General features: G+C 50.6%; 2 protein-coding genes across 4 annotated transcripts; one reads left to right on the top strand and one right to left on the bottom strand.

Moving 5' to 3' along the window:
* Positions 1 to 73,524: 73,524 nt before the first annotated feature.
* On the bottom strand, positions 73,525 to 90,740 carry SPRING1 (SREBF pathway regulator in golgi 1). 2 transcript variants are annotated; one of them, XM_036277165.1, is made up of 5 exons: positions 90,466 to 90,724; positions 81,147 to 81,303; positions 77,614 to 77,765; positions 77,114 to 77,227; positions 73,530 to 75,281 (listed from the first exon to the last, which is right to left on the bottom strand). In XM_036277165.1, exons 1-5 carry the CDS (start codon positions 90,574 to 90,576, stop codon positions 75,198 to 75,200), a joined length of 618 nt encoding a protein of 205 aa, XP_036133058.1. In that variant the 5' UTR covers positions 90,577 to 90,724; the 3' UTR covers positions 73,530 to 75,197. The 2 variants fall into 2 exon arrangements, with proteins under 2 accessions (XP_036133059.1, XP_036133058.1); XM_036277166.1 differs by lacking the exon at positions 81,147 to 81,303 and having other exon boundaries at positions 73,525 to 75,281; positions 90,466 to 90,740.
* Positions 90,741 to 90,991: 251 nt separating this feature from the next.
* Positions 90,992 to 141,936, top strand: RNFT2 (ring finger protein, transmembrane 2). 2 transcript variants are annotated; one of them, XM_036276950.1, is made up of 11 exons: positions 90,992 to 91,049; positions 92,511 to 92,680; positions 93,187 to 93,245; positions 98,208 to 98,686; positions 100,976 to 101,052; positions 103,963 to 104,063; positions 108,165 to 108,318; positions 136,751 to 136,900; positions 138,173 to 138,238; positions 138,354 to 138,455; positions 141,793 to 141,936. In XM_036276950.1, the coding sequence occupies exons 2-11, from the start codon at positions 92,657 to 92,659 to the stop codon at positions 141,925 to 141,927; spliced, it is 1,347 nt and encodes a 448-aa protein (XP_036132843.1). In that variant the 5' UTR covers positions 90,992 to 91,049; positions 92,511 to 92,656; the 3' UTR covers positions 141,928 to 141,936. The 2 variants fall into 2 exon arrangements, with proteins under 2 accessions (XP_036132843.1, XP_036132845.1); XM_036276952.1 differs by lacking the exon at positions 90,992 to 91,049 and adding an exon at positions 91,240 to 91,274.
* Positions 141,937 to 142,859: the final 923 nt, after the last annotated feature.

Below are 142,859 nucleotides of genomic sequence, written 5' to 3'. Positions count from 1 at the left end.
GTACGTGGCTGTTAACTGAACTACAGGTCCTGGTCCGATTCCACCTGTGTTTCCACGAACATCCTGTTTCTGAAGAACAGGTACTTTCAAGTCAGAGAGATCTGGGTATGAATCCCAGCGCTGCCCCTGAGGAACTGTCCACGACGTACCTCCCCTCTGAGCTCCGATTTCTTTCCTGTACAGTGGGAGACGACCACATCTGCCCACGACGGTCCTCGTGACGAGTACAGGCAAAAACGTGCGCCCGGAGCCTGGCACGCGGGTAGGCAGTGATGTTGATTGTGTTTGCCACCCTCTTTCAAAGGACTGTGCTCTCTCCTCAAGGACACTTGTGTACATTCCTACTGGGCCAGTTTGAACCGAGTGGCTCGCGTCTGGAAGACGCAGACAGGACCGAGGCAGGGAGATGAACTGGGAAGCCGTCGCGACACGCCGTGGGAGCCAGATCCGGAAAGTGGCCGCAGAGAGGTAGGGGCAGGAAATGTCTAACAAACATTTCACGGGCAGAATGAAGAGCAGCTGATGACGACTGGATGTGGGGAGTGGAGCCGGGCGGAGCCCACAATTAGCAGATTATCCCTTTAACTGAGATGAGTAAGGGAAGCAGCTTAGGGGAGGAGAGTTGAGAAACCATAATAACCCTAACAGGCTTGCTGAGTGCCTGCCGCATGCCTGCCAAGAAACCGTGACACCGGGACGTGACGTCGTTTGCCCACGTACTTTTTTTGGAAGTCCGAAAGTCCAAAGTCCCTGCAGGCAGGAGGAGCTGATGCTCTGCAGGGCCCACTGCACAACGAAAACGAGGCACCCTGGGTTAAAATCCACTAAGAATTTCAAGCCAGTGGCGGCTGAACTTTAAATTATTTTTTTTAATTCCCACCGGAGGGTATTTTTTCACTTATTTTCAGATAGAGTGGGAAGGAGGGAGAGAGAGAGAGATACATCGATGTGGGAGAGATGCAGTGATTGGTTGCCTCCCGCACGACCCCGACCAGGGCTGGGGACTGAACCGCAGCTGAGGTACGTGCCCTTGACCGGAACCAGCTGAGCTGAACCGGCCAGGGCATGGCAGCTGAACTTCAAGCGTGGAGTCGTCCTTCTGCGTTCAGGGTCCTGCTGCAGGATATCCCCTAAGGGCACGCAGGAAGAAAGACTTGGAGAAGAGAGCTCGGGGTCACCCTCATTGCAACCAGCAACGAGACCCACGGGGCACAGTCGGCAAGTAGCACAAGGCACCGAAAGACCAGACAGAGCCATGGAGAGGGCAGGAGTCAAAGGAAAGAAGGTTAGAAGCACAGGGGTGAAGGTGCCCCTCTGTTTGCACAACTGGACCCTGCTGCTGGCTTGGGAGCCCTACAGGAGGCTGAGCCCGGACTGCAATTCACAGGGGACTTAAGGGAAGTGGGGAGCGGCAGAGCACCCCGGCCTGCTTATCTCGAGACGTTCTTCCATGGCCACGATCAGAGGGCAAAGCCGTGGTCACAACCGAAGTGACTTTTTTTCTTTAAATCAAACCGCCTACCGACTGCTTCTCATTTGGGTGCCGCGGGCACTGAGCAGTGCCTTCCCCTTTCTGCCTTTTCTCTTTCCACTTAGCCTCCCAAATGGTTGGCTGACGCTGTCCTTACACTGTGGCCGGACACTGGAGCCAGACCGCCTTTGAGGATCCTCGTGCAGCAGCCGCTGAAATCTCTTTCTGGAGATGCAAAGGCTGCCCGGGTTCTGGAGTGGCTGGGGCCCCGGTCCGGGTGAGGGCTGCTGCCCTGTGTGTGGACGATTGCAACCGGGAGGGACCCATCGTCGTGGGCTGGTTAATTACCGATAGCGGCTGGGCTGTCGGCCTTCCGAGGCAAGGGGGCAGCTCCCGGTGCCTGGGGACCAGCCTCAGTGTTCTGAGTTACCCTTCCACATAGTCCTGCTCCCCCTTTCCTTTCTAAGCTGTAGAGCCCCAGAGCCCCCAAACGACGGGAAGCCCCCAAACTTCTGCCCTTGTACCCTCCACTTCCATGGGCACCAAACACCTAGACTTTCCATCACTGGTCAATTCCTGAGTCGAATACTCTGTGTTTCGGGGAATTTTTGCTTCCAAAGTCAATGGTCCCTACCACAGCAAAACTTTAACAAAAAATAAACAAATAAACTTCATTTATTAGAGCACTTTTAGGTTCATAGCAAAACTGAGAGTTCCCATATATATATATATATATATATATACTCCCGATGCCCCCCCATACACATAGCCTCCCTGTCTACCAACAGCCCCGGCAGTGGGACATTTGTCACAATCAATAGACCCACCCAGACTCCAGGCTACGTGCGGGCTCCCTCTTGGTGCCGTGCGTTCTGTAGGTTTGCACGGACGTCTGATGACGTGTACCCACCATCACGGTCTCACACGGAGCAGTTTCCCGCCCTAAACCTCCCCGCGCTCCTGCCAGACCGCCCTCCCTCCCCACGGCCCAGCACCTGGCAACCACCATCTTCTTACTGTCGCCAGAGTTTTGCCTCTTCCTGAATGTCACAGAGTTGGACTCGTACAGTGTGTAGCCTTTTCGAAGAGCAAAGTTTTGTTGTTAGTAAATTTTCTATCTAGAAAAAAAAAGGTGTGCCAACGCAGAGAAATCCCACGACACAGGAGTACACCCCGCTTCCGCCGTGAACCAGCCTGGTTGGCCACTCTGCCGCAGTGGCAAAGACACCCTGACATCTGTCGCGCCTGACAAGTTTGTTTCCCACACAAATCTGATGCGGGATGATGGGGTCTCCCCGCACCTCAGCACGTGGCCCCCAGACTCACTGCAGAAGGAGGGGTGGGGGGGCGGTGAGTAGGAAATGCTCATCTGCTGTAAATACCCCTGCCCAGAAGGGACACACAGATTTGCTCACTCAGAGGCCAGACGGGTCACTCAGCCCCAGGGAAGGAAAGTGAGTGTGGCCGGCTGTGCCACAAACTGAGAGTGACCTCTGCAGAGGTAACTAACCCTGCTCACAGCAGGCCGGTGCCCCTGGAGACCCCCTCTAATAGATGCTATTACCCACGCGCACCCTCCGGGGTCCTACGAACAGATAGCGCACACAACTCCTCCTTTTACAAAAACGGGACCACGCGCCGCGTGCTCTCCCTCAACATGCTTCTCCACGTGACGGTGTATCCTGGACGCCCGGACATCCATGCCGACGGGCACGAGTGAAAATGTGACTTCGCAACAAACGGGGACATTAAGCTGTGTTCTTGGGTGGCCTCCGCTCGGACTGTGAGCTCCTGGGCCACGGGGACAGCATCCCGTCACGGGCACATTCACTGGGGCGTTCCTGTTTCCCAGGCAAGGTGCTGAGGGACCTGTCCCGCTCCCGGGAAAGTCTGAGGTGACAGTGTTATTATCTCTCCCCGGTACTCAGACGCTGTACCTGTAGCCCTGACAGGTGGAGAAACGGACTGTCCAAGGTCACAGCTGGTAAGTGGCAGGAGGTGATCAATTGGACTCTTTTCCTTCTTTTCCTATGGTGCATTGTCAGAGCCTCCGTGCCTAGCCCGGGCTCGGGCATCGGAGGTACTAAGTATTTACTGAACGAATAGCTAAGAGGTGCCCTAAGACTGAATGGGGCAGTGCCCTCCGGGGTCCCTGGATCTGTCTCTTGTTCCACAGTGTTTGGACAGAACAGACCGAGGGACACCCCTTCTTCTAGCCTCCGACCACCCCCAACCTCTTTTCTAGTCACCACCTTGGAACTGCCTCAGCCATCCTCAGCCCGAGACCAGCCAACACTGTTCTCTGAGGTTAACTCCTCACTGCCGAACAACCATGACCTCCCCATCCCGTCAGAGGCTGCCGTCCACGGCCTGGCCAACCCGCATCTGTCAGCTCTCTGCACCCCCCCCCCCTCTGGGCTTCCATCCCCACCGGGACGGTGTGGCTCTGGAGGGCCTGGGCCACTTCGCGAGTAGGCAGAGGAGAAGCCAAGGGCGCCGAGCATCTCTTAAAGCTGCAAAACCAACGTGGCGGCCGCGCTCTCTTCCAGGACGTGCCGCGGCCTTCCCGGGATGAGTGGGGTGACACTCAGGTCGCCATGGAAGCCGCCACAGCCTTGGAGAGGAGCCCGAACCAGGCCCTGGTGGGTGTGCATGCCCTGGGTTCTGCCCGCACAGACCCTCAGCTCCGACGTCCTGGGGAACCACTGCCTGGATGAGCAGGTGAAACTCATCAAGAAGATGGGCGACACCTGACCCACCTCTGCAGGCTGGCGACCCCCAGGCTGTGCTGGCGAGTATCTGTGTCTTCAAAAGGCTCCCCCTCGAGCACGACTAGGAGCCTTTGAGGGGCCCCTCTGAGTCCCCCTGGTGTCTGGCTTCTGCCTGAGCCTCTCCCAGAAATCACTCAGCATCTTTCAACCACCCTGAAGTCCTCTCCCATGCCCCGGACCAAATGGAAACAATAAAGCTTTTTGCAGGGGAAAAAAAAAAAAGACTGAATGGAATCCCCAAAACTATATGGAAACGGCTATGAGCAACATAATACGTACTGCCAGCACCAATCATCAGACTCCTAAAGACAACCTGTTTTTGTCTTCTGATGTTGCAAGTTCCTACGGACCTAAATCACGCATGTCCTACTGCGCACCTCTGACTCCCACCAACACACAAAGACTAGGCAGAGTGTTAGATGCATAGGACGTGTAAGTACCTCGTTCTCTCATCCAGGCCTTCCCACAGATCCTGTCCAGATGCCAGCAGCCTCCGCCTGGGCCCCCTGAGCCCCCCTGCTTCCCACAGGCTGTTCTCCATGCAGCGGCCAAAGGGGCCCTTTGGGAAGATGTGAGAGCTTCTCACGTCCAGCGCACTTAGGCTGAGATCCCCAGTTCTGCCCGGGGGGTGGCCCACGTGTGCCCCCACCCCCACCTCTGACCGCTGTGTCTGTCCCTCTGCCTCAGACGTCCTTCACTCCCCTTGGCTCTCTGCTCAAACGTCCCTCTCAGAGGCCTCTCCTGACCCCTACACCGGAGAGCACACCTCTGCTTCTCTGGCCCAGGGGTCTCAGGTCTCAGCCTCGGCACTAGCGACAATTAGGGACAGAGGACTTTGTGGTGGGGGCTGTCCTGTGCATTATCGGATGTGGCGCAGCATCCCTGGCCCGTCCCACTTACGGATGCATTTTCTGTGCCCTTCTGGAAACAAGGGGACCACTTACCACGCCAGCCCTGGAAGGAACCTGGGACTGGTCTTCCGTGAAACTAGGCGGTCTAAGCAGACACTTTCTGTGAGACTGACTTCTGGGGATGTACGGGGAAAGCTCTGGATTTTTCTCTGCTCCTTAGCCAGCCACAGAAGGGGAAATGAAGACAGGAAGTGATGGTCGTTTTTCACTGCAGCATCGGAGACTTCCTGTCCGAAGTTCTTACTCCGAAACCAGGTAGAGGCTGCAGACAGGAGCCGCTGGGCAGAGAGGCGGGCGTCCCTGGCTGGCTGAAAACTTTCTGAGTCTACTGCAGAATCCATGCAGCTGACTGACGCTGTCTCCGCAGATATAACTAACCCAACACCGTGGCTAAGAACACAAGTGTAAGGAGCTTACAAATGAGAGATCCGTGCTATGCGTGGTGAGAGTTGAGCCCAAAGCCATAAAATGCTTTCACCTGGGACAGCCTCTCCCTGGGGGTTCTGGCTACGATGGGACAATTCAAATGTGTGCTTCAGACCCTGTCCTTCCACGGCTATGACCCCCACGGCCGGAAACCCACCAGGAAGCTCCTACGGGCGCCCTCGGCTGCGGACTGGCTTCTAAGAGCACACTCAGCCCCCAGCAGGGAGATGGAGCAGCTATGTTGCTTCTTGGAATGATTTTCAGGTTCATCCGTGCGAACATTCTTCACGTGCTGATTGGGGCCCTTGTGGCGTTCCCAGCGGTACACGGCTGATGGGTGGGTAAAGTTCCGCTGGCTCTGAACACAGCTCACTTAAATGCCAGACTGCTACCGACCAGCTGTGTGACCTCGGAAAACTTACTTAACATCTCTGAGCCTAAGTGTATTCATATGTAAAACAGAGATTAAAAAACAAAAACCTACTTCTGGGGTTGTGATTAAATGAGAAAATGCATGTAAAGTGCTTAGCAGAGTAGCAGCCAATGAGAATGACACTGGTGTTGTTATTATTATTATCCCACATTCGGAAAAAATTTAAGTAGCTCTGTGATGCTTGGACACAGAGTACAAAGGGATAGTGGCGGACAACACTGGTTGGTAGGTAGAGCAGTATTATTTCTGACTAGGAGGACGTAGAAGCGTAAAATTTGAGAGCAGAAAGGAATATTTACGCTTATTTGGTTCACTTTGCAAGTAAGGAAGTGAAGGGGATGTGGGGTGAAGTGACTTGTCCAAGGTCACAGAGAAAGTCAGGGGCAGGCCTGGGCCAGAGCTCAGGCTTCCTGATGCCCATCGCCTTATCTGTCCCCGCCGAGTGGACGGAAGGGCGGTACCTCCTCCCGCCACGTAGACCAAGTCCACGGTCACAGACAGATGTTCCAAAGCGTCGCTGGTGAAAAAGTCAAGTTGATGCATAGTATTGTTAAGGAATGTTTCCATAGAGATGCACAAGTCACTGGGAACAATAACCCTTTATGCCGACAGAAAAGCACCATTCATTCGAACAGGACGTCTAGCTGGAGTGGGAGTCCGTGCCTGTCCTCGTGGCTCGTGGGCAGAGGCCACGCTGAGATCCAGAAGCTCCAGGGTTAAAGGCCGCGGTTCCAGAGGGGGGCCTGGAATCTCGTCGGTCCTGTGCAGCGATGGCGCCCAGCCCGTGCACACGCGACCACCCGTGCAGGACCCTCCGTGAGCCAGGGCCTGGCCAAGGGGCTGAGCGCGCCCTGTCCGCCCTCCCGGAGATCACCGCTGCCTGTGTGCGTTCCCTCCTGCTGCTGTAACAAACGGCCACAAACCCACGGCCTTCAAGCAACCGTGATGTGTTATTCACCGTTCTGGAGGCCAGAAGTCTAAAATCCAGGGGTCAGGCCCGGCCAGTGTGGCTCAGTGGCTGAGCGTTGACCCATGCACCAAGGGGTCGCCGGTTCAATTCCCGGTCAGGGCACACGCCCAGGTTGTGAACCTGATCCCCAGTGGGGGGCATGCAGGAGGCGGCCAATGAATGTTCTCTCTCATCGATGTTTCTGTCTCTCTCCCTCTCCCTCTAAAATCAATAAAGACAAAACGAAGCGGATGGTAATAGCACTCGCTTCTCAGGGTTCTAGCATTGAAGGCCACTGTGGGCTAGGAGGGGCGCTAGAGGCCCCTTGGAAAGGGTGCTGCCGGCTTGACCGAGGAGTCTGGGTCCGGAGTAGTGTTTTCTCTCTTCTCACCTACCCTCACTGCACGCTCTGCCCTTGGCCTCCGCCAACGGAAGTCTGAGCACTGACCTTCCTAATCTTTTGTCTCTGTCCCCGTCCTCCTGAACTTAAAAATAACAGATTTCTCACAGGTGGAAGAGATGTTATGCGACCTTTGCTGGTCTAGAATATGGGGGTGATGAGAGCACCAACCTCCTGTGGCTGCTCTGGGGGTTCTCAGAGAGGATGGACAGGTGTTTGCTACCATATCGTGGGAGGTTACTAGCATAGGCGCCCGAGGGGGGCCGATGGAGCCCAAATCCTGCCTGTGTCCATTACTAGCTCTGTGACTGTGGGCAAATGACTTAACCTCTCTCAGTCTTAATTCCTCATCTGCAAAATGGGAATTAAAAGGCCAACCACAGAGGTCCTTTGGGTGTGTGTGTGTGGGGGTACTAAGAGAATGCCTAGCCTATGATCATTATTATTATAATTATTATTGTATTATTATTGTTTTTCTGCCCTTTCCCTTTACATGTGGGGAGAATTGGGCTCAGAGAGGGGAAGTGTCCTGCCCAAGGTCACACAGCAAGTTGGTGGCAATTCATGGCACGGGCAGCTTTCTGTAGGCGCCGAGGTCCAGGGGACCTGGCGTGAGTTCCAGGGGCTGAAACCTGAGACTGTGCAAAGCGCCCCCCCTTAGGCTGTTTTCCTGTGTGAAGGGCAAGGTGGCGTCCCCCACCCCGCAGCCCACACATCGGCCGCGGTGGCCCTGCACCCGCGACTGGGAAGCTCTGCCTGCTGAGGAGTCAGATGGCACCAGCAGACGGTCTCCCCATGCTGCTGGAGCCCGTGCGGCTCTCATCATTTATTTTGGACAGGACACAAGACGGGACACCGAAGAGTCAGCTGCTGGTCCGGGGAAACAGCTAAGGGGCCAGGACTCCCCCTCGGGCCTGCGGGGCACAGCAAAGGCGCCGTGTGCACTGGGGTTTGGTGCCCCCATTTTAATGCCGCTTCATTCGTTGAGACTTCATCCAGGCAGAGAGGAGGCGAACTATTTTCTTGGCGTAAAACGTTCTACTGAACCAAAGTTCGTTATGTGTACGTTTACACAAGAAACTGGAGGTTGTCTGTCGAATTAAAGCTTAGATTGGAGAGTTTCGGGTCACAGTTGAGGTCAGCGAACGGAAGGGTCAGGGCGCCTGGCTCCCCACCGTCCCGTGAGTGAGGGACGACCTTGGACACATCTACTCAGGTGTCGATCATGCTCTGCTGCATAACTGAGCTGCTCAGACCTTTCTGGAACAGACGCTGGGGGAACAAAGCCTTCCTTTGCACAAGGCACAACCAAGACACCCCCTAGTGCCCATCGGTGGGCCCACCAGACTCCAACTATTATTCAGCCCAACAGGCACTATTGCAATTAAGGGATGATTGTCAACAACCTGCTTTGACAGCAAGAAGGCTTGAGGAGAGGTTTGGGGGGGGGTGCTCTTAGGGGACACAGATATCAGGGTCGGCCAGCTTCCATTCTGGGTGTGGGGGTCCAGGTCTCAAACGGGTTGATACTGACATTTTCCTTGGCAGGAAGGGCACAGTGGAAAGAACAATGACCTCAGGGCCAGGACACCTAAGGGCAGACTTCAGCCGCAGTCCAAGCCTACCCTCAGTTTCCTCATCTGTAAAATGAGAATCTCCAGGAGCCCACCCACCAAGTTTGGGTTTTTTTGTTTGTTTGTTTTTTATCCTCACCCACCTGAGGGCATTTTTCCATTTTTGTTCAGACAGAGTGGGAAGGAGAGAGAGAGACAGAGAAAAACATCGACATAAAAAGACACATTGAGTGGCTGCCTCCCATACGACCCCAACCAGGGCCGGGGACGAATCACAACCAAGGTACAGGCCCTTAGCCGGAATCGAACCCGTGACTCATTGGTCCGCCGGCCAACGCTCTAACTGCTGTGCCAAACCGGCCAGGCCACCCACCCACCAAGTTTTTGTTTTGTTTTTGATAGACGTGAATTTTTAGAGCAGTTTTAGGTTGCCAGCAGTATTGAGCAGAAAGTGGAGATCTCCCATAGACGTCCCCTGCACCCCCACAGGCATAGCCCCCCATCAACATCCCCCTCGAGCGGGACTCCCGTTACAATGGATGAACCTACGATGACACAGCATGGTCATCCGAAGCCCGTGGTTTATACCGGGTTCACTCTGGGTGGTGCCTGGGTGGTTTTGACAAGGGTGGAATAACATGAATCTGCCGTTACAGTCACACACAGAAGCATCTCACTGCCTGAAAGTCCTCTGTGCTCTGACTCTTCATCCCTCCCCCGACCCCAAACCCTGTCAGCTCCTGACCTTTATTCTGTCGCCGTAGTTTTGCCTTTTCCAGAATGTTACACAGTTGGACTTCTAGGGGTGTAGCCTTTTCAGAGGCTTTGTTCCCTTAGCGATATGCATTTAAGTCTCCTCGACGCCTTCTCATGGCTGGGTGGCTCACTTTTTTTTGTTTTTGTCATTACTGATTTTAGAGAGAGAGGAAGGGAGAGGGAGAGAGACATAGAAACATGGATGAGAGAGAACATCGATTGGCCGCCTCCTGCATGCCCCCCACTGGGGATCGGGCCCACAACCTGGGCATGTGCCCTGGCTGGGCATCGAACCGGCGACCTCTTGGTGCAGGGGTCGACGCTCAACCACTGAGCACACCGGCCGGGCGATAGCTCACTTCTTTTTAGCGCCGAATGAATATCCCGTTGTGTGGATGGACCACAGTTGATTTACCCACTTGCCTACAGAAGGACATCTTGGTTGCTTCCAAGTCTGGGCAACTGGGAACAAAACTGCTATAACCATCCACGGGCAGGTTTTGTGTGGATGTACGATCCTAACTGTGAGGTTTCAAACCCAGCCAGCTGTGTCTCGGGCGTACAGGGCCCCGCGAACAGCGTGCAGTGTGTAGGGGAGCCCCAAGGAGTCGACCCTGGGTGTGGAAGTCGTACGAGTCACCAGGATCCGAAAACCCACGGAGGAGAATATCGGGGGACAGGCTGAGGTGGAGGCCGGAGGGTACAAACTGTCTTCGTGCCTATGGGGAATAGCAGCCCTTCGTTCAACCATATTTTTATAGCAAAATCAGAAGGTTATCAAGGAGTGCCCCCTCACCCCCCATCAATGACTACTATTAGGACGAATAACAACAGATTGCTCTCCACCCAACTTGTCTCGGATTCACAAGTGCTTTTCGGATGCTAATCCATTCACCTTCACAGTAACTCTGGAAGCGGTCCATTTAGGCGAAATCTGTGTTGTTTTTACCGCTATGAAAACATAGTGCTGTTCTCAGATGGAAAAACTAACTGAGCTCTGATCTGAAAAGAACCGGGAGAAAATTCTCTGGGTGGTCTGAGCCCACATGGACCGTGTGAAGAATTCCCAGAAGCTAGTGTCGTACCCGGACCTCTGCTGTGGTGGGAAGTGTTGTGGACGGGTCAGGGCCGGGGAGCACCTTCTCCTGACCCGAGTACCACGGGGCCCCGGGAAGCTCTTAGGTTCACTGGGTTTGAGTCTACAGAAACAATATTATTTATTATTCTTGGCTATGACGCTCACGTACTGGGTGACGTTAGGAAATCAGGTAACCTCTCCGTTTTCCTCACTTGTAAATGGGTTCATTGTTCTTGCCCAGGTCTTAGAGGTGCTGTGTCGCCAAAACAATTCATGGTGGAACAGAAAGGCCCTTTGACCCCTTGGTGGGCTGCTTCGGAAATGCCGACTGCGTGCAAAGGGCTACATGTCCTTCGGGGATGTGTGTGGTCCTGGAGAGCAATCGGCAACTGCTGATCCTCTTTGCAATCAGCAAACTAGTACCCAGGGCAGGAAGGGGAGGTGGGATGGCCCTGGGGCAGCACAGGTACATGCATGAGCTTCCAGCGAGAAAGAAAAGCTCAAATCCCAGCTCTGCCACTTGCTGGCTGTATGACCTTGAGTAGGTCGCCTAACTCCGCTGAGCCTCCGTTTGCTGCTCCATGAACTGGGAGAGCCCAGTCTCTCGGGGTCGCTCCAAGGACCAAGGGAAGCACCTGGCATTTGGGAGGTGCTTTACAGAGGGCAGTTGCCATGGGGGCCTGTCATTTTCCATCGGGTCTTAGACTTTGAATGCCGTTTCCAAAATGTGCGGTGCTTGTACCACTTACGGGAAGCAAGGAGGGGATGCTAGGTGGCACATAGACATTCTCAGATGTGTGGAATCAGGTACGAATAGAAGGCACACATCCAACTTGTGATTTTATGACTGCCGCTCTTTCGAATGGGGCTCCGTGTTTAGAACGTGAGTCCATTTAAAAATGACAGTGAATAAGTAATTTACAGGTGGACGCAGACGGGGTGAACCAGTTTGATGGTGGTGCGTGAGAACGTCCCTCCGCACACGGCTGATGCACCAGAACTAGGGCGCTGGGGTAGGAGCCGGCTCCCACTCCGCCATCACCCGGCTGTGCCTCAGTTTCCTCGTGTGTAACATGGAACAATACTACCGAGGGAGGCAAAAATGAGGCAATAAAAGCAAAAGCTCCTTGGAAGCTGCAGAAGCACTATCCTACATAAGACGTTTATTTGTTAACCCTAACAGGTGGTTTGACAGAGACATACGTGCACTTGGCTACCGGCCGATAACACTGTCACGGATGAAGTTCAACATCAAGGATGGTTTCAATCCCCACCTGCCTTTCAGCACCCTGTGGCCTTGAGCAAGGTATCTAAGGACTCCGGGCTTCCATCTCCTCGTCTGTAAAAAGGGGTTAACAATAACAATACGATTTGCAATTCAACTCAAAGGGTCAAAAAGGCCAATAACCCCCAGAAAAGCAGGTGAAGAATGTGACAGGACAGTGTCCCAGAGATGAAATACCAATGACTCTTCAATGTAAGGACGTATTTTCTATCTCACTCATTAGAGACATGCTAGTTAAAGCTACACTGAGTGTGATTTATTTTTTTGTATCAGCAAATCTGCACAGATCAGTTTGATAAAGCTGAATGGTAAGGTGTGGGAAATGGGTTTGCCTGTAGGGTGACAAGGACAGGTGAATTGTTACAAATGCTATGGAGGGCAATTTGCAATTTATCAGGAGTATAAAAGTACATACGCTTTGAGGTAGGCTGGATGCTGGAGTCCACATCCTAATCCCTGGAACATGTGGATGTTACCTTACAGGACAGAAAGGACACTGCCGATGTGATTAAGTTAGGGATTTGGAGGTGGGGATATTATGCTAGGTTATCTGGACGGGTCTGATGTATTCACAGGGGTCCTTATAAGAGGGTAGCGGATGATCAGAGGAAAGTCTGAACAAGCAGAAACTAGAGCCATGTCCTGAAAATGGAGGAAGAGGCCACCGGCCAAGGAATACAGGGGACCATCAGAAGCTGCAAAGGGCAAGGCAATGAGTTCTTCTAGGGGCTGCCGAAGGCACCTGACCTGCCAACACCTTGATTTTTAACCCAATGAAATTAATTTTGCACTTTTGATCTCCAGAACTGTGAGAGAATGAATTTACATAGTCTTAAACCACTAGTTGGTGGCTAAACAGCCACTGAAAATTAATACATACCCTTTTGTTCAGCAATTCCACTTTGTAAAATTGAAGGTATTTAAAATGGAGTCAGGAGGCCTGAAGGGGGCACTCTCACACACTACCACTCAACGTGGATTACATACCCCAGCAGGAGGAAGGAAGATTTTCTCTTTGCCCAGCAACAAGCCCAGCCAATGGATAACATCACAGCTCAACCAATGAGCAGCCCTCGTCACCCTGAATTCTCACTCTCCTTCCATAAACCCTTATTCAAAGCACCCCCTCCCAATGTCCTCCTTTTTCTCTATAAAGTAACATTCCTCTGGTTTGTTTGCAGGACTCGCCCATAGTTTTTTGCTGTAGCAGGTTTGTCCCAAATTGCAATTCTCTGCTACTCCCAAATAAACCCACTTTCCTGGTAAGATGACTGGCTGTTTTATTTGTTAAGGTTAACAACTTCTAGGACTTCGTCCTACAGATACATCGGAAGAGGTGCAAACATGATTATGTCCGGGATTATTCGTCGATACCTGCAGGCACAGGCGGTGACGTCACGTCATCTGCAGGACTCAAGCCACCCCAAGGCATGCTTCACCTACACAGAGACTAGAAGGTGACACCCTCCAGTGCACTTTCCCTCTGCCTAACCCCATCCAGCATTTAGATTTCAGAAAGCAGGAGCTGCCAGGGTCAAGCACCAGGAAACTCCCCTCTGACCTGACCTCGAGAAGCCTGCACGGGAGCCCGAGTGGCCTCTTCCCCATCAACAAACACAGTCCGCGGTTCTTTGTTTTCGGTGCAGAGCGAGCCTTTTTCCTGACGCGTGAGAAATATTCCTACGTGATGTATTAGAATTCCTCAAAGAGGGAGAAAGAGAAAGGTGAAATAAATGTATTTCTGTGACTTCGAGTACAAATCCCTGCGCAAGGCCTCATGTGATCCTCAGAGCTGGGCTCGAGCTATTTTTAAGCTAATGTGCAGGAGGAAACCTACTCAATTGAAAAATCTTCTGTTACAGGATAGAGATGGGCGAGAAATCAGTGCTGGGCTCTCGAGTGCTTGATTGCGGTTATAAACATTACCGGCTGCCTCAGCAGAGCTGCTCCGAGTCGGCTGTAAACCTTTTGCGGGGGACTCGGGAGACAGGGCTGACAAAGCAAGTTCAAATCCTGAGCCCGTGTTACTCGGAGTCTTCCCAGGCTGCTAAAAATACCCAGCGATCTGCCTGAAGCAGGGCCAGCCTCCCTGTCCTCTGCGAGAAAAGGGACCAGATAAGGAGGTGGGGATGGTGAGGCGGGAGGTGAATCCAACAAATGTAAGGGACACAGAGGTGTCGCTTTGCACCGAAGGAGCTTCGACCAAGTGAGGGTGCAGCATGGACTTCAGGGCCCGAGAGACCTGGGTTCAAATCCCCGCTCTGCTACTTGTACTAATTTGTATGGCTCTGTGCCCAAAGCATGTGGCTTTATAAGCCTCCGTTTTCCCATCTGTAAAACGGAGCTGACAATACCAACCTGCGGACTGCAAGCTTTAGACGTAACGTATGGCAAGTACCTGGCACAGGCTGGGCCCTGGACAAACGGTAGCTGTTATTATTGCTATCGCGGTCCGGCAGAGAAAGATCCTTAAATGCAATAGGAAATCAAACACAGAGGAAAAGGAGAATCACAGACAAGCCCAGGATTGTATGGTTTGGACTGCACGTGTCAGACAAATTCTCGGAAAGAATCCTAAGACTGCACCCAATCTCCAGTCCGTAGAAATCGCTCCCATGCTCCTGAAGCCGGATAAATCCTAGATTTCTCCAAGCCTGCCAGGTCTGCCAGGGGTCGGTCCCCCTTTGCAGCACCATTGTGCTATTCATCCACTTGGCATTTCTAGAACTGGACAGCGCCATTCCTTCTCTGACACCGAAAACAGCAGAAGTGCAGTAAATGACTGGATCAGAAGTTTGGGTGGACAGTGAAGAATGTCCTGAGGTCAATCGGAAGGGCTATGGCCACTATCATACCTGCTTCCACAAGCCAGCCACGAGGTCCCCGGGCCACCTGCACATCTGACCGACTGGCTACAAAACCAAGGGGGTTCCCATGACCCGCTTTGGTTCGCTAATTCTCTAGAACAACACAGAACTCGGGAAAGCACTTTACTTATAATCACAGTTTGATTGTAAAGGACACAGGTCGGGGTCGACCAAAGGAAGAGACATACAAGGCGAGGTCTGGGGTGGTCCTGAACACAAAGTTTCTGTGCCCTCTCCCAAGGGATCGGGGCATGTCTCCTGGTACAGCAGCGTCCTGACCAGCCGGGAAGCTCCATTGAGCTGTGGTGGGCAGAGATTTTCCTGGGATTTCATTACACAGGCATGATGGATCGCTCACTGGCCGTGTGATTGAACTCAGAGGTCAGGCTGACTCCAGTTCCAACGTTCTCATGATGCAGTTGGTCTTTCCGATTGACCAGCCCCATCCTGAGTCATCTCATCTCTTAGCATAAACCCAGGTGGGATCCAAGAAGCTCATGAATGAACAAAGACACTCCTATGACCTGGGAAATTCCAAGAACTTAGAGTCTCATTCTCAGGAGCCACCGATAAAGGCCAAGTTCTTTATTATACTCAGATGTGGGGTCGGGGAGGTCAAGAACATGCTGGAACACCGTGAGGATGGACTGAAACCCATGACCCTTCTTGATGCTTCTGGTATCAGTGTCCCAAGGAAGCCAGGCCCTTGGTCACAGAGCTGAACACACACACCTAGCCCAGGAGCTGGTGATGCTGAAGGAGGATCAGGAGAAGGTGGGCAGTTGCAGGCTTGGCCCCTGTCCCGAGCCAACAAGGCGAGCCCACAGATAACAATGGCTAAGCTGCTTCCCTTCCACCCTCCAAATCTCCCACGGGGATCTCTCTTGCCCTCATCGGAAACATACAGGGGAGGGAATTCTGGGAAATTCAGTTGCGCCCAATCGAGGTGACGTATGATAAAGCCACCAAATACATGTTGGAACAGTGAGAAGCCAACACCAGAGCAAGGCCAACCCTAATGGCAATAATGGTGGAGGGGAGTGGAGGGGGCACCCGTCTCCATGGTACAGTTAAGGGGTGGCAGGAAAGATGTTTCTAGAACAACCATGGAGCCCCAGACTCTGAGCTAATACTGATCATTCCTTCAGTCTTTCTAAAGAAGAAAACAAGTCATCAAGACACAGATGTCTGGCCCTTTCTCTGCATCTGATTTGTTTTCTCACGCTTGACCGACTCCAACCTCCAGTGCAGCAAAGCAGACTCTGCCTGTGGTCTGCAGAAGGGAGGTGGTTTTTGGACTGTGTTTCTACGTGAGCCAAAGGCAGACTCAGAAGCCCTTGAGTTGATGGCTCTGCATCTCCCTCCCTGAACCCACCCTCTGTCCCCCTTAAAGGGGACGTACAAAGAACTTAGCACGCGGGACAGGCTGGGTGCTGCCCTGAGTCCCTCCTGCCGTCACCCAGCGGTGATGGGGCCTCTCCCGCCACTTCCTGCAGCCGCCTCTCAGCCATTTCACAGCCTGCCAGCGCCTCTGTCAGAGAGCAGGCAGCTCAAAGTAGTTCCTTTACCACCTGGACACTTGTTTCGAGAGAAAGTACGAAGGGGAGCGGGGAGATCTGGATCTAAAGTGAGGATGCAGGTTACCAGTTCCTCTCAGTTACTCATTCACCACGACTCTGGGAATAATTAACATACACAAGGGAAGGAGATGCAGAAGGATATGCTGGAGAACGGATGAGCTATTAAGAAATGGGTAGACGCCCTGGACGGTTTGGCTCAGCGGTTAGAGCGTCAGCCTGCGGTCCAGAGAGACCTGGGCTCGGTTCCCGCTAAGGGCATGTACCTCGGTTGCAGTTTGTCCCCGGCCCTGGTTGGTCGTGTGGGTGGCAACCACTCAATGTGTCCCTTTCACGTCGACATCTCTCTCTCTCTCTCTCTGTCTCTCTCTCTCTCTCTCTCTTCCTCTCTCTCCCTCCCACTCTATCTGAACAAAAAACAAAAAAATGTCCTCGGGTAAGGATAAAAAAAGAAATGGGTAGAGAGAGCCTCGTTTTCCCAGGAATAGTGTTTTTGTTTTTGTTTTTTAATCCTCACTCGAGGATATTTTTACATTTTATCTTCAGACAGAGTGGGAGGAGGAGAGAGAGAGAGAGAGAAACATTGATGTGAGAGAGACACATCGATTGGTTGCCACCCGCACAACCCCAACTGGGGCCGGGACAAACCGCAGTGGAGCTACATGACCTTGGCTGGAATCGAACCCGGGACTCTTCGGTCCGCAGGCCAATGCTCTAACCGCTGAGCCAAACCGGCTAGGGTCCCAGGAATTGTTTACTATCAAAACTGCATCCCGTGGCTGGGTGATACATCTTTATTTTTGCTGGGAGAAAATAGGGTCGAAATGACCAGAAACCAGCACTGAGCAGACTCCCTGGCTGCCCTCCCTCTCTTGCCCTGCGTCGTGCCTTTCGCAAGTCCTACAGATGTAGCTGCAAATCCTCCCCCTCCACTGCAGCGCCCACGCGCCACAGCGCCTGCCTGGGGGCTGGCGACGGCTTCCCCACTAGCTCCACGTCCTTACCCCCTGTCCACGCAGACTCCCGCCATGTTCCTGGAACACGACGTGTTCTTGGCCGCCTTCGTGCAATAAAGAAATTCCGTCAAGGGAGCCCCGCCTCCTCAATGTTTTAGACATCCGAAGGCGAATTCCCAGGCCCCCTCGTGGACACGTGGCCTGGCACCCACACACTGGCCACTCCCCATGCGGTGTGTCTCGAAGGTCCGTCTGCATGGGTGTCGGCGGCCCAGAGCTGCCCAGTGAGGCTGTGACGTTGGTGCCGGGCCGCAGCAGTGTGCAAAGCTGTCCCCTGGCGTCTGGTGTTCAGCAGCACGGAGCTCTGAGCACCAGGCTCCTTTGCAGACATTGTTTTGGGGGCTGCTCTTGGAAGCTTCGCCTCAAATCTGGTCCTCCAGTCCTCCGAAGAACTTTGTGAGTGACCTCCTATTCTTTCCTATAAATCTCTTGTCTGCTGCAACGAGACAGAGTGAGTTCTGTTGTTTACCCTAGGAACTGACTAATATACCCCTCTCCAATCTGTTCTTCAGTCGGCAGTCAAACTGATCTTTTAAAAACTGAAATCAATCATTTGCCTTTTTGAAAGGCCCTGTATGCCGGCGGGTCCCGCTCAGCTCCCCCACCTCATTCGAGCTCACGCTGCATCTCGCTCTCTGCTGTAGCCACGCTGGCCCGGACACGAGAGCTCTCCCATCTCCGGCTGACTCTGCACCCGCCCTTCCCTCTGCCTGCCACGCTTTCCCCTTAGCCCTTCCCATGCGTGGCCCCTGGATGGCAGCTTCAAGGTCACCTCTTCCAAAAGGCCTGCCCAGACCACCCTGTGGCCAGACAGCATGCCTCGCTGATGGTTCTCCATCTCGCCACACTGTTTATTTCTTTCAGAACATGCACCCCCCATCTGTGATGCTTGCACTCGCGGATTTGCTCATTGTTGTATTGTTGTTGATCGCACTGCCTGTTGCACCGTTGACTGACCATCTCCTTCACGATGGATAGACTCTGTGAGGGCAGAGATCACGCTTTCTCATTTCCGCAGGGTCCGCAGACCTAGTGCAGTCCCTGCTCTTTGTAATAACCTGATAGGGCTTAGCCAAATGAATGAATGAATTAGAATGACGGTGAGCATTTCCTGAGCACCTATGTGCTAAAACTGTTTTAAGCACTATATTTGTATATTAACTCACGAAACTCGGCGCTAACCTTATGAGGTAGGTAGTAGTATTCTCCCTGTTTTACAGATGAGAAAATCGAGCACAGAAAGGTTAAGTCATTTGCCCAAGGGCACACAGCTAGCACAGGAGAGAGCGGGGTGTGTGCCCACAGAGTCCAGCTTAGAATCCACCGGTTCAGGTACAGCTGCCTCAGGGAGAAGGGAGGGCGGGCCGGAGGGCCTAAAGTAATGACTGAGCACAGGAGAGAAAAGTATTGTATCAGTCCAGTGTTCCCAGCAGCAGGGCGATCTCCAGAGTCCTTCGAGTCCTAGCCCTCTCTTACTTAGGCGGGTGGAGGCTGACGGGAACGTGGGTATTCCACCGACCCCCTCGCCAGACATCGGTAAACGTTATTACATCCACATCTCACAAGGGAACGGGAGTTTCAAACTCGGAGTCATGGATCTTTCACTGTGTGCTGAATCACAGAGCCTCCCGTGAAACTCAGAGACTCCCCTGGGGAAGGCACGTTGGAGCTGAGCCTATTTAAACCCTACAGGAGTGACTGGGCTGGTCAACGGGCCCGGCTTCGGCCGAGGGCAGCCCTCCAAGACAGTCCCTGTCCCCCTGTGCACCTTCAGACTCTCCCATTAGCTAATGATCCTCCTGGCCGCCCTCACACCCTTTCTGGACTGAGTTCCGAACAAGCCAAAGTGCATTTTCGTCAGCAATAGTAGAAAAGACCAAAACGTCATCCGTTTATATTGTGAGTCATAGGATCTCCATGGTTGGGTCTCTTCCGAGGACCCAGAATAATCATGACGGAGATACGATGGAGACCAGTTATACCCTCCCGGGCCAATAAAGAGGAAATGAATGGAACGCAACACTGGCCAGCAGATGTGTGGTTTCGTTGTTTTAAAGATTAATGAAGGGTGGCCCTGGCCGGTCTGGCTCAGCGGTTAGAGCGTCGGACCAGGGAGTCCCGGGTTCGGTTCCCGCTAAGGGCATGTACCTCGGTTGTGGTTCGTCCCAGGCCCCGGGGTCATGCGAGTGGCAACCAGTCGATGTGTCTCTCTCACGTTGATGGTTTCTCTCTCTCTTCCCTCCCTCTCTCCCACCTGCTCTACCTGAAGATAAATGCAAAAATGTCCTCAGGTGAGGATAATAATAATAATGATGATGATGATAATGAAGGGTCTCCATGAAAATATCGAGGCATTTCCCACAAGAACTGAGAGCCAAAGTGATCTCTGCTTTGCTCTTTGAATCTATCGCCTCTGTCTATTTGTATTCTCTCTGTTTTCCCACGTTTTCTGAGTTTGTTGGCGAACATGTCCCAGTGGCTTCTATCGTGAGAAAAAAATAGTAATAAACCTATTTTTGAACAAGTAGCCACAGGCAGGGGGTTGATAACTAATTCAGGGCATCCGTCAGTGTGGCTATTCAGTAAGCCCTCCAGAGTCCTGAAGCTAAAAGTGGGGTGAGGGGGTGCAGAGCATTGCTGAATAGAGTTGAGGGGAGACAGGCCAATGCCTGGGGACCAGAGGACCCAGGGAACAGAAAGAATCCATCCAGAGGGTTTAGGGCGCATGCAGGGTATGCTCAGAAGAGCTCTCTCTTTTCAGTACTGGATCCCAGGCGCAGGGGGACAGCGGGTCTCTGTACCAGGGCACGGGGCAGCTGCGACCACCCTGTGACTTGGTCCGGCCCCTGGGTGAACATTCAGAATCCTTTAATAAAACGGCTCGTCCAAGAGGCCTGGTCTTTCTCATTCGCCGCGAGGCCCCCTTCACTTCCTGAGAGATGACTTGATTCTCCGTTTGTTTTCACAGTGGTCTCTTTACAGTCTCAGCTGTTCCAGGGAGAGTAAATAGGTTTTAAAATTAATTATCAATTAAAGGGAGGTTAATTGGCACCAGGCTAGTCATCTATTTTGTCTGTAACTGAGGCAATGCACCCCTCCCCCTCCCCCCGAACCCAGAGACCTACGCCAGGGCCAATAAACCCCTGCAGTAGAAGCTGTTCATGTGTGACCCGTGGACTAATGGAAATCATTCTTGATACTTACCTGGTTCCCTTCCCCTGTTGGAATGTGAATTCTGTGCTCATTTTGATTTTCCGGTTCATCAGTATGTAAGCCAGCCTTCTAGGTGGGCTTACCAAATTAAAAAAAAAAAAAAAATTTGTCTTGAAAATATTTTTATTGGCATAAAGATTTTTTACCAGTGCCCACTGCACTTAGGGAAATTGCCGTGATAGAGTAAATGAGAGTGGCGAGGCCCCTGAGGGAACAGCACATTCGTCACCGGGCGTGCATTTTCTCCCTGTAATTAACATCTTGCTCATCTCCTGTCCTGACTGCGTTTCGGCTCAGTCTGGTTTCTTCCAAGCTCTTGAAATGTGACTTCCTTGCTCCTCCGGGAAGGCGCGGGATCCCTTCAGGAGGGAAAAGGCTGTGGTTTGTGTTAATAATGACCCTTTGGCCCGCCGGCGTGGCTCAGTGGTTGAGTGGCGACCCATGCACCAAAAGGCCGCTGGTTCGATTCCCTGTCAAGGCACATGCCCAGGTTGTGGGCCCGATCCCCAGTGGGGGGCATGCAGGAGGCGGCCAATCGATGTTCTCTCTCATCGATGTTTCTATCTCTCTCTCCCTCTCCCTTCCTCCTAAAATCAATAAAGAAAAAATATTAAAAAAAAATAATAATGATGACCCTTTGCTGAATCCCACAGCCTCATCTGACCTCATCATCAGTGGATATTTACAGAGAGCCAACAGGGAGTATTTGCAGATTGAGTTTAGACCAGACAGGTGAGCGCTTACAACCAAGACGATTGTGTCACCTGATGTGATGGCGTGCACACGTGCTCAGATACACCAAAGTGCAAGCAGGACCTGAGAACCCAGGGCCACCACCAACCCAGAATGCCTTCTGATGCTGAAGTCAGGACCCTCAAACGGTACGTGTCATCGGGGTGATCTGGGAATGCCAGCCGGTGACTTGAACCAAGCACATGTCTTGGGAGGTAGGGTGGCGTGACAGGCGTTCGGGTTCAGTGAAATGGCACCTGGGAGCTGCCCTGTACACACGGCCACGCTTTCTCGCCACTCTAAGCCCCCTTCGTGGTTAGGCACAGAGGGCGGAGCCTGCGGCCGGTGCTGGAGGGCCACGGGGCTGCCACAGGCCCAGTTCAACGTCTCCAAGCCCCTTGCGGAGTTGCTCTGGGCCACAGGAGCAGAGGAGACACTGAGGCAGAGGGAAAGGGAACTTAGTGATTTGGGGGGCGGGGGATCAGGCTCCTTGGAGAGAGGAAAAGCAAATTCATTTCCTGGCTCCAGGCCGTGGCCCCCTGTGGTGTAATCTACTGCAGTTCCTCTTCCTCCATCCTCCTTCCTCCCTTCTCCGGGTCAAAGTTCACCTCCTTCCCTTCTCTCATCCCTTAACCCGGCTTTCTCAACAATGGCACTATTGACATTTAGGGCCCCGCAATCCTTTGTCACGCAAGGGGGCTGTCCTGTGCACTGTAGGATGTGTCCTGCATGGGTCTCTCCCCTCTAGATGCCGGTAACACCCCCAATGAGCTGTGCAGCCCAACTGTCTCCAGACTCGGCCACATGCGCCCTGGGAGGCCGATGCGCCCACGCTGAGCATCACGGTCTCAGACGGACCAGCACAGTGACAGCTGTCACTTCAGCGTCCTGGGGACACTCAGGCCTGAGTCCTCCTCACCCCGGTTCTCCTCATGCCCCGAAGGCGACACATCTGGCTGTCATTTGTGGAACCCTCATCGTCCTCCAAAGTCTCTCCAGAATGTACCACTTTCTCCAGTTTCATCTTCTCTTCAGATGACCCCAGTTTGCAACCTCCCGGGACGACGGGGACATATGGTCGCCATGACATAACAAGGGTGCACTTGTCGGTGTGTCTGAAACCTGACAAAGGGACTTCCCAACGTCACGTTCAACTGCTCAGTCTCCGGCGCTGCACACCTGGACGAGGTTCACCTGATCACTGAGGGAGCTACAGGAAACAGAGGAGGACTAGCATTTCCTTTTCTTTAGGATCTTAGAGAGAGGAAGGGGGGGAGGACAGAGAGAGAGAGAGAGAGACATCGATGTGAGAGAGAAATATCTATGGGGCACCCTGACTGGTGATCAAACCTGAAACCTGGGTACGTGCCCTGACTGGGACTCGAACCCGCCACCTATTGGTGTACGGGACGATGCTCCAACCGACTGAGCCACAGCAGCCAGGGCGAGGACTAGCCCGCCCGTGGTCACAGCAACTTTCTTCAGAGTCACCAGAAGGTGGAAACAGCACAAGTATCCATCAGTGGATGGAGAGAAACAGACGTACAACGGAATATCCTCTAGCCGTCAAAGAGGAAGGCCATGCTGACGCTGCTAAAACATGAGTGAACCTGGAGGACATTATGCCGAGTGAGGTAAGCCAGACACAAAAGGACTTACTCTGTGTGATCCCTTACGTGAGGTCCTGGACTGGTCGGAGTCACAGAGACAGAAAGCAGAACGGAGGTTTCCAGGGGCTGGGGCAGGCGGGGAAGGGGGGCAGTGTTAGTGTTCAACAGGTTTGGGGTTTCGGTTTTGCACGATGAAGAGAGCTATGGGGTGGGATGGTGGCGACTGTCTCCCCACTGAACTGTGCACTTAGAATGGTCGCGGTGGTCAGTTGTATGTATGTATATTTACCACAGTTACAAATAATACAAATGATTCAAAAATAAAAGGAACTAGACCCGTGTTCAACAGAGAAGGGCCAGGGATGTATCACAATCGCTGGGCTGGGTGTCTGCATCCCGGTGTCTGTGACCGGCTCCTCTCCGGCACAGAGGGAGGAGTTTCGCGTGTGTCCCGCGCGAGAAGTCGGACTCCCCCAGGCCCGACGGACCCCGGATATCAGCAGGAGCCTTGAGGAGCATTCTCTCGCTCGCAAATCCTACTGCTCCCCCACCCACTTTTTAAAAAACCAGTCATCGTCCTAACCCCAGCAGCAGCAGAAATAGCAACACCCTCCTGTGTGTCTCTGAGCGCGTCCCTTCGGTCTCTCCTTTGCCACGATTTTCTGGAGACGCTATTTTTAAACCCCCTATTAGCAGAAAGGGAGACTGCACCCCCCACCACCGACAGCCTCCCCCTCCGCCCGGCCCAGTCCACTGCCTCCCTCCAATATGAAATCCGAGAACAGTTTGTTCTGATCTGCCACCGTGAGTTATTACAGGGAGGCTCAGCCGGCACCTTCTCAACGGGCTTTAGGCAAAGCCCTCCCTCCGAGGCCGGGCTGCTCAGTGGTCAGACCGGCTTCACTGGGGCTCGGAGTGGAACCTGCCGTAAACGGGGTTAATCGATACGATCCAGAACGAATACCACGGGGCTCATCAAAGCACGAGTGCAAGATTGGAAAACCCTGCTGCACGGGTCCGTGCAGAGCGAAGCTGGCCCCGGTCGGTGATTAGGGGAAGCTGAGGCAGAGTGTGATGGGTCGTGAAGTATGTACGATGGGTGCGGGGACAATGAACGGGGTGAGCGGCGGCACCTTTTCCAGAGCTGTGGCGCTCTCCGTGTACCCTGCAGGAGCAGGTATGGATGAACTGGACAGCTGAGGCTATTGAAGGAGACAACTGTGCGTGTGCGTACATGTGTGTGCATGTGTGTGTGCGCACGTGCGTGTGTGCAAGGGCCTAGAGTCAACTTCAGGTCTCAGGCAGAAGTGAGACGCGCGTCTGTCCCAAACAGCTGAAGGTCAGAGCTGGTGAGTCCGGGTAACAAATACCGGCCCGGCTTTTATTTCGAGCAAAGCCAGCCTCTGTCGCCTTTCACCGTGCTCCTTGGGAAAAGACTCTCCGGGAGCCGGACTATTTCCAGACACAAAACAAAACCCGCTCGGCTCTGGAGGGACACAGGGAGGGAAATGGAGTTTAGCATGTTTCTGTAAATAGTCATTAATTCAACAGAATGACCTGACTGTGGGGAAGGCGCATGCTAGATAGCTCTGCGGACAGCAAGATAAGAGCGTTTTAAAATGACATATGTTTAAGGAGAAATACCTTGTGTTTAAACACCGGCGTATCTTCCCCGGTTCAGGACAGAGCGTAGATAAAGGCCCAGTGTGCCAGTGGGGACATAACTTTCCACGGGTGACAGGAACCGTTTCTTTTTTCTTTTTGGTGGTTTGATGTTACTCCTGCTAACTACGTCTCTCGGAGTGAAGATAAACATGACGGCCAAGGGAGCTTCGCCAATATTTGCTCTTTGGTTAATATTAATGTTTGTTCGTGTTTACTCGGGTTTTCAAGTATACTCTGAATTGGTCCTGACTGGCCATAGGTGAACGGGCCGCAAGACTCTGAAAACCTGTGACAGGCCAGGTGCCCGATCCTCCGGAACCATTTCCAGAGCCTCTACATGGTGCCCGGTGGTTCTTTTTCCTGTTTTTCATCTTATCGCCAATAGTAAGCCCCGGTGTCAAGGGAGAAGGAACCCAGACCTCCAAGCAAGTGCTTTAAATTCACGCCCCAGGTCGCGGCCGTATTCGGTCCCCTGCAGGCCTCTGATAAAGAATCCTCATGCCCATTGCACAGATTAGAGGAATCGGGCACAGAATCAAAGTCCCTGACCAAAGGTCAGACGATTCGAGCCCCGGTCTGCTTAGCTCTCAAGTTCTCCATCAGTATGCAAATCAATGAAAAGACACACTTTGCTTTGTGAGGCACAGAAGTATGGACGGTCAATGAAGTCAGAGTTAGATTTCCCTAGCGTATTAGGCCAGTCGGTTTTTCGGATCATTAATCAGTTGACAGAGAACAGGGAAGGGACGGGAAAACTGAGAACTCGGGTGTCGATGATGAAGCCGTGCCGAAGTCAGTGCTGATCGGTGGGGAGATACGACTCAACTTGAAATGTTTGATCGACACCCGACATTTCGTAAACTCGTGCACGGCGTAGACTGGAAGAGGTCACAAGGGCAGAGAAGCAGGGGATGTATTGGGAAGAGGATGGGGCTTTGGAGTCAGGTGAACCTGGATCCGAAAGCCCGCTGCCACTTCTCAGCTGTGTGGCCTTAGGCAACATGCTGAACCTCTCTGAGTTTCCGTGTTCTCACTTATGAACCAAAGGTTAATAGTACTTCAGCAGGGTTCCCGTGAAGTTTGAGTAGGATAAAGTACAGAAGGCACCCATCCCATTGGGGATGCTCAACAAATATTAATTTCCTTCCCTTCCTCATTCACTAGATATAAAATTGCTACTAAGTGACCGAGGCTACTTCTAAGCCTACATTGAAAGTGGTATTAATAGACTATGAGGAGATTAGAAAATAATCCCACTGGGAAATGTATGTGAGGCAGAAAAATGATCTCTCTCGATGACCCAAATATGTACATCTATGACCTACAGTTATGTACTCGTGACCCAAAAGGGAAGATGTGTCTATTTCTAGATCAGTGTCAAGAGACACAGGCCTACTTCCTCAAGTCCAAGAAGTCATTCAACACGAGCCTTCCCCAAGTGTGTTTCTTAAAGTTCTAAAATCATAAATCTTTCCTAAATGGAAAACTCAATGAGCCTGAAGTTTGAAAATCACAACATCCTATATTATCTCTCCCTAGGAAATTTTATTTTATTTTATGATTATCATTTGTTTTTATCCTCACCCGAGGACATTTTTGCATTTATCTTCAGATAGAGCGAGAGGGAGAGAGGGAGGAAGAGAGAGAGAGAGAGAAACATCGACATGAAAGGGACACATCGAGTGGCTGCCACCCGCACGACCAACCAGGGCCAGAGACAAACTGCAACCGAGGTACATGCCCTTAGCGGGAACCGAACCTGGGACTCTCTGGCTCGCGGGCTGACGCTCTAACCGCTGAGCCAAACTGGCCAGGGCTCTGCCTAGGAAATTTTAATACACTTTGATGGTAAACCTATTTGACCACAGAACCCTATCTCACGTGACACCTTATGAAATCAGTGTCCCAGTAACACACGCTGGAAGATGCTGTTTTTAGACCCTAAACCTACTGCATTTCAACAGCATTCAAAGAAAGAAATGTGCATGTCTGGTCACTTCTAACTTGACCTCTGCGATGGGAACCAGTTCCCACCGGCTTTCTCTTCCAAGGTCATTTCAGCGTCTACGCGATCTCACTATATCTCACTACGGTTTACTCGACTCGCCCTAACACAGGGCACTTACCCCTGCTTCGGAACGCTAGAGCTGCCCTGGTACACGGCGAGGCCAAGGGCATTGCCGAGAATAAGGAGTGTCTCCTAAGTCTCATGTCCACCGCAAGAAGCCCACAGAAAGACTAAGCTTGTATCTATGTGGGCAGAGACTAGTTTTCTGTGCTTAAAATTCCTTAAAAGTTCAACTGTCCATAGTTGGCACATCAAAGAGGATTTTAATGGGCCCATCAGGAGGATATTCGTTTCAAAAGAGCCAGGGCATCAAACGGGACATAAAAGGGTGATTTATCACTTTGTCACGGTTCAGCAAGGTCCCGGTCCACGTGCTAAGAGCCCCTGAAGCCACCAGGAGCCATCCATTCAATAATCAACGACGAGAGTCGGTAGAGACAGCAACAAGCGTGTAGAATGTTGTCATACTCTAAACACCGTTGGCCAGTGTCAGCCGTTCTCTGGGATCTCCTGCACAGCTGGTGCATTGAAACTAGTCAGTAGCAGGCCCCCTGGGGTGTTCACCGCAAATGCCTTGTGGGAAGCTCCACTCTAAGATGGCCCCTCAAGCCTGGCCGGTTTGGCTCAGCGGTTAGAGCATTGTCCCGCGGACCAGAGAGACCCGGGTTCGGTTCTCACTAAGGGCATGTACCTCGGTTGCTGTTTATCCCCGGTCCTGGTTGGGGTCATGTGGGTGGCGACCAGTCGATGTGTCTCTCTCACATGGATGTTTCTCTCTCTCTCTTCCACCCTCTCTCCCTCCCGCTCTATCTGAAGATAAATGCAAAAAAAACTGTCCTCAGGTGAGGATAAAAATATAAATAAATAAATAAGATGGCCCCTCAAGACTCCCAGCTCCGGCTGTACGTACCCCTTTCCCAGTTGGTCAGTCAAGCGCTAGTCTAGGGAGCACTGAGAAGGGATGCTATGGAAATAATGAAGGTCCCAGATCAACTGAGCTTAAGAAACAGATTTTCCAGGTGGGCCTCACCTAATCACATGAGCCCTGCAATGCTGGGTCTAACATCAGAGACCGTCAGTCAGAGACTCGGAGAATGAGGATTCAATTGGTTGGAGCGTTTCCCATACACCAAAGGATTGTGGGTTCAATTTCCAGGTCAAGGCATATACCCAGGTTGTGGGTTCAGTCCCCAGTCGGGTCATATATAGGAGGCAACTGATTGATGTCTCTCTCTCACATCGATGTTTCTCTCTCTCTCCCTCTCCCCCTTCCTCTCTCTCTAAAACTAATAAAAACATATCCTCAGGTGAGGATTAAAGCAAAACAACCCCCACAAATGTGTCGTCTCGCAGTCTGAAGGTCAAAAGTCTGAGCAGGGATGGCAGGGCCATGTTCTGTTTGGGGGCTCCCAGGGGAGAACCCATTTCCTACTTTTTCCAGCTTCTGGAGGTCACTGGCATGCCTTGGCTTACGGCCCCGCCTCATTCTGACCGCTACTTCCATCGTTATATCTCTTCTGACTCTGACCCTTCTGCCTGTGTGATTACATTAAACACACCTGGTTAATCCAGGATAATCTCTGGATCTCAAGATCCTCACCTTGATCATGTCCACAAAGTCCCTTCTGCCACGTAAGGTAACATGTGCACAGGTCCCGAGGATGAGGACGTGGACAGTTCAGGGGACCCCGATTCTGCCCATCACAGAAACCCTTCACACGCTGCTTCATCCGACAGAGGGAAGAAAAGTCCTCCAAATGGACCTGTTTTGGGGTTGGTTTTTTTTTCCCTCTCCAAATGAATCCAGTGGGGGAAAGATGGAAATGTGCATTTGAATACAATATTTCTACCCAGCAGACACTTTTACATGTTCGGGAGCCTATTCAGTTAGGAGACTTAGAATCTAACAGGCAGGTCGCCTACCTCCTGCGCATAACAATGGGCCAGCAGGGAGGACCTCAGATCATGTTTGTCGCTCTCTTTTCAAGCACCAGGAGAAGTAGCGCCCAGCCACATTTCTGCTGCGCTTGTCGGCAGCTCGCGTAATCAATGGAACATTCATCCCCGCCCTGTTCCCCACCATCTCATTTCCATGACATCATCGCTTCTTTTGATAGAAAAGAACTCGGCAAACTTTCCCAAAGGAGCACATTTGGCACCGTCCCCGCGTATTCCTCTGCGTCGTCCACTTTCTTTTCTTCTAAGACTCTTCTAAGCCAGACAGCCCCCGTTTTTCATATACCTGCTGCCTCTCTGTCCCATGGCGTCCGTCCCCTCCTTCCTTCCTCGCCCTCATCCTCTGCCTGGATAAAAAAATCTCACTAACGCAGATGTTCAGACATGGCATCCAGAGGGGCGGGGGCTGTCTGATGCTCGGAGTATTTACAGCTCAGTCTAACAGAAGCTCCGTGGCTTCCTAGAAGCGGGACCAGGTGGGGGACAAGAAAGGGAAGTGACTGCTAATGGGTAATGGATTTTTTGGTGATGGTTGCACAACTTGGTGAATAGATTTAAAACCACCGAATGGTACGCTTTCGATGGGTAAATTCTAGCTCGGTAAAACTTTTTTTTTTTTTCAAAGACAGTCTAATAGGCTCAATAAATAAGAATAGACCAGTCCAGCCAGTGTGGCTCGGTGGTTGAGCATCGACCCATGCACCAAGAGATCACCAGTTTGATTCCCGGTCAGGGCACATGCCCAGGTTGTGGGCCCAATCCCCAGTGCGGGGCATGCAGCAGGCGGCCAATCAATGTTCTCTCTCATCAATGTTTCTATCTCTCTCCCTCTCTCTCTTCCTCTCGCTCTAAAACCAATGAAGAAAAAAAAGAAAGAATAGACCAGATTTTCTTAGGAAGTGTACCTGTTTTCTTGGTTATCCAAAAGGCTGTATCTTTATTTTAGTATAAATAAATACTAGTGATTTAATAAGTAATATTAATAAAAATGGCATCCCTCCCAGAAATTTAATCCTGCCTCTTGGCTCACGGGGGTTCATCTGATCAGCTGGGGACACAAAGATGACCACACAGGACCCCTCTCTCGAGGAGCTCTGTGTCTACTGGAGGAGATAGTGAGGTTAACAGGCTCAACACAGCGACATGGTAAGAGCTGGGACAGAGATACACAGAAAGAGCTTCGGGAACACAATAGAAACCAGCAGACCTGGAATGAGTTTAGCCTGCCTGCTCCATTGAAGCCAGGAAGCCACCCCTAGTCAAAGTGTCCCTGACAGTCCAGTACCACTCACAATGTCCCCTGACCTCACCCATCATGCCCTCCGCCACTCCACCTATTACCCCTGGTCCCTGGTCCATTGCTCTTCTCTGCCTTGCTGCGTACCCTACCTAAGGCGGCCTGGGGTCGGGTGAAAAGCAGGTGTGCTGTTTGGGGGAAGTCTTCCCAGAAAAGGACAGCGCCTCCTCTTAGTTCTGAAGGACACATAGGAGGTAGCCATGTCAAGAATGGACGAAAGTCAACGACACACCTGTCCGGAGACACAAGGGCTGGAAGCCTCTTTGGTCTGATTCCAGGAACTATAAGCAGTTCCGGTCGGCCAGGCCCTAAGAAGGTTATAGGCCATGGGCAGGGGAATAGAAAGAGCTTGACATCCTACAATGCACGCGACGGCCCCTGCGACTATTAAAGAGCAGTCCGGAACAGAACATCAACAGTGCCAAGGTTGAGAAACTCAGCCATACCATATTGACATCAAAGACTATTTTTATTTTACATTTTGAACATATTTTAGTCAATCAGGATGGCATTTCGATAGCACTCCAAATGTTTATCCAGAGTATTTCCCAAATAACACGGATTCCTGAAAACTTCCCCATCCTTTTCATTAATCTGCAAATCGACAGACTAGGGATTGTCGGAGTATGTACTTGAAATGCCCAAAGTGGGAACAGCCACTCCATGGAGGAAGTCAAGATGCGATTCTGGCTCTGAGCTATGTTCCCAGATGAATAGGCGGCCTCTGCCCTTGGGTTCACCTGTCGTGATAGACTGTCTCACAGAAATGCAAAGATGCTGTAAAGAGCCCGGCCGGTGTGGCTCAGTGGTTGAGCGTCGACCCATGCACCAAGAGGTCGCCGGTTCGATTCCTGGTCAGGACACATGCCCAGGTTGTGGGCCAAATCCCCAGTGGGGGACATGCAAGGAGGCAGCCAGTCGATGTTCTCTCTCATCAATGTTTCTCTCTCTCTCTCTAAAAAATCAATAAAAAAAATTATTTTTTTAAAGAGGCTATCAAGATGGGCACAGAGGTGATTCCCTTCTTCGGGAGAAAATAACCAAGAAGGTGAATTGCAGTAACTCTTAAAGAGAACAAAATGAGGAAGAACATTTGAGAAAGAGAAAAGGCTATTTGTTATGCGTTGAATTGTGTCCTCCCCCCCCCACACACACACAAAAGAGAGCGAGAGAGAGAGATTGAACTTCTAATTTCCAGTCCCTGAGAATGTAACCTTATTTGAAAATAAGGTCCTTGCAGATATAATTAGTTAAGATGAGGTCATGCTGAAATATGTGGACCCTTAATCCAATATGTCTGGTGTCTGTATAAGAAGAGGAACACAGACACACAGGGAGAATAACACCGAGTATGCAGTCGCAAGCCAAGGATTGCTGAGAACCACCAGAGAAAGCAGGAAGGATCGTCCCCTACAGGTGTCGGAGGGAACATAGCCTACCAGCCCTTTGATTTTAGACTTCCAGCCTCCAGAATTGTGAGAAAATAAATTCCTGTTGTTTTAAGCCACTTAGTGTGTGCTTTGCTCCTGTAGTCCTAGGAAACTGATACAGTCATACAAGAGCTAAGCGACACAGAATTCCTTCGCTTTGAACAATTAGATCCTTGTTTCAATCAGTGTGGTGGTGAGTGAAGGAAGAGTCACCGTTGAAACGATCCCAGAGAACCTGTCACATCGCTGAAGGCTACATGGAGGAGGTGTGATTGTAGGAGCTGTGAAAAAGGGGCGAAGTGAGAGAAGGAAGGTGGTTTGATGAGCCAAGACTTATGCCAAGAACAGCTGTAGGTTCTGAGACAAGATGTGAAGTAGCATCAATGCCAATTCTTGACTAAACCATCAACTGGGATCTTTTCAAACCTTCGATCTTAGTGTCAAGGATAAGAAGATATACTTAAGGCTTTAATGGCAGGTTACAATTAGGAAGGAAGTGATAACTGGTAAAGGACGAAGAGGAGGAGGAGAAGGCAATACACAATTGGAAGTAAATAAAAATACAATTCCATTTACAATACCAAAAGATATTAAATAAATTTAATAAAGTGTGTATAAAATCTGCACAGTAAAAACTGCAAAAGATTGCCCAGCTGGTATAACTCAGTAGTTGAGCATGAGCCCATGCACCAGGAGGTCACTGGTTCAATTCCCAGTCAGGGCACATGCCCTGGTTGTGGGCCAAATCTCCAGTGGGGGGCATGCAGGAAGCAGCCAATCAATGTTCTCTCTCATTCATGTTTCTATATTGCTCTCCCTTTTTCTCTCTAAAACTCAATAAAGAAAAAAAATTGTTTTAACACAAAAGATTTCTGAAAGAAATTTTAAATGACTAAAATAAATAAAGTAATATACCATGTTCATGGATGAAAAGAAACAAATTGTTAAGATTTTGATTCTCCCTAAATAGATCAATCTATTCAATGTGACCCCAACCAAAACTCCAGCAGAGTTTAATAAAAATTGACAAGCTGATTCTAAAATTTATGTGGAAATGCAGATGTCCTAGAATAGACAAAATAATTTTTTAAAAAGGTGGCGGAGCCAGGCTAGTGTGGCTCAGTCGATCAAGCATCGTCCCATGCACCAAGAGGTGGTCAGTTCAATTCCCGGTCAGGGCATATGCCGTGGGTTGCAGGCTTGATCTCCAGTGGGGGCATGCAAGAGGCAGCCCATCAATATTCTCTTTCATCAATGTCTCTATTCTCTCCCTCTCCCTTCCTATCTAAAAATGAATAAAATATAATTAAAATATAATAACAAAAAATAAATTAAAAGGTGAAGAAATTACCTGACCATGTGGCACTGGGTAAAAAGACAGACATACAGATCAATGAAACACAAGAGAGAGTTCGGAATTATACCCGCAGGTATGGCCAGTTGATTTTTGATCAAAGCATGAAGGTAATCAAATGAGGAAAGAAAGGTTTTGCAACAAATGGTGCTGGGACAACTGAATGCCTGCATGGGAAAAATCAACATCACACTTTACTACATAACATACACAGAAATTAAATAGGATATTACAGGCATAAATGCAAAAGCTAACACAATAAAACATAGGAGAAAATCTTTATGATCTTGGAACAGGCAAAGATTTCTAAGATAAGACACAGACCATAAAAGAAAAAAATGGATCAACTAGACTTTATCACAGTTTGAAACTTTGCTGTGTGAAATACAGTTAAGAAAATGAAAAAAATACAACAGACAATAGAACACACACACACACAACAAAGGACTTATAGCCAGAATGAAAAACCAACCCTTACAACTTACTCATAAGACAAACATATTTTTCATGGGCAAAAGATTAGAAGAGATATGACTAAGATAAGGTATAAGAACATCTAGTGAGCCCTGGCCGGTTTGGTTCAGCGGTTAGAGCGTCGGCCTGCGGTCCTGAGAGACCCGGGTTCGGTTCCCGCTAAGGGCACGTACTTCGGTTGCAGTTTGTCCCCGGCCCTGGTCGGTTGTGCGGGTGGCAGCCACTCGATGTGTTCCTTTCACATAGATGTTTCTCTCTCTCTCTGTTCCTCTCTCTCCCTCCCACTCTACCTGAACAAAAAATGGAAAAATGTCCTTGGGTGAGGATAAAAAAAAGAACATCTAGTGAGAATATGGAAAAGTGCTCAACACTGGTCATGAAGGAAGTAAAAATAATTAGCACAATGAGAAACCACACACCCATTAGAATGGTTAAAATTAAAAGGCTGATAATAACAAGTGTTAGCAAGGATGTGAAGCAACTGGACTGCTTATACATTGTTGGTGGGAATGTAAGAATGGTATATCGACTTTGGAGAAAGGTGTGGCAATTTCTTTATCCTCACCCGAGGACATTTTTTTCCATTTTTTGTTCAGATAGAGTGGGAGGGAGAGAGAGGAAGAGAGAGAGAAACATCGATGTGAAAGGGACACATCGAGTGGCTGCCACCCGCACGACCCAACCAGAGCCGGGGACAAACTGCAACCGAGGTACGTGCCCTTAGCGGGAACCGAACCCGGGTCTCTCTGGACCGCAGGCCGACGCTCCAACCGCTGAGCCAAACCGGCCAGGGCGCAATTTCTTAAAAAGTAAAAATAGACCTGCCACACAACCCAGCTACTCTTAGGTATTTACCCAAGAGAAATAAAATGTATATCTGTAAAAAGGTGTGTCCAAAATAACAGCTTTATTCATGCTATCCAAAACCTGGAAACAACCCAAACACTCAACAGCAGGTGAATAGATGAACAAACAGATAAACAAATATGGAATTGCTACTCATCATAAAAGGAAATGAATTACCGATATATGGACAATGTGGCTGAATCTCAAATGAGCATGGTGTCTGGTTCCATCACATGAAATTATGCAAATTGTACATCTAGGGTGACAGAGACCAGATCGGTGGCTGCCCGAGGCCAGAGGTAAAAGGAGATTGATTTCAAAGAAACTCAAAGGAATCTGGAGAGGTGATATAAATATTTCTTTCTTTAATTGAGGTGATGGTTATTTGGGTGTATACATTTGTCAAAACATCAACCTGCACACTTAAGGTGGTTACCGTTTATCCTAAGTAAATTATACCTCAATAAAGTTGGTTTATAAAACAATAATGAAGCCAGAGGCAAAGATGTTCTTGACATTTTTTTTATTTAAAAAAATTTTTTTCCTGTATTGATTTAGAGAGAGAGAGAGAAAGAGAGAAGGAGAGAGAGATAGAAACATCGATTGGCTGCCTCCTGCATGGCCCACAGTGGGGATCGGGCCCACAACCTGGGCATGTGTCCTGACCGGGAATCGAACCAGCGACCTCTTGGTGCATGGGTCGACGCTCAACCGCTGAGCCACACCGGCCGGACTGTTCTTGACATTTTTAGAACCTAAGGAGGTTCCGCTGGCTTGTGGCTTGGTCCTGCTCTGTGACATCATCTGGGCGTTTTGCAGACGTGTCATGAGAGACCAGGATTCTGCGTTTTTCTCTGCTGACTTCTGTGCGTGTCTCTCCAGCACTTGGAAAACAACGACAGCAAAAGGTTGGAGATCGATTCTCCTCTGTGTGCTCTGCGGCAGGACACTCGGACTGTGAGTCACGGCCTCTCTTGGAGAGCGCAGACAGAATGAGAAACCTGCCGTGTACCTGAAGGAGGAAGGCCGGTTTGGGTCAGCACCAGCCACAGCACCGCCTCTGGACTGGGGAGAGCTGCAGGGCTTGGCTCCTCCCTGACGATCTTCAAACCAAGAGCACCGGTGGGGTCACCTGGACCCAGTGTAAGGAACCTGACCTGTGAGGGAGTGACAGTCTCATTGATGGATCCCCTACCACTAAGTGCATGCCACGGAATCATAGAACCAGACAATCTTGAGGGCCAATGAAAGGCTCCCCCATTCTCAGGCCTGATGCTATCTAAACTGCCCCCGACAGGCGAGGTGATGGTTTTCCCTGTTCTTCTGGGGAGGATGCGTCCTTGGACAACCAACGGCCGTGCTGACCATGAGTGACCATGTGAGATGTTAAAGGAGCAAAAGACAATCTGAGATTCGGGGTGTGTACGATCCAAGGCCCAGTGTCAACCCACTTGTCACTTTGGGGTACAGGCAGCCACTGCCTGGGTGTCTAGATAACCAGGGAGGATCCGGCCGGCGCTGGGGTTGGTTGATGAAGTCAGGGGCTAGTCCACATGGTGCCACTGTCAGGGAAGCAGAGGGACAAGGGAGGCAGTGTGGACTTCTGCTAGCCGTCCAAGTGGTCCGTGCACCTCCCTCCTCCCACTGCACTCAATTCCTACCCAAGAGGCAGAACAACATCCTTAAGATGGACTGCATCACTTCTCCCTTGCACACCCTTCAATGGCCTCCCTCTGCACCTAGGATAAAATCACCGAGCCTTTGGGTGGACTGTGAAGCCCGGGCACAGAGCAGCTCCCTGGGGCACTTGCCCATTCAGCAGACTCCAGCCTCTTTGTCCAGAGATGCTGATCCCGGGAGTCTGAGTTGAACCCAAGCAACTGCATTTGCGACAAGCCCCTGAGATAATCCTGATGCGCGTGACCCAAGATCCTGCTTCAGAAAGTCTGTCCTCCAGATCGGCCTCCCCCGCCTGCTCAGCTCCCCTGGCCCATGATCCTCTCCTTTGCAGGCACAAGGTCCTCTCCCAGTGGCGGGGCAGGCTGAGCCCCCAGCCCTGATCGCCATTAGCTCCTCCGCGTGCATTCTTTGATTTAGACAGTAGTCATTTCCTCAGAGCCAAGGAAAGTGCTACTTTAAACTTAGCTGCAAGACAAGTTACCAGCCCGGCCGGTGTGGCTCAGTGGCTCAGCGTCGACCCACGCACCAAGAGGTCGCCAGTTCGATTCCCGGTCAGGGCACATGTCCAGGTTGTGGGCCAAATCCCAGTGGGGGGCTTGTAGGGGGCGGCCAATTGATGTTCTCTCTCATTGATGTTTCTATCCTCTCTTCCTCTCCCTTCCTCTCTTTCTAAAATCAATAAAGAAAAAAAAAAAAAGACACATTATCAACATGTGCCTTGGAGATAGAAAATTCTGGAGTTGCCAGGGTTCTTCCCTGTTTCAAGATGTTCTGATGGCCTGTGTTACTCTACCTAGAACATTGATCTCAGCTTCACTCTTCAAGTTCACAGTTAGTCCAAGACCCGGCAGGCCACCAAAGCAGAAGGGGAAAATCAGGTTAAGAAAAGGGAGCAGCCCTGGCTGGTTTTGCTCGGTGGTTAGAGCATGGGCCTAAGGACCAGAGTTGAGGGTTCAATTCCAGTCAAGGGCACATACCTCGGTTGCAGATTCCATGTGGGAGGCAACCAATTGATGTGTCTCTCACATTGATGTTTCTGTCTCTGTCTCTCTCTCTCTCACTGTATCTAAAAATCAATGGAAAAATATCCTCAGGTGAAGATTTTTTTAAAAAAAGGGGAGGGAGCAGATGAATAGCACCTAGGCCAGAGGAGAGCAGCGGCCTGTCCCATGTTCCCTGTTGGGGAGCAGGGCAAAGGCTTCCCCATGTGACCTGGGGACAAGCCCCATGGGTACCAACAGCAGAGACGGGCTCAGTCCAGAGATCAATGAACACTTGTAAAGGGCCCCACCATGGACCTTTTAATCCTACACCAGTTGCCGTAGCTCAGGTCTGATTCAGGAAGTACCTGCGACAGTGGGACCCTGTGCGACCTCCGGGTGCTCACTCCACTCTCCAGGGGGCAGAGTGACATAATCATGGGGTCCCAGGGACTTTCCCCATCTGCTCCCCACTTGGAGCCCCTTGGAGGCCAGATTCAATTCGTCTGGAAACCAAAGTTGCCTTGTGGATGTTTGGCGGGAGGGAGGGCACTGAGGAGACGTTCTAGGGGACTACTTTCCCTGATTTAAGGGTGGGAGGGATTGGGGTCTCTCTCAAAGATTCCTTCTCCACTTAACTAAAAGCTTTGTGTATCTGTTTTCCCAGCAGGTCTACGGTGGAAATTAACTGGGGCCCGGGGACCCCTCCTGGGAGGTGGACGGTTTCAGGAGGTCATGGACCCCTTCTGTATATTCATGGGATTTGAGCCTGTTGTGGAAGGTTGAAAACCATTGGCCTAGCGAGGCAGCAGCATCTTCGGAACCCCACAAGCGAAGTCACTCCGGGCAGATCGCTTCCGCCATGTGACAGCCCTGGGGAGGGGTCAAAGGTCAGAGTCCTCGGAGAACCCCAGCCAGGCCCCTTCGCCCTGTCCCCTCCTAATCACTGCATGCTGTCTGTACAAGTTCTTCCCATCCTACAGACAAGGAGACTGAGGCCAAGGCCGGCTGCTGAAGGTCCCTGATCAATCCTTGAAAGAGGCTGAACCTTGGAAGGGGAAGGGAAGAGAAAAATGAAAAAAAAAAAAAAAGAAGAAAAATCATGCTTCTTTGTTCGCCTTCTGGAACTCAGACTCCCCACCCTCCGAGGCGCGCCTCACGCCGAGTTCGGCGATGTTCTGCAGAGGAAGCAGCTTCCACGTTCTGCCGTGGGTTTTGCTCTCCTCTGCTTCCCACCTGCTCGGCGCTGTCGGCTGGCGTCGCACCTTCTGCGCCCTCGGAGCTCGGAGCTGGGCGAAGCGGGGCTCCATCTGCCCGCCTGCTTTCTGGGGGCCGTCTGGAGGTGACGCAGCGCCGGCACCCTCTGCCAGGAGCCCGAGAAGCCTTCTGCAGCGCCACCCAGCTCCCATCCGCTCCCTGCAGAACGAGCCGGCACCAGATCCAGCCCCGGTGCCACCCGGCCAGATGGCAGGGGAGGCAAAACAAAAGTGCCCTTGTTAGCAGAGTGTGTCTTCTCCGGGAGAAGCTATTTTTGTTGTGGTTGTGAACTGAAGTTGTCTCGGCTGAATTCGCCTTCCCCGCGCGGGCTGTGGAATGTTAATTTGTTCCAAAGTTCAGTATTTTGATTAGAACCAGGAGTGCCAGATTTTGTCAGGAACGTTTTGGAAGGGGGTCGGCTAGTGCGGGCTCGCTCTCGGGTGTCTCCCTCTCTCTCTCATTTGGCCGCTGTACAAAGTAAATGTTGTCGCAGCAGCTGCTCCGGGGGAACAGCCCGTCACAAATGGAAGCTTCGCCCTGCATGGAGCCATGACTTCACGGCCACAGGGGCACAGGCTGGGGACAGAAGTGGAGCGGCGCTGTGAGGACACACCCTGGGTTTGCAGGAGCAGAGGGAAGAGCCCAGCACAGCGCCGGGCACATGGGGCCCCGAGAACATGCGCAATGAGGGAGCGAGCGTCCCAGAGGCTGCAAGCTGTCGGGGTTTCTGCAGCCACGAGGTCATGTTCAAGGGCAGTTCTGGATTCTGAACACCCTCTGTTTCTCTTTGGTACTCTTCCCCTGACCATCTTCTTCCTCTTTCTCTCTTCAGTGAGTAAGGAACCGAAGCTGTGGGACTATATTCTGCGTTATAAAATCAACATGTAGGAGATAAAAGTGTCCCCGACTTCTGGCCCGATCCTCGTGCCCCAGTCCTTGCTGGAGGGAGTTAGGTCCTTCATCACATCTCCCAGCAGTCGATGGTACCAAACCTTCTGTTTGTCGTCAGTCTGGTGGGTGAAAAATGGTTTTTGGCCCGGCCAGTGTGGCTCAGTGGTTGAGCGTCGACCCATGCACCAAGAGGTCACTGATTCGATTCCTGGTCAGGACTCATGCCCAGGTTGTGGGCTTGATCCCCAGTGGGGGGCATGCAGGAGGCGGCCAATCGATGTTCTCTCTCATTGATGTTTCTATCTCTTTCTCCCTCTCCCTTCCTCTCTCACTAAAATCAACAAAGAAAAAAAAATTTTTTTAATGGTTTCTGCATGCTTATATGTTTCATAGCATGGCTTAGGGGTTAGAAGCGTGGACTTCGAACCCGGGCTGCCTGCAATCTGACCCCAGCCCAGTAGCCGCAGTAGCAGTAGTGGCAGCTGGTGGACGGGTTCCTCAGCCCGGCTGGGTCTGGTGGGCCGTGTGCCGAAAAGGGAGGGTCCCGCGGTTCCCTGACGGGGCTGTGGGGCGGGTGGAATGAACGTGCCCGTGTAAGGGCTCCAGGGGGGCCGGCTTTTATCATCACTGCTGTGCTTTCTGTGGTCACACTCATGACATTGAGTGACCACGCCCCCAACCCCCGCCCCACACCTTCCCATTTCAATGCGGCGGAGCCGGATTCCCACATCTCCCAGGTTCCACACGAGGGCTGGGCAAGAACTTGGGAGCCGTGGATTCTGGGCCTCTGATCCTCAGCCACACGGCCCTGCAGCCCCTCACCAGCGTCCTCACTGTCAGCCCCAGAGGGAGAACTCCTCTCGGGTGCCGCGTCGCTCTGCCCCTTCCAGCTGGGACGACTAAGGCCCGAGGACAGAGGGCTCCTCGAGGCGCGGAGGCCACTGGGGCAGAACCGGGACCTGCATCTACAGGGCAGGTCCCTCTCCCTCTCCAGGGCCTCTCCAACCCGCTGCCTGCAGAGCTGGTGGAGGAGGATTCTGAAGTGCAGCAGAGCTCGCTGGGAGAGAGGTGCCGACAGGGATGCGAGGCTGGGCTGGGGCCTGCCATCCGCCTGCTCCCCGCTCACCTCCACTGCTTAGACCCCGGGAAATAGCGCCTTCACTGAGGGTTAGGAGTAGGACCTCCACAGCACCCAGGCTGCTCAGGCTGCGTATCTGGGCCTCTTTCTTCCTCCGCCTGATCTAAAGGGGCCTCGGTTTGGGGTCCAAAAGGGCCAATCAGCCTGGAAAGGGCGTCCTCCAGCAGGAAGGTCCGGATGCCCTTGCCCCTTGGCAGACATGAAGGCCGGCCGGGCTTCTCCCGGTATTGAACAATGCAGGTGCACAGTCCCTGGGCAACAAGTGTTCAGGAGTGTGAATGAGCCCGTGGGCCCTCCAAGATGCCCACACACCCTGGGCCTCGGGCCAGCACTTGGGGAGAGGGCAGAGGTACGTGCTGTGGACACAGGGCTGGCGCTGCTGCTGGAGGCTGGGCCTGAGAGCAGCCTGCAGCTCGAGAGGAGCCCGGCCGCCCTCCCCCTCGCTTCCCCCTGTGGGGCCGGGGGGCCCTGCCGCAGCCCATCTGCTGCTGCACACATCTGTGCTTGCTGCCTGTCCTTCCTCCCCTCCTCCCTGCAGCTGCTCCTCCCCCCTTTCCCCTGAGAAGGTCATTAAAATGGGTGTGCAGACTGCAGGCAGATGTTTGAGATGCTTCCGGGCCTGTCCAGGTACAGGGCAGCCAGCACTTCCTCACAGGGACCTGGCCAGCCAGACCCGCACGCCTCCGGATAGCTCAGGTGTGCCCTGCTTTGAGCACACCCCGTCAGAACACATCCACATGTGCAACGCAGACACCTGTGAGCAGTGTCTCCACTGCGCAGTGACCGTGCTAACCAGTTGGATGAGTCCATTGGTTCTAGGTCGTGACCGGAAGAAGAGGGGCACATGTACTGGGGCACCTGGGAGCTTTCTCAACACTCACGTGCCTGGTCCCCATGTTTCCCACTCCCGGGCAAATCAGCTTGTGAAGTTACTGAAAGACGCCGTAGGGCTCAGATAACGCTAACAGATCCCCTCCTCGGCCACGACCACTCATATCCTTGTGCGTTTCGGTTTTGATTTAAAAATCAATAATTACCTCCCTGATGGGGAAAGGACTGTCTCTTCAACAAGTGGTACAGGATCTCCGCGTGCAAAAGAATGAAGTTGGACCTGCACCTTCCACCACATATAAAAATTAATTCAAAATAAAGACCTAAGACCTTAAACTATAGAACTCCTAGAAGAAAACAGACCAGCGCCAGGACATGGACTCGGGGACGATGTCATGGGTCTGACACCGACAGAGGCAACAAAAGCAAAAATAGACCAATGAGACGACATCAGACTCCGAAACTTCTGCACATCGAGCGAGACTACCGACGGGCTGAAAAGGCCACCTGCAGGTGAGAGGAAATACCTACAAAGCACCTACACATGAGGGGCTGATATCCAGAACATGTAAGGGTCTTCCGCAACTCAACAACGAAAAACCAAATGACCTGACTTACAAACAGGCGGAGGGCTTGGGTACACCATCCCCCGAAGGAGACACACGCTGGCCAGCGAGCATAGGAAAGGATGCTCAGCCTCATGAAACGTGAATCAAAACCACACTGAGATGTCACCTCACACGCTGCGGGGTGCTATTCCCAAAGGGCCAGAAAGTGCGCTGACCAGGACGCAGAGAAGTTGGAGTCCTTGTGCCCGGCTGGTGGGAATGTCAAATGTTGCGGAAAACAGGACAGAGGCCCCTCGGAAGATGAAAATAGAGCTGCCGTAGGACCCGGTAATCCTGCTTCTGGGCGTACAGCCAACAGAATTCGAAGCAGGATCTCGAAGAGAGCTTCGCACGCCCATGTCCACTGCAGTGTCTTTCACGACAGCCACAATGTGGGGGCCACCCAGGTGTCCATCGCAGATGAATGGATAAAGAAAATGTGGTCTAGGTGTACAATGAAATACTACGTCGTCTAAAAAAAGGAGGAAATTCTGTCACAGGCTACAACGTGGATGAACCTGGAGGACATTATACTAAGTGAAATAAGCCAGTCACAGAAGGACAAATAATGTATAATTCCACTCACATGAAGTATCTAAAATAGTCAAAATCACAGAAACAGAAAGTAGAAAGGCGGTTGGCAAGGCCTGGGGGAGGGGACGGGAGGAATACATGTCTGGTGGGTACTGAGTTTCAGTTTTGCACGATGTAAAAATTCTGGCTGGTTTGGCTCAGCAGTAAGAGTGTTGCCTGATGACCAAAGAGTCACGGGTTCGATGCTGGCCAAGGGCACGTGCTTCAGTTGCGGTTGTGTGGGTGGCAACCACTCGATGTGTCTCTCTCATGTCAATGTTTCTCTCTCTCTTCCTCTCTCCCTCCAGTTCTATCAGAAGATGAATGTAAAAATATCCTCGGGTGAGGATAAAAAAACAAAACAAAAATTCTAGAGATTCGTTGCACACAAGGTAAATGTGGCTAACGCTACTGAACCGTACACTTAAAAATGGTGACGCTGGCGGCCTGCGGTCCTGAGAGACCCGGGTTCGGTTCCCGCTAAGGGCACGTACCTCGGTTGCAGTTTGTCCCCGGCCCTGGTTGGTCGTGCGGGTGGCAGCCACTCGATGTGTCCCTTTCACATCGATGTTTCTCTCTCTCTCTCTCTCTGTTCCTCTCTCTGCCCCCCACTCTACCTGAACGAAGAATGGAAAAATGTCCTCGGGTGAGGACAAAAAAAAACAAAAATGGTGACGCTAGTACATTTAATGTCATTTGTTTCTACCATAGTCAAACAAAAAATTAGTAATTACCTACGGTGGAGAAGGGGGAATTATAAGCTGAATTGCTCTGTATTACTGTGACCTTTAGATCTATTAGAAATAAGCTTTAGATGCCTCGGAAAAGAATATGTACATTGATTAGATAATGGGGTTATATTTTCAATTGTTTTATTTATACAGATTAGATCCAGAACACATTGTTTACATAAAAGAAGCATCTAAGCCATGCTCCTGCCTCCACAGAATCTTGTTATTTCTCAGGGCAATCTATTTGTGAGTAGGAAGGGACCTTTAAAAATTCCAACAGTCTCCTTTAATATGGACGAGGACTCTGGGATTGACCTGCTTCTCACAATATGTGTTGGGAGGCACAGTCCTATCAGTTCATTTTTGTTTTTTTAAATCTTCACCCGAGGATATTTTTACATTTATCTTCAGACAGAGTGCGAGGGAGAGAGAGAGAGAAAAACATCGATGTGAGAGAGACACATTGACTGGTTGCCACCCACACGACCCCAACCGGTGCCAGGAACACAATCGAGGTACGTGCCCTTGGGTGGAATTGAACCCGGGACTCTCTGGTCCACGGGCCGACGCTCTTACCGTTGAGCCAAACCAGCCAGGGCCTATCAGCTCATTTCTTTATATCCACGTGGAGAATACAAGCCCTCCTGCTCTGGGACTAGGTCTGCTTTGCTCACTGTCATATCTCCGGTGGCCAGAATAGTGCCTGGCCTGAATGGGCCCAAATGTTTGCTGAGTGAATGAAGGAGCTTGTGAAAGGACCTACCGGGGGATGTTGCATCATGGGGATCTGTGAGAATGAAGTCCTGTATCTGTATCATTTTAATCTGTCCACTTCTGTATTACTAGCGCACGTTTTTGTGGGCCGACCATTTCTTCTGGGAGATGACCTGAACAGACACTCGGGCTGCCTGCTGATTCTATCGCCACACCAGAAGTTACAGTGTTCTATCTCATAACTAAGGATACCAGGAGTACATAGTAACCTCTCAGTTCACGGAAGGCTTGTTCTGAGAGATGCTCAGAGAAAAAGAGTTCCATGGTCACTCTGGAAATGTGGAAATAACATGTAGCATTCCGCAGACTCGTTTGATGTTGGGACCCTCTGGGTCCCTTCCTGGAGGAGGAGGATTTTGCAGTAAATGCAGGTAAATGCTGACCTAGAAGGAGTTCGCATGGAGGGAGAATTCATCCTGGCTGGGGTTGGAGGCATGCACAGTGAAGGGGTTCCTTCCTTCCTTCCTTCCTTCCTTCCTTCCTTCCTTCCTTCCTTCCTTCCTTCCTCAGCCCCATGCACTGAGAGCCAGGCCCCTGGACAGACACTGAAGACACAAGGTGGGTGAGGGAGGGGCCCCCTGCTCATTCTCAGGCGCCCAGGAGACTCTGAACACCTGGGCTCCCTGCTGCCAATGCCAGAAGCCCCCCAAACTGACTTAAGTCAAAAAGCGGGAGTTGCAGGCTCAAATACTTGCAAAGTCCAGGGAATGGGTGGGAGGGTGAAATAAGGGATTAGGACAGAGGCCCAGGAAACGGAAAAGACTGGCCAGCCCCGGTGTCACAAAACGAGCTGGCTCTGGGCACCCAGGCAGCCACTGGGGTGACAGATTGAGACGCTGCACCTTTTCTCTCCCACGATTACCGGAATCATCCCAGCCCAAGCGAGGAAGGAAACTGGACGGAACAAGCACGAGGGTGGGGTGGCAGTAAACAAGCTAAACAGCACAACAAGCGATCAGGCGCACCGCGGTGCCCACGTGGTGCTGTACTGGAGGACAGACGGCACCCACAGTCGGGTGTGGGCGCAGGCACGCGGAAGGGTCACGACCCGTCGCGCTCTGGCGGCTGCGGCCCCCCGGAACGGCCCCTGCCCCGCTCCCGATCCGCCCTCACCCCTCCAACCACACCGCAGCCCACAAGGCCGCGAGCCACGCGGCAGGTTGGAGCGAAATGTACTTGCAGAGGAAGGAAGTCGGAGTCAGGGGTGGAATTCAAGGTTGATGTTTCATGTTTTATTAGTTTCTTCCTGATATTTGCGGGTCTTCCTTGGGGTGGTGAACTCGGACCAAAATGTTCCCTCTCAGCATTCTGCACAATTATTATTTGAACCCATGTGGGAGTTGGGGAGAGGGGGGGACTAGAGTGTGTCCTTTCGTTTGCAAGAACTTGGAGGCTACTTCCAGGCAGCCTGGCAAACCCAGGCCGTGGATTGCAACCTGTCAGTAGGACACCTTGCGAGGCAGAGCTGGGCTTGGCCGCTTAACAGGCACACAATATGAGAGGGGGAGGGGGGAAGGGGGGAATGCTGATTCCTCCACAAAGAAAAACAGGGAAGGAAATCCTTTGGTTTGGGTTTGGGTTCCAAGTGACTCTCACACCGGGGAAACTCCCAGAGACCCTGAACCAACGGCAACTCCATCCCTCCCTGGTGCGTTGGCCGGATGTCACCGGGATCTTTGTCAGACCACGCGCCTCTTCTCTAGACTCGGCCATGGCTCTGGCCTGAGGGATGCTACTAATGGTAAAATGCATCCCTGATACTTCATATTCTGGATGTGATTCAAGGCGGCTTTAACAGAACCTGCCCCTCCCCCGGCGCCCCGCCTCCCCTGGGGAGCTCAGCGGTCACGCATTCCCATTCTACTGACAAGGAACCTGAAGGTAACAGGGAGCCGTCCCTTGTCAGCCAGTCAACAGCTGACAACTCCCGACCAAAGATTCCAACTTCTGTATTTCCTGAATCCCTTTAGGCCAAGGGTTGTCATACCGCAGCCCGCAGGCCAAACCGACCGTGTCTGCAAGCTAAGCGTGGCTTTTACATATTTAAATAGGCTGGGTTAAAAAAAAAAAAAAGCAAAATAAGAAGACTATTTCATGACACGTGAAAATGATATGAAATTAAAATTTCTGTCCATAAAGAATTTTATTGGCCAACGGCTGCCTCTGTGCCCGATGGTGGAGCTCAGTGGTGGCAACAGAGACTGTATGGCCTGAGAAACTCAAAGGAAATGCATCCCGGGGAGCAGCGGTGTTGGCTGCCGGGGGCTGAAACCCGCCACAGGAACTGCTCCTAGTCAGAGAGCGGCTTGCCCGAGATTCCTCACCCTCCCTGCAGCAGCCCTCATCCCAGGAGGTGCAAAGGCCCGGCTCCCTGGCCTCCATGGGCGAAGCTTCTGAAAGGCCACCCCAGCTCCAGGGAGGCCCTGCATTGGCCCACTCCCGTCCTCACTTCCTTCAGGGTGCTGTTCCCAGGAACATGCCCGCATAGAGCTACACAAAATCTCTGTCTCAGAATCTGTGTCCTGAGGACCCAGTCTAGGATGGGGGACAAAATGAAGTTTAGTGAAAAATGGTGTCTTTTCTGCTCACTAGCCACAGACCAGCAGCCAAGTCTCAATTTCTTTTTAATGTGGGGATCGTCCAAGCCTGATCAATTCCAGACGGGTTCCCCTTCTGTTAATGAGATATACTAGAGAGGATCTGGGTGCATTTGGGTTTTCTGATTAGCTTTTCCTGTTGATTTCTTCAGAAGTCATTCAGTGCCCCTTTCTGAATCATCAAAACTTTCCCACTGCTCTGGGGTAAAGGTCACAAGGATTTTCATAGCCCAACCAGCCCTGGCTCTCTCTCTAGCTTCAGTGTACCCATGTGTTCCCTTGTTCTCTGAACTACACCTCACTGATATGCTTTCCATGTTAGTCCCTCTACCACAGGACCTTTGTATATGCTACTGCCATTGCCTAGACCCCACTTCATACCTGGTTCACTGAATTAACTCTTGTTTAGATTTCAGATCTCAGCTCAGTTGTCTCTTCCTCAAGGCAGCCTTTTCAGGCGCTGACTTCCTCACTAGATATAGCAAGTACAGTGCCTTCAGGGGCCCTTAAAAAAAAAAGTATAATTTCTTATAAAATCAGAAAAAGAATAAAGAGACTATAATAATGACGTGATGATGCTGACTCCAGCCTGGATTTATGCTAACAAAGTCGTAAATGTAATTAGTAAAAATAAGAACGGGACCCTGGCTGGTTTGGCTCAGCGGTTAGAGCGTTGGCCTGAGGACCAGAGAGTCCCGGGTTCGGTTCCCGCTAAGGGCATGTATCTCGGTTGCAGTTTGTCCCTGGCCCCGGTTGGGGTCATGTGGGTGGCAGCCAGTCGATGTGTCTCTCTCACATTGATGTTTCTCTCTCTCTCTCTTCCCCACTCTCTCCCTCCCGCTCTATCTGAAGATAAATGCAAAAATGTCCTCTGGTGAGGATAAAAATTAAAAATAAAAATAAGAACGGGGCCCATTGAGTCCTGAATAATGCAGCCCTGGCCTGTCCTGCCCTCCCCCCAGTCTCCCAGCACCACTAGGGCAGGCCTGCCCATGAAATGCTTTCATTGACCCCAAACTCTTCCATCAGACCTCTTATCACAGTCGTCACTTTGCACTTATCTGTGCAACTACACGCTCGAGCAGGGGCCACGTCAGACTTATTTTCCGTACCCCATCATGACTAACACAGGGCCTGGCTCGTAGTATGTGCTCAGTAAACATTCGCTGCAGGTGCGCCTGAGTCAAGCCAATCCACCTGCGCCGGCTCCTCCACCTTTTAAGCCAGAACCCTCACGCCAACTTTTAACTCCCCGCCTGGCCTGCAGTCCCAGGGGGAGGGGACAGGACGGAAACCAAGAGGAAAGAGTCACAATGGACGTGGGGGAACAGATGGACGGTGCCAAACTTCTCCCCTTGGGGAGCAGGGGCGCGGGGCAGCGGAGATGGCGCGTAAACAAACATTTCCTTGTCTGGTAGGTCATTTTGTAATTACGTGCCGGTCAAGTGCTTCAGGCTCCCGGAAGCCAGACAATATCTGCTTCCAGAGGGCCATTAAGGCTCGAGAGCTCCTGGCGTGAAGAGGGACTTTCATTAGGAGGTCTTGTCCTAGGCAGGCAGGAAGCACACTGAGTGACAGTCCAGCAGAGACAGCGAGGCGAGCGAAGAGCAGTGGGAAGGAGCGCGGCCCCGGGGTCCAGAGCAGAGGAGGGCATCAGAGCGAGTGTGCGCAGGCGACCTGGCCAAGTGCAGCTTGAAGCCCTGGGCTCGGTGCTGGGGTGGGGCGGGGGGACGGGGGGAGGGTGACTTTGACCTGATGCTCTGGGAAGGAGCTGGAGAGGAGTGAGGGCTGGCACGTGCACCGCGGGACATTCTGCACGGCCACTGGCACTCTCCAAGCATGCACAGCGTTGTCCATCGGAGAGCGGACCACAGGAGCCCGAGAGGAGGAAGCGGGGGCGGGGGCCGTTGCCAGAGGTGGGCCTTGGTTTTTGCCACCTGGCTGCCCTGGTGCGTTTCTGCCAGGCGAACACGGGCGAGGACTTTTCCATCGGTCCTCGTCGCTGGGGTCCCAGCACTCTGCGGGGGATGGGGCTGGAGGGCGATGAGGGGGAGAGGGCAGGCCTGACTGACAGCCAAAAAGAAAACTTAACCACAAACACAAAACCTCCAACTGGTAGCAAACAGGATGGATGGTGGCCGTGGGCCAAGACCCTTTGGGTTCACGGTTGACTTCGGCTGATGCCACAGCAGCCAGGGCCGGAACCAGGCCGGTTATGGGAAGACGCACCAGCATTCTTGAAATTCCCGTCCTCGTCGGCCTAAAATTAACACGGCTGTTTATAGAGCAAGACACGGGTTTGGAATATCAGAGTGGTGAACAATGTAATAAAAATCCAGTGATTCCCGTAGCTGCACTGCCGTTATTTTTGCCCATCACTACCGATCGCTAATGCATTTCCTGGGTCATAATTATCCGTAATTATGTTGCTGTCCTTTGTATTCCAGGACGAAGATGACCGATACTGTCCCTGTGTGGGGCAAGGATCACCGAAGAACGGACCCTATAATCTTTTTCTTGAAATAGATTTCTGAGATATCATTCACACACCATACGTACAATTCAATGGTTTGGGGTACATTCGCAGGATTGTGCAACCCTGACCACAGACTAAATTCAGAACGTTTCTGTCTTCCCTGTAAAAAACCCTGAACCAATAGCAGTTAGTCCCAAGTTCCCCTTCCCTCCATCCCCTGGAAACCACTAATCTCCTCTCTGTCTCAAAGGCTTTGCTTTCTCTCTCTGTTTCATATAAATAGAATGGCACAGCGCGGTCTTTGGGGACCGGCTTCTTTCACTTAGCAGACTGTTTTCCAGGCTCCTCCGTGTTGCGGCATCTATCAAGGCCACCGCGCTCATTTTGACTTCCAGATATTATCCCGCTGCGCGGCCACGCTCCGTCTTGTTTCTCCGCCGGTCGCCGGGCCCTTGGGTGGCTCCCAGGTTTTGGCGATTGTGAAGAGCGCTGCTGTGAACGTTCATGGATCAAACGTTCAGCGCTTCTGTGCGCACCTCGGTTATGAGTTCTCTGGGAATACACTTAGCAGTAGAATTCCTGGGTCGCGTGGTGATTCTCTGCTTCACTATTTGAGGAAATGCCAGACTCCTCCACAGCAGTGACTTCGTGTCACATCCCCACCAGCAACGCAGGGGTGGTCCAGTTTCCCCGCCTCCTCCCGGCGCGCATCGGCGGCCCGGCGTGGACTGCAGTTGCGCATCCCTCACGGGGAAGGGTGCGAACATCTTTTCGTGGGCTTGTTGGCCGTGTATCTTTTTTGGAAAATGTCTATTCAGTGATTTTGCTAATTTTTCAATTGGGTTGCCTTTGGATGATTGAGTCGAAAATGTTTTGTTTTTGTTTTTATGTATCCGGGATACAAATCCCTCATCAGAGATAGTATGTACAAGTTTTTCCTACCATTCTGTGAATTGTTTTTTACTTTCTTTTTCTTGTTAATCCTCACCCGAGGATATTTTTTTCATTGATTTTTAGGTAGCGTGAGGCGGGGGGAGAAACATCGATGTGAGAGAGACACATGGATTGGTTGCCTCCCAGATGACTCCAGCCTGGGCCGGGATCGAACCTGAGACCCTTAGGTCCAGCGGACAACGCTCCAACAGCTGCGCCAGACCAGCCAGGGCTCTTTCACTTCCTTGACGGTATCACTTACACCACCAAGGGCTCTTATTTTGATATGGTCCAATTTATTTTTTCTTCTGTTACTCGTGCTTTGGTATGTAACCAAGAAGCTGCTGCCTAGCTCAAGGCCACAGAGATTCACACCTGTAGCTCGTGCCTGCAGGTCTCCGGCCCGCCCTCAGGTGAAGTCCATGATGGTGTGAGGCGGGAGGCCAGACTCAAACTTGGGCACGTGTGGCAATTTCGCTGCCCATCACCACTGATTTAAAAGAACAATTTCCCCCGCTCGACCTGCTTTGGCACCATTGTCGAAAATTAACTGACATAAATGTAAGGGTGTTCGTCTGGAACCCCCTCTATTCCACTGATCTACATGGGCACCCTGCACCAGCCCCAGCCCGCCTGGACGACCGCAGTTTGGTAGCGCGTTTGGTAAGCAGAAGGCCTCCGGTTTGGTTCTTCTGCAAGATTGTCTTGGCAAGCGGGGCCCCGGCATTTCCGCGTGCGTCCTAGGCTCAGCCTGTCGATTTCTGCAGTGTCAGCCGGGATTTTGATAGGGAGGAGCTGGATCGCTGTGTCGCTCCTTACCCCAGAGTGAATTCCAAATGGACTACATTCCATTTAAAAACTAAAACCATAAAAAGACTAAGGAGGAAAAAAAAACTGGTCATTAAAAATATATATAATCCTGCCCTGGCCGGTTTGGCTCAGCGGTAGAGCATCGGCCTGTGGACCAATGAGTCCCGGGTTTGATTCCAGCCAAGGGCACGTACCTCGGTTGCGGTTCGTCCCCGGCCCTGGTCGGGGTCGTGCGGGAGGTGACCAGTCAATGTGTCTCTCTCATGACGATGATTCTCTCTCTAAAGATAAATGGAAAAATATCCTTGGGTGAGGATTATATATATATAATCGTGGAGAGAAAAAGGCAAACACAAAATCCAAAAGCCATAAGGAAAAATGGATAGATCCAACTTCATAAAAACTAGAATCTTCTGTATGGTGAAAAAAAAATTACAAATACAAACAAGAAACTGGAGGAATATTTGTAACACATTTCTTTGGTATTCAGAGAGCTCGTACACACCTCTACGAAAAAGCCAAAGCCAAAACACAAAATGGACAAAGGACATGAAAAAACAGTTCATAAACGAAAAATAAACGGCCAATAAACGCATGAAAAAAAATGCACTCGTCACGCAGGCGAATAACAATGAGCCCATTCTTCCGCAGTTGGACTGGCGAAGGCTGAACAGGGGGAGCCGGCCCAGGGTGGGTGACCACCCGTGTCAGGCTGACGCTTCTGTGCAGTCTCGCGGGAGGGGGAACTGGTGTAGCTGTTTGGAGTGCAATTCAATGACAGCCACTAGATCTAAAGTGTGCATGCCCCGTGACTAGCGAGTCTACTTCTAGGAATCTGTTCTGCACATCCGTTGGCTCACACACTCCAAGGTGTACACGCGTGGATGATTCAGTGGCACCACTGTGTGTAAGAGGACATTAGACCCCGAATATCCACCAACAGGCAAATAATGAAGTAGCTCAAGTTAGGTAGGCCGCAGCATAAAAGAGTGAAGAAGTCTCTAGGTGCTAATCTGGAAAGATCTCTAAGATACGCTGACATGCAAGGGACAAAAGGGCACAATTGGAACATCAACAGAGTAGCCCTGACTACTTTCGGCTCCAGCCCAAGGTCAGGGCTCACTTACTAACTCGATGACCTTGGGTAAGTCACTCAATCTCTCTGTGCCTCGGTTTTGTCCCTGGTGAATGGGGACTAAGCACGGTGCCCCCACCATAGGGTTAAATGGGTTAATGCAGAGGAGATGTTCCGAAAAGTCCCCGGTACCTGGCAAGCGCTATCTAAATACAGGGGTGTTAAAAATTATGATGATGAAACAGAAGAGGAAGGAGTACAACAGTGCAAGTAACATGCTATCTATAGCTTTGTATGTAAACGAAAGAGAGAACACGTGCAGGCATGCATCTGTGCATGCGTAACTCTCTCTGGAGAAACACACACGGGGACACTGGAGGAGAACAGAGCCGCTGGACCTGCCGTGGGAGAGAAATTTTCACCATGAAACCTGCTGAATGTTCAACCATGTGCCTGTATAAACTAGGCAAAATTAAAAACATACAGGTCCTGCCGGTATGGGTCAGTGGTTGAGTGTTGTCCCATGCACCAACAGGTTGCTGGTTCGATTCCCGGTCAGGGCACATGCCCAGGTTGAGGGCCAGGTCCCCATGCAGGAAGTGGTCAATCAATGTTCTCTTTCATCGATGTTTCTATCTCTCTCTCCCTCTCACTTCCTCTCTCTCTAAAATCGATAAAGGAAAAAAAAATTTTTTTTAATGAATACAGAAGGTTAGACACATAGATCCTCAGAGAGCAAAAGAAAATTTCTATACAAGAAATTAACCATGGTTACCTCTGGGGAGAGACGTGAGTTGAAAGGAGACTTTTACTTTCATTTCTCTGTTCATGCCATTTTACTTTTTTTAAAAAACTTACATGCTTATATGAGCTTGATAGTAAACAAAAACAAAAACAGGATATCCAAGCCAAAAAAAAAAAAAAAAAAAGGCTCCCTTTCCATCTTGCTTGAGAGGCTGGTCCTCCCTGAACAGCTGTACGGGGAGCTGGGCAAGGGCTGGGTGGACAGCACTCGGAGCACGGTTCCAGGCGACAGTCCGACACAGTATTTCTCCCATCCATCTCCCATTGGTAAAGCAATCAATACCCACTTAAAAACCTCTGCTGGCTTCCCACCGCCTACAGGAGAAAGTCCCAGCTCTGTAACACAGCGTGAAAAGTCCTCTGCAATCTATCCCCTGCCCCTCTCCAGCTCCGCCTCCTACGTTCCAGCCATGCCAAGCAGTGCCATGCTGGGGGAGAGCGTGGGGGGGGGGGGCTGACCTGGGGGGATCTCATCTCTCTACTGGTTAGCCTTGACCTTGGCCAAGCAATGCGATCTCTCCCAGCATCATCTGAAAATAACAGGGGTAATATCCCCTACTTTTTGCAGGACGTCGGAGATTTCTGTAAGAGATGTAGTTAAAGCAGTTAGCACACTGTGGTACGGGACGGCACAGCATCATCAAATGGTACGTGTTACCTCTCCTGGTCTCTGCAGAAGCTTTTCCTTCTGTCCCCTGACCACCTGTTCCACCTGGCAAACGTCTCACGAAGCCTTTCCTGACTCCCCTTGTGCATTCCCAAACGATGAATTCACCTGCCCAGGGCGACTATGAACTCACGTGACAGGGCCTTGTCTTATTTCTCACTTAGTACAGATGCAGGCAGAGTAGGCGCTCAGTAAATGTTTTCTCAGCGAATACTACCCTCAGTGAACCTCTGGGCACCGACTTGATCACCTTCCTCTTGAGAAGGAGACTAATTGAAAAAAGAAAATACGCTTCCAATTCCGGGAGGCAGAAATGAGCTGCAGTGGACTTCCCAGTGGCTGGTTTGACGTCGAAAGGAGAGTGGCGCAGACCTTTGCCGTAGGTGTCCCAACACTCGGCCGGTTCTCACTTAGGACACTTCCCTTTAATGTGTACCTGTTTGCATACAATGTAACCCCTGGGCACAATAATGCCGCTTCCCTTTCAAATGAAATGTTTATGGCGGCCAGGAAAGGCGAGGGGAACCGGTTTGCTTTCCAATTACACATACACTAAGGCAGTGGTACCTGAGAACCATCAACCCTGTTCTCTTCCTGTCTGCAACCCTGGCAAATGTCAGGACAGATGTTTCTAAATTGTGTATGAAAATGAGCGAACCAACAATAAAGGGCTCTCTGGCGGGCCCCCCACCCCCCAGCGGCAGCCTGCAGTGCAGTTTAATGGCTGTCGCGGAAACCCTTGAAGGAGAGGTCCACATGGGAACAGTGCTTTGCTGTGTCTGTAACAGCCCACTGGGTGGGGAGAGAGGGGCCCAGGAGCCCTGAGCTCAGGGGCGGGCACCCTCCACTGCCTGGCTTGGAGGGAGAAAGGTTTGGCAGGTTTGGGGTTTTTGCATGACTCAGGGATCTGGGTCCCTGCTGGGAAATCAGGTATTTTTTGCACAGATTACAGGGCTGGTGATAGGAAGGAAAGCGTGAGGTGCCTGGTGCTGTGCTGGGGGCTTCTATACATAGGATCTTATTTCTTCCTGCAAGATGGGTGTTCCCATTTTGCAGATAAGGAAATGGAGTCCAGAGAGAGACATGCACAGACAGGCAGTCAGTAGCACAGTCAGAATCCCCCCCCCCCCATTCTAGGTGGCTCCAATCCCTGCCTTTTATATTACCCCCAGCAACAGACAGGGGCAGGACTTCACCCTCTGCGTGCCCGTAAGCTTCAGTTTGGGGAGAGTCAGCTGCTCTCTCTCTCTCCCTTGCCTTTGCCCAGGCAGCCCCAGAGTTCCTTCAGACAAGAGGAAAGCTTTTCCTAGAGAAGCCACGTCCTAAGGCAGGAGAGGAGGTATTACTGCCCCCTAGTGTTGGACAAACCACATGCACCTCTGCAGCTCACCAGATTGCACAGGAGTTTCAGGGGGCATACGCTCTCCTGTGACGGCTCTTTCCCTTTAAGGCTGCCCTACATATCCATTTTAACCAGATTTCGACTTAATAATGGAGAAGCGCTCTGCCATTCACCCTGTCGTCCATCCAGATTTCTGGAGGTGGCCCTGGCCCAGCGGTCATCATGCACCAAGGAGGCCAGGTGTGGAAGTGCCCAGCATAGTCCTTGCAAGCCACGGGTCCTGGGAATTAGTGGAATTAGATTCCAGGGCAATCTTCCTTTAAAAGACGCAGATCCCAGGCACGTCTGTGCTGAGACACGGCGCTCTGGGCAGGCACAGGCTGCCCCGGCCCGTCTTCGGAGACAGCACGACTCACCCACACAGGGCAGGAACTCCATCTCGGCTGAGTGGGGAGGGGGAGGGGCTGCCTCTAGTGGGGAAAAACCAAAGTTCACGTATAATCAATGCAAGATGTCTTTTTTTTTTTTTTTTGGATCAGATGAAAGATTTCCTGGTCTTCATCCTACTAAGGAGTCCTGCTCGCTGTACTTCTTACAATAGAAGTACTTCGTCGTCAGAAAAGAGCACACTTCCAGATAAGCCCACGCTTCTCCAACAGAATCGGGCCTCCCTCCCCTAACCCCCACTCCCCCAGCAAGGGATGGGTCTCACTTTCGGAACACTCTGCACCTTTCTGGACATGTCCCTTAGCTTCGCTCGTCTCTGTTTCTCCTGTCTATAAAACGGAGCCAAACCAGCCACAGTTCACGAGGCGCTTCGAGGGAAACCGAGGCTCTTAAAGGAGCTTTTGAGCGCCCCGGACTGGGGACTCACACCCTGCCCCGCCTTCGCCGCCCTGTGCCATCAGCCAGATCCGCCTGATTACACCGCAGAGGAATGGCTGGCGTTTATTTTGCCTGAATGTGACAGAAATTGGGGCGGTCATCTGTCAAAAATGTTCCTGTGCCCAAGACAGAGACACATAAACTCGCCGTCTTATCTGATTACGGCTGAAGGTTCGGTGTGGGTTCTGTGTTTCCTTTTTTTAAGGTCTAAATACTGGGCGCCCGATAAAAAGAACGGTTCCTTTTTGCAATATGCCAGCTGTCATGGGTTTCCAGGCAAGATATTATTTCTGATAAATAGATACGGACAATAGATAATGTCTATATTAATATCACTGAAACATGGTCCTCTCCTGCCGCTCACCCGAGACGGGGACAGCGGTGTAGAAGGAGGCAGACGCCAGACAAGAGACTTTCTTCCTGTGACAGTCTGAGCTCCCCGCTGCAATTAACTTTTTCTCCCCCTCCCTCTCCTCCTTCATCTCATGCAATGCGGTTCAGAAAAAGGGGGCCTGTATTTTCCTCCTGCTGATGGAAGTTGATTAGCAGTCAGGTGGAGTGATGCTCAGGGGACAACACAGCGGATTAATTAAATCACTTCTACTGGCTAAGTGGTGACACTTTGATTTATAGCAGAGCTCACTGGAGCAGACAGCAGCTTCTCTTGCGTGCCGAAGGAAGAAGGGGCAAACTGGCCACTGGTTGGAGGCCCAGGCTTTGCAAACTTTAAAGACAAGCATCCTAGTCATTAAAGCAGAGGCCCCCCCGCCAGGCACCTCTCTCCCGGGCAGGGGACCTGGAGAGCATGGAGCTACTGGGGCAGGCCAGCAATCTAACAAGGAGCTGGCGGATCTGTTTCCGAACCTGCGGAACTCTGCTGCACCCCTGCAGAAGAAGGGCAAGCTCGAAACAGTCCGTGCGGTTTTCTCCGGGTCTGTTTCTCCCCAGGTGTGCGTTGGCATGGCACCCTGGCTCGCCCTGGAGACTCCGGCCTGGTAGTCCTATTGTATTGACTCGGGGTGTTTCTGACTGTTTCGTACTCAAGCATGGGAAGCCTTCAGGCCGGAATGGACGCGGTGGCTGTGCATCGGCTGGGATGTCTCACGCCGTGGGCTGGACACGTCTTGTGACTGATCCTGTTTCCCTCTTTGTTTGGGCTGCTAAGAAGCTCAGGGGCGGACACGCAGCCCGAACAGCAGGCCGTCACCCATGCGTGGATTCTCTTTACCCAGAAAACTTTGATCTTCTCTTAACATGTTTTGGGGGAAGCTGCCTCCAATTCCCGGAGGAACGAGGTCCATAGGATAAGAGTCGAAACCCTAGACGTGACAAGCCCTGGCTCTGGTCACCTCTATTGGAGCAGGGTACTTGGTACGAACCCCAGGGCCCCAGAACAGTCCCAGACAAGGCCCAGGAATCTTTATGTTCAACAGGGTCCCCGAAGCCATCCTGGAACATTTGAGAGCTGTTATTTTAGAGGCGGGAAGCACCAGATCTCAGTTCCACTCATTAGGAGCAGGTTACCTCGAGCAGGGTCCTTCCTCTCTCCAGGGACCCTTTCCTCAAGCACACACGGGCTCTGGTGAGACCTGAGTTAGACACCTGTGTGCAGGTGAACGCCTAACACCGCCGGCTGCAGACTGTAGGATTCAGCGCGCGGTAGACAACCCCGCTGTCCATCCACAGAGCAATGCGTACACGAACGCGCCGCACCCGTCAATGGAATATTACTCAGCCATAAAAAGGAAGTTCTGACGTTCGTGCTGCTACATGAATGAACCTCGAGGACATGATGCTAAGTGAAATAAATCAGACGCTGAGTTAGAAACGCTGTAGGATTCCACTTATATGCGGTCCCCAGGGTAATTAAAGTCACAGAGATAGAAAGTAGGAGGCTGGGTACCAAGGGCTGGGGGTGAGGGGGAGACAATGGGGCGTTGGTGTTTCATGGGACCGGGTTTCAGTTCCGGGAAATGAAAAGGGTTTCGTGGAGGGGTGGTGGCAGCCGCTGCGACGTGGGAATGTGCTCAGTGCCACTGAACTGTGCACCTAAAACCGGTTAGAATGGTAAATTATGTTCGCTGTATTTTATACACAATTGCACGATTTTTTTTCTTTATCCTCACCTGAGGACATTTTTCCATTTTTTGTTCAGATAGAGCAGGAGGGAGAGAGAGGAAGAGAGAGAGAGAGAAACATCGACGTGAAGGGACACATCGAGTGGCTGCCACCCACACAACCAACCAGGGCCGGGGACAAACTGCAACCGAGGTACGTGCCCTTAGCGGGAACCGAACCCGGGTCTCTCTGGACCGCAGGCTGACGCTCCAACCACTGAGCCAAACCGGCCAGGGCCACAATTGCACAATTTTTAAAAAATGATATTGTTACCACTACCACCAACAACAAACCAGATTTATTTGAGGCGCACCCCCATGTCTCACCTTGCCCCTCAAATCCTCTACAATCAATTTGGCAACAAAGCATGAGTTGAGGTGCCAGGGGCAGGGGGCCAGATGAGGCAGGGGAGAGAAACGACAGCATCTAGTCCTCTGCTTGTTTTTCCGTAACCCAGAAAAGTCCAAAAAAAAAAAAAAAACACGTCTCCAAGAAGCCGCGGAATGCTTAACCCCACAATGGAGGAGGCTGATGGCACATCAAATATTGAAAGGGTGGGGGAACAGGCATACTTTCCATATAAATGAATCCACTAACATATATGACGATTGCTTTTGAAATTCAAATATAATTATTTTTTAAAAGGCATCCTGTGAGCTCTGTCTCTCTCCCAACACTGACACTCGGGCCCTTGTCATGCCCCAGTGAGGAGCCTGCTGGCAGCCAGCCCAAAGCACTTTGTAACATGCCCTCCAGATCCTGAGTGAAAACTGATCAAAGAATTGGCACTGGCAAAGACAAGACTGAAATCAGCTCTCAAAGGGGTGGGGCCCGGCTATTGTCCCTCTTTGTGGGAACAGCTGCTTAATGGGGAATTGGAGCGGCGTGATTATAATATGCATACGGACTGCTCTGTTAACAGAAGCCAGCGTAAAGTACTCCGGGGGGCCTCCACCTTGCGTTTTGGCAAAGGGCTCGGTGGCCAGGATGCTGTGTCAAACCTTTCTGAAAATGTCTCCTTGACACGGAGGGTGAGTAAGGGCACCTGTGAATCTCATTACAGCCCTGCGTCTCCCTCCGCTGTGCATCGGCTCCCTTGTCTTGGCTGCTGCCGATTGGTGGCTGCACAGGGGTCACCCTGCCTCCCCCCCTCCCCCGTTTTCATCAGGACAGAGCACTGCAGGATGGGAGCTGCGGTCACCTGAGTGGCCCTGGGAGCCCGGCTCCTGAGTCACATGAAGGAGGCTCATTTGTCTGCAGGTCTGGAGCTGGCTGCCTGCACATCCCCTGGGGGCCAGTGGAGTGAGCTTCTCCCAAGTTCTTAGGGCTGGTAGGACACCACTGAGCAATTAGTCTTCACTGTGCTCTGGCGTGGAAGAGGAAACCGGCCATCCCGACACGGGGCGGGGGGGCCTCAAGGAGCCCCTGGTCACACCTGGCCCCTTCCTGGAGCCGGGGGAGGAAAGGGAACCATCCAGGTGCCAGAGGCGCAGCGCAGGGCTCTCCCCGTCCACTCGCCACGGTCCCCGGTGCTAGCTGGCGCCCCCTCCACCAGAGGACACTGCGCGTCGAGGTGACAGCAGTCCCACCACCGTGTCATTGCCAGAAAGTGGCCAGGCTGGGGCACACCTCCGGGTCTGTCTCCCTCTGAGGCCTTTTGTTCTGTGGGTTGGTTGGTTTTCCATTGCACCAGCCCCCAGGGAACGGATCCGTTTCTTTCTCCAGGGGGGAAAGTTGGCTGCTCCCAAAGCCCTGCCCTGCCCAGTTCAGGCCCATCTCACCGCTGCACCTGCTGGAGCTGAAGGGCCCCTGGCCACCATCAAGGCAGTGACTCTGGGTGGATGGGAAGGGAGGAGGGGGGCCAGGGGAACTGTTTTCAAATGAATATATGCATGTGTCTCTCCTGCTAATCACGGGAATGCATTTTCAGGAGAGGTGAGCAGAGGGATTAGCTGCAGGACTCCCATTAATGTTAACTTTATTCCAGTAATGAGGTGCCAAGGCATAGAACAATCACGGAGGCCAACACGGCGTAATCACAGTGATGAGGTACGGATGCAGGGAAGGGAGGGGACGCGTCGGGACGGGGAGCCGCTCCTTGGTGGGGACAGAAGAGGCCGCAGGAGCAAACTCTCCAGGAAGAGAGGACAGGCGAACCTTGCGCGGGCTGAGCGGGTTCAAGGGGAGCCTCGATGTGGAGGAAATAGTAACGGCAACTCCTGCGTGAACACTCACACTGGCCAGGCCAGGTGGAGAACACGGCTCATGTCACCGAATCCTCAGGTGAAACGGGGAGCCCCGCGATTATCCCCATTGTACAGATCAGCACACTGAGTTTCAGCCAAGTAACTGGCCCGAAGTCACGCAGCCGGGGGGAGAAGGGCAGTTTGAAGCGAGGTTTCTCCCAGTCACTGCTCTTTCCGGTCCTCCACCGCGGCCAGACCCCAGGGTGGAGAAGCCCCGTGCAAACACCAGGACCTGCGGCAGGAGCGCAGGACGGAGCAGGAAGCGGCTCCGAACGTGGGCCCACAGCACCGCGCGTGGCCACGTGGGGCTCGCCACCCTACACCACCGCTGTCCGTGCGCCGTCTGTGATGCGGGGGGAAGGAAGAACTCCAGGACCATCTGCAGCCAGGAAGAAAATCCTCAACGCGCCTACGAACACGGGTTACAGTGTTCGAATCCCCAGCCCACCCACACCCTTCAGTTTCCAAAGGCTTGCGGGCCGGGGACGGTGTACTCTCAGCAGAGCCGAGGGTCTCTCTCCACGTGTGCTCTGCAGGCTGATCTGGCTGTCGGTGGGAAAACGCAGCGTCCTGGGCTCTGCCCCATCTACCCAATCAGCACTTCCGGGGAGAGACCCTGGGGCTGCCCTTGAGCAAGACCGCTGGCCTAGGTTTCCTGAAGGTTTCTTCGTGCTTCAAAGAACTTGCAGGAGTCCAAGACCCAGCGTTTCAATTTGTCTAGAAGCACAGAACACACTCTGCAGGCCAGGCCTGCCCAAACCCCATGTCCCCATCGCCCAGCTGGTGGTTGAGAAGTATGACGTTCAGGACGTTCAGTACATTTACTGAGCATCTACTATGCACCAAGCTCTACTCTGTGCCCTGGAAATGCAGCAGGGGACCAACCTAAGTCCTGGCTGTCACTAAACTCGCACCCCAATGAAAAAGACAAACAAAGGAACGGAACATGCGTTCTGTCAGAGTGCGGTGAGGAAACATGGGTCTCAGCCAGAGCAATGTTGTCCCCCAGGGACATCTGTGGTTGTCACACTGGGTGGGAGGGTGCCACTGTCATCTGGTGGGGAGGGGTCAGAGATGCAGCTCAATATACAATGCACAGGACAGCCCCCACCACAAAGAATCATCTGTCCCTAATTGTCGCTAGTGCCGAGGCTGAGGACCCCTGGGCCAGAGAAGCAGAGGTGTGCTCTCCGGTGTAGGGGTCAGGAGAGGCCTCTGAGAGGGACGTTTGAGCAGAGAGCCAAGGGGAGTGGAGGACGTCTGAGGCAGAGGGACAGACACAGCGGTCAGAGGTGGGGGTGGGGGGCACACGCGGGCCACCCCCCGGGCAGAACTGGGGATCTCAGCCTAAGTGCGCTGGACGTGAGAGGCCCCTTTGGCCGCTGCATGGAGAACAGCCTGTGGGAAGCAGGGGGGCTCAGGGGGCCCAGGCAGAGGCTGCTGGCATCATCTGGACAGATGTGGGGGTTTGAACAAGAGCAGGGGAGGTGGGTGGCAAGAAGTGGTCTGGCTCAGAACGCGTGTCAAGGCGAGCCTTTGGGATTTGCTAAGGAATTAGATGTGGGCGTGGGGCACAGAGGAATCAAGAATGGTCCCTGAGCCCGGCCGGTGTGGCTCAGCAGTTGAGTGTCGACACATGCACCAAGAGGTCACCGGTTCAATTCCTGGTCAGGGCACATGCCCAGGTTGTGGGCTCAATCCCCAGTGGGGGGCATGCGGGAGGCAGCCAATCGATGTTCTCTCTCATCGATGTTTCTATCTCTCTCTCCCTCTCCCTTCCTCTCTCTCTCTCAAATCAATAAAGGAAAAATCTTTTAAAAAAAGAATGGTCTCGCCCTGGCCGGTTTGGCTCAGCGGTTGGAGCGTCCGCCTGCGGTCCGGAGAGACCCGGGTTCGGTTCCCGCTAAGGGCATGTACCTCGGTTGCAGTTTGTCCCCGGCCCTGGTTGGTCGTGCGGGTGGCAGCCACTCGATGTGTCCCTTTCATGTCGATGTTTCTCTCACTCTCTCTTCCTCTCTCTCCCTCCCACTCTATGTGTACAAAAAATGGAAAAATGTCCTCGGGTGAGGATAAAAAAAAAAAAATTATAAAAAGAATGGTCTCTGCTCCAAGTGCCCCCCTAAAAAATGTTGACTCCTAGTCCTTCCCCTCTCCTTACTTCACTGGTTCTCAACTAGGGGTGACTGTTTCCCCAAGGGACAGTTGGCAGGGTTTGGAGACATTTTTTAAAATATGTTTTTACTGATTTTTTAGAGAGAGAGGGAGAGACAGAAACATCGATGTGAGAGAGAAACACTGATCAGCTGCCTCCTGCACGCCCCCTATGGGCATCAAGCCCACAACCCAGTCATGTGCCCTGACTGGGAATCGAACCGGGACCTCTCAGTCCACGGGACAACGCTCAATCCACTAAGCCACACCAGCCGGACTGGAGACGTTTCTGTCACAGTGGCGATTTAGTGGGCAGAGCCAGGGATGGTGCTCACTATCCTACAGTGCACAGGACAGCCTGCCTCTCCCACGCCCTCCACCCCTGCCACAAATAAAATCTGGCCCCCAATGTCCACAGTGAGGAGGCTGAGGAATCCTGGCCTCCCCCTACCCCCTGCTGCCTCCTCTCGCCCAGGGCCCGGCAGGGACTTCACTGGAGCTTGGAGATTCCAAATCAGTGCACGTCGGTGGCTAAGGTGCATATCAACGACGTCGCACTTGCTTCTGCTGGGGACACAGATCAGAGGCTGCTATTGTCGCTACTGCCACCATATGACACAAGAACGTTGGAGAGCAGATACACTGTCCAGCTGTTCAGAGCGACGGAGTATGCACCCCTCTCCCTGAACGGAGCTGCCGGAGAGCCTGCCCTGCTGCATGATCGAGCGGCTGCCAGCCTCCTCCCGTCTGCGACCTTCACACACCAGGGCAGGGCCTCCGGTGCACTAAAAAAAATCCAAAAGGCAACATCGGCGGCAACAAATGGACGGGTTAATTTGTTTCATGCCCCCGTTGCCACCGGGCTCTTGCAGAAAAAGGACCTCCATTTGCGGGATTTAATCTCCAAGCTGCTGGGAAGCGGATGAGACGGGAGGAGGAAGAACGCGTGACGTCGATCGCTGAGATCCGTTTAGATTGTTATGTTCGCTTAAAACCCGGCTTTTGCTCCGCAGGTTATTCTTGCTGGCTTGGACCTCAAGCCACAGAGTGTCATGCTTCCAGGTGGTGGCTTTAAGGAAAGCTAATCAGGATTCTTGGCACTTGGGGCACGAACCATTTCACAGTGTTCGTCAAAGCAATTTGCCAACATTAGCTAATTAAAACGCCCAGGCTCCACTGAGGGACAGTGGGAAGAGAATGGAATTTTCATTTCTCAGCATCTGCTGGAGGATCGAAACCCCCGATTCCTGTTGCTTCCACGTGGCCGTGGTCCTTCTCTGAAGGCGGCCTCTCATTGTTCCCTGCAACCTTCCCGGGACCATCGAGGGGAACACTCCAGTTTTCCCTGCATTTCGTCTCTAATAAAAAGGGGCCACAGTGACAAGAAAGTCCGAGCAATTAAGGCTGGTCCACTAAAGCCAGGGGTCAGCCAACGATGGCCCACAGCCAAATCCGGTCCTCAACCTGTCTGTATAAATGAAGTTTTATTATAACACAGCCATGCCCCTTTGTGAACATGTTGTCTGTGGCTGCTCTCTGAGCGACAACCACAGAGGTGAGCGGTTGCGACTATTCATCTGCCTTCTGTCTCTATAGATTTGCCTATTCTGGACATTTCATGTAAATGGAATTACCTAATGTGTGGCCTTCTGTTGGCTGACGTCTTTCACTGAGCGTCATGTTTTCAGGGACGTCCGTGTTGTACCATGCCCTAGTACTCCTGCCTTTCTAAGGCCGGATTATATATATCCCATTGTACGGATGGGCCGCACTTTGTCTAGTCATCTGTGGATGGGCACTTGGGTTGTTTCTGCTTTTTGGCTGCTACGATAATGCTGCTGCGAACATTCTGACTCCTTGTATTAAAGACTAAAAGAAAGGTTATAAAGACACGTTCTCTCGTTGCACAACATTACAGATATTTATTGAAAGATAAGTGTTACAAATACTGATTTATAGCAGGAGAAACATCTGAATGTGGCACAAAGAAAAGTGGTCAGGAGTCAGAACACAGAAGTTAGTTTATCTTTTCATTCATTCAGTCAAGACTTTATTTCTTTTTTTGAAACTGATTTGAGAGAGGAACATCAATTTGTTGTCCCACTTATTTACGCATTCATTGGTTGCTTCTTGTAGGTGCCCTGACTAGGGATCGAACCCACAACCTTGGCATATAGGGATAATGCTCTAACCAACTGGGCGACCTGGCCAGGCCATTCAGTAAATACTTATTAACATAGAGTATCAGACATGACACTAGGTACTAATGATGTCAAACCCTGACTGTTCTATCATTCATTAAAGCAAGACAGAGGTGTTGCCCATACTCTTCTAGAAAATAAACAAAGGTCAGTGGTTTATCTTTCCTGGGCTGCAGCCTCCACTAGGAGAGCAGGTCTAACGACACACCTGAGAGGCCCGGCAGTGATAACAGCACCCATACGACACATGAAATCACTAGTATCCAATTTCCTTTCCCCTCCATGGTGAGACGTTTCACATACCAGGCGTTGCCCATAGCACAAGAACCATACAAATTCCCTTGCCTTGTAGAAAAGAGATTCCGTTTTAGTAAGTGGTTTAATATTTAAACACTGGCTCCACAGAGGGAAAGACTTCGAAGCAACAAAAGTAGGCCAGAATGGGAAGAATCCGTGGGTCCGTGACCATCTGTCACGGTAAGTGAAAAAAGGAAAATACCTGAGAATCCAAGTTCCTGGCACTGCAGTTTCTCGTCGCTGCCAGCAGATGGCGACGTGGCCCTGCAAGGCTGCGTTAGTGCAACGTTTGACGGGGAAATGACAAGGACAGAAGACACCAGGAGCTGTACCAGGATGGTGCACCTTGTCAATTGTGCTCAATGGTGTGAGCACTTTTAAACACATCCGTGGGGGAGAAAGAACAGGCACCCACATGCCCTGTTTCTAAAGGCTCCTGGGATCGCGGCGGTGTGGCTCAGAGGTTGAGCAGCGACCCACGCACCAAGAGGTTGCCGGTTCAATTCCCCCTCGGAGCACATGCCCAGGTTGTGGGCCTGTCCCCAGCGAGGGGCATGTGGGAGGAGACGCATCAATGTCTCTCTCCCTCTCTCCCTTCCTCTCTCTCGAAAAAAAATCGATCAAGAAAAAAAAATTGTTTAAAGGCTACTGGGATCTGACGAAATTTGCAAACGGTTGGTGGTCTCTTTGCAGATGTTCCCAGAATAAGATATCAGTGGTGTGGGGGAGGAAGGTGCCAAAGGCATTGGAAACAAAGAGCTTTAAGCAATTTACTATCAAATTATTACCCCCCTGTATTACAGCCATTCTAAGGAACAGGATCATTAAAAATCAGGCGGTTATACATGATACCAAACGCACAGAAACCAAAGAAAAAGATAAGCTGAACTTCATCAAATGAAACTCTTAGGACTCAAAGAACACTATCAAGAAACTGAAATGACAACCCCCAGAATGGGAGAAAACATCTGTAAATCATATCTTCAATAAAGTGCTTGTATCCAAAATATGTAAAGAACTCTAACAAGTCAACAAAAAAGCCAACCCAATTTAAAAAAGGGCAAAGGATCAGGGCAGGCATCTCCCCGCAGAGGATCTACAAACAACCAGGAAATACATAAATGCTCAGCCTCACCAGCCATCAGGAATATGCAAGGCTGAGCCACAGGGATACCACGGCATGACCATTAGGATGGCTGTAACCAAGACGACGGACAAGAACAAGTGTTGGCGAGGATGTGGGGGCATCGGAATCCTCGCACGTTGCTGGTGGGAATGTAAGATGGTACAGCCATTCAGCAGATTCCATTTTAAGTTCCAGAAGGCACCTTTCAGTTCTTCATCCCCCACAGCACCCAGCACACAGCAAGCACTCGGTAAGTGCTAAGTGAAAACCTGCTGGATGAATGACAGGCTAGTCATTCAGTGTTACCACTATTCAAGGGGTAACAATGTTTAACCCAGGGTTTCTCCACCTCAGCACTAGTGATATTTGGGGCCACATAATCCTCTATAGAGGGGGGTCCTGAGCACCATAGGATATCGAGCAGCATGCCTGGCCTCTACCCACTGGAAGCCAGTAGCACCTCTACTCACACACTGGTGACAATCAAGAACGTCTTCAGGGGTCAAATACACGGTGACGGAAGAGTTGACTGTGGGTGGTAAACGCACAATGCGATATACAGATGATGTATCACAGAACTCTACACTTGAAACCTATCTAATTTTATTAACCAATGTCACCCCCCAATAAACTTAAATTTTAAAAAAAGAATGTTTTCAGACACTGGCCAGTGTCCCTGAGGGGGCAAATTCTCCCTCAGGTTAAACAGCACTGGTTTAAATCAGCGCTGAAGGGCCGAGTTCCCTTCCAGTGCCTGCCTAAAAACCCTTCCTGGCAGGGACCAGCAGCTAGAAGGTGAAACAAATTCGCTCGCATCAAGAGTGGTCCCAACCCAAGGCCCAACAGCAAACTTGAGGGCAGCGGTTCTCAGCCTTGCCAATGCCGACCCTGTAATGCAGTCCTCATGCTGTCTGTGGGCGGATCTGCATGTGGGACCCGCCTGGAGACGGACAGAGGAGCGGTGTCTCGGCTCCTAAGACCATCGGAAATATGTTTTCTGATGGTCTTAGGCGACCCCTGTGAAAGGGTCGTTCAACCCCCAAAGGGGTCGCGACCCACAGGTTGAGAACCGCTGCTTTGGAGACATGCAAACCTTACTCCTCGCAGCACTGAGCCGTGTACGGCTTCCTACATCACAAGGCCTAAAAGTCCAGGTTCAAGAGGAAGAAAGATCTGGGTTCCATCAATATCTTGGCTTAAACTACCAAGGCAGTGTGTCCCCAGGCAAAGTGCTTCATCTCTGAGTTTGTTTCCTTGAAGTGAGGACAGAAAGACCTGCCTACCTCCTGAGTGGCTGCTAGGATTCGAAGCAGCAGCCTTCAGCTCTGGGCCTGCCCACAGCAAGTGACTGGCAGACGGTCCCTGTTAATCAGTGTGCCAGGCAACGTGCTGCCCACCGGGCCTTCCTGGACCCTCAAGAGCTCTGAAGTGTGCAGGGGGCTCCCCATCTCAGGGTGCAACCTCGAGCCCAATTTAACCCGCGCGTCGGAGCCGTCTCTGCAAAACGAAGGTGCGAAAGGACACCCGCCTCAGAAGAGGGCGCTGTTTAAAAGTGATCTTGCATCCCAGCGTGGCACACTGTAAGCATGGCATGAGGGCTTTTCCTCGTCTGGGTGAGAATGATCAGGGGATCTACCCGTCTTTTCATCGGGTGAATGGGAGGCAGAAGGAAGGGGTGGTGGAGACCCGGTTAAGCCTTGGGTCTCTGGCAGCGCCAGCAGCTGAGCACAGGCTACACGGCGAGTCCGGATTCATCATCACAATGAACAGAACAGCTTCCCTGTTTTAGGGAGAGGGAGTCCACAAAGGCAGGGGTCCCACAATCTTGACAAGGACTAGGCCGAGGACAGAAAACCTATGGAACTGGTGCCACCAAGTGGCACGGAAGGCAATTGTTGGCGCCACCAGCACCTCATCCTCCTTTCCCTCTCCACCCTCTTCCCCTTCTTCCCGTGGAACAGCACCCACGAGCCTCATTGAAGTCGACAGCTGTCCTTGCAAGTCTGAAAGGCTGCAGGGAAAAGGTGGGGCTTTAAGATCACAATTGACTCGACTCTGTAGTTCCTCCCTGAGCTAAATCAGGTCAATGAGCTTATTTGTGTCAAATAAATGAGCTCAGCTGACTGCTAAGCTGCTGCAAGACTATGATTTATCTCGGGCTTCCACATTGGCACTTGGCAGGCAGGCTGCAGGCGACACTCGGGAAGGGTAGGGATGTCAGGCGCCGAGCACGCCCTGAACTGCTGCCCAGACGCTCACCTCCCAGGAGAAACTGAGTCCAGCCCGGAGAGAGAGCACGGCAGTTTCCAGAGGCTGCCCACCGGTGGGGCTCATGGAGCACTTAGGAACATCTTCTAAAACCTCAACAACTGTCCTGCAGATGGACACCCCTGACAGACGATCCTCTTGGCAGCAAACCTGGGCTGCCCGGAGCTCAGGTCATCCATTCCCCGCACCGGCCATCCAGCAAGATGGTCCATGTGTCCTTCCCAACCTTTTATGCATTTTTAGTTTTGTTTTTTTAATTTCTGCATTTAGTGGCTCTGTAACGTGAATGGCATGCTTATATTGGGAGACGGGTTTCCCCCATCTCAGCTCCCTCAAGAAAGTGGGCCCAGTCTGCTGTGACCAGTTTCATGCAAATCAGCCCTGGACCGCCTATAATCTCTTCGGGAAGAAAAAGACTCCTTCCCCCACTGGGTAACAACCAGCCGGGAAGAGGATGAGAAACGCAACACCCAGCCTGTGTGCAAGCAAAGGACTTTCGCCTCTACCCTGACTTCATTTTAGAGGCCCGATGACCCACGTGTGTGTACTTTCCTGCTTGGTCAACTAATGAGCTGTAATCGGGTGAAATCCATTGAACAGGAGCTGCTGGCTTTAAAATACCACACGGCAGGATTCTACCTCGATGTATGTACTAACACAAAATACATGTTTATCTACAAAACGTGGGCAAAACTTTACACCGAAGCTTTAATTAGGGGTTATCTGTGGGGGAGCTAGGAATCCAATGTGGCACAATTTAATTTCTTTGTGATTTCATACGTTGTAAAAGGTCATTTGCTACATTTTAAGGTTTCTGACCTGCACGCACAAAGGCAAGGGGAGGAAGGCCTTTATTCGGAACTCCAGGCTCGAGTACCTCAGGTTAGCGCACCTAAATAATTTAGCGCTGGACTAAGGCACAGCTACCGAGTAGTTCTGTGCTTCTCTGACAAAGGCAGCTGGTTTTATGACGGAAAACACAACAGCTGTTCGCACAGGTGCAGAGTGGCACTACGTGATAAGTGGGTCCCAGCAGAGGAGAACGTGGTGTCTATTTAAAATTTGAGGAGGAAGAGGCAGAAAATGGCCAGCCTCAGTTGCAATCTTCGAGGGGGAGGCTCTGGTTTGAGGAAAATCGGCTCCAGATGGCTGGTCTCCACACACTCCGTGAGGCAAAGCCACGGACCAGCCGCCAGGAGACACGGGCTCTTGGCCTTAATTAATACGTGGGGTCTTTGGCTGGTCACAAAGATCAGAATTCCGGTTCTGCGAGATACCTTCGCGAGAGGAAACCAAAGCCAGAAGAGGTTCATTCACCCAAGGTTGTTAATACTTGTGTTCCTGTCAATAAAATGACAATGCTACTCGCACAGTTCATGTCGCTGTTGTCACACACAGCTAGTTATAGGGAGGTGTGGCCTACAGTGTGAAGTCTTGAATTTCACTGATCATAGTGATTCCTCATTTAGCCGACCCCACTTCGATTCTGTGACAATCTCAATGCAAGCTGACCAGAGCTAGCCTACTCTACGTTGCATTAAAAAGTGTATGAAGGAGCCCTGGCCAGTGTTGCTCAGCAGTTAGAGCATCGCCCCGTGGACCAAAGGACTGCAGGTTTGATTTCCAGTTAAGGACACGTACCTGGGTTGCAGGTTTGATCTCTGGCTCTGGTCAGGTTCGAGTAGGAAGCAACCAATTGATGTCTCTCTCTTCCTCCCTCTCACTCTCTCTAAAAATCAATGGGAAAAAATCTTCAAATGAGAATTTTTTAAAAAGTGGGGTTTTTTTTGTCCTGGTTGGTTTGGCTCAGCGGTTGGAGCATCGGCCCACAGACCAGAGTCTCGGGTTCGGTTCCCACTAGGGGCATGTGCCTCGGTTACAGTTTGTCCCTGGCCCCAGTTGAGGTCACCTGGGTCTCTCACGTCGAAGTTCTTCTCTCTCTCTTTCTCCCTCTCTCCCTCCCGCTCTGTCTGAAGATAAATGCAAAAATGTCCGCGGGTAAGGATAAAAAAAAAGAATTTTTTAAATTTATGAATTTAAAAGGTTCAAAGACTTCAAAAAGTATCTACCCTATCACAAAACTCTGAAAGCACCCACTTACAAATAATGCACTTCTAGCAGCAATGTGTTTGGGTCCCTTGGGGTCCACAGATCGTGCAGACCTGAGAAATAATAAAACTGGACTCCTGATCAAATATCTAATTAACTGCTTTGCCCATGGGTTGTAGCTGGCAAGTTGTTTACGATGTTAAAGCCTATACTTCCTTTCACAGAAAGCCCGGTGGTTCAGCTGTACCATCAGACAGGAATCGAGCGGTACACACACGGAAGTGGCGAGATTCCGCTGGGACACGGAGTCGCCACGTGAACAGGACCCACGCTGTTCCCCACTCACCGCGGACGGCTGCTGCCACCTGTTCCCTTCGTGTGAACTCAGACGGGAGAGGAACATTGCAGACACGCGACTGAGCGAAGACAGGGATGCCGGTACCCAAGCAGTACTCGCACCATGAACCAACCATGCAAGACAAACGCACACGGGAAAGGGCCTGGGAGGCAAAGCCAGAGGCAGGAGAAGTGACTGTGCAGCATGAACTCTCATGATCACACTGGCTTTTTAAAATAATTATCGCTACTTATTGATGTGGTACCTTTTTATAATAGAATGACTACTTTTCCAAATGGAGTCTATAGTGGCATTTCCCATCCCTCCTCCCCCACCACCAAAGTCCCTCCGTGTAAAGAGCTGCCGTGCAGGTCCTGGGGAGAACAGTCTGTCGTAGAGGGGAGGGCACCGTTCATAAACCTCCAGTCAGCCTGTAGAGGGGAGGGAACCGTTCATAAACCTCCGGTCAGCCTGTAGAGGGGAGGGAACCGTTCATAAACCTCCGGTCCGCCTGCAGAGGGGAGGGCACCGTGCATAAACCTCCGGTCCGCCTGCAGAGGGGAGGGCACCGTGCATAAACCTCCGGTCCGCCTGCAGAGGGGAGGGCACCGTGCATAAACCTCCGGTCCGCCTGCAGAGGGGAGGGCACCGTGCATAAACCTCCGGTCCGCCTGCAGAGGGGAGGGCACCGTTCATAAACCTCCAGTCAGCCTGTAGAGGGGAGGGCACCGTGTATAAACCTCCGGTCAGCCTGTAGAGGGGAGGGCACCATGCATAAACCTCCAGTCAGCCTGCAGAGGGGAGGGCACCGTGTATAAACCTCCGGTCCGCCTGCAGAGGGGAGGGCACCGTGTATAAACCTCCGGTCAGCCTGCAGAGGGGAGGGCACCGTGTATAAACCTCCGGTCCGCCTGCAGAGGGGAGGGCACCGTGTATAAACCTCCGGTCAGCCTGCAGAGGGGAGGGCACCGTGCATAAACCTCCGGTCAGCCTGCAGGGGGAGGATGCCTGCACCTGTGCTGTTGGTGTGAAGGACACTGTGGAGAGTCGGGTGATAATGCTGTTCCTGAGGCAGCACTGAGCTGCTGGAGACCTGTGCAGAGTGGCGGTCTCGTGGGACTGCGGGGTAATTTAATCAGCGGCACTTCAGCACCGCGGAGGCAAAGGCAGGGACCTGAAGTCAGCACCCGCTCCTGCCCCTCTTCAACCTAAGGGGGTGACAGGACCCCGGAGGAGGGTCTCTCTGCCTGGGCGTGGCTCCACTTGAACCGGGTAATTCTGTGTCGTGGGAGCTGTCCTGGGCACTGCAGGGTGCTCAGCAGCATCCCTGGCCTCCACCCACTCGGTGCACCACACTCCCCCAGTTGTGACAAAGTCTCCGGACAAAACTGCCCCATTCGCGGCTCTACGTGAACTGGAAAGTTGGTTAACATGAGCCGTGGCTTCCGTGTACACACAGGTGGGTGTGAGCAGGGCTGGGAAGGAAGAGAAAAGGGGTGGAAGCTTCTTTCAGGTAAGACTGCTCCGTCAGGGTCACCGACAGGCACTTCACATCTGAGTGATCGACGGCCAACCAAACACCTCGCTAGAAACTACATAAATACGAATTAGGATGCAGAGACCCATTAACAGAGTTAAAAAATGGTAACACAGGGTTAAACTCAAGGGTATGGCAAAAGAGACACTCCCTCGCAGTGAAGGCGAGAATCAAAAATGGGTGAAGTTACCAGATAAACATAAACAATGTGTACAGGAAAGCATACCAATGCATTCCTTGTAGTAGCAAGAAAAGGTAGCGAGGTGCTCAGCGGGGGGTTCATAACATTGTTGCAGATCCATGAAATTGATACCATGTGGCCATGAGGTATCACATGGCCTCTGTGTGGCACACAAACGTCCATTACGGGATTGTTTTCCAGAGGAAAATGTGCGCTCACTGCTGCCGGAAAAAGTCGTTTGGGAAAAGAGACAGGCTTGTCTCCAGGGTGTGTGACTTTAGATTATTACTTTCATCTTTACGTACTTCTGAATTATCTGAAACTTTTTATCTTTGGCATGAGTTCTTTTAAACCTAGTAATAAATCAATACTAAGAGCGCTGTAAGTACCACCCTTCCACACCAGGGGCCGACCTATTCCCACCGTGCAGACCCTGTGACCTCACTCCCCTGCTGGGTGCAGAGACTTCCTGCCCCCTCACAACCCCACGAGAGGCAGATGTGATCAGATTTGATGTGATCAGATTTGACCGAGGAAGGGCCCAAGTGCCCAAGGTCATGCCATCCGCGGGTGCTGGTTACTGAGGACAAGACAGAAGTCTCCCCTGCCTGTGAGTATAGCAAATAGGCAGCATCTCTGTACAGCAACAATTCATCTGTAAACCTCAACAATGGAAAAAGCAAATTGTGTGACCATTCTCCCACGTTCCTTTGCAGCTACACCCGAGGCCCCCCCCCCCCCGAGGCCTCCAAGTTTTGGGGAGCAGCAGCCTGAAAGCCACATTCACTGGTCTAAAACCCTGTTCTCTGCTTTCCGAGAGCGGCCGAGCTCACCCTTCAATGCCAGCTCCAGCGCGCTGGGTCCGGGGCCGCCCAGGGTCACTGGCCCAGTGGAGGCAGGTCACCCCGTCCTTCGTACAGGCCCATCTCCGCGCCCTCCCACTTCTCCGTTGTTTCTGTCCCAGCCGCCATCGCTCATCTTGCCTGCTTCTAGCAAGGAGCATAGTAATTAACATTCAGAACTGGGGGGAGAGTTTTGAATTACCTAATTACCTTTAGCCTCAAACACTCAATATTTAATCATTTTTTCCTAAACTAAAGGTGCTGTCCCTCCTTTGATCTTTTCCTAAAACTCCAGTATCAGGCACTTTGCCAGGTTCTAGGTATATAAAACCAAGTCGAGGTCTCTGATTCTCAAAACCCTCCGTCAGGGGAACCAGGAACAAACCAGGGATTGGACAGCAGGGAGAGGTCCTGGGTTGGAAGGCTGGGACACCAGGCCGGGGCCTTGGGTGACCTCCTTATGTCGTCTACAGCGCCAGGAGTTTCCAAAACAGTGAACACGCCCCTAATTGACTAAGTACAAAAAACACATTCCAGGGCCAAATGAAAATAACCTTTGGATTATCGACCCAATTTAGCTATTTATACCACCTCTCCCCTCTTCTGGCCTGGGCCCCTGAAATCTACACGCTCTCGGGGGGATGCTGACGGGTGAGTCAGTGTTGGAGCTGGCAAGGGGTGGTGGGAAGGACAGGGGACCCGGGCCCCAGATGAAGTTAGTGTTGTGGTTCTGTCATTAAATCTCAGCAGGGGTTCCGGGAAGTCACTTCGCCTCTGCCGACTGCCTCGTCTGGGAGCACAGTTATCAGCACAGGTGTAGGTGCTGCTGGTGAAAGCATGGACAACACGAAGCTGAATCAACACTCAAGTCACGGTTAGTATTCACGGGAAAGCCTCTCACATAACTCTTCACATTTAATCTTCGTTATATCGCTCAAGAGTTCTAATAAGCTCAAAGGAGAGGCTGGTACCAGTGACAAGAGAAAACGAACTCAAATCTCATACTGAGTTACGGAAAAGGACCAGGTAGGTAGTAAAACATCCAGACGTGCACATTTCTTTCACGTACAAAGTTTGATTTAGCACCAATGAATACACAAAGAACCCGAAAAGCCCACTCCAAACTAAATACATTTCTTGGGGACTAACATTTAAGAACAATTGCCAGACATACAGTTTACCCTCTAAGAAAACATATTTATGAGAACAAACCACTTTGGGAAGGTAAGTGTAAGTAACAGGAGGAAGTTAAGGGCAATGACCACTACAGCCTGCAGAAACATACTGGAGGGCAGACATCGCCCAAAAGAGCTCCACTGGGAAAAAAAGTGGAAAGCAGATTGTATGTAAATCTAGTGCTCTGCTCCAAGGTCCACAACCTGAACAGCCAAAAAAAAAAAGAAAAAAGAAACGACCTTGTCCTATCCTGGGGTCAGTGAGGGACTCCAGGAAAGGGCTGTGCACTAATGGCTCTCCTGAGTGCAGAGTGTACTGTTCAAGGGGCAGGTCTCCATCTGAGGACCGAGCCCTCCTGGCCTTGACCCAGAGAGATGTAGCAGCCGCCTCAGCATGCAGACCAGCAACCTGCACGTCTGGCGTTCACGCGTCCTACGAGGGTAGACGGTAAGTCTCTCGGAGCTCCTTGCTAGAGACTGGTTTTCTTCTTCTTTGCAAAGCACAGGGAAAACAAACGTATTACCTGTGACATCTCATGCAGCTGGAAGCAACCGAGGATGACCGCTGACAGCCAGTTGCTAGATGTCTCTCTATTGAGGAATCGCCTTCACAGAGGAGAGGAGGCTGCGGGGACTGTCCCGAGGCTCCCACTGCCCACAGCTGAGCAGGACAGTCACTTCAGAGGAAACGAGAACAAAACCCTCTGGAAGAGTAAATCAGCAGCTCTGGCCAAAGCGATGCTCACACGTGGGCATACGAGCATCCCAGACAGCCCCAGAAACACATCCGAGAGCCACGGCGCCAGCTGCTGGGAGCCTGGCACCAGACCTGCACGGAGCAGTGTCTCTGAGACGTCAGACAATCTTAGATGTCAGCATAGTGTTCAGGGCCCACCCCTGAAGGTGCTGTTAGAAAAAAACCAAAATAACCACCTTGAGAGAACATGCAAGTCCTACGAGGCCATTTTATCTGGGTGAAGGGAGGACTGAACTCATGACACTCAAAAACACAAGAAAACAACAGCAACAACAGTTTCCTTGAATATATTCAACTATCAAGGCAAGGCATTTTCCAATATAAAACATTATAATTTTCCCACTACTACAAAGAAATCCAATAAATAACTTTACAGTGAAGGCCCGATGAGCACTGGGAGTGAGCACGGGTCCCCGAGCAGCTGCAGTGGTGGGGGTGCCCACAGCGCCAACCGACTCACAAGGTCGCCTGCAGTTTTGTCTTTTCCAAATGTGACCCGCTGGTGTTTCCAAGCTGCTTTACATATCAGTCCCATCTGCTAAGCCCGGCGGGGAGTGAAGCCAAAGAGTACAGCCCACGAAGTGGCCAAAGCCAAGGTTTCCGCACGACAACGCTCTTCTTCCAAGGGGCTCACGACTGCGGAGGCCTGGCTTCAGGCTGCAAGTGCTTCAGCCGCGCGGTCGGCAAGTCCTCTGTGCCCATCACGCAGGGAAGAGCTCGGGAGGGCTCTCTCCGTAGCAGTGCTTTGCTATGGGGTCCCTATAGGTGTTCTCGTGCTGCACGCTCTGTTGGCAAAAGGGAAGACAAGAGCCCCGTGAGAGAGCAGTCGCACACACCTCCCTGTCGGAGCTGCGCAGGTCAGAGCGGGACTGCTGTCAGACACTCCCTGCAGGAGCCTGGCCCGATCCATCTCCAAATGTCACTAAAAGGCTCCAAGGCACTTTCTGGAACAAAGGCAAATGCTCAACGCAGAATGCCAATGAAGAGCATGAAAATGGACATAACATCACTGCACGACTGTTTCTTTTTATGTACACGAGTGAGTTTTTCAACAACCTTGCTGCAACCTGGGCCACTCAGGACAACTATTTTTCACAAATTATTTTATATTAGATTAAGATCCAATGGGTGTTTTGTATCTGACCCTGTACTTCACAGAAACTCAGTCGCTGGTACTGAATGAACCTGCAGATACGGAGGAGATACACTTCAAATTGCTTTCATAAAGTTTTATGTACCTCTAGGTTTGGCATGAGAGCCAAATCCCACAATACCAGACAAGCCTCATTTGGCTAAGCAAATGGGAAGTGTGATTTAAAACAGACAAACATCCCGATGGCTAATTTTTCAGCAATTTGTTTTCATACAGGCAACTTGGGTTTTTGGCTAGTCTAGAGTTCATTAATTAGCCCAAGACCAATACTAAACATCGACACTGTAAGTATTAATCCAATTTACAGGCGTGTAGCCAAAAGCCTCTCTTTCTTGGGATACTGCTATCAAAACAAATTGGCAAGTGGGAAATCTCTCTTTACAATAAAATGACTAAGTCGGAAAGTTTAGCATCTTCACTCACAAATGGAAATAACTCCTGGGTTTTATCAGTTAAGGACAGAAAATGTTTTGCCTTTTCTGGCGTCTCTCAGAATGAGAGAGAATCTGAATCAAAATGAGTCATGTGCTCGGCCTTCCTCCACATTTCCTTTAAGGCCCATTCAAGTGGAAAGTTCTTCCAACAAAACAAGCCCATCAGGAATTCCTCCATGTTTTCAAATGCTCATTATAACCCCTGAAACATTTACCCAATGATGCTGAATGCTCTAAGAGCAGACCAGAGACATAGAAAGGGGCGTGAAATCAAGAGGTGGACTGCAGACATCTGGCAGAGCACAAGAGCTCCAGAAATTGACAAACGAGTCGGTTATCTCAGCCGAAGCCAGCACAATCTTGGCGACACCATGAATAGAAGCCAGAAGAAGTGTGCTTGTGTGACAAGCACGGCTGGTGACTGTACAGACAGCCCCACGACGGCCCACCCCCAGAGCTGAGCGCCGACGACACAGCGATGGAAAGCGAGCCGCGCGGCCTCTCTCAGTGCCCGGAGAGCAGGGCGCGTGGTGACGGCATGCTAACACGCACTGAGAGCCTGACGACCTACAGCGACTCACGGGTTTAAACACCACCGCCCCATCCCCTCGAACCCTAAAATAAACCACAACTCGGGCCCAGAACAAATCACTACTTACTCTCAATGAGTGGTTGCTAAAAAGCCTTAGTTCTGAGAGAACTTCTCTCAGAAACTGGACCATTAGGATTCCACAGACTTAAAAACAATTTTAAGCTCCCACTTAAAGTATAGATATGCCAATCAGGGGGGATGCAAGTTGATTAGATCTTGATTTAATATAAATATTTTACTTCTCTAACTTGTATAAATCTCATGTTGACATTCTAAACAGTATCGCTCCACGAACAAAGCTTTATTTGAATCTCTTCTCCATTATCACCCATATCATATGATATATCAAAATCATATCTCCATTATCATATTCTTAAATTTCCTTCTAGTCCTTGCTCCCACCCACCCATTTGCCAGCTGGAAACACCAGCTTCTGACCTGGGATGAGGTCCTGCATTTAGCCAAACACAATTCAAAGTGGTCTTCCACTGCCATGAAGAGGTTCTGGAATGCCACAGCTGCCCGGCTGAGGAAGCGCTCCAGGAGAAGTTGCTAAGGAAACAAAAGTTAGTATCTGTAATAAATTCCAGACTCAGCAGCACAAGGTAACCTTGGATATTTCTCCTAAACTAAGAGACTGCTGATGAGGAGTAGGGGTGGGGGTAAGAAAGAGGCGGGCAGCCAGCCCTAATGGGCAAAAGCGCTGGTATCTTATTCATTTGATATCTGATTAGCAACACAATGGCCCATTCTGCAAAAGAACCATTCATGTAACTGGGAACCACCTCCTTCCTTGTAAACAAAGGCTACTTCAGGGCAGCAATTTCTGACACCTACAAAGCTCCCTTCTAAGTTCTGTCTTCAGAGGAAGCCAGTGCTCACCACGGAATAAAGGCGGACAGACAAGAGAGATGGGGGACAAGGAGCAGCTCCCGTACCTTGTTGGGCTGCAGGCAGCAGGAAACGCAGTGCTCGTAGGCGCTGCAGCAGCCGTTGGACAAGCAGCCGTCACAGCAGTACTGCTTGGTGCCCTGGACGTTGACGTTACAGCAGCCATTCACCAGCAAATCCTTCCTTTCACAAACGTATCCTGCAAGTCAGAGACCACCCCGAGTATAAAGCCAGCAGGCCTCCCAACGCCCTACCAGGGGTGATCTGGACACAGCAACGAACACACTGCACACAAAGAACAGAGAACCAGAATCCGGAGTCCAGAGCATCCAAGCACCGAAGAGGGAGGGATATCAGACACTATGTGATGAGGGCTTGCTTCCTACTTGCGGTCCTTCAACAAACACCAGTCCCCACATTCTAAGTAGGCTCCACATCCTCATCTAACTAGAACGACCTGCTAGTCTGCTGTTGTGTGTTTGATTTAATCACCATGTCAAGTCACACCCATGTTTTCTTGTTCTAACCTAGGCAAGCCACTTTTTCATCTATACCTGGAAAAAAAGGCCTTTTTTTTCCCCAAACAAAAATCTGAAAATAGGAAAAATCAAGGCATTAATTCCAGAAAGCAAGATCCTTCTAGATAAAAAAAAATATTCCCCCACCCCCTCAAGTATCTTTTAAATGCTTGCCATTTATTTATTTGGATGATTTTTAAAAAGAGAAGTCATACCTCACCTTTATAAATTGACTTCAGCTGTTTTGAAGTACACACGCCAAGTAGCCAATCACCCTCAGCCTGAGGAAAGGGAACCCTCTAATACCCAGGAACGAAAAGTCCTAATTCCCACCATCTCTATACACACACTCCCTCCAACCCAGCCAATCCATGTGCAGCTGTAAGGAAAGAACTGCCCTGCAAAGTTAATTCCAGAACTGCTAAACGGATACTCCTCTACATTCTTCCGGGAGTAGGAAAGAAAAATGTGAGAATAAGTGCATGGGGACACCACTTGGCCCTTGGGAAATTCCCAGGCGCACACGGGAGCCCATGGGTATATGCCCAGGCCCACAAGTGCAGAGCAACTGTTCCTAGATCATTCCATTCCAAATGCCCCAGCTTTTTTTTTTTATCCTCACCAGAGGACATTTTTCCATTTTTTGTTCAGACAGAGTGGGAGGGGGAGAGAGAGAGAGAAACATCGACATGAAAGAGACACATCAAGTGGCCGCCACCCGCACAACCCAACCAAGGCCGGGGACAAACTGCAACCAAGGTACATGCCCTTAGCGGGAACCGAACCCAGGTATCTCTGGACCACAGGCCAACGCTCCAACCGCTGAGCCAAACCGGCCAGGGCCCAAATGCCCCAGATTCTTAATCCTCAGAGAATGAGACTTGGTGAAGTACAAGGTTGTTTTCAGAAACCACTCTGGAAAACAGTCTGTGCAAAAGCAGGAGGCACTAGCAACACACGACAATGGAATAGACTAAAAGAGCCCTCATTCACATTTGGAAAACTGGGGCTTACCTGAATTCTGTTCCTTTATGCCATTCTGACGTCTAAACTAAGAGATGATGATTCGAATGCCATCTCAAAGGTTTCTGGGATTATTCCTAACTATTATTACTCATTTTCTTCACAGGGATTATAAACAAACAAAAAAATCTGAGTAAGCCAAAATGTTTCTCGAAATTCTGCCCCAAATAATAAACACATGGTAATCTTACCACTTCTGTGTCAGGAAGACGTAAAATATAAAGTACCTAAACTCCACTAGTTGAGATTCTATTTCTGCCCTTCTCTCCTTCCCACATTCAATGTGTCAGCATCTTAGGTCTTCTTTTCCTCCCCAGTGCTAACTGCAGCAGCCTTGAAACCACAGGTCTAATTTCTGGTGAAAGAAAGTTATCAAGACTTCACCTTCTACATCATAAATCTAAGCATGAAAATGTCTTTTCCAACAAGGACTCTTGTAAGATCACAACCTCAGAGTGTGTTGCTATTGACTGAGAAATTAACTTCTAACCTTTGAAAAGTCTGAAAGTCTAATTGGCTGTCGTATTTAATAACGTGTTACCCTGGCAATATTCATGGTGACATCTGCTTCCTAAAAAGCATAAATTCCTGCAAGTTTTCTTTATGAAACTGCTTCTCCCTTCTTCCACATTCATGGAGGTAAAATACAATCAATGGCTCTTAAATTTTTAATTGACTGATTCTTGGAACTTTTTACTTGAGAAGTTTGAGTCTGCCCTGGCCAGTTTTGCTCAGCGGTTAGCATGTCAACCTGCAGACCAAAGAGTTCAGGGTTCGATTCCAGCCAAGGGTACATACCTTAGTTGTGGTTCGTCCCTGGCCCCAGTTGGGGTCGTGCAGGTGGCAACCAGTAGATGTGTCTCCCTCACATCAATGTTCTCTCTCTCCTTCCCTCCCTCCCACTCTGTCTGAAGATAAAATTTTAAAAATATCCTTGGGTGAAGATTTAAAAAAAAAAGTCTGAGAAGTCTCTGTCTCACTCAAATTAATCAGAGAAAAAGTATTCTTTGGCTAGCTACAAAATGAAAAATTGTCATTCACAACTGAACAGTAAATATTAAAGCATAGATGTCATGTTTTCTATGAGTGTCATACAAACAATCCGTAACAAAAAGGCACTGAACTCCTAGTTCAGTCTCAGTCCCAGGCCCACGTCTGCCCACTGACTGGTTCTGTCATCTTGTGGAAGTAGCGTCCCTTCGCCAAACTTCACTCGTTAAAAAAAACTTAAAAAACCCAGGTTATTTGCAATGGTATTTGGTTTTTCCTTAAGTTCCTTAACCTCTTGGCGCCTGCCTTCACCTACAAAGTGACAATACCTTTATAGATTTTATAGCAGTATCTAGACCTCATAGGACTGTTGCAAAAATCAAATGAGGTATTCAATGAAAGTGGTAGCCCAGTACCCAGCACAGAGTAAGAGATGAATTAAGGCAGGCTGAGAATTAGTGGGGGTCCCTCTTTGGAAAGACTGAGCCCGTCTTAAAGTGGTGAAAACTTCAGCAGCTACCTAATCTAACCACCTCACCAGCACAGGAATCACCTTTCTGACTAAAAGGAAGAGAGAAAAGTCTGGGGGAAAGCAGCAAAACAGACAATATTTTACCTGTAACAGTAACACATTTTGAATGTGTTTATAACTCACTTGAGATTATCCGGTCAGTCATCACCAAATGCACTTCCTAAGCGCCAACGCTATGTGAATACTACTCAGGTCACCAAGGAGGAAAGCTGAGCTCCTATCCTATAGAGTTGACCCAGATGAGAAAAAAAGCTGTAGAGTTTGGCTGAAGTAGCCTAGAGGCGGGATGCATGATAAAATGCTAAAACTCTTAAGTTTTAGAACAAGTACAAGGAACTTCAGGGTTAGAATGATCACACCAAGCTTCTCGGATGTTGAGGGGAACCTTAAAAAATGAGTCAGTCAGGTATGAAAGACAAAGACCATGTGGGAAATGCTGGAAAGGGGCAAGGAGAAGGGCACTGTGTAAAACCCGCATCAAAACCCTCTCTGCTGACTGCAGGAGGAGCCGCCATACCTAGCTCGTCCGTGATGAGGTGCTTCCCTTGGATGGAGTTCCGGCACTGGTTGCTGGGCCGACTGCTATTGCCCAAGTTAAACTGCACTTTCCACAGAATGGGCTGATCGTGGTCTTGAACCTGGAGGAGATTCCGATCTCTCACTGCCCTCTCCTCCTACAGAGACCAGAGACGAAAAGATTAAAGTATCGCTTCTTGATTTTCACCAAGTTTTTCATAGATGTTACAGCAACAGGACAGAAGCAATTTTTTAAAAGTCTGCACAGCCCTGGGTGGTTTGGCTCAGCCGTTAGTGTTGGCCTGAGGCCCCTTCAATTCCTGATCAAGGGCACGTACCTGGGTTGCAAGTTTCATCCCCAGCCTGGAGGCAACCAATCAATGTTTCTCTCTCTTTCTCTCTCCTTCTCCCTCCCTCCCTTCCACTCTATCAAAAAAAAATCAATGGAAAAATATCCTCGGGTGAGGATTAACAACAACAAAAAGCTTGCACAGCAGGAATCTGCACTCCCCTGGTATGAGCAAAATCTGTGCTCAAGTCATGAACTCAATCGCAGACGAACAGGAACCAGGAATAAATGAGGGCTATGCTTCACAGCTGGAGTACTTCTGTGACTGGCCCTGGATGATGTGCACCTTATAAATGTGTGTAAGTGTTAATTTGTGAAAACTTTCGGAGGAAAAATGTTTTCAACTTTTTCTTTCTGATAGCAAATCATTTAAAATATATTTTTTTATAGTAAAACAAATATTCTATGGAACAGAATATAAAATAGAAGACACTTCAAAGAAATTCCTCAACTGTCATTTCGAACAATACCCAGACACATCTAGAGCACAAGGTCACTTTCATTTGCAATTATGAGTACTTCAGTGGCACATTTATGAGAACACTGAATTAGGAGGTTGATTTTAGGGGCAAGAAGAAGCACGTCAATTTGTAAATTTCTCCTATGGAAAAAATACTGAGTATATTAATCCTTACAACATACTTTTCTTTACAAAGCACACCCTTGCCAGACAGCCCTTTACCGAGACAGACAAAGTGAAGAATTGCCCTAGAGACAAGCATTTAGACCTTTTCTCCTAGCATCCAAGCTGTGATTGAGCTTTCAAATCGCCTTTCCGATACTGTACTAAAGAAACTAAGAGGAAGGTGTCCGAGGCCAGAACACAAGCCAAACATGAGACAGAGTCACCTCTAAATTCTTCTTTCAAAAGACTTTCCTAAAGGCTTACAGTCCACCACTTTAATAGAGTTCAGTGGCTTTTACCATTTAAGAATGTTATTAACCAATGTTACCTCGATAAATTTAAAACAGTCAAGTGTCACTGAGCAAATGGAACTGATCTTGAAAGAGTGATGGCAAAGGCTATATACTTTAAAACAGTGAAAAGGATCTGTAGTTACTAAGATTTCTTTAGGAAAGTAATCTGGGAAGAGTTATTAATATTTAAAATATATATATCCCCAAATATACTTTGGCCCAGCAAATACGTTGTTGAGGCCTATCCTATAGAAAGTATCAATGTGTAAGGATGCACCAGGATGTTTACTACAGCACTGATATAAGGTAGAAAAAAATCTGGAAACCCAACAGAGAAATGAGTGAACAAACACTGGAATAGCTGTGGCCATTACAGCCATGGCTATTACTCCAAAAAAACCTGGGTATGACTGATATATATTTATCTACAAGTGTAGTTCTTAAACATGACTTGCACATTAGATTATGTAGGTATCTTAAAACAAATTCTGATTCCTGAGCCCAGCTCCATACTGAGTAAAAATCTCTGTGGACAGGACCTGGGAATCAATATTTTTAAAAGCACCAGGATGATGTGATATACAGACAGGGTTGTAGACCACTGGATGTCCATGGTATATTAAGTGAAAAAACAAGTTACAGAATAATGTGCATATTAATCGCACATTACATTATAATATACACATACAGATTTGTGAGAGCCAAGATAAAGGTATGGAAAGGTATACTGCAGACTATTAACATGGAATGGACATAAGTAATTACTAACAGTTTTTATCATCTTCGGGATATTTTCTTTTTCCTTTGTTTAAAATACCACCTACACTGCTTGCTGTGTGTGTTAGGTTTTTTAAAATATTTTATCTTTATTGATTTGAGAGAGAGAGGAAGGGAGAGGGAGAGGGAGAGAGAAACATCGAGGAGAGAGAATATCGATTGGCCGCCTCCTGCATGCCCCTCACTGGGGATTTGGCCCACAACCTGGGCATGTGCCCTGACTGGGAATCAAACCAGCAACCTCTTGGTGCATGGGTCGATGCTCCACCACTGAGCCGCACCGGCCAGGCAGAATAGTTTCTTTTTTTAAATAAAATGATAAAAACATTATGTAAAAACGAAATTATCACTGACAATAGGAGAAAGTAAGTAAGGGATCTACAGGAATGCTGTACTATCTTTGAAACTTTCCTGTAAATCTGTAGTTATCCCAAAATAAAGTTCATTTAAAAATAAAGACATGATTGCCCGGCTGGTGTGCTCAGTGGACTGCGCATGACCCATGGACTGGGAGGTTCCAGTTCGATTCCCAGTCAGGGCACGTGCCGGGTTGTGGGCTTGATACTCAGTGAGAGGCACGCAGGAGACAGCTGACTGACGTCTCTCTCACATCAATGTTTCTTTTTTTTTTTTTTTTTAATCCTCACCCGAGGATATTTTTCCATTTTTTGTACAGATAGAGTGGGAGGGAGAGAGAGGAAGAAAGAGAGAGAGAGAAACATCGACGTGAAGGGACACATCGAGTGGCTGCCACCCGCACGACCAACCAGGGCCGGGGACAAACTGCAACCGAAGTACGTGCCCTTAGCGGGAACCGAACCCGGGTCTCTCCGGACCGCAGGCCGACGCTCTAACCGCTGAGCCAAACTGGCCAGGGCTCACATCAATGTTTCTATCTCCCTCTTTCTCTCTTTCCCTTCTTCTCTCGGTTAAAAAAAAAAAAATCAACTAAAAAAAACCATAAAAAGCCCTGGCCGGTTTGGCTCAGCAGTTAGAGCATCAGCCCATGGTCCAGAGAGACCCGGGTTCAATTCCTACTAAGAGCGCGTACCTCGGTTGCAGTTGGTCCCCGGCCCTGGTTGGGGTCATGTGGGTGGCAACCACTCGATGTGTCTGATGTGTCTCTCTCACATCGATGTTTCTCTCTCTCTCTCTTCCTCCCTCTTTCCCTGCTGCTCTGTCTGAAGATAAATGCAAAAATGTCCTCTGGTGAGGATTAAAAAAAAACATAAAAAAATAAAATAGACATGATTACTAACATTAAAGACAAAAATTGCCCACAATCCCATCACTTACATAAAGCAATATCTATTTTTGCATATTAACTTCTAGCCTTTAACCCTGGCATTTATACTGACAAATGAGGATGCTTTGCATTCAGTGCTTCTTGACACTAATTAGATGGTAAACCATTCAAGCATCTACATTATCTTGAGAATCACATTTTTAAGGCTATATAATAATCCATCATGCTGATGGGCCATAATTTAGTAAACATATCCTCTACAGATCATTTAGCCCATTCTAGATTTTTGTTATCATAGGTAGCACTGCAATAAAAATGTAGTTTGTGTTTATTCTCTTGAATAATTTATAGTAATTATTAGTCGATGCCATACAGTGCCAAATAACTTCCCCAAGGTTATATATACCATTTGTAATATTACCAGCATTTACGTAAAACAGTGTTTACAATTTTACCACCGCCGCACAAGGATTGAATTTTGTTCTTTAAATTACTTAGTGTAAAACAATCCCTCAAGGTGGCTTTCATTTCTGGTCTGTCCCTCCCTCTGTTTCTCTTAAAGAACAGAACTGACACCAGCAGGTACAGGACGGGTTATGCAAAACAACATCTACACTCCTCAGTTGGTACAAGAAGAGGAGCTAAGTGCAGAAGCCTTGGGAATATGGGGCAAATCACTTAGGTGCACACTGTTTAACTACCTGCAAATTCATACTCCTCTGCTCTGCTGGGACCTATCAGTTAACTGCATAATCAAGCTATGTGCAAACTAAACTGAGCGTCAAATGCTACCCTAGATAAATTAACAACCATAAAGACTGTTAAGAGGCTGGTCAAAGTACAGTAAACTGCCTCTTACAAGGTTAAAAGTACTCTTAACATTACTCTCAAACTATCCTGTTATTCTTTGGGGGGGGGGGGGGCAAGATTTCATGGGCAAGTGCATCCCAGAAGGACCTCTTCCACATAACTACATTCCTGGTAAACAGGAAGGCAATTCTCCCAGCACTTGAAATTGTTTTCAAACATGAATATTCAAGATCTTGCCAAAAGGATAAGAGCTGTACAATCAAAAAAGATTGTAGAAGAGATTGTGTAAGGTGGCAAATGTAATGAATTGTACATGTTCGCTTGTGTGAAAGTCCAGTCTTGCAAAGGGTGTGGTGAAGGGGCACTGAGGGAATTCCTTTATCGGCTAGGTAGTTTTAAATCTTTCTAGAACTGTTCCACCTCTCCTATTGGGCTGTCTCAATTTTAAGCTTATATATATTTATGCACACACACACACACACACACACACACATATTTTTCCTTGTTCAAGATCCATTCAAAGCCATCGAGACCTTACAGAGTTAAGGAAAGAGACGAAGGTAGCCAGGTTCTCTACTCCCAGAGGCCCCAGAGTAGTTGATAAGGAGGTATCAGAAATCAGTGCAGTCAACCATGACAGATGTCCGCAGGGCTACAATGGGGTACACAGAAAAGAGCAGAAACAAAGAGGAACAAACACACACAAGAACTTCCTTCATAAACTGTTAAGGAACTACAGAAATTTTTTTATTATGTACGTTACTTAATATCTGAGTTTAAAGGGGGTATATTAATAACTGTCCTATTTTTTAGGGGTTATCATCAGGGTCAAAGTAAAGCACTTAAACAGAAGACAACATCATTAAAAGATCTGCTTATGATTCTCAAAAGAAAAAACGGGGGTGGGTGGGGTAGGGATGAAGATCAGAAGGCACCCCAAATGTCTGATGTGTGGGGAATGGCTCAATGTAGCCTGATCAAGGAAAATTTTAGTTACAAAAACTGTCCTTACAAAGCGCTTTTAAAGAAGGAGATAATGCATAATGTTCAGTGAAGAAACAGTATGCCCAATTATATTTTAAACCTATGAAAAATAAAGGAAGAAAATATGCCCAAATATTATCAGTGACTCCCTCTGGCTAGTGACACTACACCGGTCATTTTCCTCCTCTACCCTGTGCAGTACTTCACAAACTTTCTGAAAAATGTTACGTACCTTGGTGATTAGTGGAAAACAAAAAACAGATTAGCAACTCTCTTATGATTTATTCCACTTTACTTTAGACAGTATCTCATTTGGCACCAATTTACATAGTTAATTACTTTGAAGCTGAAGGCATGAATATATTTTGAAGAGTTATGCAAATAGCCTGAGATTCAGGAACTGCACCACTTGAACAAGCCTGAGACCATTTACTTACATGAAAGGACCCCTAAGGACCCTTCTGACTCCAAGATCGAGGTTTCTGTGATCGCAGCTCACATGCCCCACACAGCGATAGGCCCACCCGGCCGCTCTAGCATGGTATCTTATTTTGTTTCCTTCATATCATACATCATTGTCTGAAATAACTTTGCTTTTTTACCATTTCTGTCCCCGCCCCCAGCAGAAGAGAGGCTCTTGGAGAGGAAGGCCTTCTCTGCTTTGCCTCTCATGTATCTTCATCATCTAGCAGACAGTGCCTTAGCAACACGTGGGCGTTCCCTGAACATTTAAATAGATGTGTCCAAGTCACCGGGCACCAGTCACCATTCCCAATCCTCTCCCCAACAGCATCCCTGCCATTGTCACTAATTTCTCCTGCGCTCCCATCTCTACAATGTAAACTATCCCCAAAGCATCAATTAACACAAAAACCAAAGAAAAGAGAAATCCAAAGCAGTAGACAATAATCACTATTCTCTAGGCAAAAAGCACCACCTCTGTCTGCTCCATGAGTTCAGGGTCGCACTGAAGCAGAGCTCAGGATCATGAGGAGCTCTGAAGTTTTCCATAGCCTCTTCTCAATTAATCCCAAGCCCCTCCCTCACCCCACATTCCCTATCACCATCTCCACTGTATGCATGAAGAACCTGAGGCTAGGCAAAATGAAGCAGACCGGCTTCAAGTCACCCAGATCGGGAGTGACAGATGACCAAGACTGCAGCAGAGAGTGAACAGGGTAGCACACTCAAACGTATAAGGGAGAACGTCAGCCACGTTTTTGGTCCCAAGGATCTTGTATACTCTTAAAAATTACTGAGGACCCCCAATGTGGGTTTATAGGGGTTATGGCTATTGATAGTTATCATATTGGAAATTAAAACAAATTCTTAAAATGTGTATTTTCAATACATTATTTATTCATTTAACAATAACAACGAACCTATGACTTGTCAAACATTTGTGTGTGTGTGTGAAATTATTTTTTTTAAAAAAAAAACTTAGTGAGAAGAGAAAATGTTTTTATATTTCTGTAAATATTTTAAGTGTGTGTCTGAATGGAAGACAGCTGGATTCTTCTATCTCCCCTGCAGTCAATTTGCTGCAGTATGTTTTTCAGGCTGAGCACAGGAAGAAAATCTACTGCACACAGATGTGTACTTGGAAATAGGAGGAACATTTTAATAGCTTTTCCAGATGATTATGGACAATTTTCTCTGATGCTACATCAGAACTTGACAAGCGTAGCTTCTTAAAAGTTCACTGCAAACGGTGCAACCACTTTAGAAAACAGTCTGGCAGTTCCTCAAAAAGTTAAACACAAAGTCACCGTATGACACATCAATTCCACTCCTAGGGCCAAATCCAAGAGAACTGAAAACGTTTTTCCAAACAAAACCTTGTAGACCAATGTACACAGTAGCATTACTCATAACAGCCAAAAGGTGGAAACAATCCAAGTGTCCATCAACTGATGCGTGGAAAAATCAAAATGTGGTACATGCATACAAGCGAACAGACTCGGATATAAAAATGAAGTAGTGACACAGGCTACAACATGGATGAACCTTGACAACACGGGCTTCTACTGAAAGAAGCCAGACCCAGAAGACCACATGCTGTAAGATTCCATTTATGTGGCATGTCCAGAAAAGGCAAGTCCATAGAGACAGACTGCCAGGGGCTAACTGGCAGGCATAGCGTTTACAACTCAAGTGTTTCTTATTCTTAGTGTTTCTTAGGGTGTGGGGGAATCAGACCCAGAGAAATCTGCAAAACAAAAATTTTGCCAAGAGTTTTAGGGAAATCACAATCACCACTAACCCCCCAAAAAACAACAACCCCGATTATGGTCATAAGTCACAGGTTTTTAAAAAACGCATCTGTAATTCTACTGGAGTAAAGGGAGGTTGCAGAGAAGGTCAAAGAGTGTACAGCATCTGACTCAAGATATGAAAAATTAGTAGGAATGTGCCAGATTGACAAGAAAGGAAAAGTCATCCTAATGAAAAGACTCATTTGTTTGTTCCAATATCTGAGTGCCCATGAAGTGCCTGGCAGAATTCTAGGGGCTGGGGTTCTATGAACAACAGGATTTTCTGTTCTCAAGAAAATTACACTCGAGAAGGGAGAGGAGACAGATGAACTAGTAAATGAACAAGAAATGTTCCATTTCTACTATAAAGAAAATAAAGCAGCCCGGCCAGTGCGGCTCAGTGGTTGGGCATCGACCCATGCACCAAGAGGTCACCGGGTGATTCCCAGTCAGGGCACATGCCCAGGTTGTGGGCTGATCCGCAGCAGGGGCATGCAGGAGGTGGCCGACTGATGTTTCTATCTCTCTCCCTCTCTCCCCCTCACTCTCTAAAATCAATAAAGAAAAAAATAATAATAAAAAAAATTTTTAAAAAGAAAGTAGGTCTATGGGCAAGGTGAAGAAATTTAGACTGTGTCACACCGTTTGTCCCTGAGGCAGTAACAGTAAGCCTGACCTGAAGTGACATAATAGATTCACCATGATCCCTGAATGGTGTGGAGTTTGTTGAGTGCGGTAAGAACCCAAAGAATTAAACACGGGGCAATGCCCTGACAACTTTATCGCCCCTACTGCTGGGTAGAGAACTGACTGCAGGACAAGAAAGGAGGCATAGACCTGTTGGTGGCTCCGGCAGCGGTCCAGACAGAAGATAAAGGTAGCTTGACTTAAGGCAGCAGCAGAGACAATTAGGAGACAGGAACAGATTCAGGAGACACTGTGCACGGGAGGTAACAGAATGTGGGGTTTTCTGGACAGGTCTAGGCTGGAGTTACGAATTGGGATCTCAAGAGCATACAGCTGGTACTTAATCAATGACGCCAGAGATCCAGGGGTCAGGGAGGGAGGGGAGTCTGAGTCCGGGCTCACTCAGAGGTCCATCGCGCAGAGAAGGGGCAACCCGTGACCAGGAGGAGTGGTCTGTGAGGTGGCAGAAAACACTTGGTTCACACGCATGTCACCCACACATCTCGGTCAATGCAAGCCGCTGACAACACTCGGCCTCTGTTTGCCGAAGGTGGGACGTGGGGCACACTTCCCTGTCTTCCCTTTTCCTGGCTCCCCTGCCAACCCGATAGAAGTAGGGTGACCACAACATTTACTTCCTGTCCATTGATATGTTCTGCTGATGAACTTGACCCTGGAGAGTGAAAAAAAGCAGGGGCGACTCGTAATGACTGGAACACCCTGAGCGGTGTCCATGCTTCCTAGAAACCCTAACGCTCAGGATGGGACTCCCAAACACACTCGGCTGCTCTGGCAACCTCTCCTACCAAAGCACCCTCTTTTCTCCCATTAACTCTCACGTTAAAATAAGTCTTAAGGGGGTGGTGGTGGCAGAAAGAACACTCCACCCAAGATGTGCCCAGAAAGGGCACCTCGTGGGCCCTGCTGCCTCCCAGGTGGACAGCGGAGTCCCCGGATTACACGAAGCCCCGGCTTCCCGGCCGCTCTGCGCCCCACCGCCAGGACTGCCGCGAAGGTGCAGTGAGATGCACGCCGGCGGGGCAGAGAGGGGCAACAGGGTGACAACAGTCCCCAGGGCAAGGCCCGCAGCCCGGGGTTCGAGCCCCCGCCGCCGGCCCCGCAGCGCCTTCTCGCGCACGCACCACGCCGTCCTGTCCCGGGGCGGGAAGGTGCACGTGCCGGGACACAGGCAGCGGCTGCACGGGCAGCTCCCCGGCCCGGCGAGGAAGCCGGGCAGCCGGGAGCGCTGTCCGCGGCGCCCGGGGCAAACGCGGGAGGGCGGGAGGCCACTGACCTGCTTGAAGGTGCTGGTGAGGAAGTAGACGAGCGAGAGCCCGAAGACCAGGGCGAGCACCCACCTCTTCCGCAGGAGCCGGCGCCACACCATGGCCGCCAGGTTCACCATGCCGGCGCAGGCGCGGGGCGCGGCGGCCGGGGCGCGGAGCGGGGCAGGCCCGGAGCCCGGGCGGCATGGCCCCTACGCGGCCGGCAGCCTCATCCCACCCGCCGGGCGCCGGCCCCGCGGCCCTCAGCCCAGCCAGCTCCCGACAGCCACCCCGCGCCGCCTCACGTGACCACGCCCTATGCCCCGCCTCCACTCCCCGTGCGTCCCCAGCCGGCCTCGTTCGGCCTCATTGCCATTGGTCCCTGCGGAGGGGCGGCTTTCTATTGGCTAAACCCCAGAAAGGGGGCGGGCAATCATGTGCGTGCGGCCCGGAGTAAGCTGTGCCGGGACCTCAGCACCGGGCCAGTCAACCGGAGAGAGAATCCAATGAGAGGCCGGAAGCACTCGGAAGTCACGTGCTCCCCGAGCAGCAAGGGTGATTGGCTTGGAAGGACGTGAAAGATGCCGCTGTGATTGCTTAATTGTCGGGGCAGGTAAAAAAAAGAATGCGTTTTTTGGTTTTTTTTTTGGTGTGTTTTTTGTTCCCTGGGATGGCCCGTGTAGTCTCCTGCCTTTGCAGTCTCTAGGGCGTTTTTCGCTGACCGTTGGCTGCAGGAATGAAAAGCGCTCGTGGCACTGTACCCAAAGTGCACCTGCCAGCTTCCAGTGCAAGTAATAATGCAGGAGATGCTCTCTTGCATGCATTTCGCTGCAGTCAGGTAACGGCCCGGGAGCTCAACTTAAAATATAACCTGTATTGAAAACTCATGATGTAATTCTTCATAGGGATGTAGTACGATAAATGCAGCAGAGGATTAAAAGGCGTTTCAATCAGATGTGTCCCACGTGCAAAAAATTAATTACAGAATTCAATATTGAAATAATTATTTAAGTCCTCCTTCCAACAGAGACTTTGGAGCCGCTTCGAAAGCAAGCACCTGAATGTAGAATTGGGGGCATTTGATTTAGGACGCTGGGTCAAATTTGCGGATGGAAGCTTTGGGATACTATATTTTATTTTCCCCAAGGATTTTCAGGTGATGGGGTATTTTAGGAGGAGGGCATTAAGATGACATGGCTGTCATTCAACAACCGAGTATGGTACCCTGAACTAAAAGAGGCAGCATATTTGGTTATACAAAAAAAATGTTCAAGGAGGCTAAACCTATTCGTGGAAGGTCTACGACTTTTATTCTCTAAGGTGAAAGGTCTGGGAGGGAGCAAGGGATGTAGGAGAAGGTAACTGAGAGACCCATAAATGTTTTACTCATTGAATAAATCTTGTTGGGTGCTACTCTGTGCCAGGCAGTGTTCCAGATGCTGAGGTAGAGGAGCAAACCAGGCAGACAGACGCCCTGCCTTTGTGGCACTTACCTTCTAATAAGGACATAATAAATTAATAAGCAAACATGTAAGTAAGTGCTATGAAGAAGGTTAAACAGGGCAATGTTATGGTGGGTCCGGAGGGTGAGAGCAGAAGGCCTCTGGGAGGAGGTGACATTTGACTTGAAGGAACTAGCCACAAGAGAAAGCATTCCAGGGAGAAGGAACAGCAAGTTTAAAGGGCCTGAGGCAGGGACAGCTGGCATGTTTAAGGAACAGAAAGACTACTGTGGCTGGAGGGGGTGGATAAAGGGAGATTAGAGGGAATGAGCTTCGGATAGAACCTGTAGGCGGTGAATTGAAATTGGATTTTATTCTGATTACAATGGAAAACCACTGTGGGTTCTAAAACTTATGTTTTGTAGTCCCCACTTAGGAATCAGTTCGAAAATAGGACAAAATACATTGAATCATGACCATTCTCAGGAGTCCTGAAGAGGGATAAGTGAGAGGCTAACCAGAGATTTGGAGCAGACAGAATCATATGCTTATAGTACCCATGATGCCCCAAGACTTATTCTGAGGTTCGAGGCATCCGTGGACTATTCATGTAAGTGTTCTGTTCCGTGTAGGGTTTGGAACTCTCCTGACCTGTGCATCCATCTGGAGAGGAAGAGGAGGGAGAGGCCTGTGCTTCGTCTGGAATCCAGTGGCCACATCCCCATCAGGACCCCTGAATGCCCACCTCAGGTGTCGTCAACATGGAGTTTTAAAGTCCATGTGGCTCCTCACAGTGAACAAGGTGACGTGTCTCCATGAGAATTCACATCTTCATTACCACTTTATTCAATATGAGCACTGGAAAGAAGCTTTGGGTTCAGCCACTCCAGTCCCTCCCATCTTACAGATGAGGAATCTGGGGCCACAGAGAGGTTATGGTTTTTTCCAGCATCACACAGCAAATTAGGGGCAGCATCAGTCCAGAGTCCGTGTCTCCTACTGCCAGTGCACTGCTCACTTCACCTCATCCATCACCTCTTTGCTGCACAGTTCACTGCTTTCCTCTCTCCCATGAGGACTTCCTCCATGTCTGGGTCTCAACATCCTCACCTGTGAAATGGGGTGGTAACACTTTCCTCAATAGGATTGAACAGTGAATGGCATAGCAGATGGAAACAAGGTTTGGAAAATGTCAGAGCGCTCTAGGGATGTGAGATACGAGTAGTCCTTATTTATGGTTACCATGGCAATCTGATAAGCAGTGGGAACATTGGTAGAATCGGGCTTATGCCATGTGTTGGCTTTCAGGTCCTAAGGAAAATGCAGAGACGCCACAGCAGTAACACGGATAACGTTCCACCTGAAAGGTAGGCATCTCTCGGTTTCCCTCCATCTGGGGACTCTGGGCTTTGAGTGGTCGGGATAGCCCAAAGCTGGGTTGAATAATACCTCTCAGGGTTACTTGACTGAGGAGCAGAGGAGATCTGATTGGAAACATCTGATTGGGATTGCATCTGCTACTTAGTACATAACAGCTGGCTATCGCTCTTATGCTAATCCTTAAAGTCTGTGTGACAGGTGACGCACTTGACTCATTGTATCAATGATTGTACCCATGAGATTTTAATTTATGGAGGTGACTGAAGGACAACACGGAGAGGCTAATGCCATTGAAAGAAGATCTTTATGACTTACGTTTTCCTAGAGAAGGGGACATGTCACACCACACAGGGCCACCTGGGGAATCACCAGGGTCGGTGAGGAGGCAGAAAGAAGCAAAGGGAAAGCATAGGCCACAGGTTTTATTGTGTTTTTCTGCACACCTCAGGCCAGGGCAGGGGAAACAGCTTAGCGTTGTCTACTTTGAGTAATGTCAGCGGGCTCCGGGCTATCAGGGTAGCCTCTGGTTGTCTGGTACCTGGTCCTGGGTGATCCTGGGCAGGAGAAATATTGGCTGGATGTGTGAGCATTAGCTCAAGGAGGTGGCTGGGGATATGGGCTCTGGATTGCAGGGAAGATGTAAACAACCTTGGCTATTAGTTTGACCCTGTAATTAGTGGGTGCTACATAGACAAATACAGAGTCTAAGAAAACACAGTCAAAACACTCATGAGTTAGAATTTCTCTACTTAAGCCCAAGAGAGAACACACCATGGGACCTGTTCTCAGGTTGTGACAGTTTCCCAGCCCCAGACACCACCCCTCCCCCCATCATGCTAGCAAAAGCAGGCAGCCAAACTTTTCCTCCCTCGTATCCCATTCTGGTTCCCTTGCAGCTCCGAGATGAACTGTAAAATCAGAGTACCCACCAGTCCTAGCACTGGAGCTGAGTTTTGCATCAAGCCTGTCTCTTCTGCGGAGAACTCTGGCCTTAAATCAGACAACCCTTGGCCAAATCCCAGCTCAGCCACTTCCCACCTAAGATGCCTTTGGAAAGTGACTTCACTCCTAGGCCCCAGTTTCTCCATCCATAAATGGCAGATAATGAAACTCATGTTGCTTATGAAGGAGTGAATGGATGCGAAAAGGCATAAACACAGTGTCCAAATAATAAGCACGCCTGTTGGAGCTATTCTAGACAGAATTGCTGTCTGCTCTCTAGTGAACCGTGAGACCTTTGGGGCCAGAAAAAGAACGGCCACTGTGTATTGTATACTTACTCTGTGCCACTGACGAGGTCAGGACTACTTTTATCATCATTTTCACCGATGAGGAAACTGAGGCCAGAGAGTGAAGGTGAATTACCTAAAGTCACACAGCCAGAAAGCAGAAGGGCTGAGATTTGGACCTCAGTCCATTTGCCCCTCTCCCACAAGAGCCTATGCTTTGAGCCAGCATATTTTGGCTGCCTGCTATCTGGGCGATCCACTTCGCTCCTGGGCTGCCTCTGACTCTAGTCTTTAAATGGTTAAGTTAGAAGCACAGCCTCTGCCTCCCCAAGGAATATTCTTTCCCATTTAGGCTGAAATCTCGGCTGGAGGCTGGGGCCCAGGGAAGGGAGGCCAACTATAAAAAGCCCCTTGGTGGGTTGAGTCCTCCCTGGTTGTACTGGAGGCCCCCTGAGCCCAGTGAACTCGGAGTGTTGGCGAGCTTAAGGGGGCCAGGAAGACTTTCTAGGTCCTCGTGGGACAGCAGGAGAGAGAGGGTGGCCCCCATGTGGGCCAGTGCAGGCACCTGCCAGGACTCCTTCTTTCTTAGCTTAGCTTCTTGAAGTGCAGAAAAAGCTGGAGGCCCCTGGAGGATCATAGCCATGGTGTCAGTTGTTGTTGTCATTGTTAATATTATCTTTATTGTCTTGCCAAACCCAGGGGAGTAGGACCACACATTTCCTGGGATTTTGGAGGCAGCAGAGATGGGCCAGATGGTAGGGGAGTAGGTAGCCATCTTCGAGTTCCCCTCCCTTGCACAAGGTTTGTGGTAACTTACCCCCAGGTCAAGATTTTGAAGCCAGAGTAACCCACCCTGAGAGTTCTCCGACCAGCATTTCCCCTGCAGGGTTTCACAGGTGTTCTATTAGACATTCATAGGTTTTCCACAGGAAAAAAGAATTCCATGGTGAAATAAGTTTGGGAAACACCGGGTTTCAGCAAAATTAAGTTTTCTAGTCACAGACCTTCTCAGAGCCTTTAGTGCGCTCATTCATTCATTCGTTCTAACACTATTTCTTGAGCTTATTCTGTGTACCAGGTACATTGTGCTGGGTAGGACAGATCTACAATGGGGCAAACAATCATGATCTTTGACTTCTTGCCACAAGGCCCAGGCTAACATGCTGTTTTCAGTGTTTTCTGCATATTGGAATCACCAGGGGGCTCTGAAGATACAGAGATGCCAGGCCCTATCCCCAAAGGTGTTGGTTCAGTTGGGCAGTGCTGGGTTCCATGAACCTGTATTTTTCAAAAGCTCCCCTGAGTGATTATAGCATGCAGCCAGGTAGAGAGTTGAGAGCCACAGGTGTAGTGAGTGATGATTTGTGATCAGTTCCATGAAGCTGAGGTCAGGATGCAATGAGAACTAGGAGTCAGGAGACATCATTTGGGTGGGGGGAGGGGAAGGAGGAGCACAAGGTAGGGCAGGCTCCACCAAGGAAGAGAGATTTCAGCCGAAATCTGAGGATATGAGCATAGGTACCATGGTGGGACAGGGTGACATCCATTGAAAGGGACAGACTGTGCAAAGGCTCTGCAGTAGGAAGTCTTGGGGAGTGAGAGAAGGGCATGCAATGCGATTGGAGTTTGGGGCTAGGTAACCCAAAGTGTCTGACTGGGTCGTCTCTCTGAGCCTCAGTTTCTTCTCTGTGTAATGGGAATGCTATCATTCGCTATCTGTAGGGTTTATCTGAGACTTCAGGAAGGAGTTTAGAATGGGAAGCCCTTTTAGCAGGAGAGTGAAATAATCAAATATATGCTTTTCACAGTGCACCCTGGTCTCTGAGTGGAAAATAGGGCATACGGGGTCCAGTGTGAAAGATGAGTATCACTCCCCTGAAGCCTCCCACCCGCTGCCGATTTGTGTCTGGATGAGAGCTAGCATATATTTAGTAAGCACCTACTGTGTGCCTTGGGTTGAGGGTCCAGAGGATGAATGGAACTTAACTCTGGCTTTCAGTAAGCTGGTGACATATTTGGGGTGCCATAGGGGTCTGTGGAGGTGCCTCCAGGGCCCTACTGGAGGGTGAGAGGGGGGAGGGAGGCTCTTTGCCCCTCCCCCTGCCATGTGCATGGAGCAAACCAGCTCCACTGTGTCTGATGTGTAGACTGAGTTTCCAAGTTGTGATTCCATTTGAAGAGAGGGCAAGGCCGAGTGAAAAGTGATGGCATCCAGAACTCTGGGGTATGGTGTTTGTGGGAAAGTGCACCCAGTTCTGGGCTTTTCCATTCCAGGGGGGGTGAACTCTGGGCTCTCTGTTTCTGTGTCAGTGGCCACATACTCCTTTGCCTGATGTCCACACAAGAGGTCCGATCTTGCAACTAGAAAAGGCCATTGGCCCTGGGGGTCTTCCCATAGGCACTAGAAATAATAGCTCCCATTTATTGAACACCTACTGTGTGCCTGGTCCATTGAAAAGTGTATTCTAAATTTGATCCCACAGGAATTCTATGAATAAATGGTGTTTAGACCCATTTTTCAGAATCTAACACTGAGTACAGGGTTGTTAAAGGTAGGAAGAGTGGAGTTGGGGTTCACATGTGGGCTTTTCTGTTAAGTCTTCTTCCCATGATGTCTGCGGCCCTCTAAATACCAGCCGTGACCAAGACTGGACCCCCCTGGGAACTGGGAGTCATTGAACTTGAAGATGACTGAGCCAGGGGTCCCTGGGTTCCTGAGATTGGTTGTTTTGGAATCACAGAACTTCCTCTTCAGTAAAGTGTAGCAGTCAAGAAAGTGGGCCCCAGAGTTAGTCTGCCTGGGTCTGAGTGCCCCATTTCATCCCTGACCAGCTGTGCAACTCAGGACAGTTTACACTCTCTCTCTCTCTCTCTCTCTGACTCAGTTTCTTGATCTGTTAAGTGGGGATTGTTTTGTTTTTTAATCTTCACCCAAGAATATTTTCCTATTGATTTTTTTAGAGTGGAAGGGAGGGAGGGCGAGGGAGAGAGAGAGAGAAAGAAATAGAAACATCAATGTGAGAAAGACACATCAATTGGTTGCCTCCTGCACAACCTCAACCCAGGCCGGGGATCAAACCTGCAACCAGGTATGTGCCCTTGACCGGGAATCAAACCCGCTAACCCTTTGGTCTGTGGGCCGATGCTCCAACCTCTGAGCCAAACCAGCCAGAGCTCAAAGGAAGTTTTAGTAGGACTTTAATTCTCAGGGTTGATAGGAGGGTTTAATGAGTTAATCAGTGGAAAGCACTTAAAAAACTGGGACATAGTACATTTTCACTGAAGATTGTGACCCTCATACTGTTATTATTTGTATGAGTTTGCCGTGGGCCTTAAACAACAGAAACGTATTTTTTCACAGTTCTGGAGGCTGGGTGTCTGAGATCAGGGTATTTTCAGCGTTGGTTTCTTCTGAGGCCTCTCTCCTTCCCTGTGGATGGCCAGCTTCTCCCTGTGTCCTCTTCTTGTAAGGACACCAGTCATATTGGATGAGGGCCTGTCCTAATGACCTCATTTTCTCTCAGTCACTTCTGCAAAGATCCTGCCTCCAAACAGTCACACTCTGAGGTCCTGGGCGTTAGGGCTTCAACGCAGCAGCTTGTGGGTCGACATGATTCAGCTTATAACATTATTGACACTGTTATTTGTCCCCCAGTCTTCGCCGGGTGACTCTCTCCATCTGCCTGACTGGGTGGGGCTTTTTCTTCCCTTCTGGCCCAGAAACCGCAGCCAGGCGCTCAGCTCCGAGGCCAGCGTGGATGAAGGCGGCGTCTTCGAGAGTCTGAAGGCAGAAGCGGCCTCCCCACCAGCGCTCTTCTCTGGCCTCTCCGGCCTCCCAGCGGGCAGCCTTCCCGCCCCCCCGTTCCCGTCCAGCCTGGTGCTGGGGTCCTCTGCCAGCGGTGGGGACGTGTTCATCCAGATGCCAGCGTCCAGGGAGGAAGGTGGAGGCCGGGGTGAGGGGGGCCCCTACCACCACCGCCAGCCCCACCACCACTTCCACCACGGCGGCCACCGCGGGGGCTCCCTGCTGCAGCACGTGGGTGGGGACCACCGTGGGCACTCGGACGAGGGGGCCGACGAGCAGCCGGGCACTCCGGCCCCTGCCCTGTCCGAGCTGAAGGCCGTGGTCTGCTGGCTCCAGAAAGGGCTGCCCTTCATCCTCATCCTCCTGGCCAAGCTGTGCTTCCAGCATAAGCTCGGTGAGTCCCGGGGACATGGGGACTCAGCTGCCGGGCAGGGGGCTCTCCGTCCTAAATGCCAGGGAAAGGCCACAGAGGCCCTCACCATGCAGAGTGCTTAAGAGCGTGGGCTTCTGAGTCAGACCTGGGTTCAAATCCTGGTGCTCTCGGCTTGTGACTTCAGGCAAGTCACTCACCTTCTCCGAGCATCTGTTTCCTCATCTGTCCAGTGAGGGTTGTGATGGAAGCTCCTTTAGCTGTTTGGGTTGGTGTGAGGCACTGAAATGTAGTAACTAAAGAGTTCAGTCTAATTTGGGCTGAACTCAGGCTCTGCCCCTTCCTAGCTGTGTGACCCTGGATACGTTTTTTAACCTCTCTGTGCCTCATCCGTAAAATGAGGATTGGAATAAGACATACCTCGTGAGACTGCAGTGAGGTTAAATGAGTCGCTATGTGTCAAGCACTCAGGACAGTGCTGTGCAGGTGTAGGTTATTAATTTCCTTGTCAGTACACGTAAAACTCTTAACAGAGAACCTGGCACAGAGCAAGTCCTCAATAAATGCTACCTGTTGTTAGTCTTAGGAAGTAAGATAATGACTCATAAAATGATTAGCCTAGAACCAGACACGTGCTTGACGTTCAATAAACGGTCCGCTGGTCCACTGTTGTTGCTACTTATTGCTACTTATTGGCATCAGAGCGTGGTGTCGCTGTGCCTCGGAGAGCAGTAGGCTGGTGTTTTAGTCCCACAGTAGGAATTGTGTCACAAATGACCTCACGTCCTGCTGCGTCCCGTAGACAGTATCTAGAGGAGATGAGGCCATTCTTTGTGATCTATCTGCCCCTTTCTGGTGGTTCCCACCTTCCTTGTTGGGGTGCTAGCATGGCAGCCCCCCCCCCCCCCCGTCCCTTCCTAGAAATGAAGTCAGCGTGTTCCCCTTTTCACTTAATCCACTGAGCCACACCGGCTGGGCCCCCTTGTGCCTCGCATTCCGGCAAACTCAGAACTTAAACTTATTCTCAGTAATGGTCCTTTTCTCTTTCAGTTGGCAGGCTTGTTTGTTTGCTTTTTACTCAAAGAAGACAAGAGGAGGGATTGTAGAGTTACCAGTTTTTATTTTATATATTTCCAATGAAGAAATACATCTTTGACAAAGTAGAGGCAGAAAAATACCCGCAGGACACGAACTATTAAGAAAGTAAAAGTGGCCCTGGCCCGTGTGGCTCCGTGGTTAGAGCGTCGGCCCACAGACCGAAGGGTCTCGGGTTTGATTCCTGGTCAAGGGCATGTGCCTGGGTTACAGGTTTAATCCCCGGCCCTGGTAGTGGTTGTGCTGGAGGCACTCAATCAATGTGTCTCTCTCACATTGATGTCTCTCACCCCCTCCCTCTCCCACTTTATCAAGAATCAGTGAAAAATAATATCCCTGGGTGAGGATGAACCAAAAACAAAAAACAGGTCCGTTTGGAGGATTTTTCTTTCCTCTGATGGATGAAGCAGAGCACAAAGGGTAATTATGGCCCCTAAGTTATCCCTTCATGAGGTAAGTACTGTTATTATTCTGCCCATTTTATAGATGAGGAAAGGGGACTCAGAGAAGTACAGTGATGGCCTAAGCCACACAGAGGAGGTGTCAGAGGCAGGATTTGAACCCAGATTTTACCAGACTACACAGCCCATGCTCCAAACCAGATTCTGTAAAATGCCCCAAAGTGGCCCATCTCTATGTCAGAGGCCTAGACTCAGGAGAGGACTGGGCCCAGATCCCCCCAGATGTGAGATGTTCTCTCTTTTCTGAGGTTAGTCTAACTCTAAGAGGGCCTGGGATGTGCCTTTTTTTTTTAATTAATCCTCATCTGAGGATATTTTTTAATTGATTTTTAGATAGAGTGGAAGGGAGGAGGGGAGAGAGAGAGAGAAACATTGATATGAGAGAGACACATCAACTGATTGTCTCCCGCACAACCCCGACCAGGGCTGGGAATCAAACCTGTAAGCCTTCAGTCCCTGGGCTGATGCTCTAATTGCTGAGCCTTTTCATATTTTAATTTTTTTTACAAGTTTTTATTGGTCTTTTAGAGAGAGAGGAAGGAAGAGAGAGATGGAAACATCAATGTGAGAGAGAAGCATCCATCGACTGCCTCCTGCACGCCCCCTATTGGGGATTGAGCCCACAACCTGGGCATGTGCCCTGACCAGGAATCAAACTGGGACCTCTCAGTCCATGGGACAGCACTCAATCCACTGAGCCGCACCAGCCAGGGGGGCTCACCATCCCGAGCAAACCAAGGCCCTCTCTGTCCCACAGGCATCGCCGTGTGCATCGGGATGGCTACCACCTTCGCCTACGCCAACTCCACGCTCCGAGAACAGGTCTCTCTGAAGGTGAGTCACCTGGTGAGTTCGTCTCCTAGGGCTGCTGTAACAAATGACCACAGCTTAGTGGCTTAAAACAGCATCAGTTGATTATCTTCCAGTTCTGTCGATCAGAAGTCTGAGCCTACACTGTGGTCAGGGTGTCAACAGGACTGTTCCTTCTGGAGAGTAGAGAGTGTTTCCATGCCCTTCCAGCTTCTGAAGGTCACCCAGTCTTTGGCTCCTGGCCCCTTCCTCGTTTCTGAGCCAGGACCATTTCCTCTCTTGTGACCATCTTTCCCTTGTCACATCCCCCTCTGACTCTCCCCTTCTGTCTCCCTCTTCCACCTTTAGGGACCCTTGTGATGACGTTGGGTCTACCTGAATAAGCCACAGTGTCTCCCCATCTCAAGATCAGCTGATGTGGGACCATTATTCCACCTGCAGCCTTAATTCCCCTTTGCCATGTGACCTAACGTATCCACAGGTTGTAGGGACTAGGATAGGGACAGCTTTGGGCGGCCATTCTTCTGCCTACCCCTGGGCAGATCCTTTGATGTGCCATCCTTCTAAGCAGTGTCCTCCCAACCCAGCCCCTTTACCCGTATCCTGGCATTCAACTCTTCCAACCCTCCCCCATGGTTAGCTCACCTCCAACCCTCCCTCATGGTTAAGGCCATCCTGCTGGCACGGCTGGGTGGTCCTATAGCTTCACCGCTGTCATCCTAGATGCCCTCTAATATTTGCTGAGCACGAACCATGCACAGTTCATCTTGTAGAGTTGTCCCAGCAACCTGGGGGGGAGGGGAGGCAGACTCATTTTTTCCAATAGGAAGCAATAGCTCCAAGATGCTACGTTCCTTGCCTGAGTTCACGTAGCCAGTGCATGTGGGGGCATCAAGACAGGAAGCCGGGCATCGAGCCCACAGGCTGTGCTTGCCCAGGTTCAAATCCCAGCTCCACCCACCTACGAGCTCTTAGACAGGTCACCTCAGTAACCACTGCCTCAGGTGCCACCTCTGGAAAAGAAACTCTTCACACTGACTTCTCATACCCTGAGACAGGATTAAATGAGATAGTGCAGAGAAGGTGTTTAGCCCAGTGCCTGGAATATAGGTAACATTTAATCGAGCTGTTTTCTAACAAGCCTATGCTTTGTACTGTGCATGTGACCCCATAACAGCCACCATCCTCTCTGGTCCTTCTTCGGGGCCATCTGCTTTTGCAAACGCTCCTGAGTCTCCATGAGGCTTGGAGGACAGCTCAGTCTCCATTTGACCCAAGCCCATTGAAGTCCAGAGTTGGGCATGGAGTCAGAGGTTCTTCCTGACCCTTTGTCTCTTCTTCATGCAAACCCCTTTCTGCTGCTATTAGAATAGGCTGTTGATCAACACCATAATGAGAGGCTGTGGGGGCTGGCTGTTTCTCAAATGTAGTAACATCCAAACAGTGCCTTGGCTTGAGTTTTATGGGGTAAGAGGATGCTATATCCATGAACAAGCTTCTAGGGGTTCCTGAGACCTATGAAGTGAAGACACAGGTGATGTTTTGCCTGTCTGCACATATATTCTGTGAAAGAGAGTCTCCACAACCCTCAGTAAGTTTAGGAATCTCAGGTTACTACCAGAGAACTACCCCCTTTGTCTGTCAGAGTCTGGCTTCTCGGGACATTACTAATTCCCTCTTTCTCTTCCACCTTTGGTTTGGATTTACAGAGGACTCAACTGGAATCCATTATTTATTGGGGTAAAATGGGCTGCCAAGTGGAGTAATCACATTGATAAGAGCAGTTGGTTGGTTGGAGGTGGTTTCTAGGGTCGTTAACCTTGACTGCTCCTGGAATAATGGGTGGATGGAGATGCATTTATTTTGTCTCCTCTGGAAACATGCGTCATAAGGGTGCGTGGAGCACTGAGCTGTGTCTGGAGACAGCGGAGCATTTACCGAAACCGCAGGGAAGGTTACACTGGGAAAGATATGACCTCATCCTGTTCCAGCAAGGCAGCCGCCCTGGTCCAGGAAGCGACGAGCTTTTCAGAAGCAGCAGCACGGGGGTCTGTGTATGTCTCCCAGGGTGCACGGGCGGGGACACGCCAGCCTGGCGCCTCCTCCAGAAATTTCCTGGGATTGCTCTCAGGCCGAGAAGCTTCTGGGAAACAGCAAACCGAGAAGGCTTTCCAGCTTGTCGTCCTGGGGACTGAACAGGAGCGAGGCTGCAGAAAGAGCAGAGGCCGAACGGTGCAGGGCTTTGACAGCCTAGTGCACGGGTCTGCACCGAATCCAGTAAACCTGCCCCACATCGAAAGGCCGGGCCAGGGCAGTCGCCCCGAGGGCCGTGCTAGCAAAAGCGAGAACAAGAGTTTCCAGAGTCGTCCACTGCGTTGTAAAGTCTGAATACCAGGTCCTACCATTGAGCCCGAACCAGACCGAATGTTCACATTTACGAATTTTACTTCATCCTTAACAGAACCCCCATTTTCAAATGAGCAAGAGTGACTTGACCTCTCTGTGCCTCGGTTCAAACAAGAAACGTGCCCTGACATTCACTGCAGGTCAGGCACTAAGCGTGTGTGCACGTTAATTCTCACAACGCTGTAAGAGAGGCAATGTAGACCCATTTCACAGATGAGGAAAGGAAAGGGAAGAGTTCAGTAACTTGTCCAGGGTTTGAACATGGGCTTCCAGCTCCAGAATCTTTGCTGTCCTGCCTTTCCAGGTAGGTCTCTAGGCAGGTTTCCACATTTCTGTCACCTCCTCGGTGACTCCCTTGGGTTCCAGTGGGAAGGACACGCCAGTGCCCTTCCTTTGACCATTACCCTGCTCCCTCCAAACCTCTGAGCAAGGGAAGAGCTGTCACTTGTCAGAGACATTCTGGAGTGGACCGCCACGGGCACCGCGGCTTTGCAGCATTCCTGCAGGTCTCTCGCTTTTTGTCTGCAGGAGAAGAGGTCGGTGCTGGTCATCTTGTGGATCTTGGCCTTCCTGGCGGGGAACACCCTGTATGTGCTCTATACGTTCAGCTCCCAGCAGCTGTACAACAGGTGAGCAGGGCAGCGTGGCCCCCAGGGGGAAGGCGGGCGACTTCGTCCGGCTTAGGACCCACAACCCTTCCCTGGAACGCAGGGCACCAACTCGGTCGTGTCGTAACGCACAGCCCACCTGCTCTCGAGGAATATAACGCAAGCCCCACACATGATTTTCTAGCGCCCACATAGTGGCTGGAGGGGGGGGGGGGGGCGGGCTGACCAGCAGGGCTTCTAGAACGAAGTTGAAACTCGAGCCAAGCTTTCAGATCACGGACGTCTCTTTTGAAAATTGCCTGTGAGGGATGAGCCCTCTTGCCACGTTCTGGGGCCACCCCTCAAAGCAGTTCGGGGCATCCGCTCGCATCTCGCACACTGCATTAGCTGTCTGGCCCGGGATTTCAGGATCCTGGTGGAAGCTCCAGGAGGTGGAGTTTCCCAGAACTGCGGATGGATTTCCAGCTCGTGTCTTTCTCTGGGCATCATCACAGGCACAAGCCCAGCCCTCTGTGCCCCCGTCAGACCAGGGCTGGGTCAGGCCTGCAGCACCGAGAGAGAGAGAGAGAGAGAGAGAGAGAGGCTTAGTGGAAGGTTCAGCGGAGCTGAGCCCCCTTCCTGTGGGTATCAGTGGTCTCGGAGTGTTTGTAAGTGATACCGTCCCACAGGGTATTGCTGTCCCCATTTCACAGGTGAGGACACAGGCTTACTGAAGCCCTTTCTGATGAGTCTTGGTGCCAGTAGGTAGCCCTTAACAGCCAGCTTGAATCTTCCCAGGATTTGGGTCTATGGCCAATGTCAGAAAGCCCTAGTCCTGTGACTTACCAGCTTTGTGCCCTGTGGCCAATCATGGAACCCCTTTGAGACTCCCTTGGTTTGCTCACTTGTGAAATTGGAACCCACCCACTAAGGACCCAGTAAGTTGCCTTACCCACCTGAACAGGCTAATTATCAGCGAGGCCAAATGTGAGAATACCTGGAAAAGACTGGGGAAAGCATGAAACATTGAACGTAATCATATCATTCATATTATCCTTTTATGATGAATTACTTATACCTATGGGCGCTGATGCCTGACAAGGAGCAAAGCTGACAATAAAGTTATAGCAGTTTGTTCAAGCATGCATTATAAATACATGGGTGGTTAATCCGGAGAAACACTTTTGCACGGCCTCTCCTGCCAATGCCGATACAGAAAAAGCACTAACACGGGAAACTGAAACCCAGATCCGTGAATTCAATACCAGCTGGTGTCTCTGAGCTAGAACGCAAAGTGGAGGCAGATAGATCTTGGTTTATTGCGATCCCAGAAGCATAAGAGCAGGGATGTCGTCCAAGCAGCCTGTGGCGTCCCCAGGGAAGGGCAGAGCCGAGGCCGAGAAGGGGGCTCAGGGCTGCCAGCCTCTGCCCGTCTTAGAACGTGAACGGGCACTGACACGTGGACGTCCAGAATCCCGCGGGACCGGGCTCGGTGTGGAAGGGCCCGGAGAGGACTGTGAGGGATTGCCGAAATAGATTGTTTTCATTGATTTTGCCCTGCGCTAGCTCCTTAAAGACGTTTATTGTAAGTAGAAATAGGTTTTCAAAAATAAAATTGAAAAAATAGACCTGTTCATTTTTACGATACCATAATAAGAAAGTGTCAGTTTTGAACCTCTTTCCACCAGCCCAACAGAGTATAGTAGCCCCCCCTTATCCACGGGGGATATGTTCCAAGGTCCCCACTGGATGGCTGAATCTGTGGATAGCACCGAACCTTATACACCCTGTTTTTTCCTATATATACGTACCTGTGATAAAGGTCGCACTTCTCCTTGGCGCATCCAAGTGAGCAGCATCACTAATCTTGCACTTGGGGGCCATTTTTAAGTAAAATAAGGGTCACTTGAATTCAAGCACTGCAGTATGTCAGCAGTTGATCTTAGAACCAGATGTCTGCTAGGGGACTGACAGGCGGTAGCACCCCCAGCGTGGAAATGCTGGACGCGGCATGATTCACTTCCCAGGTGGGACCCGGAGGGACGGCGCGAGACGCCATCATGCTACTCCGAACGGCATGCCATTTAAGACATGAATTGTCGCCCTGGCCGGTCTGGCTCAACAGTAGAGTGTCAGCCCGCAGACCAATGAGTCGCGGGTTCGATTCTGGCCAAGGGCACGTACCTCAGTTGCGGTTTGTCCCTGGCCCTGGTTGTGCGGGAGGCAGCCAGTCTGTGCCCCTCTCACGTCAGTGGTTCTCTCTCTCTCCCATTTTCTCCCTCTCTCCCTCCCACTCTATCTGAAGATAAATAGAAAAATATCCTTGGGTGAGGATTAAAAGTAATAAATAAATAAAACTTATGAATTGTTTATTTCTGGAGTCTTCCAGTGGTTAACCACTGGTAACTGAAATGCAGAAAGCAAAACTACAGACGGGGGTGGGGAGGACTGCTGTGTGATGCGTCCAGAAAGCATCCGCTCTGGGCTGTGCACTGTTCCCTGCTTTACTGGGGGCAGTAGGACTTGGTCTGGTCTTTGCTCAGAGCCTCCAGTCTGATGGGAAGAAAAGGGAGGGCCCAGCACAGATGGGGTGCCGGTTTCAATTCTAGCTCCAAGTTCTACCTAAGATGCCACGGGCAGGCTACTCCACCTCCTAGCGCCCCCGTTGCCCCAGCTCAGAATGGGATAATCATAGCCCCTGCATCACAGCACCTTTGGGGAGATGAAATGAGTTAAGACACGTGAAGTGTGTAGCATAGGACCAGCATGATGGGGGAGCCGAGAGATGCTCTGCTGTGATCATCACTACGGATAGTGTCATCATCCTCAGAGGTGGTGCAGGGCAGTGCTACTCGAAGTGCGGGACGTGGACAGGTGCCCATTTGAGTCAACTGGTTGTCTGTCTCCAGTGCGGTAAGTACAGAAATTGAGCGTGGAACGGACTTGCCTGCTCACGGAAGGGTAAATGGGTTTACGCGCTCCGAGGAGCAGGCTGAAGAGTAAGAATTGAGAGCGTTAACTGCAATCGGGATGCCTGGGTGCCTGTCCACCTCTGTCCCTTAATATTTGTGGGGCCTTGTGCATGTTACTTTACCTCTGTGCCTCGGTTTCCTCATCTGCAAAATGGGATGGATAATAGTGACTGCCTCACCCTGGCCGGTTTGGCTCAGCGGTTACAGTGTTGGCCTGTGGTCCAGAGAGACCCGGGTTCGGTTCCCGCTGAGGGCACGTGCCTCGGTTGCAGTTTGTCCCCGGCCCTGGTTGGTCGTGCGGGAGGCAGCCACTCGATGTGTCCCTTTCATGTCAATGTTTCTCTCTCTCTCTCTCTCTCTCTCTCTCCCCCCTCCCCCTCCCCCACTCTATCTGAACCAAAAATGGAAAAATGTCCTCGGGTGAAGATAAGAAAAAAAAAAATAGTGCCTGCCTCATATGTTGCTGTTATTCTCATCATCACAGTTGCAGGACAGATCTCTAATATGCCCATTCTCTCATTGAATCCAACCAATAACACTATGAGGGGGGTATGATTCCCATTTTATTGATGAGAACACTGAGGCTTATAGAGAGCGCATTATTTGCCTAGGTTACAATAAACGAAGAAGCCTGGATTCAAATTCAGGTCTGTTTGATACAAATGCCCGTTAGCATGCAGTGTGACCTTGGGCAACTTACCACTCCAAGCTTCAGGGCTTCATTTATAAAGTGGGGATAAGCAGTGTCCACTGCAGGACAATGAGACAGAGTGAGTAAAGAGCTTGGCACAGTGTCTGACACATCGGTTTTCTCCTTTCCTCTTTCTCCCCCTCCCTCCTTCATAGTGTTGGCCTTTCTTCCTTCATTTCTTCTGCTTCCTCTTGTGGAGCCTGTTATGGACCCATAGAACTGCAGGGGACCTTCACTAATGATAGTCCAGGCCAATCTCATCTTTTAACCCTCAGGAAACAGGCTCAGAGAGGTTTAGATACCCACCTAAGGTCACACAGCAAGTTACCAACAGATTCAGGAGCAGGACACAGACATCTGACTCCCAGTTCAGTGCTCTTCCTACAGGTCCTATTTATAAGGCTCCCAGCGTGAGTAGAAGGAGCCGCTGAGGGCCAGTGATCGTAAGTGAGCATCTGACTCTCTGAATCCTCCCCACAGCCTCATATTTCTAAAGCCCAACCTGGAGACCCTGGACTTCTTCGATCTGCTGTGGATCGTGGGCATTGCAGACTTTGTACTGAAGTACATCACCATCGCCCTCAAGTGCCTCGTCGTGGCCCTGCCCAAGATCATCCTGGCCGTCAAGTCCAAGGTAGGCACTGGCTGCAGCCACCAGGTAGCCCCAGTCACACATGCAGGGAAAGAATGGGCGTGGGCAGAGCTGATGTCACTGTATCAAATGAACAGAGCCTGAACCAGTAGATCCTGTCACTCACCTACCTCTTACAATTCCCTGAAGCTGAGCATGGTTCTTTCTTGTCAGTACCTGCCCGTGACACCGCTACTCCAAGTGCATTGCCTAAGTCTCATTGTTCTGAGCTGCCCTTGATGCAATTTTCATCTGAATTTCATCTGAGAAAGGAGAAGAGCATGTTGACATGCCCTGGTTCTGTTTGTCCCAGGAAAGGATGGCTCTCATAGGTTTTGATGCTTTGATGCTTCAGAAGCATGCTTTGTAAAGGGCACTGAGGCTCGGAAGGAAAGAACTCTGTGATTGATTAGTGATGTCTGCTGTGGACGCAGGATTGGAAGAGGTGGTAGGGATCATTTGCAGTGGACTGTAGGGGAAGGGCTTCAGGTGAGTGCCGGCTGCAAGTACAGGGGTAACTTGTAGTTCAGAGGACTGAGCAGGGCTAGGGCCAAACAGCACCTTTAAGATAAAATTATTACCTGGCTGGAGTGGCTCAGTGGATTGAGCTTCATCCCTTGCACCAAGGGGTTACTGGTTCAATTCCCAGCAGGGCACATGCCCAGGTTGCAGGCTCCATCCCCAGTGGGGGGGGGGGGGGGCATGCAGGAGGCGGCCAATTGATGTTTTTCTCTCATTGATGTTTCCGTCTCGCCTCCCGTTCTCTCTAAAATCAATTAAAAATATACATTTCAAAATAAATAAATACAAATTTTTAAAAAAATTTTTTAAAAATATATAACTATTACCAATGCCTCTGCAAGAAGACCCAAAGCAAGGAGTCTGGACAGAGGCAGGGGGACTAAATAACCTCTGAAGTCTGCTTTTCATGCTGTGAAAGCAGCCATCTTTTCAACTTCAGAAAGCTGAGCATTTGGTTGGCAGAAGAGCAGGTTTGGAATGGGCCGTCCATCTTGAGTGACACCGGACCAAACCACACTCCTGTGTTTCCTCTTTGCCCACACTCAGTGCTTCCGACACCAGACGTGTGGGTTTGGCACACCCCAAGCGATTCTGCAACACCAGCTGGGTGTCCTGTGCCTGAGCCCGGTACTGACTCTGTCTGCATGGAGATGTCCCACGGGTTCCCGGCTCAGCCCTACAAGACCGTCCCCCCCACTTCAGACGCCAGTCACAGTCCAGTTGTCACCTGTGCTTCTGACCTCCCAGCTGTAGGTCAGGATCCCGGGACCCCTCCTTGGGTTCTGTCGTTTGCTAGAACAGCTTACAGAACTCGGGAAAACATGTATTTATAATTACTCGTTTATAAATTTATATTTTATCCATATTAAATGTATAAGTATTAGAATATAATCTTTATTCAATATTTTTCTATTATATACATCACATTATACCTGTACTTTACATACATACTTCGCATTAGTGGCTTAAAGCAACATAAATGTGTTATCCGACCATCCCGGGGGTCAGAATTCCAAAATGGGTGTCCCTGGTTAGTCGAGGTGTGGGCCGGGCTGCGATCCCTCTCCATCTTCATACAACAGTGCTTCATGTGTCTCATTAGTGCTATTATGTGTAACGGTCGTCACTGATAAAGGGTACGGTAGAGGACACAGACGAGCAGTCGGGGGAAGAGGTACGGAGGGTGAGGCCTGGAGGGTTCTGAGCACAGGAGCTGCTTCTGCCCCAGGGGAGTTGGGGTACACCGCCCTCTCGTCATGTAGATCCCTGTTCACCGGCCCAGAAGCTCTCTGAACCCTATACCATGGAGATTTCTATTTGGGCTTCCTCGCGTCGGCATCAGTTCTTAGCTCCATTTCCTGCCCTCCGCCCTCTCCGGGGTCAGGGGAGTAGGGCTCGAAGTCCCAGCCTTCTAACTCTGGCTTGGTCTTTCTGGTGAATAGCCCCCACCCAGAAGCCTACAAGAGGCACCTCATTAGAACAGACCACGCTCCAGGAAATTCCAGAGGATTTAGGAGTTTGGTGTGAGATGTTCCTTTCACACAGCAAATTGCAGAGGTCTTAGGGGCTCTGTGTCAGAAACTGGAATCAAAGACTAAATGTTAGCACAAACGACTTGAAAACAGGGATATCAGGGCTGGGGCTGGAGACCAATAGGTGTATTTCTTATTGCTTCACACCAGGGCAATCTGAGTCCCTTACACACACACACACACACACACACACACACACACACCCTCACCCTCACCCTCACCTCCAGTCCCCTCTTTCACCATGTGGTTTATCTGACTGAGCCCAAATCCTAGGCTGTTGAAATTTCCTCGGATGAAGACACAGCTCAGGTGCCCAGACACAGCCATGCCAGGAAGTTGAAAATAGCATCAAGACAAGAAAAGCCAAGAGGAGAAACAGCGTCTTCAAAGACCCTTTTCCAAATCAGGTCACGTTCTCAGTTCCAGGGATTAGGACCTGGTACCTTTAGGTGACCATTATTTGGCTTATTAAACCGAGGCTGAAAAAGTGGTGAGATAATTTGTCCATAAAGTACCCAGCTAGTCAGTTAAAGAATCAGAAAAAGAATCCAAGTCTTCCACCTCCCAAGGCCGTGGCCACTTCAGGCGGTCATCTGCCAGGCTCTGAAGGGACCAGGTGCCCCTGGGACACCCCTCTCCCTGCCACTCCCCAGCCACGGGCCTTGGTGAGGCACTTGGCGTCCTTGAACATTGCTTCCTACAGAAAACTGAGGTGCTAACAAAACCCTGCTGGAGGTGCTGAAAAGATGCAAAGACTTAACGTAAGCGGGTGAACAGCGGTGGGTGGGTCATTGCCTGGAGAGGAGGCAGGTGAAGCTTCCCAGCTCATCACCACTGGTCCCAACACGGGCATTCTTACTCATTCCATTCCCTCTCCCACCCACCCCTCTCTCGGTTCTTTGCACCCCACTTCTTTCGTTTCTTTACATGCATTAGCTAACCTGACGTGTGGTAGATGCTCTTCTCATCCCATTTTCCAGATGAGAAAACTGAGGCACCGAGACACTGAGTAACACTGAGTACAGCTTCCAGTATGGGCTGTGTGCTGCCCTGTCTCCTACCCACCACACCTCTGATCCTTCTTTGCTCGTGTCTTGACTAACTCTTGCAGACCACAGCCTCTTAGAAATCTTCCCTTCAGGGCAGCGATGGTGCCCCTACTGGGGACTCTCAGCACCCTGTCCTCCCCTGTCCAGCACTCAGCACCCTGACTGTAATTGCTTGTTTAGTTGTCTGCCTTCTCTGCTCAACTGTAACCTCTGTGACAGCAGGAAATGGATGCATCTAGCGTGTTGGTTGATGGATCACCAGTATCTGGTATGTACTCAGAAGTGTTCATTGTATGTATGTATTATAGTCGAGTGGGTGGATGGATGAAGTAGGGGGCCAAATGGGAAGGTTGATGGATAAGATAGATGGGTAAGCAAGTGATTGGATGGATGGATGGATGATGGATGGACGGATGGATGGATATTTCAATGGATGGGTGGATATTTGGATGAATGGACGGACAGACAGATGGATATTTGGATGGATGGATGGATGGATGGATGGATGGATGGATGGATGGACGGACGGACGGGTAGATGCGTCGATGTCTAGTCAGCTGCGCTGACTCCACCTTCTGTTGTAGCAGCAGCGAGAGCTTATATTCTATTCTCAGCCCAGTCCATACGCTTTCATTTGGTAGGTGTCCAAACGCTTCTGTCACAAAGACACAGAAATCTATAAGGCAAGTGGTACTCACTTCTGTGTGCTAGAAAGGACCAAAGAAATCCGACAGCCACACCAATAACAATAAACACGGCTAACCATTGCTGAGCAGTTACCGGGAGCCAGAGTGTTAAGCAATGTCACTTGTTCAAGAAATAGTTGCTGACTGCCATCTATGTGCCAGGCAGAGTTCTGGACACTGGGGATATGTCAGCGAACCAAGTAGACAAAAATCCACGTACTCGTGGAATTTATTGTCTCGTGAAGACATTGTCTTGTTTAATCATCTAACAATCCTGGGAGGGGAGATGCTGTCGCTATCTCTTTGCACAGAGCAGAAACGGAGTTAAATAACTTGCCCAAGATCGCAAACCTCGTAGTAACAACACGAGAGCGTTAGGAGCAGCTAATGTGGGCTCAGCCCTTTGTAGGAGCCGGGACAGCTCAAACTCATTTCCTCCTGACATCGGTCTCACAAGGCAAGGGCTGCTGTTCTGTGGGTTTCTTTATTGAGGTAAAATTCACATCAAATGTACCAGTAATCATTTTAGTGTGTGATTCAGTGGCATTCGCTGCACTCAGTGTCGTGGGAGCCTCACCGCTGCCTAGCTCCTCACCCCACAAAGAAGCCTTGTACCCCATTAGCAGTCCCTCTCCCTCCTCACAACCCCTGGCAACCACTAACCTCTTTTGTGGCTCTGGATTTACTTACTCTGGACATTTCTTATCGATGGAGTCATACATTACGTGATCTTGTGTGTCCTGCTTCCTCCCCTTAGCATCGTGTTCTCGAGGTTCACCCACCCTGTAGCCTGTGACGTTGCTTTTTACGGCTGAGTACTATTCCATTCTGTGGCTACACCGCCGTTTGTTCATCCATTCGCCTCGCGACCGACATTTGGGTCGTCTCCACTGTGCGCTGTTGTGAATGCTGTCGCGTCGAGCACTCGCAGACAAGCATCTGTTTGGACACGATTTTTCTGTGCAGACCTGGGAGTGGAAATGCTGGGCCATCGGGTCATTGTTCTACTTTTTGAGGAACCACCCATCTGCCTTCCATGGCGGCGGCCCCATTTGGCAGCCCTGGCGAGTGCTGTTTGATCCCCGTTTTTCAGAGGCGAACGCAAACCCAGTGAAAGGTTGAGAAAGCAGCCCAAGGCCACCCGGTCTTGTAAGTGGCCAAGCGAGGATTTGAACTCAGGCAGTTCGAGCCCAGAAGCTCTGCTCTGAGTTACTAGGCAATACTCCCTCCCACCCAAGTTCCTTGGATTTGTTTGGGACGTTCTGCGGAGTTGATTGAGGAGTGGGGTCCCCATACACCACCTTACATAAAATGTCCCCAAGTCCAGGCCTTGGCTACCTTCTCCTTCAAATGGACACTGCTGGGGACGAGGGGCGGGGATGGGACCCGGCACCTTTCCCTACATCGCCGAGGTGTAGGCGACAGTTATTAATGTCCCCTTGGCAAGTGCCCAGCTCCCTTTTTCTGATTATTATTATTTTATTCAGCGAGATTAATGTGCCAGGTCAGAGCAGAATCCAGCCTGTGAAAAGTGATGTGAATAGTCCTCTCGAGATAAATTGCTGCTTGGAAAAGGTTCACAGCCTCCCCTTGCCTGTCTGAGTGCTCTCCCGCATGCTCATCAATCCTTGTCTGCGCGGAAGAAAAGGACGGGTCTTCATTTGCAGCTGGGGTGAGATGGCGAAGAACACATCTGTCAGGGACGCCTAATGGCTCACGGCACAGATGCTCTTTGCTGCGCCTCCGCGCCGTCCACTGAGAGGGTGGGCTGGTTTCAATATTACAGTCATTGTACTGGAAGGGTTTCTGGTATTTGGGTTTGCCTGCCGGCCCCACGGTCCCTGACGTGTGAGGCTTGAGCGAGCCACCAATTCCCACGTGCCTTTCAACACCGAGGATCTGCCCTGAATCCTCCCACACCTGGGCCTCCCAGGGGGGCCATGGTCATCGGCCGGCCAGAGTGGGGATGGAGTTAACAATGGTGGCCACTGATCTTCAACCTCAGCCCAAACCACCACTAGGGTGGCCGCCTGTCATTAGAAATCCGGATAGCTTATATAACCCATACATCTTGGCCCGGCCTGATCGGGCTCCTACCCACTTCCCCAACCTCATCGCCCATGACTCTCTCCCCTGCTCACTCTGGACCAGCGACTGGGGGCCTCGCGGTGCCCCCAGTGCACCAGCACCTTCTTTCTCTCTCAGGCCCTTTGCACTTACTGTTCCCTGTGTCTGGGGCGGTCTTCCCTCTGCTCCGTGGCCTTCTCCTGCCTCTCAGGCAAGCCTTGTTCCAATGTCACTTCCTCGGAGATCCTGTCCCCTCCCTGCCCACCCTTTGGAAAGCGGTGGTCTCCAGCCTGCATGATCACACCACCGTTTTATTTCCTTTCTAGCGTGTAGATCAGGCTGTTCTGCGTTTATTCTCTGTCTCTCCCAGCCAGAGTGTAGACTTCCAAGAACAGGGACCCCTAGGCCTGTCTTGACTCCCAGGAAATGCACGATCGATATGACGGGCTGAATGGAGAGCCTTGTTAACTGAGCCGAGGGTCACACCGGGCCCGCTGCCTCCCCACTGCGGAGGGTTCTTGGCCTCTCTCACCAGTACCACTGAGGTGACTGAGGAGCTGTTTGCTTACAGGGGCAGCCCTAGACCCCGACAAGAATGAGTACGATGCCGTGCTGTCCTTCATCCTCTCCTTTTATTCTCTGTGAATGAAACTCATTTTTATGGCAACCTAATCCAAAGCTAGTTCAGAAGGCAAATCCCATGTCCCAGACCTCATGTTCAGCTCCTACCGTAAATGGTCGGAATAATTTAAAATTTGACTCGTCCACACTGCTCCTTCCCTTATTAAAATGAACTATCTTGGGCCAGGGTTCTAGCGCTGCACTGTTCAGTGTGACAGCCACCTGTCGGTGTCTAAATTTAAATTAATTAAATTCAAAATTCAGTTTCTCGGTCACACAGCCACAATCCACATATTCAACAGCCACACGTGGCTAGTGGCTACTGTGCTGGGCAGCACAGACAGAGAACACTAACATCATCGTAGAACAGTCCATCCACTGACCAGCACTGTTCTAGAACATTCTCAGGACATGGTTGGTTCAACTTCCCAAGAGTATGAGTAGCAGGCAGCTGTCATTCTGTGCATTCCTCAGACAGAGAAAAATAAATGCTTAGTGTGGTTTATGCTTTAAAAACACCTCTAGCCCTGGCTGGTTTGGCTCAGCGGTTAGAGCATCAGCCCGCAGACCATTGAGTTGCAGGTTCAATTCCGGTCAAGGGCACGTACCTCGGTTGCGGTTTGTCCTAGCCTTGGTCTGGTCATGCGGTAGGCAACCAGTCCATGTGTCTCTCTCATGTCGATGTTTCTCTCTCCCTCTCTTCCTCTTTTTTTCTCCCCCTCGTCCCCACTCCCACTCTATCTTATGATAAATAGAAAAAAATATCCTCAGGTGAGGATTAAAAAATAATAAAATAAAAACACTTACCTCTATCTCTGTCATTGCCAAGAAGACTCTAGAGCATGTTAGTAAGAAACACAAGCAAGAAATTGTCTTTCTCTGGAAGCACTGTGGGGTCATGGAAGGAACACAGACTGAAATTAAACCGGTTCAAATTCTGGTTCTACCACTTTCTGCCTCTGGGACCTTGATTAACCTCTCTGAACCTCAGTGTCCCCATCATTGAAATGGGAGTATCAGAACTTACTGCATAACCTTGTTGTGAGAATTAATTAAAATAACACAGATCCAGTGCTGGTTGGTTAGTTCATTGGTTTTATTCTAGAGAAGATAGGGAACATGAGCAGTTATCCATTTATAGTTTACAGCAAGCAAGAAATTCAGAATCTAACCAAAATCAGATGTAACAGAATACCATTTACTAAACTTGATTCTAGGGCCTTTGGAAGATGTTAACAGGCATTTTATTAAAAGGTGTTCTATGGTCAGATAACTTTGGGAAATGCTGTAAACATTACTCACCACTTGCACATTAACTTAATAAAGGCTCTGAGAAGTCCTACAGTAGGGAAACTCATCTCATTTTGTTTGACATTTCCATAGGTTATTAACCATGGAACCTTTTTATTGATGAGCGCAATGTGCTGTAGAATCTAGTTCAGGAGTTGGCAAACTACAGCTTGTAGACTCAGCACTTGTTTTGGTAAATAAAATTTTAGTGGAACATGGCCACAGTCATCACTTACATATTGTCTGGGGCCACGTTCATGCTACAATGGGCAGAGCTGAGTAGTGGCGACAGAGTCGGTATGACCCACAGAACCTAAAATATTTAGTGTCTGGTTCTTTAAGAAAAAATTTGCTAACCCTGGTCTGGAATTTACATTCCCAATTCCTTCTAGTTTGGCCTTTGTGGGAGAGCTATGTCTAAGGGGGAACTCAGTATTCTGCAGCAGATAGATACTTTGGGGAAGAAGACCCCAACCAGTGAAATACGGCCAGGAGGCTCTACCAGAAACCGATGGAAGCGAGTTTGGCCAAATGTCAGTTTTAAGGACTGAACTATTTGAACCTGCCAGACTAAATTGTAGTTTTACAGGCAGCCTGCAAGGCCTCTTAGGATTACACTCATCCCTAGGATTTGTTCTCTGTCTGCTCTGCTCCACGTTTGTAGCTAGGGGAGGCAAACTAATCCCTAGAGCAGTGCTGAAGTCTGAAATGGCAAACAGCCTCAGAACTTCAGTTTACCAGCCTGTGCCCGTGCCTGTGCCAGGCATCACTAATCTATCACTGCCCTGCCTCACCCAGACGCCCCTCTCTCAATGCGGCAATCCAGACAGCCTCCACTAATCGATGTCAGAGTGTAAGAGGAAGCCTAAGCCTTGACTTCTGTTCTTCCCTGGAAAGGAAATGGACCATTCTGGCATCCGCAGAGCTCTGTGGCCTCCCAGTGGATTGCATGAAGCCCACCCAGATCATCAAGGATAATCTCCTTTACTTAAAGTCTGTTCACTATAGATGTTAATCACATTTATGAAATAACTTGGAAGCAACACCTGAATTGCAAAGCTGGATACCATAGCCTAAACTGAAACATAAAAACTAACTGTTACAGTCCCCCATTAAACAAGATGCTGATTTGGGGGCTGAGGCCAAGGAAGTATCCATTTAATCGAACTTATTGATACTTTATTTAATTTTTTTTTTTTATCCTCACCCAAGGACATTTTTGCATTTATCTTCAAATAGAGTGGGAGGGAGAGGGAGAGAGAGGAGACATCAATGTGAAAGGGACACATCGAGTGGCCACCTCTCACATGACCCAGCCAGGGCCGGGGACAAACTGCAACTGAGATACGCGCTCTTGGGGGGAACCGAACCCGGGTCTCTTTGGACCACAGGACAACGCTCTAACCGCTGAGTCAAACCGGCCAGGGTGAACTTATTGATATTTTAAAAAGGAAAAAAAGTGGTTGTTGAATTTGATCAAAAATCATTTGAATTATTTTCTCCTTAGAGCTGTTCATAGGACTGCATCATTAGATCTTCTATTGAGCCTTGCGTTCTTGGAACAAACACCACTTGCGCGTGATGTGATCCTTTGGTTACACTTCTGGATTCTGCGTGCGACGATTGTACTGAGGATTTGTGCATCGGCGGTCATGAGTGCTCCCTGCCTTTGTAGGTGGCTTCCCAGAAACTGCTTCTGTCACTTTCACTTACATCTCATTGGCTACCACTTAGTCACGGTTGCTGCATGGGGAGCTTGGGAGCAACTTCTTATCGCTGGGTGCCAGCGGACCTGAGCAACAGCCAGGACGCTTATTTTGGAGGAGGAAGGGGAGAATGGACACTGGGAGGCACCAGCAGTCTCTGTCCCAGAATGATTGTAGATGAGGGACCCGAGGTCCAGCCAGGTGCGTTCACTCACCCAGGGTCACACAGCAAGCCTCTGCCAGAGCCATGACGTAAACTAGGTCTTCCAGATGCTGAGGGACCCATAATAATAATATTAAAAAATTCTGTGATAATAGAAATAGAGGAATAATAAACAGCTAATGTGCCTCGTACTATTCTAAGTGCTTCACAGACGTGAACTGATTTAATCCTCACAGCAGCCCTGTGAGGTAGATACTCTCATTATCCCCAGTTTGCAGATGAGGAAACTGAGGCACAGAGAGGGTACGTGACTTGCCAAGTCACACAGCTGGTAAGTGCCAGGGCTGGGTGGGATTTGAACTCCAACAGTCTAGTTCCAGAACCCCACCTCTGGACGGCTACGCAGTCCTCTCTGCCCGTCTCCCCCCACCCTGCCCTTGGTTACCCCAACTCAGATGGCAGCAGCAACGACTCCGTGTGGCTGAGAGACAGTCAGAACGACTCCTTGCCAGTCCAGGCACCACAGGCCCTCACCTCGCGGGCCCTCTGCTCCAGAACCTTGGCCGCCCTGCCCCCTCTGTCTCAGGGCCGCACATCAGTTTTTGTTGTTGATCTTGTTTTGTTTTGTTTTCCCTTCACTCCGTTCCCTGGGAGACTCTCAAAGGCTACATTCTGCCGCCAAGGGACACAAAAGGGACAGGACCTGAGCGGGGGCACCTGGGAGTTCCCAAAGCCCAGCGTCCACCTGGTTCGGGATTGGGGGGACTTTGCGTTATTTATTTATTTATCTAGTTCTCAGTTCCACACCCCCCAAGCTGTTGCTCCCCACTGGGGAAGATGAAAAACGGCTTCAGACAATGGAAGACAAGGCTTGCCACATGGCCCCCTCAGTTTAATTTCCTTTAATTCATTTTATATTGAACCAAATGATACTGTTTGTTTTTAATGGCAAACACTCAGCGCGGAGGAGGGGCGGCCAGGCCTCCTCCTGGGGAAATTAGGAACACAGCTGCTATTTAAACTCTCCTGCCCCCCCTCTCCCCAGCACTGGGCCTTTGCAAATCACTTTCCAGGTTGAAAGATGATACCTTTCACCAGCTCAGATGGTCACAGTGGAGAGAGCTGGCCCCGGCGCCACCCCAGCTGCAGTCAACCCCTCTTAGGGTGGCCGCCCATCCCAAGGCCTGCCCTTCTCTGGGATTAACTGGATGCGCACAACCAGACCCGAGCCATGGCTGTTCTCAGTGCCCCTACTTACCTGCCCATCACTGACAATCCTGGGTAGGAACCTGCCCCGGGAACCCAGGAACACACAGGGCGGGGCATGCATTCATTCATTCATTCATTCATTCAGCACCGGGAGCAGCGCCCGGGTCAGTCTGCACTTAACCAGTCGTGTGCGTGTGAAAGCTGGAGGAAGCCCAGTGGAGAGGAGAGGTCCTGCTGGGCGGGGAGGCGGCCTGGCGGTTCGGAGCTCCTCTGCAGCCGGAGATAAGCCAGCAGCATTCTTCCAAAGTCCCCTTTTGGCTCAGGGGGGCCAGCGTCCGCTTCACTTCCTTGCAGGTGAAGAGAACTTGAATATATACACCAGCCCCCTTGGCAGAGGCTGGAGGAATTCACCAGGCTTTGGCCTGGCTTTGACAGGGGCCAAACTGTGATGATGAATGCCCACTTTGGACATTCCAGAGGCCTCTCCCTCAGAGGCTGGGCGACACCCCTGCACTCTGTTCACAGACGGTTAGGCCCAGAAAGATCTTCGTAGTCTACAGATGAAGAAACCAAGGCCCCAGCCCTGGCCGCTTTTGCTCAGTGGTTAGAGCGTCAGCCTGTGGACCAGAGAGTCCTGGATTCGGTTCCCACTAAGGGCATGTACCTCCGTTGCAGTTTGTCCCCGGCCCCAGTTGGGGCGGTGTGGGTGGCAACCACTCGATGTGTCTCTCACGTCGATGTTTCTCTCTCTCTCTCCTTCCCCCCTCCATTCCTCCCGCTCTATCTGAAGATAAATGCCAAAAAATAAAAAATAAAATAAGAAACCAAGGCCCCAAAGTTACTGGTTTCAGGTCACATGATTTAATCTAGTCCTATATTCATTCTACAAATATGTATTGAACACCAGCAGCGTGCCAGGCATTCTGCTAGGCATGGGGGCTACCCAGACGCAGGGCTTTCAAGCTCAGAGCTCACAGTCCGATGGGTCTGCAGGCAGGAAAGCAGGAACTCCAGGGTCCTCTTGGAAAATAGGGAAAGAGCACCTGCCCCAGCCCCTAGCTAAGTCCTCCTAGATGGGGCAGCCTCAGAACTGAACTTAAAGGATGGGTGGGGTCCAGCCGGGGTGGCTTGGTGGCTGAGCGTCGACCCTGCATCAAGAGGTCGCCAGTTCGATTCCCGGTCAGGGCACATGCCCAGGTCTCACTTCCCCTCTCTCTCTAAAAATCAATAAAGGAAAAAGTTTTTTGTTTTTGTTTTTTTAAATAAAGGATGCGTGGGCCATCCTTTAGTCAGGCAGAACGAAGCCAAAAGGGCATGCCAGGGAGAGCGGACAGCAGAACCAGAGCGCAGAAGGGGGAAAGTTTGGCATCTTTCTGGATAACTGTTGAGCAGCTGCTCCAAGGATGATGTCTGCCACGTTCGTGCTTAGGCCCAGGGACACCGGTAGGCGTATGGTGACTCTCAGCTGAGCAGCTAAGTGCATGTAAGTGGTTGGCATGAATTTGCATACGGGGCGAGGCAGGGAGACCCAGCACTTGGCGCTCAGGCCCACCCAGCCCCACGGTTCCCAGCCACATTGTGGGAGTGCCGTGGCAGCCCCACTCTGGGTGCTGCAGGGAGTCATTAGCCAGCTAAGTGGTGATTATTTGCTCGGTTGCTGCTAAATGATTAGGGAGGCAGCCGGGCTCCCTGAGGTGGCCCTGGAGCTGTCCACTTCACGTCCTCTCCCCGTGGGGCCTGGGTGGTGCAGGGGCGGCCGCTCCGCAGGCTCTCTGTTGATGGCTTCCACCGCGGTGGGTGTGGCTGTCCTGTCTCCTATTTACCCCAGATGTTGCTCTGTCCCTGGGGGAAGGAAGGGGCCTGAAACCGAGGTTTGGCCCAAGGGAACCCACTGCTTACATTTCCAAACTTTAGCTTGTCCAGAAAAAGGTTTCAAAGTTGAGTAGAAAGAGCTTGGGCTCCGGAGGCAGGCTCGGTTCTGCTGTTCCTGTCTGTGCTGCCTCTGGCCAGCCACCTGCCCGCGCCATGCCTCGGTGCCCTCCTCCGTCAGAGGTGACGCTGTCTGCCCCTCAGCTTTCCTGACACGTAGTAGAGGCTCGATGTGTGTGTCCAGCAGCTCCCCACCCCCATCCATAGTTTCATTTTTTCAAAGTTTCTGTTACCCACCGTCAGGTGTGGTCTGAAAATATTAAATGGAAAATTCCAGAAATAAGCCATAAGTTTTAAATTGTACACCGTTCTGAGTAGCGTGATGAAATGGTGAACCGTCCCGCTCTGGCCAGCCGGGAGGAGAATAATCCCTTTGTCCAGCATGTCCACGTTGTAGATGCTACCCCCCCCCCCAGTCACATAGTAGCCATCCAGTTATCAGAGAGAGAGAGACCACATTTAAGTAACTTTTATCACAGTGTATTTTTATAATTGTTCTATCTTGTTACTGTTGTTAATCTCTTACTGTGCCTAATTTATAAATTGAATTTTATCCTACGTGTGTATGTATAGGAAAAGACATAGTGTATATACATAGGTTTGTACTGTCCGCTGTTTCAGGGATCCTCTGGGGGTCTGGGAACCTATCCCCTGTGGGAAAGGGGCAGCTAATTATGTTTTTCTTTTCGTGCACTCTCCTCGTGACCTTCATGGGTCAGGGCTCTGCAGGAGGTTGCAGATGGGGGGTTGGGGGTACGAACCAGGCCCTGTTGCTCAGTGGCTGAGAGCCCACTAAGGCTGCCAGACTCCTGGCTCTTCTTTTCGGGCACAGAAGTGCCAAGGTCAGACCTTGAATGAGCCAAAGAAGGAAACAGATGTTACACTTCCTTATTGCCTACATGCGCCCCGACCTGGGCTGGGTCTTGGAGCAGGTGGGTTTGAATCTGGCTTTGTCACTAGCCGTGTGTCCGGGGTGAATGAGTTCACAGCTCCGAGCCGCCATTGCCACATGATTGACAGGTCCCATACCTGCCTCAAGGAGGAGCCCAGGGAGGCTCGGCACAGGGTTTTCCATGCCTGGTAAATCTTCGCTGTGAGGATAAGCCCGTCCCTGCCTCCAAGGCGCCCAGAAATACATGGTGAGAGGGCAGCAGAGCTGGCAGGGGCACCAGAATGGGGGGGGGTGCTCTCTGTTCCCTCATGGGCTTGCCGCAGGCGCCTGGGGCTTGGTGTTACCAGGGAGACGTGTCCCCACACCAGGAGGTTGCCTGCAGCCAGGCGTCTGTGTTCAGGGCTGTTCCTGTTTCAGGAGAAAACCATCCCCCCCCCCCCCCCCCCAGGTTTTAGCTCATTGTTCATCATTTTGAGGCTGCTCAGAGGCAATCGAGTCTTTGAACACCTGGCTGGGCCTCGCCCCTTTCCAGCCTGGTACCCACCCATCACTTGCCAGGGTGTTTGTTTTTTTTTTAATCCTCACCCGAGGACATTTTCCCATTTTTTGTACAGATAGAATGGGAAGGAGAGAGAGAGAAATATCGACGTGAAAGGGACACATCGAGTAGTTGCCACCTGCATGACCCAACCAGGGCCGGGGGCAAACTGCAACAGAGGTACGTGCCCTTTGCAGGAACCGAATTCGGGCCTCTCTGGACCACAGGCCAACGCTCTAACCGCTGAGCCAAACCGGCCAGGGCACTTGCCAGTGTTTTTAACTGCTCTGGGTCCCTCCTCTTCCCCCATCATGCTCTTATTCTGTCACCTCTAGGCCTGAGCAATGGCTGTTTCTTTAGCTGGGAACCCTGTCTCCCTGGCCCCCAGCCCTGTCTGGCTGACCCCTAATTGCCCTCAGGTCTCTGTTTATACCTCACTTCCCCCCCGGGAAGCCCGGGCCTGACCTTGGGTTACTTCTGTTTTTCATGCCTCATGCGATGTTGTGAGTGCTGGCTCGTCTCCCCCTAGACTTCGTGCTGGTGAGAGCAGAAACCAGGTCGCTGGTGGTTCATCGCATCCCTAGCGCGGTACGCTGCGCACAGTAGGTGCTCAGACAGTGTGCACCGGCGTATGTTCCCTGAAGCAGGCCTGGGGCCGTCGGTTTGGAGGGTTTTACTCGACTTAGAGTCAAACAGGTTCCATCTCAGCTGCTCCACCCGAGAGCCATGGGATCTTGGGTGACTTAGTAGACTGCTCTGAGCCTCAGTTTCGTCATATGTAAAGTGGGGATAGTAATGCTGACATGAAGATTAAACAAATCATGCCTGTGAATGAAGCCTTCCGATCACGGTAGCTCAGTAAGTGGTAGCCACGGTTGATCGCTTAGTGGAAAAACAAAAGCAAGAAGAGGAAAGGGGGCCCTGAGAGGCATGACACCGCCCTTCCCCCATTCCTCCCCAGGAATAAAGATGATGATATCGTCACCGCCACATTGCAAAGTCTGTTACAGCACACATACTGCATGCCAGCCACTGTGACACTTGACTCCATCCATCCATCCATCCATCCAACCAGTTTTTTGGTGTTTTATTGTTTGTTTGTTTTGTTTTTTATCCTCACCTCAGGACATTTTTGCATTCATCTTCAGACAGAGCAGGAGGGAAAGAGGGAGGATCAGAGAGAGAGAATGATGTGAGAGAGACACATCTACTGGTTGCCACCCCCACGACCCCAACCGGGGCCGGGGACAAACTGCAACCGAGATACATACCCTTAGTGGGAACCGAACCCGGGACTCTGGTCCACGCGCCAACGCTGTAACCACTGAGCCAAACCGGCCAGAGCAGGTGTGTTGTTGTTTTTTTTACCACCTACTCTGTGCCAGGCTTTGTATTAGGTTCTAGGTATTCGGCAGTGAATAAGATACAGTATCCACTTTCAAGGGACTTCACATAAACACAGTACTGAAATAAATAAGCAATATGTCAGGTGGAGAAAAATGAAACAGAATGCCGTGGTGGCACTGCTCTTTTATTTATTTTGTGTTTAATAAATATATTTTAATTGATTTTTTTAGAGAGAGAGGAAGGGAGAGAGAGACACATCAATGTGAGAGAGAGACATGCATTGGCTGCCTCCTGCACACCCCCTACTGGGGATTGAGCCTGAAACAAGGGCATGTGCCCTGATTGGAAATCGAACCGGGACCTCTCAGTCCATGGGATAATGCTTATTCCATTGAGCCACACCGGCTGGGCAGGGGCTGCTCTTTTAAATAGGGTGGACAGAGAAGGTGGCATATGTGCAAAGTCTTGAGAGAAGCAAGGAGTCTACCATGCAGATATCTGGGGAAGAATATTCCAGGCAAGGGAAACAGCATGTACAAAGGCCCTGGGGTGGGAGCGTGCTTGGGGAGTGCAAGGAGCATCAAGTCAGAATAGCTGGGGCAGAGTGGGGCGCAGGGCTGCTTCATGGGTGTGCAGCCTGTGCAGAAGGGCCTCACACCTGGCTTAATGTTCTGCTGTGGCCGTCTTGATATTCTTAACAATTTTTTAAACAAGAGCCCTCACATTTTCATTTCCCACCAGGTATCACAAATTATGTAGCCAGTCACAGTGGTAGGAGGGACATTTGGAGAGGCGGCAGGGGCCACTCTCAGCCCGGGCACACTTTCTGGCCTCCTCCCCTCCTGCCATAGAGCCAGCCCTTCAGGGAGAGGCCTTCACCAGAGATTCTCGGCCATCGACCCTGCCACTGTTCACAACGGTGGAAACTATTTCCCCCCTGTATTCATTCCCTCTTCCACTGTAACACTACCACAGGCTTAGTGGCTTCAAGCAGCAGAAGTATCATCTTACAGTTCTGGAGGTTAGAAGTCCGGAATCAGTCTCCTGAGGCTAATGTCCAGGGCAGCAGGACAGCTCCTTCTGGAGGCTCTAGGGAAGAATCTGCTCCCTTTTCCAGCTTCTCCAGGCCGCCGGCATCCCTTGGCTTGTGGCCCCCTTGTCCGTCTTCAAAGCACATGGTCCCCAACCTCTGCTTCCTTCACTCTAACCCTCCTGCATTCCTCTGACAAGGACCCTTGTGATTACATTGGTCCCACCCACATAATCCAGGATAATGTCCCTGTCTCAAAATCCTTTTCTTTTTTTTTTAAATCCTCATGCGAGGATATTTTTACATTTATCTTCAGACACAGTGGGAGGGAGAAAAAGAGGGAGAGGGAGAGGGAGAGAGAAAGAGAGAGAAGCATTGATGAGAGAGACACATCAATTGGTTGCCACCTGCACCACCCAACTGGAGCAGGGGACTACCGCAACTGAGGTACATGCCCTTGGCTGGAATCGAACCCAGAACTCTAAGGTCTGCAGGCCAACATTCTAACCGCTGAGCCAAACCAGCCAGGGCTCAAAGTCCTTTTCTTAATCACACCTGCACATGCACAAAATTCCAGCGCTGTATAAGGTGATGCATTCACAGTTTCCAGGGATTAGGATGTGGACATCTTTGGGAGGTCACTGTGCAGCCTACCACATCACCTACTTTGTAGATGAGGAAACTGAGGCCAGACTGGTGAGTGACATGGGCAAAGTCACCATCCCAGGAAAATGAGAAACCTGCAGCTGAGGGCCCTGTCTGTCATAGTTCCACATCACAGGCTCTAGACCACCAGGAAAGAGGACCGTCTGCCTCTCTGCCTCCCTCTAGCCCTTGCACCTAAGCCCTAGTGCTTTAAGCAGACAGGTCTGGACATTTGTGCCTAAGATTGTAGCTGACATGGGGACAGATAAGCATATCTATTCACCTGGGACTGGGACAGAGGGAAGAGGCCGCCTTTCTGCAGCTAACACGGTCCCAGGCCACTTCAGGCTTAATCATCAACACCTTATAATTAGGCCTCTCCTGGGGCCCAGGGAGCAGGGCCCTGTTTGTAAGGAAGCTCCTGGTGTATGTGTTGCTGGGCCCTGGGCCCTTCTCGTTCATCGGGCCGAGGCTCTTAAGTCAAGGGAACCACAGCCAGTGAAACTGGGCGCCAGACTGTGGCTACTGGGGGGCGGATTACTCCTCACAGCCTAGTGACCCCCGTAGTGCCTCAGCCTGGCCCCAAGGACTCTGTCAGCTGGTCCTCTGAGGCCACAGCACCAGAGGCCAACCCCAGCCGTTGGCATGCTTTCTGGCATCCTCCTCGTCCTGGGCACGGAGGCTAGAAGAGTAGAAAGAGGGCCTCTACAGGAGATTGGGGGTGAGAGGGGGACGATGGCAGGTGTTTCACCGACTCTGGTTTTTAAAATCGAGTATCCATTTATTAGGAGGCAGGATCATCCACGTTGACATCAGACAGACCTGGGTTCAAATCCCACCTCTGCCACTTATTAGCTCTGTGCTCTTAGTCAAAATGATGAACTTCTCTGAAACTGAGTCTCACATATTAAGTGGGGGACTAATTTGCCCCCCGCCTCATGGGCCAATATAAAAAGTGGGCAAGCAAATGTTCAACTTGTGGCTTTTGTTTTAATAACACATGTAAGGTATTAAAAATTATAACAAAATCTCATATACCCAGCTTAAAAAGTAGAAAATTAACAGTGTCTTGGAAGCTCCCTGTGCACACCTCTGAGTTCCATCCGTCTCCCTCCCTCTCTTTGCCCGTATAAAACCACGGCGTCTTTGTGGTTTCCATTCCCTCATTTTCCTGGAGTCTGCTTTTTGTAGTTTTCACGTCTCCTTCCTTGCAGAGCTATTATTAAAGACCAGGGAAGGCATAAGCTTATATAACCTCCTCCCTTCCATACCTAATTTCCTAGTGATCTAGTGACGACCAAGTTCCTCCTCCTGCCCTCTCCTCTCTGTTACCCAGAAAAGACACTGCTGGTTGGGAAACTAGGACATCAAGCTTGTCTGTACTGTAGCAAACCTAAAATGAATAGGCTCTGAGCGAGCACCAGAGGGATGTTACTGAAAGGTACAGGTACCCAGAGGCTTAGACTTCCTAGAAAGTATGGAATAAGCCCACGCTTTTTGCTCAAACAAACCTGGGTTTGAATATCAGCACTGCCCACCAGCCTGAGCCACTAATTCTCTGCACTCATTCCAAAAATATGTCAGTGTCTCCTGTATGTGACAAGCACTGTGTAGGTGCGGCGATGCAGCGGTGAATGAAACCGACAGGGTCCCTGCTTTATTTAGTTGAGGAGATCACCATTAAAAAATAAACGTACAAACATAAAACTTCCGATTGCGATTACCACTAGGCAGAAAGTAAAATGATTCACGGAGGACTCATTGAGGGAAATGGGAAGGGCTTTCTCTGTGGAAATGGTATTTGAGCTGACGCTTGTACTTCCTTGCCATCTGACTTTAGTTAAAATAAACTCAGGTTTCTCGTCTGCAAAATGGAGCTGAAAAGTACTTCCCCCACCCCCCAGCCGCACCCTTCACACCTTTGTCCTTGGTGATAAGCCCTGATTCAGTGCCTGGCTCATCACAGCCGCTCAGAAAATGTCATTTCCCTTCCTCTCTTTTGGCCCTGGCAGTGTGTGTTGCTGGAGATCTGCTGAGGAGCTATGTTAACGAGCAGTTAGTAAGTGATGGAGAACCTAATGCTGGCAAGTGAGTTGTGAAGCCCTCTAGGAGGATCTCACTGGCCCCTCTTGGACTGCTTCTGATGGCTGACCCTAGGGGAGGGCGAGAGGAGACAGGGTATATTGTCCACTGTCAACAGGAAGCCTTGTTTTCCTGGAGAAGGTGGTATGGAGCAGTAGAAAGGCTGTGCTGTACAGTTAGAGCCCAGCTCTGCAGTCATTTGACCTCTCTAAGCCTCCTGTTCTCATGTGCAAACTAATCCATATCATACCCCTCCAGGAGGCTCAGCCCAGGGACTTTCAATGTAACGTGCCCAGCACATCGTGGGCACCCAACAAGCGGGGACCATGCTCACTGTTCCCATCAGAGCAGGGAGAGACTGGGAGAAAGGTGCAAAGGTGTGGGTACAACTAGGGAGAAAGAGGAGGGTTAAAGGGCCATTTCACATCCTCTCTGTTCAAGTCCTTACTCCATCCCTTCCTAGCGGGGTAACTGGGGCAGGTCTCTTATCCTTCTGAGCCCCGGTGCCCCAGGCTGTAAGCCAGCTAAGAATAGAACTTCCCTCGCCCGCCTGTGAAGTCACGCGGGCCAGTCTCCTCGCGCGGCTCCTGACCTCGTCCGGGGGACCGGTGCGGTCATTCCCTGCTGGACACGGGGCCTCGGGGAGAAATGCTCAAAGAGGGCGAACGGAACCGGGTCAAGAGAATGGGAAAGGCTGCCCTGCCTCTCACGATCAGCACCCTCCTTTGTCCGCGGAGGCCGCAGGGCCGCGGGTCTAGGCGTGGACCCGGCGCTGGGGTCTCCCGGAGGCCTCGGCCGGGAGCTGGCAGCGCAGACCCCGGGGCGCGGGGCGCGGGGCTGTGACCTCATCGGCAGGCGCCGTCCCACGGGGCCATGAGATCATGAGATGCCAGCGCTCACCGAGGAGTCGATTTGTTGGGAGCGCAGGGACAGCCGGCCGCCCGCCGCGGTGATCTCATCCAGGCCCGGGGGAGGAGGAGGGAGGCCGCCGGCCGCCCGCACCTCCCAGGGGGAGATGAATGGCGCCGCCTACGGTGACGTCATCGGCAGTGCCCGTTGCCGGGTAACAAGCGGCACCTGCCTCGGGCCCCGCCCCCGCCGGTGCTGGCCCCGCCCCCACCTCAGCCTCTATCCTTCCTCCCTCTTCTCTTTCCTTTTTAAAATTTATTTATTTTCATTATTTTTTTAAAAAAATACTCATTGAGTTTTTAGAGAGAGAGGAAGGGAGAGGGGGAGAAAGATAGAAACAGATCGGCTGCCTCCTGCACTCCCCACACAGGGGATGGAGCCCGCAACCCGGGGAATGTGCCCTGACCTGGAATGGAACCAGGACCTCCCCCAGTCCATGGGACGATGCTCAGTCCACTGAGCCTCAGCTCCCGGCTCTTTACTTTTTTTTATATTGAGGTGTAGATTTCATGTTGTACAATGTTCTAATTATAAATATACAAGATTGATTAATTTTTACATATGTATGTCCATATGTTTCAAGATACCATGAGCACCCTCCAACAGAAGTATAATGTACACCACACAGGCAATTTAAAATATTTCAGTAGCCACATTAAATAAGTAAAAAGGAACAGCTGGCATTAATTTTAAGAATTTGTTTTATTTATCCCAGTGTGCCTAAAGTATTATTATTTCAACATGTAATCAAGATTAAACATTTTAATGAGATATTTTACCTTTTTGTTATTGGTTTTCTAAGACGCTGAAATTCTCTGTGTATTTTATACTTTCAGTATATCTCAGTTTGGATTTAGTCACATTTCAAGGGCTCAATAGCCATGTGATGAGTGACTGTTGTATTGGGCGATGCAGAACATTTCTGGTACCCCTGCCAAGGGTATCCATTCTTTTGAATGTTCTCATCTCTCTTCAGTTCTCTCCACCATCACACACCTGTCTTTTCTTTCTCTCTCCCCACATCTCACTTTATCTCCTAGAGTCTCCCTTTCTCTGTTCCTCATGGTGGCTCAAAGCACTAGTTGAGACATCAGACTGTTCTTAAATCCAGTACCACCTGCCTTGCCTCTTTGAGCCTCTTATTCCTGGGCTGTAAACTGGAACTCATAACAGTGTCCATCTATTAGGTTATCAGAGTTGGGGACAGCATGCAGGTGTTCCGCAGAGAAACATTTGTACCAAACTGTGAGCCACCCTTGTTCTCTTCCTGTGTCTCCCACATTCCGTTCCTCCCTCCTGTGCCTTGTTGAGCTTTCTCATCTGAGAAATGGGAATGATCACAACGACCTCACCAGGGGGTGGCATTTGATGTGCAATTACTGGCCCTAGTGAGTGCTCAGTAATAAAGAGATGACTTCTTTCCCCTTCTCCTTGTCCCCCTCTGCCTGGTTTCTCACTCCTGGGTGCCCTTTTTCTTCTGGCTTTTAACTCTCTCATTTCTCTCCTCTCTTCTGCTGCCCAGACTTCCTTTTTTCTTCTCCTGTGCCTCTCTCTCCCTCTCTACCTGCACTCCTCTGGCCTTCCTTCTATTCCCAGAGCCGTGGACACTTCCTCCCTCCACTCCTGGCCACAGGGTTCTGAAGTTGGTTATCAAGCTCTCCCCCACCCCCAGCCTTCCCAACACAGAGAAGGGCAGGGTTGGCCGGCCTGCCCCTCAGCTGGTGGGCGCAGCACTTCTGAGGTCCCTGTTCCAGCTGTTTTGCTCTGAAGGGCTCTGTCAGCTGCGGCCCCCCCAAGCAGCCTACAATCACAACAGACCTGCAGGCTGCCTTCCCAGGAAAACAAGCCTTTGTTTTCAGTCCCTTGCTCCTGCCCAGCCCACTCATTTCAGAGCAGGAAGTGTAGCCCCGTCCCCTGTGTTGGTGGGACCTAAGGAGCAGTCCGGGACAAGAAAAGCAAATGAGGGGAAACCACCTGGGAGCCCAGAGGGCAGTTCCTGCATTATTCATTTGCTGCAACAACTCCCTTTGTTTAGGTGCTGGGCTCAAGGAAACTTTCCTGCCTCCTTTTTTTTTTTTTTTTGAGGGAACCTCCCCGCCCTCTCCTTTGATTCTGATGAGGCTGTCAGTCAAGGCACCCCTCCTCCCCCTCTGGCTATGTGACCAGGCCGGACCAATCAGAGAACTCGAGGGCTACATTTGGCCTCTTAATTTGGTTACAAGGGTGGAGGCTTGAAACTCCAGTAGGTCTATCAAAGTCTTGCCATTTAGTTTGGTAAAAGGGCCCAAGGAGAAACAGAGTCTCGTTCTGTTGGAGTTCAAGACATAAAAGTGTTGGCTTGAGGCTTGCCAGTGATCATCTTTCCTGCCACATATAGGTGGATCCAGCACTTTGTAGCCATGTCACCTGGGTCAGGTCACCTGTCATCCCGGTGCCTCAGTTTCCCCATCTGTAAGATGGGAGCATTAATAGCACCTACCTCAAAGTGTTGTGCGCAGAGTGGTGCCTACCACATAGACGATGATGATTATTTAGCACATAGTAAGAGTTAAATAGTCATCATCGTCATCACCATGATTGTAACCTGGAGAGAGCCCGCCCTTGGCAGGAGATAATGAAGCTTTGACAGGAAAAGGAGCAGAGACAGCCTGGGCTGAGATGGGGGAAAGGAGGAGGGCTGGAAAGACAGAGCTGTAGAAATACAGGCAGATCCTTAGCTATGTAGTCTGAGCTCCTGGATGCCTAGAAATACAGGCAGATCCTTAGCTATGTAGTCTGAGCTCCTGGATGCCTAGAAATACAGGCAGATCCTTGGCTATGTAGTCTGAGCTCCTGGATGCCTAGAAATACGGGCAGATCCTTAGCTACATAGTCTGAGCTCCTGGATGCCTAGAAATACAGGCAAATCCTTAGCTACGTAGTCTGAGCTCCTGGATGCCTAGGAATACAGGCAGGTCCTGAGCTATGTAGTTTGAGCTCCTGGATGCCGTTGTACCACAAGCCAGGGTCACTCCTGCCTTCGCAGTTTTGTGATCCAGTACATCTTGTTCCTTGTGTAACCTACATCAAGTTAGCTTTTCTGTCACTTACAACTGAAAGAGACACTAGTACAGACTCTTTTTTTTTTTTTTAATCCTCACCTGAGGATATTTTTCAGTTTATCTTCAGATAGAGTGGGAGGTGTGGGGGGAGAGAGAGAGAGAGAGAGAAACATCAGTGTAAGAGAGACACATTGATTGGTTGCTTCCTGCATGACCCCGACCAGGGCCAGGGACCTAATCGCAACCAGGTACGTGCCCTTGACCAGAATCGAACCCGCGAGTCTTTGGTCCGCAGGCTGACACTCTAACCGTTGAGCCAAACCGGCCAGGGCCAGACTCTTATACCAGTAGTTCCTCTAACAATATGTAAAGACCCAGAATATCAGAACTGGGTTAACACTCCTATCACCAGAACAGAACACTGAGGCTCAGAGAGGGAGAGCAACTTGCCCAAGACCACACAGCAAGGGAGGATGCACACCTAGCTATCTGACCTCAAAGAGTACACTGTTAACATTGTTTCACATTGCACATGGTTACATATAAAAATCAATTATTTTCCTTTCTGCCCTTGGTGGTCCACTGCTCTCCTATTTAATCAGCCTTGATTCACTTTGTCTGTAAAATGTTTTATACTTGCCAGACTGCTAGCAGGGGTAGTAGTACTTCCCACATGTCAGGCACTGAACTCAACACTTTACGTGCATTGGCTCATTTGTTCTTCCAAAGCCCTAAAAGGTAGGGTTTTATCCCCATTTTACCCACAAGGGAACTGAGGATAGAGGGGTGAAATAACTTGCCCCAGGCCACTCACGCCCATACTTCAAATCATCTTTCCCAGGTAGGTGCATTCTCAAAAATTCTCCTTCTCTGTTCATTGTGTTTGTTTCTCAGCATCATCCTCTCCTTTGTTTACCACCCCCTTCCAGAGCCAGCCCTGTGTTATTTCCTTGTTTCTCAGTTCACTTTGGTCCCACCCCCACCATAGCAGAGGAAGTCAGAATAGAATCTGCCTTCCCCCTTGACTGCTCCCGCCCCCTTTATCAGAATCCCAGTGTGGAGAACTCCCCGTACCGGTCCAGTTCCCCCTTCACGGTTGCAGGGAGACCAGACAGCTCCTCATCTGATCGCTTTCCTTGTTCTTCGACACCCTGGAGAAACCACACATTCCATTTGGTGGTCGTCAGAAATAACGTGCTTAAGAAACCTGGAATTATAAAACTGCTTAATTAGAAAGAGATGGTTTCACTGGGATATGCCCAGTTTTCCCCGGTGGTTTTAGCTCCTTCTTCCAGTGGCCCGCTCCCTCCCCCCCCCCCCCCCCCCAGCTAATTGCTACCTTTAGCATGATGCTACACAAGCAGTCACTCCCTTTATTTTCTGTGACATCGGTGCTGGCTTATAGAGACATTCTGTCTTTGATATTCCAACTCTCCTTCCTCAACAAACCCGGGGAAGTTGATGTGAGTGTAGGGTCTTTAGCCTCAGAGGTCCCCAGTTACTAAATGAGCACCTACTATGTGCTAGATGCTGGCGATACGACCAGAAGCCAGATTATCTTTGCGTTTCGGGGGCTCATGGTCCAGTGGGAGAGACAGATTCGAAAATAATTTTTTTAATATTGTGAGAAGCACTCTAAAGGAGTGATTTGAGGGTGTAACAGGATCACCTAATTTAATTAAGGAGTTAGAGAAGGCTTCTCATAGGAGGGGACAGTTAGCTGAGACCCAAAAGAGGAACAAGTGTTAGCTCAGCAAAGAATAGAGGACCAGTATGCCATCTGCAGAGGAAGAACTTGGTCCATATAGAGATGTAACTAAAAGAAAGGCCGAGAAACTGCTACCTGAGCCCACTCTGAAATTCTGGGGATGTGTTAGTGTCCCATCAACAGTAATGGAAGGAATGGAGGGAGGAAGGGAGGGAAGGAAGAGAAGGAGCATCAATGAATGGGAGGAAGAAGGAGGGAGAGATGGAAGAAAGGAAAGATGGATGGATGCATGAATAGATGGATTGATGGGGGAGGCATGGGGCAGCTGAGTGGTTCTGGAAAACAGAGCTCACAGCCTGGGTATTCTGCAGAGCCTGGAGCCTGCGGTCGGGCGGGGGCAGAGCTGGGCAGCCCTAGGCATCACTGAGCTGCTGCTCCATTGCTCCAACATCCACCATACCTTTGGCTTGTAAAACAAACATGATAGCCCTGCCCCACATCTCTGCTCCCCATCACCACCACCACCTCACAGGCTCCAGAGGGAAACCAGCATTTCCCGCCGGGGGATATTTCCAGAGTCAGGGTCTGGTGGAAGTCCAGAGGGGGAGAGAAGGCCCCTTCGGAAATGACCTCACTACAGGGAGGCAACCAAGCAATCACAGAGGCCAGGCAGTGGGCTGACTGGATGACTGGATGCCCTTCCTTCGTCCTCAGCGGAAGAGGGCACATCTGCTTCTAGGAGACCCTTCCAAGTGCCCAGTGCCCAGCCCATCAAGACGGAATGTAACAGGGTGGCTATAAAGTCTCTATTCATATCCTGCACACCATTCATTAGATGGATACAGAACATGTTTTTATAACCTTTTCTCCCCCCTCTCATTTAAACATATCACATGATCAGCACAAAAAAATAATAATAATTGGAAAAGACAAAAGCACAAGGAAAATGAGTGTTTCTACATACTCTATTTTTTCTACTTGGAACTATAATATGAGCATTTTCCTGAGTCAACAGATATTTGTCGCCAGGATGATTTCATTTTTAACTATTTATTTTTAAATAATTTTAGACTTAAAAGTTGCAAAAATAGTAGAGCTTTGCCATACCCTTCACCCAGCTTCCCCTAGTGTTAACATCTAATAGAACCGTGTTACAGTTAGCCAAGCCAGGAAATTTACATGGATACTGTTACTGTTAACTGCAGACCTTACTCAGATTTTGCCACCTATTTCACTCGCGTCTTTTTCCTCCTCACGATCAAATCCAAGATCCCATGTTGCATTTATTTTGTCATGTCTTCTTAATCCTCGCCGATCTGAGAATTCCTTGGTCTGTTTGTCTTTTGTGACCTTGACACTTTTGAAGAGGCTGGACAGTTATTCCATAGACTGTCCCTCAGTTTGGATCTGTCTCTTGTTTTCCCATGATTCTATTGAGGTTATGAGTTTCCGATCAGAATACCACAGAAGTGATACTGTGTCCTTCCCAGTGCATCCTATCAGGGGCTTTGGGTTGTCAATCTGATTTATTACTGGGGATGTTAACCTTGATTGCTTGGTGATTGTGCTGTGTGCTGGGTTTCTTCACTGTGAAGACCTGTTTTTCAGGATAATATTTGAATGGCCATTGGCCTTCTGTCATAGATCTCTACCATCAGACCCTCTTCTGGGACATTTCAATTGTAACTGGTTTGGGGTCATACTGTTACAAGGAATGCTACGCTGACCATTCCTGTTGCTACATCATAGCACATATCTCTGATTATTTTCTTAGGATAAATTCTTAGAGGTTGAATTGTTAGAGCAAAGATTATTTATATTTGTAAGGCTGTGTATGCCTGGGGCAGGGCTATTTGTTGGTTTCTTTGTTTGTTTCGATCAGTTTTATTAAGGTATCATTTAAATACAGTAAAATGGTCCGGCCGGTGTGGCTCAGTGGTTGAGCGTCGACCCACGCACCAAGAGGTCGCCGGTTCGATTCCCAGTCAGGGCATATGCCCAGGTTGTGGGCCCGATCCCCAGTGGGGACATGCAGGAGGCGGCCAATCGATGTTCTCTCTCATCGATGTTTCTATCTCTCTTTCTCACTTTCTCTCTCTCTAAAAATCAATAAAGGAAAAAGAAAAAATTATTAAAAAATAAATATAGTAAAATGGCATAGATTTGAAGCATGTATTTCAATGAGTTCTGGCAAAATGTATACGTCCATGTAACCATCATCCCTCTCATGAGATAATATATTTCTGCGTTGCCCCAAAGTTCCTTGCTGCCCCCCTTGTAGCCGATCCTCCCCCAGGCAACCACTGATCTGATTTCTGCCACTGCAGATGAGTGTTACCTACTCTAGGACTTCGTATAAACCAGAATTATCCAGCAGGTCGTCTTTCATTGCTGTCTCTTTGGATTCATCTCAGTGTCTGTGACATTCATCCATGTTGTGTGGATCGGCCACTTGTTCGTTTTTATTGCTGAATAGTGTCCTGTTGTGTAAATATACCACAATTTGTTTATCCACGCTCCCACTGATGGGCATTGGGCTGTTTCCAGTTCGGGGATATTGTGAATAAAGCTGCTATGACCATTAGCATACAAGTGGACATATGTTTTCATTTATCTCGGGTACACACACCTAGGAGCGAAATTGCTGGGTCATAAGTAGATATAAGTTTAACTTTATGAGACAGGACAGGGCTCCATGTTATAGCACAGGCCACCGGAAGGCTGGGGGCCTTGTCCAAGGGCAAAGGGAGGAAGGGAAATAGAATTGTTGCGCCCCACACTGTGCCAGGCACAAGGCTGGGTGCTCTCTATGCTCGCCTCCTCTAATCCTCAGAGCAACCTCATAAGGTGGGAACTGTGACTCCCATTCTGTGGATGTGGAAACTGAGGCTTACGAACATTCAGCAAGATAAGATTCAAACCAGGCCCCGTCTGAGTCCCCAAGTCCATGTTCTTTCACCGGATGTTCTCTTGTCTCCTTGGTGCCAGTAGGCGGTGGAGCTGGGAAGGAGAACACACGGCTTCCCCTGCCCACCGCTCAGCCTGCCCTTACCCGTGTCCTGTGGGTCTCCCTCGTGCCGCTGAGGGCAGTCCCATGAGGCCTGGGTCAGCCCTCGAGAGATGAGGGTGATCTGTGTGCAGGACAGGGCCCTCAAAGCCACAGCAGGCACCAGGGAGTGACCCACACCCCAGCTCCCTACCGGAGGTGTCTGGTTTCTCCCTCCCTGAAACGTGATCCGCGGAGCTCTGATCTTCTGGGCCGGTGGGCGGCGGGCGAGGGCAGCGGGCAGGGGCCACGTCTCCCCGGCCATATCTCAGGCCCATTAGTAGCGGGCTGAGTGCTCTCCGAAGCTGATTAATGGCCTGCCTGTGACCTGGAATGTCATTACTGCCCGGGCTGGGGGCCCCCTGGCTGGGTCCTTTGGGTCTTTACTACTAATAATAATTGATGCTTTTTGTGTGGTTGCAGGGAAAGTTCTATCTGGTCATCGAGGAGTTGAGCCAGCTGTTCCGATCGCTTGTCCCCATCCAGCTGTGGTATAAATACATCATGGGTGACGACCCCTCTAACAGCTACTTTCTGGGAGGGGTCCTGATGATCCTCTACAGCCTCTGCAAGGTGAGGTGGCGGGGGGCTGGAGAGCTGGCCTACGGAAGGCCCCATGCACTAGCTGGGCCTGGGGGGCTCGTGGGGAGCTTGGAATGACACCCCACTCTCTCTTCTAAATTGAGGTAAAATTCACACAACACACAATTCAGTGCCATGTCGCAACAACCACCTCTGTCTAGTTCAAGGACATTTTCATCACCCCAAGAAGAAACCCTGTGCCCATGACACCGTCACTCCCCATTCCTCTGCCCTCCCCACCCCGGCCCCTGGAAAGCACTGGTCTTCTTTCTCTGCCTAGACTTGCGTGTTCTGGAAACATCCTATAAATGGAACCGCCAACATCTGACCTTGTGCGTCTGGCTTCTTTCACTGAGCATCATGTTTCCAAGGTCCCTCCGCCCTGTGGCCTGTGTCGGGATGTCACTCCTTTTTATGACTGAATCCACCCTAACTTCTTGTCCATAAAGCTCGCCATGTGCTCGCCTTTCACATCATCGCCTTCGCAACAGCCCTTCGGTGGACATGCCATCATGGCTGTCATTTTATGGGCGAGGAAGCTGAGATGCAGAGAGAAGTCACTTGCCCAGGGTCACTCAGCTAGAGGTCACAGCACGAACCCCAAACCCAGGCAGCTGCCTCCCGACCCTGTCTCTTAACCCACAGGCCACACTGCCACTGAACGTGTTTTCTGTTCCTGCTCAACCGCACACCGTCGGCCCTGCAAATCAGTGTGCAGTTCTCTTTCTATCACTGGCACAGATCAGTCCCCTCCCTCGCAATCAGTACATCCTCCTCTTTCTTTTTCCACCTCTGTGTCTGGCCTTAGAGAATCCTGGGGGCATGCCTGTGTTCTTCGCGGTCCTTCCTTCCAGGAGGACTAGCCAGGCAGTTCATGCAGTGGGTTTATCTTGCCTGCTGCTCCTCATCGACTGGAAGTGGCTGACTAGGGTGCTAGATGGAGAAGGATTATCAGTGGCTGGGCTCAGATGAAGAGTGCTGTAATCGATTAGCAATGCCTGCCCTGGGCTTGGGAGGGGAAGAGGCAGAGTGAATGCCGTGTGTTTGCTGTCCTGGCCCAGATACAGGGGAGGCTCTTGATGCAAGGCCGGAAGACCGAAGCCAAGCAACACTGGTGGGAAGGGGGAGTTTCAAATGGGAGGACGTGCCATGAAAATGTCAGAGGCGAAGACGAGGGAGACAGCGGGGGTTGCTCGGGGGTGGTGAGAGAGATCCTGTGCAATCCTTGGGTGCTTCTCAACCACCAGCCTGCTCTCCTTTCAGTCCTTCGACATCTGTGGCCGCGTGGGTGGCGTTCGGAAAGCCCTGAAGCTCCTTTGCACCTCTCAGGTGAGTCGGCTGTGTGGTCCTGGCCAGAGTCACAGCAGATCTTACCCTGCTTCCCGCGGCATCGCGCGAGCGAGGGCCCACAGCTGCGTTTGTCTCTCTCCCCTCCCGCAAACAGAATTACGGAGTCCGCGCCACTGGGCAGCAGTGCACAGAGGCGGGGGACATCTGTGCCATCTGCCAGGCCGAGTTCCGGGAGCCTGTGATGCTCATGTGCCAGGTGAGCGGCGTGGGGCAGGGACATCTGAGACTGAGGCCGGGACCGCAGGCCCCACCCACGCAGAAGTCTCAAGTACCTGTCCCTCGATCAACCTGGGGCCTCTGGGATGGGTCTTCGAGAACAGTGTAGTCCAGACGAGCCAGTCAGATCTGAGTTCAAATCTCAGCTCTGTCTCTCATTCGCTGGGTGGCCTTGGGCAGGTTACTTCACCTCTCTGAACCTCAGTTTCAGTGCCTAAAACGGCAAATGCAGTATGGCGTAGTGTCAGAATGTTGTGATTAGGACACCCAGCGGCACTCTGAACCCTAGGTGGATCACGCCATCTGCCCGAGCCTTGGTTTTTCTCACTTAGATATGGGTATCAATATCTACTTCATAGAGCTGGTATTATGATTAAATGAGATCATCTCTGGAAAGAGCTAGATTTCAATTATGTAGCCATAAAAGTTGCTCTTACATAATTATTATAATTCTTATTACCATTTGTTTTCATTATTATTAGTTGTGGGTCATCAACCCACAGCAGTTAAGTACTAGTTAGTCCTTTTTAACTTCCTAAATGTATCCCCTCTCCTCCTCCTCTTCTTCCTCCTGACATCTGAGGCTGAGATGTCAACTCAGCAAATGCGTATGAGTCAAGCATCCTATCAGGGTGGGGAGGCCGAGGACACACAGACCCTGTCCCCAACTCTGGACGCTTATGGTCTCCTCGGGGAGACAGGCACGTACATAAATAACTATGAAACAAGCAGGCGGTGATAAGTGCTGTGTAAGAGAGATTCATGCAGCGTCCCAGGGGACCCGGACAGATAGCAGTGAGCTCCCGGTTGGAGAGGCTTCTGGGAGGAGGCGTAGCTGCAGACTAGAGGCATCGAGAGCATATGGCTCCCCCTTCACCACCAGGGGTGAGAAGACAGGAGGTGGGTCCTTTTTCTTTGCTTTTGCTGTTTGGGGATTATAGCCGGTTTGTTTTTCATTTTTTATTTTATTTATTTAAAAATTAAGAATATATTTGTCCTGGCCGGTGGCTCAGTTGGTTGGAGGCGTTGTCCTGTGCACCAAAAAGGTTACAGGTTTGATTCTCCGTCAGGGCACATTCCTAGGTTGTGGGTTTGATCTCTGGTCAGGGTGTGTACAGGAGAATGGATATCTCTCTCTCTCTCTCTCTCTCTCCCCCTCCCTCTCTCCCTCCCTCCCTCCCTGCCTCTCTCCCTCCCTTTCTCCTTCTCTCCCTTCCTCTCTCTCTCAAGTCAATAAAAACATATCCTCCAGTGAGGATAAATAAATAACACAAGAATTGAGAATATATTTGCATGATTCAGAATTCAGGCTCAGGAATTTGTGAGCGAGGGGTTATGACAGCCGAGTGCCAGGTGGGACCTGGGCTGGACCCTGGAACAGAGGAAGGACATGAGTAGGAAGAGCATTCCGATGAAATCCTGCTCAGGTCTGGAGTTCAGTCGATGGTCACTTGGCCGTCTGGGTTCCTTAGCTTTGACAGGTGCACCGTGGAAATGCAGGATGATATTAGGGGAAACGGAAACCAGGGGAGGGCTAGGTGAGGACTTTCTGCACTAATTGCAAAATTATTCCAAATACAATGTTTTATTTTTTAAATGTTTTAAAGATATAGAAAGGGAAAGTGGCGACAGGCCTTCTACTCTTGTCCCCAGCTCCCTGTTCCCCTAAATACCCACACAGGCAGTTCTTGTTACCAGTTTGCTTTATATCTTTCCAGAGATGCTTTGTAAACACGTGTAGACACACACGAACATGCCCTTTTCTTTTTTTAAAATATCTTTTCTTTATTGATTTTAGAGAGAGAAGAAGGGAGAGGGAGAGAGAGATAGAAACATCGATGAGAGAGAACATCGATTGGCCGCCTCCTGCATGTCCCCCACTGGGGATCAGGCCCACAACCTGGGCATGTGCCCTGACCAGGAATTGAACCCGGCAACCTCTTGGTGCATGGGTCGATGCTCAACCACGGAGCCACACCGGTCGGGTTATATGCCTTTTTCTAAAAGACATGCGTTGTAGCATATTCTACCCAAGCTGCCTCCTGCCTCTTCCCTTTTGGGCTTGAAATTGTCTTAAGAAATGGCCCCTTATTTGTGTACCATCCCATTTTTTTTTGATAGACCCCCAATTTGTTTAACCATTCTCCTGGGTATGGAGTAGCTGATCACCTTTCATTATTACAAACGTGGCTGCCACGGGCACTCAGAAGGGGGGACGTCTATAGCACCTGTCCGAGCCCATGGTGTCGATGCGATGGGCTCATCCAAGTGAAGCCTGGAGAGCCACGCCCGGCACGTGCTCAGGGCTCAATAACTATTAGCTCGTCTTGGCACACTTTCCGTCCCACACGTGTGCAAGCTCTTGGTAGGATACATTCCTGGTGGTGGCATCGCCGGGGCAGAGGGTGCGCGGTTTTGACAGATTCCTCCAGAAGGAGGGTGTCTGCTTGGGCTCCCAGTGCTGGGTGCCGCACGACCTCTTGCTCCCCTCCCTCGCCAACTCGACGCGTTATCAGGCCTTTTTTGAGCTTTACCAGTCTGACAGGTGACAAACAGGAGCTCAGTGCAGTGTTAATTTGCATTTCCCTAATTACGAGCATCTTTTCATATGCTTCCGAGCCATCTGTATTTCCTTCTTAGTAGCGGTGAGTATTTGAACATGAGGTCAGGGTGAAAGTCGTTCCTCTTCCTGTCTGGCGATCGCTCCAAGCCTTAGGCTGTTTGCCTCCCATTCCTCTCCGGTCCGTGCCATCTGGATTAGATTTCTTGGGAGGGGTGGGACAACACACGTTGTCCCAGATCTAGGAGCGACAGCCACACCCAGTAGTGGTGGGAGCCCACAGACATGCCCAGGCAGAGGACACGGCTCAGCCTTGCTCCGCTGCTGGGAGCCGGGCCAGGAGCGCCACAGATGACGTCCCCAGGTGACAGGACCTTGTGAATTCCTAAATGCACTGAAGGTGTGAGTCAAATGTTTCTTTCTTAATAAGGCTTCCCCGACTCCGCCTCCCCAGACGAGTTCATGCTCCTGGCTCTATGGCCTTGTTGATCCCTGTGTTTTTCCTTCATGGCCCTATCCCACGTGTCAGCTGGACAGTGGGCTAGGCTACTGGTTGTGTTTCTTGCCCTCCGCCCTGCATTTCCATCTCAGCACTTACCCTGCGTTCTAAAGATTCATTTGGGCAGTTGTCGCCCCAACCAGAGTGCAGGCTCCAGGAGGGCGGGAACGGTCTGTTTTGTCAGCTCCGGGGACCGAGGTGGGCACGTGGTGGGCGCCCAGCCAAGCATCCTGGTCCTGCTGACTGCTGTCCCCACAGCACGTGTTCTGCGAGGAGTGCCTGTGCCTCTGGCTGGACCGCGAGCGCACCTGCCCGCTCTGCCGCTCCGTGGCCGTGGACACGCTGCGCTGCTGGAAGGACGGCGCCACCTCGGCTCACTTCCAGGTGTACTAGCACCCAGGCTCCGGCACGGCCAGGTGTACTAGGACCCAGGCTCCGGCACGGCCAGGTGTACTAGCACCCAGGCTCCGGCACGGCCCGGTGTACTAGCACCCAGGCTCCGGCACGGCCAGGTGTACTAGCACCCAGGCTCCGGCACGGCCAGGTGTACTAGGACCCAGGCTCCGGCACGGCCAGGTGTACTAGCACCCAGGCTCCGGCATGACCAGGGAGATGACCAAGGTCACTGCTGTTGCGTCCAGCTCTGGGGACTTCCTGGGAAACAGCACTTACTGCCCTGCCTCCTGCCTCTTCCCCTAACGCCAGCCGCCCCCCCCCCCCCGCTCGTCTCTCGCTCTGTGGCACAGTGCACCTGCCATTCCCTACGGACGGGGAAGCCTCCTAATTCAACTCGCTCTCTGCCTGGGGAGGTCTCCTGCCCCCTCCAACTCAAGGAACCGGGACCAGACAAAGTCCCACCTGTTGGTTATTTTATCTCAGTGTAACCAGTTCCTGATGCTGACAACTGGAGAGGGGCCTGGAGACCACTGTCTCCTCCCGGTGGCCCAGGTCTGCAGATGGGCATCACTGTGACATCTTCAAACACAAACGCGGGGCCCCACTTAGGGCGAGCCAGGCATCAAGCGTCCTGCCTGGATGACCTCCAGTGTGCAGCTGAGGAAACTGAGGCACAGAGCGCCATGTGGTAACCATGCCAGGGTCCCCCAGCTAGCCGTGTGGACTGAGTTTGCAGCCCAGGCCTGTCTGGCTTCAGAGTCTCACATAACCACTGTGCTACCCTGCCGCTCAGACCCTGCAGGCGAGAGGCCCAGCGGCGGTGCTTGTTTGAAACCAGACGTGATTTTGGTGCGCTTGGGTGGCCCAGGTGCATGGCATGCTGGACTTGGACCGCACTCAGAAGGCTGAAGATGAACACGCCCTCTGGA

The sequence above is a fragment of the Molossus molossus genome, unplaced genomic scaffold (assembly GCF_014108415.1).
Source record: "Molossus molossus isolate mMolMol1 unplaced genomic scaffold, mMolMol1.p scaffold_m16_p_22, whole genome shotgun sequence".
In the NCBI taxonomy this organism is placed as follows: Eukaryota; Metazoa; Chordata; class Mammalia; order Chiroptera; family Molossidae; genus Molossus; species Molossus molossus.
The sequence above is the reverse complement of the archived record's forward strand: the minus strand, read 5'-3'. Positions and strand labels throughout refer to the sequence as shown.

Excerpts from the sequence above, each read along its gene's own strand:
- RNFT2 (XM_036276950.1), top strand. The coding sequence starts at position 92,657 with ATGTGGCTCCTCACAGTGAACAAG. Across the intron at positions 93,246-98,207 it reads GATAACGTTCCACCTGAAAG|AAACCGCAGCCAGGCGCTCA; the intron begins GTAGGCATCTCT and ends CTTCTGGCCCAG. Across the intron at positions 136,901-138,172 it reads TCCTCTACAGCCTCTGCAAG|TCCTTCGACATCTGTGGCCG; the intron begins GTGAGGTGGCGG and ends CTCTCCTTTCAG.
- SPRING1 (XM_036277165.1), bottom strand. The coding sequence starts at position 90,576 with ATGGTGAACCTGGCGGCCATGGTGTGGCGCCGGCTCCTGCGGAAGAGG. Across the intron at positions 77,766-81,146 it reads CCTCATCACGGACGAGCTAG|GATACGTTTGTGAAAGGAAG; the intron begins GTATGGCGGCTC and ends TCTGACTTGCAG. Across the intron at positions 75,282-77,113 it reads AATGCAGGACCTCATCCCAG|AGCGTGCAGCACGAGAACAC; the intron begins GTCAGAAGCTGG and ends TTTTGCCAACAG.